Here is a 144,179-nt window from a genome sequence, read left to right on the forward strand (position 1 = left end):
TAATTTTAAGATATTCTTTACCATAAGTAGCAAAATTATATGCCATTATACTATTCTATAATTCAGACCTTTCAGACTAACTTCCTCCAAATGAACTTAAATACTTTTTTTTCTCTAAGAATGGATGGAAACAAAGAATGAAGTATGGCTCTTAGGTTTCATACCTCCAAAGTCCAGTGGCAGACAGACTAAGATGGCCGCCAATTATCCCTGCCTCTTGATATTCATGCCTTTATGTAATCCCTTTCCCTTGAATATAGGTGGGACCTGTGACATGTTTTTAACAAATAAACTGTGGCACAGGAATGGGATGCCACTTTCACGATTATGTTACTGAGATTGTAACTCTATCTTGCTAGTTGACTCTTTTTTGCCTTCTCAGTTTGCGTGCTTTGACGAAGCTAGTAGCCATTCTGGGGAGGCTCACATAGTAAAGAACAGTAAGCTAGGAACTGAGGCCGTGTTCTAACAACTCTTCAGAAACAGAACTTTGCCAACAATGTGAGCCTTCAAATGAGACCCAGCCCTGACCAACACCTTGATGGCTGCCCACGAAAGACCCTGATGCAGAGGACCCAGTGAGGCTGTCCCAGATCCCTGACACACAGAAATTCTGAAATGAAAAATGTGTGTTATTTTAAGTCACTAAGTTTGTTGTAACTTGTTATGCAGCAATAGATACAAAATAGCAAGTGTTAAAGTATATCTCAGTGAATCTTTCCAATGGCTGACTTTAAGATATATCTGTCAAAAGAACGAGCTTTGTGATTCAAATATTCTGTATGGAATCTCACATCATACATAGAAGCTCATGTAATCATGCTGGGCAGATTAAGAGCGTCTTCTATATCTAGTTATAAATTTAACCAAGGGGGAGCACCAGGGTAGCTCAGTTGTTAAACATCTGAATCTTGATTTTGGCTCAGGTCGCGATCTCAGAGTTGTGAGATTGAGCCCTGTGTCAGGCTCTGCACTGGGTGTGGAGCCTGCTTAACATTCTCTCTCTCCCCCTGCCCTTCCCCACTCCCTCTCTAAAATAAATAAATAAGTAAGAAAATAAAATAAATTTAATCAAGGAACTGAAAGATCTATAGACTAAAAACTACAAGACATTAAGGAAAGAAATTGAAGACAAAAATAAATGGAAAGATATTCCATGCTCATGGGTTGAAAGAATTAATATTGTTAAAATGTCCATACTACCCAAAGCAATCTACAGATTCAATGCAATTTCTATCAAAATTCCAAATGGCATTTTTCACAGAAATAGAACAAACAATCCTACCATGTATATAGAACTACAAAAGATCCCAAATAACTAAAGCAATCTTGAGAAAGAAGAACAAAGTTGGAAGCATAACCTGGAAACCTCCCTGGTTTTAACAGCTATTACAAAGGTATAGTAGTTAAATCAGTATGGTATTAGCATAAAAAGAGACACATAGATCAATGGAACAGAATTAAGATCCCAGAAACAAACCCACACGTATGTGGTCAATTAATTTATGATGAAGGAATCATGAATATACAATAGGAAAAGAACAGTCTCTTCAATAAATGGTGATGGGGAAAACTGGACAGCCACATGCAAAAGAATGAAACTAGACCACTGTCCTACACCATACACAAAAATTAACTCAAAATGGATTTCAGACTTGAACTTAAGTCCTGGAACCATAAAACCTCTAGAAGAACATATAGGTAGTAAGCTCCTTCACATACATCTTGGTGATGATTTTTTAAATCTGACACCAAAAGTAAAAGCAACAAAAGCAAAAATAACTAAGTAGGACTGCATCAAACGAAAAAGCTTCTGCACAGCAAAGGAAAGCATCAACACAATAAAAAGGCAATCTACTGAATGGGAAAAATATTTGCAAATCACATATCTGATAAGAGGTTAATATCCAAAACCTCTAAAGAACACAACAGTTAAAAAAACCAAGCAATCTCAGTAAAAAATGGGCAGAAAACTGGACAGCCAGAAATTTTTCCAGAAAAGACATGCAGATAACCAACAGGTACATGAAAAGATGTTTGACATCATTAATTATAATGGAAATACAAATTAAAACCACAATGAGATATCACCTCATATCTGTTAGAATGCTAGCATCAAAAAGACAAGAAATAAAAAGTGTTGGCGAGGATGTGGAGAAAAAGGAATGCTGAGGCACTGTTGGTGGGACAGCATGGAGATCCCTCAAAAAATTAAAAATAGAACTACCGTATGATCCAGCAACTCCAATTCTGGATACTTATGTGAAGAAAATGAAAACACTAACTCTAAAATATATATGTACCCCCATGTTCATTGTAGCTCTATTTATAACAGCTAAAATATGGAAACAACCTAAGTGTCCATTGATGGATAAATGGATAAAGGAATTAAAACACACACACACACACACACACACACACACACACACACAGAGGAATATTATTTGGCCATAAAAAAGAATGAAATCTTGCCATTTGCCACAACATGGGTGGACCTGGAGGGCATTATCCTAAATGAAATAAGTCAGAGAAATACTGTATGATCTCTCTCGTATATGTGAAATATTAAAAACAACAACAACAGTAGCAAAAAACAAGCTCATAGATACAAAGAAAGGACTGGTGGTTGCCAGAAGTGGGGGAGGGGGGCTGGCAGATGAGAGAAATGGGTGAAGAGGGGCAAAAAATAAATTAATGTCTTATGTAATACTGGGTAGAAGCTTGAAAGTATAGACACCATTATTAAGAAATCACATTATAACTTCAAAACCTTGGCCACAATGTTCAGAAAGTAAAGTTTAGAATAGGCTAAGGACTTGGTCACTTTAAGAATATGTCAGATGTCTCCATCAAAGTTCATACATTTATAAAGGTACTAAAGCTACATATACACAAATGCAAGCATTTAATGACAAAGTATAAGAATTGTATTTGATGTACATTAACTAGTAAACATCTATTAGCTAGATATTTGATGGGTGAGAGAACAGCAAGGATAGAGAAGCCACTGAGTAGAGAATTGCTAATTAGAAAAAAAAACAATGTAACTCTTAACAGATTTTCATCTTGCATCACTACAAAATTGGCTCTATGTTTTGGTTTGGTTTGTTATCATTTGGCTGTGGGAAGAACCCACAGACAGTTTGAATTTTTCTTCTAAAAATTTGTGATTCATTTGGTAAAACAGTGGTTCCTAAACTTCTGGATTTCAAGAACCAGGAAAAAAAACAAAAACAAAAACCCACATAGTTGGCTGAGTAGATGGATCGAGTAAACTCCACAGAGAGTAAAGTTCATTTTACCAAGTTAGAACATTTAAAAAATAAATCACCACGGGTTGCCATCATCATTTCATAAAGAAAGGACAGTTCAACCACAAGTAGTAACCTTATAATCTCAAAATAAAGAACAGAACTTTAGTTTCAGTAAATCTATCTTTAAGAAAAATTCACCACGTTGTCCATATTTTTCTCTTTTCCTTGTAGATCATCACAGCATGTGGGAACCCTGGGCTAAAGAGATGTCCTTATCGAGCAAGAGCTAAGAGACTTTTGATATATGACTGCCTAGAACACCTCCAAAGATGTTCAACTCATTTAGGAAATTCAAGGTAATTTTTTAAAAAAAGGTTTTGATAGATAAGTGACAACAACTGGAGATTAGCAAGAAGTTTACCCAAGTAGGTATGTTTCTTTAAGTCTTATTTTGAAGTACATTCAGACCTTTTAAATTGCAGTGATTATCAGATTCAGACAGTTTGATAAAAATTTTCACCATTCCCCCAATGACGGGGCTAGAAATGTCGGTTGGATAGAAATGTTCACTGACTCCGTTCTCTCCTTCAGGGAAGACAGGTTACTGTGACCCAGAAGCACTAATCCAGCCACCACAGTGCCCAGGTAACAGCCATCTTGAATCAAGGTATGGAAGCTCAAAGGAAATAATTTCCCGGGGCCTCCACACCCAAGCGTAAAACGTCAAGTGAGGGCAAACAGCACATTCACATTTTACCCCTCCCTGAGGAACAAAATTAAGTCCTCACAGGACCTACAAGTCCCCAAAGATCAAGAGACTCTTGGGTGAACTCTGACAGGAGAAGTTCACTGTGGTTAGATAGGTATCTCAGCATCTGATCTCCAAATATACCAGCGAACGTGCAGATTGCTCAGCCACCAATGTTGACAGGACTTGATATGTATCACAGAACTTAATTGGAAAAAGCTCAACCATCCCACGGACTTAGTTCCTTTCTATTTCTTGGGAGGTGACCTCTCACAGTGCCTAGCCGCCCTCTCAGAAACCTTCGGGAACTGCAGCTGAAGGAAGCACGCAGGCATTGGTTGTGGAAAAGAGCAGTACCTGAGACGAATGTCAGGGCCAGAATTTAGCTGATTGGCACACATTAAAATGCAACATAATAGCGTATTTGTCGCCGGTGGCCCTCTCCTGCAGTTGGCTCATGAGGAATAATGATGGCTTACTGACAGAAGCAGGAACTCAGCCGCTTGATAACATTGTCGAGCTGATGGTTTTAAGTGGTCCCAACATCGCCTGGATTTGGCTGGAAAGAGCAGCCATTCACTGTCTCAGGCAGGGTGCTGAAAACAGACCCACAGCCATGCACAACACTGTCCATTTTGAAAGGCTTAAGTAAAGCATTCTCTGCCATAATTTCCATTGTCATTCTTCTCCCACTGTTTATATAATATGGCCAGGAGTGGGACTGTAAACTAATATTATATTCAAGAGCCTCAAACAACAAACACCAGAGCTGAGTTTTCCGGGGAGAGGATTACCAAGCTTCCTACAGAGGCAGGCACCACGGCACACACACAACCACCTGTCTTATTAAAGCAGCCCTTTCCTGGGAAAAGAACATTGCCACGGAAATAATGAATTAATTTGGCATTTCCTTCAGTCTCACTCAGCACGCAGTGTGCTTCTCTAAGCATGAAAACAGCACATCTTCACGGAAACATTTCTAAAATGATGTGCCTACTCATAGAAAAGATCAATTTGAATAGATTCAATCCCCAAGAGGGCAATTCGATATGAAAAGTTTTCGAGTAAAGTCAGGACAGATTGTCCAACTAGTTTTTGAGCCCAGCGCAGACCTTTATCTTTGTCCGTATCTCAGCTTACAGACCCTCTCTCTCTTTCCCTCTCTTGCGACGTATATACACACACAGACACATTTATTTGTAGCTCTCTGTATACTGAGAACAAAGCTCTTGCTATGTCAGCATAAAAGCTGTTGCTGTTGAAGTGAGAAAAAAAGCGTACTCTAATATAGGGAATGGAAACATAAAGTTATTGAATGTGACTTTTGCCTGAGAGGCTGTATTTGGGTTGTTGAAAGTCAGAAAAAGAGAGATGAAATAAGATTATAAGGGGAGGGAGGAGGGATTGGGAGAGAAAGGGAGAGGCAGAGATGGGTTGATTAAAATGCTAGCTGGTGGGGACTGTGTTGAAAACCCAGATTTGAGAGGTGAGAGGCCAGACCCAGTGCAGAACAGTCAAAATGAAATTAGAGCTTAAAAGTACAATTAGCAGATTGAGGGCCAGAAGCTACGCGTTGCAACAAGGAAGTGATAATTATAAACAGCTAAGGAGAGGATGGAAATCCAGAAGTGATAATGTGCTGCTGGGAAGGGAGAATGAACTCCCTGGATCAAGTATAAGAAGACACAACATGCAATCCACCAAAACTAGGGCACATTAAGTGAAAAATCTGACAGCTGTGGTTTTTTTTTTTTTCTTCTTTTTCTTTCATTCTCAGGGCAAGTGTTGTTGCCACTGAATTTACCAGGTTGGTTTTTGCCTGGCATCCACTGCAGAGACCTGTTAAGAAAGCAGAGAGCTAAAATTCCTCTATGACATTAATCCAGTATTCTCGGCATGCCTATAACTTATGATACCATAGATCCAGAACTTACCATTGTCATCCTCCATCTTCTGAGATGGGCCTGAGCATAGTTTATCCCATGTTAACTTCAATACTTACAACTGGAACCATGGCTGGGTAGCTCAGTAAGTAAGAGCTCCATACTAACGAGCAAAGAATACAAAAAGCAGTGGTTTCCAAACGTGGCTGCCCATTAGAATCACCTGGACAGGTTGTTAAAAGTCCCCATTCCAGTGATGTAGGTCAAAGGGCACACATTTTCAGTTATTCTGATCTTGGTAATCATTCTACAATGTATATGTATATCAAATCATTGGGGTGTACACTTTAAATATATACAATTACATTCATGAATCATTCCTCAATAAAGTTAAAAAAAAGATTTAAAAAATCAACAACAGACACAAACACACAAAACTTCCCATTCCAAGACTGCATCCAAGACCAATTAAATGAAAATTTCTGGGGTGAGATATATGCATTCTTTTTTAAGTATGAGAAGTGCCCGAATTGAGGAATCCCTGCAGCCCAGTTGACTTTGATGAGTTCCACATCCCTAGACATAGATGGCACTCCAACCCTATGCCGTCCCATCTCTCAAATATTGGCCAATAGATCTTAGAAAGCTCTAGTGCAAATGTGGACAGCTCAGCATCAATCCATCCCCTCCTCTGTCAGAGCCACTCTTAAGTACTGAGAGAGTTAAGGCTTGATGATAAAGGCCAGGGGAGGTGGCTTCAAGAAGCAAGAAGCAGATTCAAGTTTGCAGAAAATTTCGTCCCTGAAATAGACATGACTTTAAGCCCTCCCACTTCATCACTTGTACATATCCTCTCAATGTTATTACAGGTATCATTTTAGGGCCCAAAACAGAGAGGTCTTCTACTCAATTTTATGGGTTGATAAACAGAAATTGGACCATTACCAATGGTTTTCTGCCCTCTGGGATTTTGCTGTAGGTTTAACATTGTCTTTAGTGAAAGTAACCTGCTAACGTTCAAGGTTTGCTCTGACCCCATGGGCTTCTTCTCTATTCTTAGAGACCCAAATCAGAAGGTTTTAGTCTTAGACTCATTATCCTTTACAGCCACACTCAAGAACTCTATTAAATCTGAGTAGAAAGCAATTCCCAAAATTCCCTGCTTGTTTTTCTTTCTTTCTTTTTTTTAAATAAATATCAATTGAGGCCATAAAGGTTGACTGAGCTCTTTGTTAATCCAATCACACAAACAATACTAGGTATATAATGCTTTCTATATTGTTACATATTTGCTACTTCGTGTGCTACAAAATTCTTTTCTACAGTAAATTTTTATTTCTCCATTCTTTATTAGGTGATTTTGTTAGTCCTGACTTTAAATCTGATTCTGAGTCAAAACTCTACAACCTTAAAAAGCTCAACATAATTCCCTCTACACCATTCTCCTTGTTTCTTAATTCTTGTAATTCTCCTAAATTATTTCAGCATTTGTGCTTGTTATACCAGTTTAAAAAAAAAAAAACAAAAAACAAGCACAACTTGCAATGGCTCCCCAGTGCCTAGTGAATGAAGTTCAAGCTCCACAGGCAGTCTTTAAAAATATTCCATAATCTGACTCCAACCTTAACTCCTAGTCTTTCAGTTAACTGATCTCTCCTTCTCCCTGGAATATGCCATGCATGGTCTCTCACCAATGTTTTTGAATGTGTGCAATTCCTTTTACAGTAAGAATTATCCCCCATCTTCTCTACACTAAACTGACTGCGTAAAAGGGTTCTCTTCTTGATCCTGTCTCATGAAATTCTTAACCTACCTCTTGAGGGCTTTATGTGGATTTGTGGGGTGTGCCTACTGCTTGAAATTATTATACAAAAATTATTATATTAAATAATATACAAAATTATTATTCAAAATTGTGTGTGCACAGAGTAGGCTGTAACTTTGGTGGCTTGCAATGAACTATGCCTCCCAATATTCATGCCCTTGTGCAGTTTCCTCCCATGAATCTGGACAAGCTCTGCAATCAGTTTCAATAAACAGAATTTAGAGAAAGTGACTCTGTGTCAGTTCTGAGATCTGGTCTTAGATTTTAGGTTCTTAAGGAAGGTAGCTGCCTCATAAAAATTCCAGCTACTCTGAGACAACCAGACCATTGGAAGTCCAAGCAGCGACATGGAGAGGCCCGTGAGAAGGAGAATTGAAGGCCCTGGCCAAAAGCCAGTAGCTGGTACCAGCTGCCAGGAATGTGAGTGAGGCTTTTTTGGAATTTCCAGCTGCCTCAGTGTCCCAGATGAGACCAGATGAAGCAAAAGAAACACCTGCCAATGCATGCAATCATGAGAAGTTTAAAAAAACCCAAACTGTTGTTTTGGGATGGTATACTTCTCATTAATAGATAACAAATCAGAGAGTATGTGGGTGCTCCTGACTGTAAACTTTTCTAAAAAAAAGATCCTGATTCTCTAAGGAATTAGTGATACAAGACAAGTTAAGTATCTTTAATGAGGAGGTCCCTGTAGAGCACTCAAAATAGGACCTGCCATATGGCAAGCACTCAGTGTTAGCTATTAGTATTATGTATCCAACATAATACTGTATGCCCCATCTAGAGGGTTATCCAGTATAGGTATTCTAAGGCAGAATTTTTAGAAGGCAAGTCATCGCTATGGTTGAGAGAGAAGCCAGAATTAGAAAAAAGTAAAAGAACTAAAAGTCTGTGCATCAAATCTGAAGGATAAGTGAAAAATAGGATAAATAGCCTTGAATCAGGAAATTCAAAAATATGGTGGGCAATGTTTGAAAAGACCGTATTAGGAAGATCAAGACTTAGCCTGAACAGAAAGTAAGCACAAAGAATCCTCCCTTTTCCCCTTCATGCAAAATACGTAACTACATCCACTGCCCTGAACTGATGAGTTTAGAATAAAGGCCCTAGAAGTCACCAAGGATGGAAGGAAGGAAAGGTGAAGACAAGGGTGACTTTGGGAGGAGCAGGACGTAGGCTGTGTGAGTGCACACCCACTTGCCCTTACTTCTTCGGTGAGGCAGCCAATGAAATCATTGTCCCTGAGTGCCTAGAAATGGGGGGGGGGGACTTGAGGAACATGGTAAAGGGTGAAAGCACCCACTGGAGGAATGGGGAAAGCTGACAGCCAGGGCTGAGTGAAATGTTGGCCAAGTAGCATGGAGGGCCCAGCTGCAGCTGGAGGGTGTAGAATGAAATGTGTCACACTCACAAACAGACGTCTCAGCAGGATCCTTCCTTGATTTCTGAAAATGATAGGCGGCAATCTGTCTCTGGAGATGTTGGGTGGAAGTAGGATGACCATCTGCCAGGGCTGTTGTCAGGAGGCACTGGGTTCAACAGCAACCCACAGGACGAGTAAAGTCCTCCTTACTCAAGGACTTCCTAGTACTTTTTAGCTTCCTGACCTGGGCCAGGTTATTAGCCATTCTGTGGTTGGTCTCCTCACTTTGAAACTGAAAATGGCTGTTTTGAGGATTATATGACTATCATGCATGTAAAGCACTTGGCACAATGTTAGCCATTATTATTATTAATAGTAGTAGTAGTAGCATAACTTTATAAACCAATGATAATAGTGTCTTTTTCTTTTGGAGGCTCAAGTCCCATTCTTTGGGATATCTTGTGAATTTTACAATGTTCCATTATTATACATTCCTGAAGATTATTCCTTTAAAATGAAAATTTATTATTGGGCTTCCCATATATACCAATAAAAAGCTAAATTCTTGTATTGATTTCCCTAGTCAGCCAATGATGTTTCCCTTGCCTTTAGGCATAAAGTAATCACACACACACACACACACACACACACCCCTTATAGATCTTATATAAGATAATTCAGATAGTGGAAAAGTTAATAAATATAAAATCTCACCAGCCTAGCTGTGATAGTTAATATTATGTGTCAACTTGGCTAGGCCACAGAGCCCAGTTATTTGGTAGAACATTATTCTAAATGGTTCTGTGAAGGTGTTGATAGATGATATTTACATTTAAATTGGTGGACTTTGATAAAGTAGATTGCCTTCCCTAAGGTGGATGGGCCTCATCCAATCCACTGAACTCCTCTGAGCAGGAGGGCATTCACTGCCAGCAGACGACCTTCAGGCTTCGCCTGCAACATCCACTCCTGGGTGTAAACCCTACCAGCCCAGCCTGCAGATTTGGGACTTGCCACCCTCCATTATTACCTGAGCCAACTCCTTAAACTAAATCTCTATGTATATATACACATCCTATGGTTTAGTTTCTCTAGGAAGATCTGAGTAGTTATTTCTGATGTTCTCCTGATGGGCCACTTGAGGGCCTACGATGATGGAAGCTTACTTAATGGAGACCTAACAGGTAGCAATATATAGCATACCCTCAGCCCCATTTTTTTTTTTATTGTGAATTTATGAAAATATTCCTGAGGAAAGCATTAGGAGATTAAGAAAGGCATTAGATCAAGCCTGATGCCCTTTGAGTTTGTGACGTTTAATCCTCTATGGCGGCCCCACTCTGCCTATCAGACCGCAAGATGCGTCACCCAGAGAACAATAGTCTCAGGTTCTTGTAAGATCTACATTTTACCCAAGGCTTTTTATAAGCAAAGCAAAATCTGCTGTCTCGGAGATAATACTCTTCCCACATCACCCATATCGAAGGGTTTCTGGGTTCCATGCTAGCTAGCATTTCTCCCATATTTCAGGCAACACAACTCTCTGTCTTATTTGTCAGAAAGGCTTTGTCATACATATTCAGGAAACATTTGCCTGGGAGACAAACGCAGTGAACACTATGCTGTAGGTAGAAGAGGCTCCTACCCATTCTTTCTGTTCCATTTCAGATAATGACTTTCTGTCTCTCCTTTAAATGAGTATTTCTGGACCACTGAAACGTTAAAAAAAAATCACTAGACACCAAACTTATTATTCATCAAATTCTAATTTCCCATCTTGCCTTAGTTTAATGACAGACTTCTTTTTCACTGCATTTGCTCATTATTTTTCACTTTCTTCTGTCCTTCCCTGTCTATCCCCTGTTATTGTTCTTTGTGGTCCCTGTTCCTACGCTTGCTCTTTCCTTCTCCTTCCTTCTATCAGACCTCTTTTCTGCTGAACTACAAATAGTGTTTGCTTCACTGTCCTTTAAGTCAGCTTTTGCCTACTGAAGCTCTTTTCCCCTTGCTGTGAAAATATAACCTCTCCGAATTTATATTCTGCCCTAATAATTTTATTCCCCATCCCTCACACAACAGTTCCCCTTTCCCTTATCTTCTTTCTTCATAGCCGTTTTCTTAGGAGTTGAGAAAATTAGGAAAATAATGATAAATAATGATCATTTCTGGCCATTCATTACCAGAAAAAATTATTAACCATAGGAGATGTGAATACCGGGTGATATGGTACATTTCTCCTTGTAGGATCCTCAAGTCTCACTCTAACTTCTCTGCCTTCAGTTTGTTCATCTGTAAAGGGAGTTTTATAACAATAATAGTATGTGCCTCCGAGGACTGGTGCTAGGATTACATAAGATTAGCATATTAAAGCATGTTATAAACTATGAGTGATCCTATAAAGGTTAGTATCCAGTCATCCAGGTGTGCACTCACCCAGAGATTTCCTGTGGATTAAAAATTAAATTAAAAACTCTTCCATAACAAGTAAATAAAGAAACTAAACAGCACACAATTAACAAACTTAGTCTCAATTGTGCTACATTCTTTCTGTCACCTAGAAACTAATTAGTACGACATAATCACATACTTCCTGCCCAGTAAACATACAAGTCCCAGAGGAACAAATGATTTGTATCACGAATCACTGGCCACTGCTTACTGGTAATTATCATATAAATGAGGTGCTTCAAGTTGACCTCTGATTCCCTAGTCCTTTTCTGAGACAGCAAAGATACACCAGTTATGTAAAAACTTGATAAATTTTAAATTACTTTTCTAGCCTTGCCTTCTGGATTTTCTTTGTTTTGGGGGGGAAAAAAAGATCACCACCCCAACAAAAAACCTATCAAAATACTAAAACACTAGTTTATGTTTAGAAATGGCTCTGGCAATTAAAAAGAAAATTCAAGAAAATTTATAAAACTCCAAGAGTAATCATTCATATTAGCTATATGGAAGTGACTGTATTCAAGCCTTTCCTGAGGAGGCAACCAGTCAATTAAAGGAAGGCATCCAGCTCTTCCCCTGATTAACTGTATGAATTTAGTCAGTCACCTTACTTATCTCACCCACGGTTTCCTCCTTTCACAATGTAACAATTAGATTAGGTGATTTTAGCATTCCTTCCTGCCCTAACATTCCTTCATCTAAATCTTGAAAAAAGAAATACAAATGCCATATACCTTGAATACCATTTAATATACTGATTCTCAACATTTGCCGCACACTGACGTCACCCCAGGAGCTTTAAAAAATACAGACGCTGAGGCTCCACCCCCAGAGAGTGGGAATTAATTGGTCTGGATGTAGCCTGGACACCAAGGATCATAAAAGCTCTAATGTGTCCCCAAGATCAAGAAGCATTCATTAATTACTACATACTTTTTGGATGTGGGTCTTTCCTCTTCTTTTCCTTCTTCATTTGAAGAAGTTAAGTTATCTCTGTGAGGCTACCTAGCCATCGAAGCATGGAGAACCTCCCCCGCATGACCATGGGAACCCTGAGCAAGATGGCAGCAGAGGAGACACGGGCAGGGTGCTGGCTCAGAGCAGGGATGCAAGAAAAGAGTCATTTCTTTCTTTCTCCCCACTTCCTGGCCCTCAAGACCTCCAAATACCAGACCTTCATCCACTACTAATCAAATATTGGAATATCACTGGAAGAACTTAAATTAATTCCCTGAATTAGAATTTTTAAAACTCAGTGAAAACATAATGAAGGCAGGGACTCTGTCACCATTATTTCCACAATACTCAGAACAAATATTTATTCAATGAAAAGACGAACTGGTCACTGTTTCCATAGGCCTTTGGTCTCTATCCCTCCTGTTCATCCCTAATACACATACACATACACGCATGCACGCACACACACACACACACACACACTTTGCCATCTTTCTATGACTCTGCTTTTCACTGATGTAAAGGACCTAAGTCTCGAGGACCAGGCCTTTTTCTTTCCCTTAATTATAGTATCCCTACTACTTATCACTGGAGACTTTATCCCATAGATAGGGTGGTACAGATACTGTCATATAGAAATTCTCAATAAAATACTGGTAGTAGACTCATATTTCCTCACTCATCATTTTGAAATATGATAAGAGAAGTGTCAAGAAATGATAGAATTAAAGGAAACATACCTAAGAGCTGACTTTGTGGGTATGCAAAGCCACCTGGGTTTGGTTTTGTAGCCCCTAGTGAGAGCCTTGGGCCAACTACAGGTGGGCCCTCAAATCAATGAAAAGATGAAGACAAAAATTTTTTATCACACTGAGCCTCCAACCAGTGGAATCTCAGCTTATAGTGTTTGCCAGCCCAGTCCTTGATTTCAGAGATCATTATGTGATGGGCAGGCAGGGCCAGAAATAGAAGAGGAGAACAATATTCTATCAGCCAATGTTCCTAGTCAATCAGAATAATTCATGTGTTTTCTCTTTCAAGAGGAGAATATGGAATGGAGTATGGTTGAAGCCTGAACTTATCAGTGAACAGGGAAAAATATAAAAAAGACAAATTGCTAATGTTCCAGTCTTTCCATCCATCAGCTCCAATATAATAAGTGTCTACTTCATCATTTTGTTCACACAGTCAAATATTCACTGAGGATTCTGACCAGGCCTCTTCAACTACCCGCCTGATTACTGAACAAGTCAGGCTGTCTTTGGCGTTTTGTGCCTAGTGCACACTGATGACTTGAGAAACAAGGAGGTTATAAAATACTTGACGGTGGGTAATATCATCAGACCATCTTGCATGCCACTCTTATATGCCCTTATAAATCAATTCAGCACAAAACAGTGTTTATCCTGACTAATCATATCTGAAAATTACAGGGTGAATAATCACTCACGATTAGAAAACATCAAGGGGGCTCATCTTAATGTAGCTTTAGGTGGGCCGGCTTATAACCCCCCATGTTCACAAGTCTAGAATGAACTGGAAGAAAATAATCAGAATAAACCAGATGGCTTTACAGAAGCAAAGCTCTCTCTCTCTCTCTCTCTTTTTTTTTTTTGGAGTAGGCTCCATGCCCAGTGTGGAGTCCAATGTGGGGCTTGAACTCACAACCCTGAGATCATGACCTGAGCTGATATCAAGAGTCAGACGCTTAACCGACTGAGCCACCTAGGCGCTCCAAAAGCTCTTTTTGAAGATTAGGTAAATAGGTCGATGTTCTTCATAAGGAAACCAAACTGTTAGTCCTGGGCACCCCTAGAAAAGGAGGTGGAAGTAAAGCAAAGCTCTTCCCCAGGAAAATGGGGGTGACTCATTCACCTTGAGGAGGGCCGTGTGCCCATTAAGCCTGCCAGGCAAACAGCTAGTGAGCTTGAGCAGCAATTTTCTAAATGAGTGGTAATTTCCTTAATGAGTCTTCCCCGCCCCCAACCTTTGTGAAGATAATTAATGTATATAATTTCAGAGACAAAAAACAGACCCCAAAGTGCCAGAAATGACTTGCCCACAGTCACACCATGAACTTCAGAAACTCACATTTGCTTCTTACTCCATGAAACCACATTCCTGACTCTAAGAAGAGATGAAGAACTGGGGCCTAGGCCTAAATAAATCATCAGGGCCAATGCCACATGCTTACTTCTAGAACCATCCAAGTCATTAACAGGAACCAGGCTGATAGAGTCACATTTTCTCTCTGCCCTTTATGTACTGCTGTTAGTTATTCAGAAGTGTTGAATAATCAAGAGAAATCGTACTTTTTAACTTCTCAAAATGAGAGACTAAATTAATCACATTCTACTCAAAAGGGAATTTGCTGAATATGTAGATTTCAAATGAAAGACAGAAAGGTTTCATTTTCCTTGTCCTTCATATATTTTTAAATAGCGAACAGGTTTAAAAGCAGTGCAAACCGTTTCCTTGGCAGTATTGTTTGTTTCTCTATGGAGTAGGGTCTGATTTTTTTCTACGGCCTCATCTTTTCACATCATTTCTCATGATCCCTCTGAAGCGTATGGCAATGCTGATAATAGGAATTAAGTGGTTCTTTATAAGCATGGGAAATAGAATTGTGTGGGAGGAAGTGGACAGGCATTAGAATTACAAATCTGGGTTCAAATCTCAGCTCTCCCACCAACCTTGACTAGATTCTTTCACAATATATTTCTTCATCTCTTCACAAAATGGGAAGAATGATACCCACATGGCCGGTGTGCACGTCAGCAACAATGATGACCACACACTGTGCCTGGATCATCGATGTTTCTCTAAGTCATGAGCCCTCCCTTTCCCTTAAAAGGGTCATCAGTCCAAATCCTGGTACAGTACACCAGCAAGTTTTCACTTTGTGGAGATGTTTGCAGACTTAGCCAACCATACTATGAAAGTGTTGTTAGCAAGAATGCCAAAAAAAGCAAGATTCAAAAGGCAGCTGGGGACAGGAATAACGAGTTGGAACCATCCTCACCTGGCCACTTACAGGGACCCTCAGGCAATTTCTGCTCTGTGTCAGTTTCTTCACCAGTGAAAACAGTACTTGCTATTCTGACTTCACACATTTGTGGGGAGAATGAAATGATGTGCTTATAAGTGATGCAAGTGGAAAGTGTAATTCTTAAACATAACAATAAGCACGGTAATTTTGTTTCACCTTCTTTCAACTATATGCATTCCAAACTTATTTCTTTGTACAAGAATGTCATACTTTATTTCGAATATTTTCTTGAATAAAATCTCTATGATTTTTAAATATGATCTGTAAAAAATATTTGTGTATGTAGGTGTGTATGCACGTACACAGATATGAAGAACATGGGAGGATAAGAGATGCCTCTGAGGCAGAAAGCATTTCAAATCTATTTTAGAATTCTGTTTGGAACCATTCAGGGTCAGAAACCACTGAAGAAGGAATTTTAAAACTCTAAAGCTGGATGAAAAGTTAATCAAATTAACCACAGATTAATAACAATAGCTAATGTTTATTGAACAACTGCCACATATCAGGTAGTGATCTAAACTCTTTTTTTAATATCTTTGATCCTCATGATGACCTTCTGGATAAAATGAAGAAACAGGTCCAGAGAGGCTAAATAATCTGCCCTAGGTCACAGAGCCAATATGTGGCAGGGTCAGGATTTGAACTCCTATCGTCTACTTCCAGAGTGTGCCTTCTTCACCACTACACACTTTTGTTTACCTTTTGTATTCCAAGTGATCAACCTGTTACTGAATTGAGCTCAAAACTTTACCAGGCATGGAGGAAAGCAGAATACAGAATAAATACAAGATCAAGTTGCCCATCTCAAGGATGTTTCAGTAAATCTGTAACAATTAAGGTAATTTACAAGACAACATACAAGTACATCTTAATATGGTGCCAATGGCCTATAAGAGATGAGAGGAAAAGAGTAATTACAGATAGGGTAAGCAAGCCCACTCTGACAGGTAATTAGTGGGAAAGGCCGGTGAATGGGTTGTTAAGAAGATGGGAGTGTGCTGTGGGTGGGGGATATTTTCAGGAGACTACACATCCTGAAGCATGGTACTGTGTCCTCTTGAGGAAAGTTGCTTATTTTTAAGAGGAAAAATGCATAGATGAAATAAGTGGGTGGCAGTTGGTAGAAGACCCTTTTTTCTTGACTAATTCAAATGCAAACTGTAAAATTAACATAGAGAAATGGGTCACATCTTGGGGTGAGGATTCTTCATCAAGAGCTGTCAGCAACCAATTAGTCGTCAACCTCCATGTGCTCTCTATTACACCAGTTGTGGACAGGAAAAAAAGGAAATTATATCTTCCTGTAGGGATATCTCACTATCTAAAAAGTTTTATAATCATAGATAGACACATAAAGTGGCTGAAGAACTCTGGTGAGCAGGATTATCAGCAAGGACAAAACAATAAAATATATTTCCAAATTACTTAAGTATGGGAGAAATACCCCACCAGTCTGTTCTTATCTTTAGACTAGAAGCAAGAGGTAATTTTAGCTTCAGGTGTAGCTGGATGGAGGGGCCAAATCACTGGCACCATGACCCACCTGCTTCGGTTTCTTTGTTCAGCTCTGCGCTTCTCCATGTATTGGCTATGTACTTAGGTCGTGTGATGGCTGTAGAACCTCGACTTTTCATCAGCTCAAAAGAACTGGAGAAGAAGATTAACTTTCTTCTAATCTCAGAAAAAATTTAAAAAATTTAAAAACAGGATTGAGTATCATGGGCTTTTAATGGCTTGACTTAATTGCTCTTAATTGCTGAGGTAGAGCTTAAGTCAAGTATTCCATCCTGGAGTTAGGATGCTGGAGTTAGCTTCACATGAGCTAATAATGAGACAGGTTCACCACTCCAAGTAAAAATAGGAAATTGTTGCCCCAAGAAGGAAGATGGCTGCTACATGGTAAACAAACATGGGACCACTACTGTCCGTCAAGCACTGAGACCAGGAACATGACCACCACGGCACTAACATACGGCAGCTAGTAGTAATATCCGTAAAAGTAGCAAAAGTCACACTAGATGGTTTTTGAAGCATGTGTATAAACAGCATCAGCATCACTTGGAGGTTTGTTAGAAATTCAGAATCTTGGGCTCACCCCAGACCAGCTCCAGGTGATTTATATGGAATATACCATTTCAAACTTGCCTCTGTGGTGTTCTGGTCCTGGTTCTTTTCCCCCTAACAATGAAAGGCAGGAAACACTTCTTTTTTAAACTGTGAAAAGTGCTAATGTTTATGTTATCTAGTCAATTCCCCATATACTGACCCAAAATGTGGACATTTTGTCATATCTATATTTCAAAGGGGAAGTGCTAGCATACTGACCAGGATACAGATCCCATCCACTGTGACCCTGAACAAGTCAGTTAAGTTCTCTATGCCTCAGTTTCCTCAGCTGTCATTTAGCACAATTGTGAAGATTAAACAAAATCTTGGTTATAACGTTTCTAACACACACCTTACAGGATGCTCAAAATGGCGGCTATTAGAGTGTTACTGTAGAATAGTTATCTAACCCAAACTGCTCTTCACAACTGTAGACCTCCATGGATTTGCTTTAAGAGTTCTCCAAACTATGAGGTAATCCCTCCCACTGGTGAGGATCTAAACTGCTAGAGGAACATGTTTATAGTTTGCATTTATTTTATATCTTGGGGTTCCACGTAAGATTCTTTCAAGAAAATAGTTTTATTAAAACTGTTCTAAGCTTTTCTCTAAAAAAAAAAAAAATGCACCACAGAAGTCCCATAAGTTCTCCTCCTGCCTACTGTCACTCTTCTTGTAACACGTTAGGAGGTCAGGAGAACATCTGAACTAATAAAGGATTGTGAGTTTAGTCTCTGTGTGGACAATTAGCTTTATTCTTTGCTGTAGGCACAGAATTAACCTCAGTCTGCCATCTTGAAATCTGCAATAAGCAAGTAAACCCAAAAGATGAAACAGGATGGATCAACCCAAATGCCATTTGATTTTTGAAAAATACCATAAGGCACAAGACCTTCTAAGTGTGTTAGTAGTCATCATTAGATCTGAATCCCCATATTGTATTCCATCTACTTGTGAAATAACAATATTTTTTTAATTCCCAAAGAAAATAGCAGCTATATTCCTTTAATACTACATAAGATTTGTAAGTTAAAAGATTTTCTTTCTTACTTTAGGGAACCCAAATATACATATTTAGCTAAATATACAAACACACATATATATCTACCTCATTGTTGGAACAATTTCAGATCACTTACAACTGTTAGACCCCTTGTAGTTTTGAAGCTCAATGTTGAGTATAAGATTATTTTTTAATAAGAATAAACATTATGGATTTCATCATTTACCCCAAAACTAGCATGGGGTTGATTTGTCATTACAGTGATTTAAAATTCTTGGATAAATTTGGTAATTCTATTAAATATTATAGATTTAATGACATTTTCTTTCCTGATTTAAAAAAAAAAAAGTAAAATGACCTTCGGGTAAAATAGAAAAAATCATTCACTGAAAATTGGACTTGCCTTCATTAGTATCCCAGGGCTGCTCTAGCAGAGTACCACAGACTTGGATGACTTAAGACAACAGAAATCTTTCTCTCACAGTTCAGGAGGTCAGAGTCTAAAGCCAAGGTTGATTCCTTCTTGGGGGCTTAGAGGGAGCATCTGTTCCATGCCACTCTCTTAGCTTCTGATGGCTCCGGGAATCCTTGGGGTTCCTTGGCTTGCAGACACGTATCTGCAGACTCTATCTCTTTCATCATGTGGCCATTTTCCCTCTATGTGTGTCTTCACGTGATGCTTTCCTCTCTGTGTGCATCTATCTTCCTGTCTCCTTCTCTCTTCTTATAAGGACATCAGTCATATTGGATTAAGGGCCCACCCTACTCCAGTAGGATCTCACCTTAACTTGCATCTTAATTACATGTGTTAAGACCCTATTTCCAAATAGGGTCACATTCAGGTGCAAAAATCTAGGACTTCAACATATCTTTTTAGGGAACACAATTCCATCCACAGGAGTTTCTCACCAGTACATTGAAGACAGCTATTTCCAAGAAGGCTTATTTTCAACTCTTGGCGTTGTTCTTTCATTAGCTGACACTGCATGTAGAATTTTACGCTCAAGGCCCTCAACACTAATAGCCCATCTTGCCTTTTCAATCTCTTTTTCTCTACAAATACAAACATACCAACGCCCCAACTTACAGTAAATGATTCATTGTTCCCAATGTTTACCCTGACTTTTCTCACCTCTGTGCCTTTTCTCTTACACTCAGCCTGAAATGCTGTGTTTTGTGTTAATTTAGATTACTGTTCAGCAAACACTGACTATAGTTCTCCTACCACCACGGGCAGAGGACCTGTCCCCACATATATACGCTTGGTTCACACATGGAAATTGCTTTGACTAATGGGAAATAAGTGAATATGACATTAGAGAAAGTTTAAATGTGCTTGCATAGCAGGGCTTGTGATTTGTCCTCTGCCATCACTATGAAAAATGTGTGCTTCTGAGTGGTCTGCTTATCTATGTAGGATGTGAGATACATGCAGTAGACTTGAACCTAGTCTTAGCCAGATCAAGGCTAGATCACCAATCCCCAGCCAACCCACAGATACATGAGTGAGAGTAAATGTTCTGAGGTAGTTTATTATATAGCACTGTTATGGCATTAAGTTGACTGTTATATCGTTTCCTCATGTTCAATCTTACCTTCTTTCAAAACCCAGTTTAGCTCTTTCTCTTTGTTACTTTCTTTGATTTCTTCCTCTTGAAAGCATTGCCTCTGCCCTCTGAACTCTCCTTTTTGTTTTATCTATACTTCTCTGAAAGCACTCATCTCCTTCCCCATCTCCTGCATTTTATTTTGTATTTGTGCTTTATTTCCCCAATTAGACTATCCACTACTTGAGAGCAAAGCATATATTTAATTTATATGTGACCCCATCATAACATTTTGAATGGAATATTCAAAAACTTCTGTTTAAGCTCTTAAAAAAAATTTGGCTCTGGGTACTGCAAGATAGAGGAAATTGCCTGTAATTCAAATATCTGCAAAAAATCAATATAAGAAAAAAACTGAAAGCAGGAACCTATCACAGATACATCAGAGTAATGAAAGTGAATAGCCTCTGCCTGAAAGTGGATTAATAAAGAGCAGGCATTTTATGACCCTCCAGATCTGGAAGGCTGCCTCCCCCAACCACTACCAGCCTTGGCCAAACCGTCATCTCTTCTTGGACCACTAAGTTAGCCTTCTGCTTAATGTCCCTACTTCTACCCTGGGCAGTCTGCAATCTCTTCTCCACATAGTGGTCAGAAGAATCTTTCCAAAATATAAAGCAGTTGCTTTCACAACCGTGCTTAAAACTCTTTATTCTACTGAGAATAAAATCTAAACTCTAATTGGCTTCCAGAGTCTGGGCTCTGCTCACCCCTCTTATCTCATTTTATACAGTCTCATCCTCTCCATACTCTAGTAACTGCAGCCTCCTTTCTGTTTTTTCAACATGTCAACTTTGTTCATACCTTATAGATACCACTCTTACTGCTCTTCCTCCAAGCCTCTGTAGGGCTGGCTTCTTCCAGTCACTCAGGTCTCAACTCAAATGCTAACTTCTCAAAGAATTCTTCCCTGAACACATAAGCTCATATTGTCCCTGTTTTCCCTGCAAGACAGTCTCTTGAAGTTAGTGTATTCATTTATTTGTTCACTCTAGTTCAAGCTGGAACATGACTTATAGTCCTTCAGTTTATATTCCTGCAAGCGGTAAGGTTCTGTGGTTAAGGAATGGGTTATGGAGTCAGACTGTTTGGACTTGACCTTGGGCAAGTTACTTAGGTGAGGCAATTTTTCTTATCTCAATTTTCTCATTTGCGAAATGGGGATAATACAGGAAACAACCTCATAGGTTTGTTGTTAGTTAATAAGTACAAAGCAATTAGAATGATCTCGGGTACACAGCAAACACTATAAATGCTCACCCTTATTATTACTGTTGTATTATTCACTATTGTATCCCAATGCCTAGGACGCTATTGGTCATGTAGTCAATACTCAATAAATACTTGTTGAGTGACTGACTGAATAAATAAATGAATAAATAATGGAGTTGCCTATCAGATCAAATAATCTGATTTCAAGGTGAAAAATACATCTGATTCTATTTCCCGTGACCTAGACAAACTATATTATTAACTTAGAAGCAAAAGAGAAACCACTGTATAAATTAATTACATAAAGGCAAGTCTGATTATTTCTTAAAATTTATTTAGGAAACCAAAATTTGCCCCAAAGTGAAAACTCAGAGGAAACCCAATTTCAAAGAATGAAAGAAAAATTTCAGACTTTTCAAGTCCCGAGAGCTAGCTGGGGCTAGCCTAGTGAGGCTAATTCAAATCAGAACATCTCCCCAGAGTGGCTCAACATTGTCTGGGAGATCAATGTGGCACTTCCAGAGATGGCTTGACTCTGTAATGACCTCAGGGCATCAGCAATCTGGCCCCCTGCACTGGTTTACGTTTAGAATGATAGAGAGGAGGGTGGGATGAATAATCAAGTCTATATTTGCTTTTCCTGATTGTCCTCAAGAGTGAGCCTTCTTGACTGGCATTGCTTCTTTGTTTCCCAACTCCCATTCATCACTTTGAATACATTCCCATTAATACCAGACACAAAAACAGCCTAACCAGAAATAAACACCAACAGGATTCATATTTCTCAGCAAGCAAGGTCCTGGTGGCAAACTCTAGCCCAGCTCCCCTCAGGCCAGCTCCACCAATGGCAGCAAACGGAATTCAACATGCTCTCAAAGTTTACATGGTGACAGATACATGTCAATAACCACAAAGACAGAAAAAACTAAAATATAATTAAATTTGTAAATAATATTACACTATCTCCCTTCATATTATGCCTTCTCGATTGTTTTTTTCTATTAAAAAAAAATAGATTTGGCCCTGGGCCCTGCAATTAGGGGAAACAGCACTTACTTCAAATATTTGTAAAAATAAATAGAAAGGAAAAACCGAAAGCAGGAACCTATCACAAATATAAACTGATTTCAGTTTTAAATACCCTGGAAAGAAGGCAATATTAAAACCAAAATAACCTCAGGTTTGTACCCATTTTAATGTTCAGCTACTGCAGAAATCTTATTAAGTAATACAGTTGACCTCGAACAATGTGGGCGGTGAGGGTGCCAGCCCCTCGGGGCAGGCAAAAATCCACAGATAACTTTTGACTCTCTCAAAACTTAACTACTAATAGCCAATTGTTGATCAGAAGCCTTACCCGTAACATAAACAGTCGATTGATACCTACTTTGTATGTTATGTGTTACATAAACTGTATTTTTACAGTAGAGTAAGCTAGAAGAAAAAGAGTGTTATTAAGAAAATCATAAGAAAGAGAAAATAACTTTACAGTACTGTTCTGTATTTATTGAAAAAAAAAATCCACATATAAGCGGACCCAGGAAGTTCAAACCCATGTTGTTCAAGAGTCAACTGTTTTTCAATGTTATTTCCAGTGTTTATTTGGAACGCTTTTTTTTTTTTTTTAAGTTATTGCTAGTGCTTACAATCAGGAACCAGGTAACAATTCACCTCTACTGGAAACAGCACTGAGTGCAGCCTGGCCTCACAATAACTCAGAGTTATAGTACTTTTAACAAAGGATGGAATCTTTCCCTAAGCAGGGTAGCTGCATTTCTAGTATATAACAAAGACGGTGGGGAAAGGATGGCACAGTTCACCTCCAGCCCCACCGGATGATTACAAGCACAGGGTCACCTCCGCAATTTCACTATGTGGATTAAGGCGAAGAGACTTCATCTGCAGCATGACCTGACTGCACTGAGCCGACAAAATCACAGTCTTGTCAGTCCTTCCCTTGGTGGCTTGTTTCATAACCGCCAGCAGATCGCCTACTTCCTCTGCTCCTGCCCTAGCTTCTCCAAACATCTACTGCCCACCATGACTTAAATCTTCATTAACTTTTGAATGCTCCATACATAACATACTTAACAGGCAAAAAAAGGCAGCATTTTAGAGACTCCTTTTGGTGTATATTTAAAGAATTTAATAAGGATGGTCACGGTTTGAATTCTAGCTCTACCCCTCACTCGTAGAAACTTAGGTGAGTACCTGAACCCATCTGAGGCTTGGTTTGCTCCTCTCTGAAAAAAAAAAATTTTTTTTTTTAATTCCTATCCTTTCTTGCAGAGCTTTGGTGATAATCAGGTAAGGTTACACATATGAAAGAAATGAAAAAATATAAAAAGTATTATGAAAATTTACAAGCAGGAATAGGAATACAACCAAAATTCCTAAGTGCACCTTGATCTCTCTCTTGGTTGTGATGTTGTAAGAACTCAACTTCTGTTTTCTGAATCACAAAATACCAAGACATGAGTCTGTCCTTTAGAAACCGCTGCTTCAAGCCCGTAACCAAGAATGTCTGTTTTCTTTTGCCTCCCACAAAACCCATAATAAAAAAACAGTTCACCTTCTGGAGAATATGCCCTTATCAAAAATCAAAATGAAACTCAAAGGAAAATAGAAGAAATAGCAACACTTCCCGTCGGCAGGTGAATAAGTCTTCCACAGATCAGAACCGGGAACAACAGTCTGAAGGAGGAACATTCTAGCAGGTATTGTTCTCAGTAAACAAGAAAGCAGATGCCACCCCATATTTTGTGAAATATTTATGACTCCACCACACACCCTTTTGGGGGAGCAAATTGATGACTCTTGTACCCAACACAATCACCTGGGGTGTGCCAGGCACAGCCTCTATCAATCACACTGACATGATTTGTTTCTCCTTATTCAGAGGCTGCCTTCCCTTCAATCCAACGTCCAAGATGGAGAGGGTGAAAAAGATGGAATAGCCAAGGCTTCTCTCGTCAGTTTCTTTTTAAATGCCAAGAGTTATAGTGTTTGGGGGTATTGCTGCTGGACACAAAACTGTTCTGTCTCCTTCAAATTGGCCAAACAAATGGGGGACTGTGTTAATCCCATTTTAGTTGAGTGCCACGTATTCCATATTTACGGCTATGTGCATAACGCTGTGTCACAAGGTAATGTTCCATTCCACATAAGATTAAAAAATCAGAACACATACTGCCTAAAACTGAATTAATGGTGGAAATTCACCCTGACAATGGATGGGAGTGACTATTGCCAAGATAAACTCAAGCACACAACCAGACTGGCATAACTCTTTCTGTTACAGAGAACTGGATGTTTACTCAGAAACATACATTGGGAATCTACTGAGTGCTGGGCAATGCATTACGGAACAATGTTTCCCTACCTTATAGGGGTCTCAGACTCAAGTAAGCAAGTGATCAAAATGTACCAAGTTTTCCATGATTGGACCCCAAATTTATCTCCTACTCTAGCCTCTGATTTCTTCTATTCTAGCCATCTGAAAGTAGTCACTTTGCACAACCTGAATTATCCTGACTTTACCCAAGCTTTACCTCATCTCATGCATCCCACTTTCCTCTTGTCAAAGGCCTATGCATTTTTAAAGGTCCAGTTCACATAGCCCCTCTACCATGAGATCTTCCTAGATTACCTATCCCTGAGTGTGAACAATCCTTCTCTTTTTCCTTTCAATTTCACATAACTTATATACCTTATAATAGCTCTTACATTGATCTGACTTATTCTAGACTTAATTCTGGGGATGCTTATTTTCACAATCAATTGATTCTGTATCCTGGAGAGCAGGGGCTGTGTCTTCTTCCACTTTGTTCACCCTCTATGTCTAGTAGGTAAGGGATCATTATGGTTCAGTAGGATAAATTGTTACCAAAGATATCACTCTCACTTAGAGAACCCCATGGCATATTTGTTAATACAATTGTGTGGATTCTTGCTCCAGCTAGTTACATTATTTGATTTTATTTCTAGAGAAGCACTAAGTTAAGACTAGCAGATCCTACCCTCCCTGTCCCCTATTATACTAGGTGCCATCATGAAGAATTTTCCTTTAGGGAGCTTGACCCCACAGCTGTCTGCCCTATCACAGCCATCCCTAGGACTGAAAGACTCCACCACCTCCCCCTCATTTATTCTCAGCTCTGAGAGCCTCAACTGTCAGAAATCTTCTTGCTTGAAGATCTTCACACTTAAATATTTTTTCACCTTGTCAATACAAATGTTTGTTCATCAAAAACAGTAGATAAGTTGTTACAGTTTTTCATGTTTTGAATTCTCTCTTCCTCGCGGCAAAAAAAAAAAAAAAAAAAAAAAAAAGAGGGCGAGGGGGTGGTACTCAGCATCCTAAAACTGGGCTTTATACCCAGCATTTTCACTTTAGGATGTGTGGCTTATGTGCTGTGATAAATCTATGCAATAAAAGGAGAAGGGAAAAATACTCAGTAGTGACAAGAAAACTTAGATACAAAATTGACCCCCCACAGCCAGTCATCTAGTGGTAGGCTTTTTGGCTGAAGAATTGTATAGGAACATGGAAATCATAAAAGGGAGGGGGTACGGACATCAAGGACTGGAACTGCAAAGACAGAAAGATCTGCAAAATGTGTCCTTCTCAATATAACACTCCCAGCAGAGAGAGAATTAAACCTCAAATGTGAGAAAGCACTCTCAAACTATTTATTTTTATTCATCTAATAACCTACATTCCGTGATGCATTGGTGTCACAATTCAGTTGGATATATACATGAGATATTAAATGATAATAGAACTGCATTCATTATAACCATAGACACAAGATCACCAGGCCAAAAAAGCTGGATGATGGTCCAAACAGTTTAAACTTTCAGTATTTTTATTTACAGGAGATTGTGTTGCATATAAACTGATCTCCAAGGCAATTAATGGAATATATGCATACATACATACTCATCCTAAAGAAGAGAAGAAATTGAAGGAAATTACATTAGTTATTTATTCACTGAGCCAAAATAAACACCATTATTTAAAACTGTGTGCAGTTCCTAGCAAAACACCAAATGTGAATGCCCACAGTACATGCTATCAAGTCTCAATCCATAATGGTCTTCTTTACCAAATTATCTATTACCTAAGCTAAGAAGTTGCTGAATTATGATGTGCTGGATTTTTACAAGATCTTTCTCAGAAGAAAATAAGAGTCTTCAATTCCCACAGTCCTGAATTTCCACCACACTTTCACTGTCCCTGAGATCACTTTTTCTTAGCCAGAATTCTGGCTATGTCACATAGAAGCTGTGTGACTTTGGGCAAGCTGTCTAACCTTTCTGTGTCTGTTGTCTTATGTATAAGATGAAGATAAAAATAACACAGTCTCATTAGGTTGTCATGAAAATTAAAATAGTTAATACAAACTGATAAACTGATTGGACGATGGTCAAAACATAATATGTACTTCGTAATGTTGGCAGATTTTGTGGGGGAGAGAATGAACAGAGTAACAGGGTCAGTCAAATAACTTTCCTGTTGTGATTTCAGTATCCATTATAACCAAAGTCTGAAGAGGGTGTTGATCCTTACATTTCTTCACTGTTCTTTTCATTTCTGGATGGTAACTAGTGCCATATTTTAACCGTAATTTATACATCAAAGTGTTCACATGTAATTTTCAAGGAAAGAAAGTAATTCACCACTATCCTCAAAATGTAAAACAATCAAGTTACACCTTCAACAACTTCTGTTATTGAACCACGAAAACTATCCATAAGGAGAGATAATATGAGATTCAGGAAAGGTTCCTAACCTTTGAGGCTGACATCAAGGGAAACAAGTGCCCTTTCTTCAACAGGTCCCTGGGCAGCTCCAAAGTGACCCCTAGGTCTAAACTAAGGAGCAGCTCTGAAGTTCCCAATTGCTCCTCTTCATTATATGCTATCCTTATATGATATCACACTAAGATTCTCTTTTTTTTACATTAATATTTTCTTAATATGGGCAATTTATCATATGGAATCTATATCATATTAGAAATGATAGAATAAAATATTTGCCATGTATACAAAAAATTCATAAATACTCACATTATAACACCTTAAATTTCAGCATTATTTACTGACCAAAGCAACAACAACACACAAAAAACCCAACCAAAACCCAATATCATTCTTGTAATTGTACTAGCTGAGGTGTAAATTTCCCTGAGGTTCACAAGACAATGATACTAAACATAAAATAGTCACTGAAGAGTGATATGAACTTTTCTTAAGGTTTTCTTTGTTAAATAGTTTGTAAATTACAAAAGCAATATTAAAATTTACCTGGATAGAAATGCAACTATAAAGAGGGAGAAGTTAATAACCTCCAGCCACCCTCATTTTTATCTCCTCCAATGAAATAACCAAGCTAAAACGCTGCTAAGTAGTCTTCCATATGCTCACTAAAAATATACAAATGTATAGAAAGTACTTGCTGGGTTTTTTTGTTTTTGTTTTTGTTTTACAAAATGAGCTCAGAATAGACACGTTACCATAAAACTGACTTTTCTTATCTAATAAAATATCATGGATATCCTTCTTGGTCATTAGGTATAAACCTAACATATAATTTTTAATAAGTGCATAATACTCCATATTATAGATGTCTTCTAAATTATCTCCCTATTTATTAATATTCAGGTTTTTTCCAGTACTTTTTAATCATAACATAAGGCTGGATTTTTGTATATTGATATTATCAAATGAGGGGTTGCTGAGTGAAAGGAAAATTGTGCTTTTACTGTTAATAGATACTGCCAGATTACTCCCACCAGCAATGGATGAGTGTATTTGCTTCCCACCATGTTTGCCAGAACTGGGTGTTATCATTTCCTTTGATTTTTGTTATTCGGGTGGGTGAAAAAGGCATCATTAGTTTAATTTGTATTTCCTAATGTGAAATTTTAGTGTTGAGTCAATCTTACCATTAAACAACATTGAATCATATTTCTCTAAATTAGGATTTCTCAAACTTGCACTATTAATTTTGGGCCAGATTATTCTTTGTTTGGGGGGCTGTCTTATGCTTTGTAGGATGATTAGTAGCATTCTTTGGCCTCTACTGACTGGATGCCAAAACACCTTCATCCCCTTCTGTAACAACCAAAATATCTCCAGACATTACCAGAATCACTTGCAGTTGAGAACCTCTATTCTAAATGTTTAAATAAGAAAGATTTTGATTTTCAAATTTACATACTAAATTTAATAAACGTGATTATGGAAATCACCTCCAAGATATTTTTTCTGGGTTGATAAATTCAAAACCTGCTCAAAATCTACGAACATGAGTGAATATATAGCAGCCACACAGCATGATGAATAGCTCTGAGGCACACAACTAATTTAACCCCAAGTCTGAAAGCAGAACCTTTTGATAGACAGAAGGGAAGTTATTCAAAACCTGGGCATAATACCTACTTTAATTTCAAAGTTAATAGGCAGCTTTTTTTCATTTCATTCCAACTCCCTGTTTATAACTTGTGAACAGGTAAAGATAAAAAGAGTTGTTAAATATTTAAATATCTATTCACTGTGGCAAAATCTCAAGTGAGGCTGTTTCTTTTGGTTATTTCTTTTGATTATTACAGTATTTTGATTCACTTTGATTTTCTAATCCAAAATAGACAAATTCTTTTCCTAAACTTCCTAGAATTGTAGAAAGACTTTCTCTTTTGTTAAGAAGTAGGGCTCCAAAGTATTTTTGCCATTTTTATTCTCTTAGACCAAAAAAATACACATTATACCTTTCTTAAGAAAAAAAAAGGAACTCTCTAATTGCATTTAGTACAGAGCCATTTTCCCCACCCTTAGAAGAGAAACATACCAAGAACAGGAAAAGCATTAGAAGAGTTTAATTGAAATTCAATACCAAAAGCAAGAACTAATATAACAATTAGTCATCTCCACCTATTTTCATAAATAGGTTGAATGCTGCCTTATTTATAATGGTGATAACACAAGACACATAGAGACACACAGCAAGTTCTTTGCAAAGAAACTGACCTTTAGCAATTTATTCCAGGAGTAATTTTCTGCCTTTAATTAGAGGCCAATATTCTTTTCTGATGAATTCATAAATAATAATAAAAAGGCGACCAGCCATTCCCAACAGGTTTCAAGTTTCCAGTTCTCTATCACAGCAAAGGGGTGGTTTTAAAAAGGCAAAATGCCAGTCATGAGATCTATGTGACTATTGATAAAATACTGACAACAGCACTATGGTGAATCAATCAACAATGCAAAGAGCTGACGGAAACAGAAACATGGAAACCTGCCCTCCTTTGCAGGACATGGGCTTTTGTGATAAAATCGCATGACCTGACAAAATCTCTCTGCATTGTTACAACACAGGCTTCCAGCACATGCCACTTTTATCGAAATCCATTTCTGAATTTTAGATTTTTTGAACCTAAAACATTTCACAAACTTTATGTAGGAAAAGAAAATTAAAGTTGCTTACCCATGGCTTATGACCACCCTTTACTCTCTTCCTCCAAGATAATTTTTTCCAAATTCCTAAAAATACGTTAACTTAACAGTTTGTATCATGAGTTGATGAGTCAATTAATAGCTTATATTTTCATATTGTTTCATCTCATTACCAGCTATTTCAGGTAGCTGTGTTTAATTATTAGAGTCCAAAAATGAATTGAGAAATGAAAGTCCCAACTAATGCTAATTGGTTTCCTATTACATGCATTTATAAAAATCTGTATAAATCGCTAGATTAAATAACAAGCAATTGGTGGTGTTCTTCCAATTACAACACCTCTAGCAAAAATTCCATTACACAGAGGCAAGTTGAATTATGGTTAATTTATTAATGGATTTGATATAGAGCATAATGAGGTTGTCGATATTGAATCCACTTATATTCATTTAAATAATCAGTGTTCAGAGACTTTAAAAAATTAAGCTAACTTTTAGCTAAGAGAACTCAAAATCAAAATTGTGGAGAAGGAAGTAATCAGACAAGTTGTAGGTGGCCAGCCCACTGAAGTATTCAAGATAATCACACAGCTCTGGGAAATAGCCTATCCCACCACAGCTACCTCTGTCGTCTACATTTAGTAGTGCTTATCTCTGCCCGACACAACTGGAGATCTGGTGCAATCATTCTAAAGTGGTACACCAAAATGAGGAGTTCAGAGAGGCTCCTGGAGATTTAGACATTTTCTTAAGTAGGGAGGACTGACTTTTTGTGGCCAACTCTGCTTTTTCCATCTCTAATGTCTATAATCCAGTTCTAAGTGAAATACAAAGTGTCTCTTCTTGTGATAAAATTGAGTACTAAACAGGTTAATATTATTTTTTTCTAAGAAAAGTTATCATTATTGGCATATCCATTGTGGTCTATTTCTGAACATTTAAATGGCTTCTTAATATATTTTATTCATAAAGAGAAAGAGTGACATGTTGAAAAATTATATGTAAGTTGCACATTATGTAAAGCCACAGAGAGACAAACATGTACACTATTATTTTTTTGTCAGCTCCAGATTTAAATAATTAATAAAGCTTAAAGTCTGATTTTAATCTTGAGCAGTCATTCTGAATCTCATTCCCTTATATATTATCCTTTGTATGATTATATATATTTGCAAGAAATTAATTGTTTAATTATTTTTTAATATCCGTATATGTAAAAGAACACATAAACTCCCTGAAGTCACACTGTCTTATTTATACCTTTATTGCCAGGGCCAAGCACAGTGCCTGCCCAGTAGGAACTTGGTGAGTTCCTCCCCTCCAATCAATGACAGAGATTGGCAGAATGGATAAAAACACATGATCCACCAATATGCTGTCTACAAGAGACTCACTTGAGATCCAAGGTCACAAATAGGTTGAAAGTGAAGGCATGGAAAAAAGATATTCCACAAAGATTGAAACCAAAAGACAGCAAGGGTGGCAATACTAATATAAGACAAAAGAGACTTTAAATCAAAAAAGATTACACGAGACAAAGAAGGACATTGTATATTAATACAAATTTCAATATGCAGGAAGATATAACAATTATAAACATTTATATACCTAATGACAGACCAGAAAATATATGAAGCAAAAACTGACATAATTCAAGGAGGAAATAGACAGTTCTACAATAACAGTTGGAGACTTTAATACCCCACTCACAATAATGGAAAGAACAACCAGACAGAAGGTAAGTAAGAAAACAGAGGACCTATAACAACACAATAAGCCAACTAAGTTTAATAGATATGCACAGCCAACAATACCCAACAACAAAAGAATATACATTCTTTTCAAATACACATGGGACATTTTTCAGCATAAAACATATGGTAGCCCACAAGTTAAGCACCAAGAGATAGATAAGAAGAAAGAAGGAAAGAAGGAAGAAAGGAATGAAGGAGGCAAGAAGGCAAGAAAGACCAACCAATCTCACACAAAGTATCTTCTCTGACCACAGAGGGTGAAGTTAGAAATCAGTAACAAAAGAAAGAAAGTTCACAAAACAGTGGACATTAAACAACCCACTTTTAAGCAACCAATGGATCAAAGAAGAAATCACAAGGGAAACTGGAAAATACAAACAAAAAGAATACAACATAGCAAAATGCATGGAATGCAGTGAAAGCAGTGCTAAGGGAAAAATTTATGGCTATAAATGCTTACATTAAAAAATAAGAAAGATCACGAATCAATAATCTAAATTTACAACTTAAAAAAATAGAGAAATAAGAACAAACTAAACCCAAAGCTGGCAGAAGGGAGAAAATAATAAATACTGGAGCAAAGATAAATGAAAAAAAGAATAGAAAAAAACAGAAAATATTAATGAAACCAAAAGTTGATTCTTCAAAAAGATCAAAAAAATTGACAAGACTCTAGATGGGCTAAGAAGAGAGAAGACTGAAATTACTAAAATCAGAACTGAAAGGGGGGATATTATTACTGATTCTAAAGAAATAAAAAGGATTATGAGAGAACTGTGCATAATTGTACACAACAAATTGGATAACCTAGATAAAATGGACAAATTCATAGAAACATAAAACCAACAAAGACTAATTCACAAAGAAATAGAAAATCTGAATAGAACTATAACTAGTAAGGCGATTGATTTAAAAATTTCCCAACCAAAAAAAAACCCCTGGACCTGTTGGTTTCACTGGTGAATTTTACCAACCATTTAAAGAAGAACGAAAACCAATCCTTCTCAAATTTCTCCAAAAAAATTGAAGAGGAAGGAATATTTCCTAACTCGTTCTATGAGGACAGCATTAGACTGATACCAAAGCCAAAGACACTCACTACAAGAAAACTATCCCTATGAACAATGATGCAAGAATACTCAATGAAATATTAGCAAACGGAATTCAGCAGCATATTAAAAGGGATTATAGACCATGACCAAGTGGAATTCCTGGAATGCAAGGCTGGTTCAACATACAAAAATTCAATCAATGTAATATACCACATCATAAAATTAAGGAAAGCAACACAAGATCATCTCAATAACACAGAAAAAGCATTTGAAAAAATTCAAAACCCTTTCATGATAAAACACTCAATAAATTAGGAACAGAAACTACCTGAACATGAGAAATGCTGTTTATTAAATAAAAACCAGTAAACATCATACTCAATGGTGAAAGGACTGAAAGCTTTTCTTTTCTTTTTTTTTTCTTTTTTAGATTTTATTTGTTTGGGATAGAGAGAGAGGGAGAGAGCATGTGCAGGTGGAGGGGCAGAAGAAGAGGGAGAAGCAGGCTCCCCGCCCAGTAGGGAGCTTAACGCAGGACTTGATTCCAGGACCTGGAGATCCCAGGACCTGAGCTGAAGGCAGACACTGAACCAAATGAGCCACCCACGTACCCAGGACTGAAAGCTTTACCTCTAAGACTAGAAACAAGGCAAGGATGCCCACTTTCAAGACTTGTATTCAAAATAGTATTGGGAGTTCTAGTCAGAGCAAGTAGGAAATAAAAACAAAAGGCTTCCAAAGTAAAGAGGAAGAAGTAAAACTATCTGTTTGCAAATGATATGATCTGATGTGTATAAAACCCTGAAGATTCTTTTTTTGTTTCTAGTGACTCATCACTTACATACAACACCCATTGGTCATCACAAGTGCCCTCCTTAATACCCATCAACTATTTAACCCACTCCCCACCCACTTCCCTTGAAACATCAGTTTGTTCTCTATAGTTAAGAGTCTGTTTCCCAGTTTGCCTCTCTTCCCCCACCCCCAAGCCCCAGCCGTGTTCACCTGTTTTGCTTCTTAACTTCCACATATGAGTGAAATCATATGGTATTTATCTTTCTCTGACTTATTTGGCTTCATATAATACTCTCTAGCTTCATCCACATTATTGCAAATGGCAATATTTAATTCTTTTTTATGGCTTAGTAATATTTCATTGTATACATACACCACTTCTTCTTTATCTAGTCATCAGTCAAGGGACATTTGGGCTCTTTCCATAACTTGGCTATTTTTTATAATGCTGCTATAAACATCCGGATGCATGTATCCTTTTGAATCAGTATTTTTGTATCCTTTGGGTAAGTACCCTAGTAGTGCAACTGCTGGATGATAGGGTAGTTCTATTTTTAACTTTTTGAGGAATCTCTGTACTGTTTACCAGAATGGCCACGCCAGTTCACATTTCCATCAACAGTGGAAGATGGTTCCCCTTTTTCTGTTTCCTCACCAACACCTGTTTTTCCTGTATTGCTAATTTTAGCAATTCTGACTGGTGTGAGGTGATATCTCATTGTAGTTCTGACCTGTATTTCCCTGATGATAAATGATGTTGAGTATCATTTCATGTGTCTGTTAGCCATCTGTATGTCTTCTTTGGAAAAATGTCTGTTCATTTCTTCTGCCCACTTTTTAACTGGATTATTTATTTTTTGTGTGTTCAGTTTTATATGCTCTTTATATATTTTGGATACTAACAATCAGATATGTCGTTTTGCAAATATCTTCTCCCATTTGGAAGGTTGCTTTTTATTTATTTATTTTTATTTTTATTTTTTTAAGATTTTATTTATTCATTTGAGAGAGAGACAGCCAGTGAGAGAGGAAACACAAGCAGGGGGAGTGGGAGAGGAAGAAGCAGGCTCCCAGCGGAGGAGCCTGATGTGGGGTTCAATCCCAGAATGCCGGGATCACGCCCTGAGCTGAAGACAGACGCTTAACAACTGAGCCACGCAGGCGCCCCATGGAAGGCTGCTTTTTAGTTTTATTGACTGTTTCCTTTGCTGTGCAGAAGCTCTTTATCTTGATGTAAATGGTATTGATTCCTTGATTTCTCTTTCTGCTGCTTCATTATTGCTGTACAAAAATGTTAACATATTTCTGTACACTGATTTTTTATCCTGTGACTTTACTGAATTCATGTATCAGTTCTACCAATTTTTTGGTGGAGTCTTTTGTGTTTTTTATGTCAAGCATCATGTAATCTGGATATAGTGAAAGTTTTACTTCTTCCTTGCCAATTTGGATACTTTTATTTCTTTTTGTTGTCTGATTGCTGAGGCTAGGACTTCCACTACTATGTTAAATAACAATGGAGAGAGTAGACATCCCTGCCTTGTTCCTGACCTTAGAGGAAAAGCTCTCAGTTTTTTCCCATTGAGATGGATATTAATTGTGGGTGTTTTGTATATGGCTTTTATGACGTTGAGGTATATTCTCTCTATCCCTCCTTTGTTGAGTGTTTTTTATCATGAATGGATGTTGCACTTTGTCAAATGCTTTTTCTGCATCTTTTGAGAGGATCATATGGTTCTTATTCTTTCTTTTATTAATATGAATTAATAAAAGAATGCTTTTATTCTTGTCCTTCTCCCTCTGCCCCTCCCCCTGCTCATTCTCTCTCTCTCTCTCTCTCTCTCTCTCAAGTGAATAAATAAAATCTTTTTTTAAAAAAAGCCATTGTTTCCTTGTTGATTTTCTCCTTAGATGATCTGTCCATTGATGTAACTGGGGTATTAAAGTACTCTACTACTATTGTATTACTATCAATGAGCTCCTTTATGTTTGTTATTAATTATTTTATATATTTGGGTGCTCCCAAGTTACAATTATTAGATCTTCTTGTTGGATAGTCCCCTTTATTATGATATAGTGCCCTTCTTCATCTCTTATTATAGTCTGTGGTTTAAAATCTAGTTTGTCTGATATAAGTATTGCTACTCTGGCTTTCTTTTAGTGTCCATTTGCATGATAGATGTTTCTCCATCCCTCATTTTCAATCTGCAGGTGTCTTTAGGTCTAAAGTGAGTCTCTTGTAGGCAGCACATAGATGGTTGTTGTTTTTTTATCCATTCTGTCACCCTATGTTTTTTGTTTGGAACATTTAGTCTATTTACATTCAGAGTAATTATTGATAGATCTGTATTTAGTGCCATTTTACTACTTGTTTTCTCCTTGTTTTCAGAGATTTTATCTGTTCCTTTCTAGTGTATGTCACTTTTGGTCTTTTGTACCCACTCAAATAGTTCCCTTCAATATTTCTTGCAGGGCTGGTTTAGTGGTCACAAACTCCTTTAGTTTTTGTTTGTCTGGGAAACTCTTTATTTCTCCTTCTATTCTGAATGATAGCCTTGCTGTATAGAGTATTCCTACTGCAGATTTTTCCCATTCAACACACTGACTATATCATGCCACTTTCTTCTGCCTTGCCAAGTTTCTGTGGAGAGATCTGCAGCTAAACTTATGGGTCTTTTCTTGTAAGTTATGGACTTCTTCTGTCTTGCTCTTTTTAGGATTTTTTTCTTTATCATTATATTTTGCAAATTTAACTATAATATGCCTTGTTGTTTGCCTGCTTTTGTTGATTTTGATGGGAGTTCTCTGTGCCTCCTGGATTTGGACGTCTGTTTCCTTCCCCACATTAGGAAAGCGTTCAGCTATTATTTGCTCAAATAAAACTTCTGCCCCCTTTTCTCTCTTCTTCTTCTTCTGGGATTCCCATGATATGAATGTTATTACATTTGATAGAGTCACTGAGTTCCCTAAGTCTCTTGTGATCTATCATTCTTCTTTCTCACTTTTGTTCAGCTTATTTTCCATAATTCTATCTTCTATATCACTTATTCATTCCTCTGATTCTTCCATCCTTGTGGTCATTACATCCAGTTGGTTTCAAATCTCAGTTATTGTATTTTTCATTTCTGTGAATATTCTTATGATTGTTGTTTTAAATTCTCCATCAGGCATATTACTTATATCTGCTTTGATTAGATCTCTGGCTGTGATCTTTTCTTATTCTCTCTTTTGGGATGAATTCCTCTGTCTTGGCATTTTGTCTAGGTTTCTGTTTCTTCTCCATGTTAGAAAACCTTGTTATATTTCCTGGTCAAGAGGGTAATGGCTTTATGAAGAAGAGGTCATCTGGTGTCCAGGGACTGGCACTTCAGGAAGTATCTCTGGTATGTGCTGCATACACTCTGTTGCTGTGTTTTGGCTGCTCTATCCCTCAGGTCAGTCATCTGCAGTGGGCAATGTTTGGACCTTGGCCAAAGTATGGCGAGTTTTAACTAGGGTGCTGTGGTCTTTAGAGTGCTGTGGTCCGGTTGTTAAATGAGCCCTGCTGCTATTTCCACTAGAACTGAAGACTTGCAGAACTCTAATGTCAGTAGATATGGTGTGTGTGGAGGTTTCTGGGGAAAGGGCCCAATGTGCTGGTCCTTAAGCACATTTACCCAAGAAAAGCACTACCAGCAGAGTGCAGAGAGGTGGGACTTGGTGCAAGCAGGTCAGGCAGCCAGTGTTGGCGTTGTGCTATTTACTGAAGTTGGTTTATGGTGAAGGGTGGGAAAGGGAAAGTCTCCCTACAGAGCAGAGTCTGTGCTTGCTGCTCTCAGGAAAGTACTCCCAGAAAAGCAAATCATTTCCCTGTGTGAATCCTAGGCATTTTTCAGATCACCGTTGTCACACTGCCTGTCCCCGAGTTGCTTGCCTGCCTGGAACAGCACAGTGCACTTTGGGATCTATTCCAGACAAGCCTACTGATTTTTAAAACTACAAACATCCAAGACATACTGTGGTAGAAGCCTGCACTGGTCTTCTGGGGGAGGTCTTGCTGTCCTGGGACTGATGTAGGTTTGACCCAGAAGGGTAATCATGCCAGAGTGCAGGGGCATAGGATTTGGAGCAAAGCAGGCTAAGCAGTCTTAGCGTCAACAGATGTCTCTGTGCCTATGCTGAGAGGCAGGGGAGTGAAAAGGCACCTGCCAGCTTTTTTGTACCCTGAGAAGCAATGCCAACTCTCACAGATGCACTCCAAGAAGAGCAAACAATCTCTCCTCGTGTACCTTAGGTGATCTTCATATCATGCTGTATGCCCTGGGATTGCTTGCCTGCCTTCTCTCCAGGAGAAGGGCAGCACCCTCAGGGCTTTATCCCAGCCAAGTCATGAACTTTGTTGATCCCTACTGGTTGCAAAAACTCACAAAAATCAGCCCCTCTCATTTTCCCAGCTAATGGCTTTGGAGAAGTGCTTTCCTTGTCCATATCCTTGTGTACTCCATTCTTGTTCGCCTTTCTCCATGTCAGGGCTCCCTCCCCTCCACAGTACCCGAGATTTGTCCCCCCCTCAAACCATGTCTCTGCACTTCCTACCTTCCTCAATGTGGCCTCTTCTCTCCCTTTAGTTGTGCAATTTGTTCTATCAGTTCTCAGGTTAATTTCTTGGGTATTCAGAATGATTGGATAGTTATCTAGCTGTGTTCGAGGAAGACGCAAGCCTATGGTTTTCTACCTTGCCACCATCTTAGCGCCCTGCAAAACCCTAAAGATTCTATGAAAAACTGTTAGCCTAATAAATGAATTCAGCAAAGTAGCAGGATACAAAGTCACATTCAAAAATCAGTTGCATTTCTCTATACTAACGAACAATCTGAAAAAGAAATTTTAAAAAATTTTAATTTACAATAGCATCTAAAAGAATAATATACTAAGAAATTAACCAAAGAGATGAAAGACATGAAGAATGAAAACAGAAACATGGTTGAAAGAAATTAGAGAAGACAGAAATAAATGGAAATACACCCCATATTCACGAACTGGAAGACTTAATATTGGGTAAGATGTAAATACTACCCAAAGTGATCAACAGATTCAACTCAATATCTATCAAAATCCCAGTAATAGTTTTTGAAGAAAAAGAAAAAATTATAAAATTCATATGGAATTTCAAGTGTCCCAGAACAGCCTAAACAATCCTGAAAATGAGAGAAAAACTGCAGGACTCACACTTCTTGATTTCAAAACTTACTATAATGCTACAGTAACCAAAACTGTGTGTTACTGGCATAAAGACAGACATATATACCAATGGAATAGAAGGGAGAGCTCGGAAATAAACCCCTGGTATAATTCTTGACAAGGGTGCCAAAGACCATTCAATTGAGAAAGAACAGTATTTTTAACAAATAGTGCTAGAAAAGTGGATATCCACATGCCAAAAAATGAGGTTGGACCCTTACCTAAAACTATATACAAAAATTAACTTAAAATGGATAAGACCTGAAGTAATGAAACTCTTAGAAGAAAACACAGGACAAGAGCCCCATGACATTGGATTTGGCAAGATTTCTTGTATATAACACCAAAGGCACAGGCAACAAAAGAAAAACAGACAAACTCAATTTCATGACAATTTTAAAATTTTGTGCATCAAAAGATATGATCAAGATAGTAATATGTTAAGCCACAGAATGGGAGGAAATATTTTCAAATAATTTGTCTGACAAAAGATTAATATCCAAAATACATAGATATCTCCTAAAGTTCAACAACAACAAAAAATCTGATTCAAAATGAGAAAAGAATTTGAACAGACATTTTTTTCCAAATAAGATCTAGGAATGACCAATAAGCACATGAAAAGACGCTCAACATTACTAATCATTAGGGAAATGCAAATGAAAACTACAATGAGATTCTACCTCACACCTATTAAGATGGCTACTATCTAAAAAACAGTAAACAATAAGTACTGGCAAGGATGTGGAGAAATTGGAACCCTTGTGCATTGTTGGTGGGCATGTAAAATGGTACAGCCTCTGTGAAAAACAGTACGGCATTTCCTCAAAAAAACAGAAATGTCATTACCAGCCACAGCAATCAGGCAAGAGGAAAGGAAAAAAAAAGGCATCTAAATTGGTAAGGAAGAAGTAAAACTTTCACTGTTTGCAGTTGACATGATACTCTATATAGAAAACCTTAAAGACAACACCAAAAACTACTAGAACTGATAAATAAATTCAGCAACGTTGCAGGATTAAAAAATCAACATATAAAATCCATAGCATTTTATATACTAATAACAAAACAACAGAAAGAAAAATTAAGGAAGCAGTCCTAAGTACAGTTGCCCCAAAGATGATAAAATACCTAGGAATAAACTTAACCAAGGAGGTGAAATATCTGTACTCTGAAATTTTTAAAATAGTGATGAAACATACTGAAAATGATACCAACAAGTGGAAAGATATTTTATGTTCATAGACTGGAAGAACAAATATTGTTAAAATGTCCATACTACCCAATGCAATCTACAGATTTAATGCAATCCTTACCAAATTACCAACATTTTTCACAGAACTAGAACAATCCCAAAATTTATATGGAACCACAGAAGACCCCAAATAGCCAAAACAATCTTGAAAAAGAAAAACAAAGCTGGAGGTATCACAATTCCAGATTTCAAGTTACACTACAAAGCTGTAGTAATCAAAACAGTATGGTACTGAGACAAAACCTGACACATCGATCAATGTAATAGAATAGAAAGCCCATAAACAAACCCACATTTATATGGTCAATTAATCTTTGACAGAGCAGAAAAGAATATGCAATGGGAAAAAGACAGTCTCTTCAAAAAATGGTGTTGGGAAAACTGGACAGCAACCTGCAGAAGAATGAAACTAGACCACTGGTTTATACCATACACAAAAATAAATTCAAAATGGATTAAGGACCTAAATGTGAGATCCAAAACTATAAAAATCCTAGAAGAGTGCACAGGCAGTAACTTCTTCAACAGCAGATGTAGCAACTTTTTTCTAGATATGTCTCCTGAGGCAAAGGAAGCAAAAGCAAAAATAAACTATTGGGACTACATCAAAATAAAATGTTTCTGTACAGCAAAGGAAACAATTAACAAAACTAAAAGACAACCTACTGAATGGGACAAGATATTTGCAAATGAAAAATCTGATAAAGGGTTAGTATTCACAATATATAAAGAACTTATAAAACTGAATACACAAAAACCAAATAATCCAGTTAAAAAATGGGCAGAAGAAATGAACAGACATTTCTCCAAAGAAGACATATAGATGGCCAAGAGACACATGAAAAAATGCTCGACATCACTCATCATCAGGGAAATATAAATCAAAACTACAATGAAATATCACGTCACACCTGTCAGAATGGCTAAAATCAACAACACAAGAAACAACTGGTGTTGGAGAGGATGTGGAGAAATAGGAACATTTATGCACTACTGGTGCAAGGGCAAACTGGTGAAGTCACTGTGGAAAATAGTACAGGGTTTCCTCAAAAACTTAAAAATGGAACTGCCCTACAATCCAGTAATCACGCTACTGGGCATTTACCAAATAAATAAATAAATACAGAAACACTAATTCAAAGGGATACATGCACCCCTATGTTTACTGCAGCATTATTTACAATAGCCAAATTATGGAAGTAGCCCAACTGCCCATCAATAGATGAATGGATAAAGAAGTTGTGGTATACATATATAATGGAATATTATTCAGCCATAAAAAAGAATGAAATCTTGCCCCCTGCAAAACATGGAGCTAGAGAGTATAATGCTAAGCTAAATGAGCCAGTCAGAGAAAGACAAATACCATATGATTTCACTCATATGTGAAATTTAAGAAACAAAACAAACAAAGGGGAAAAAAATAAAAGACAGAGAGACAAACCAAGAAACAGACTCTTAAGTATAGAGAACAAACTGAAAGATTACCAGAGGGGAGTTGGGTAGGGGGATGAATGAAATAGGTGATGGGGATCAAAGAGTACACTTATCATGAAAGCACTGAGTAATGAATAGGATTGCTGAATCACTATTTGTACACCTGAAACTAATATAACACTGTATGTTAACTATACTGAAATTTTAAAAAACTTAATAAAAAATTAATGAATAAAAAATATATGCAATTACCAAATAGTCCAGTAATTCTACATCTGGGTATATACCCAAAAGAATAGAAAGCAGGGTCTTGAGATGATATTTGTACACCCATTTTCATAGCAGCATTATTCACAGTAGCTAAAATTTGAATGCAACCCAAGTGTCCACCCACAAATGAATGGACAAGAAAATGTGATATATTCATGCAATGGAATAGTATTCAGGAAGGAAATTCTGACATATGCTACAATATGGATGAACCTTGAGGCCATTACACTACATGAAATAATCTAGTCACAAAAAGATTATATGATTCTACTTATATAAAGTACTTTGAGTAATCAAAATCATAAAGATGAAATATAATAGCAGTTGCCAGGAGCTTGTGGGGGAAGGGAAAAAGGGGGGTTATTTTTAAATGAGCATAGCTTCAATTTTAAAGATGAGAAGAGTTACAGTGATAGATGGTAATGATAGTTGCAGAACAATGTGAATATATTTAGTACTACTGAGCTGTACACTCAAAAATGATTGAGATGGTATTTACATTATGTGTATTTTACCACAATAAAAAAAGTAAAATCTAGGCCCAGGTGGATCTAAGAAAGAAATTATACCAATTTCTCAAAAATTGTTAAAAAAAATAGAAGAAGAGGGAACCTATCCCAACTCATTCTATGAGGCGTGTATTCACTAAGTCCAAATTCAAAGACAGTATAAGAAAAGAATTCTACAAACCAATTTCCCTCATGAACATAGAAGCAAAAATCATTAATGAAATATTAGCAAATTGATCCCAGCAATATTTTAAAAGGATGTATCAAGAGGGATTTGTTACTGGAAAGCAAGATTGGCTTAATATTTGAAAATTAATCAATGTAATTCACCACATTAACAGAATAAAAGGAAAAAATCATATAATCACATAACTACAGAAAAAACTAGATAAAATTCACACATTCATGATAAAAATTTTCAATATGCTAGAAATAGAAGGAAACTTTCTCAATCCAATAAAGATAATATACAGAAAACCTATAGCTGAGATTATATGGAGTGGTGAGGGACTGAACCATTTTCATCTATTATGAAAAATTAAGTAAGCCTCACTGCTTCTATGCAATATTGTATTGGCAATAAGGCCAAAAACATAAAAGCCATGTAAAGAATAGTAACAAATTTTTTTTTCCAATGTCAAGACTATGTAGACAATCTCAGGGAATCTACAAAAATATAAACTATTAGAATAACTGAATTTAACAAGATTTCAGAATATAAGGTTAATTAAAAAATATATACAGTAACTAACAAAAATGAAATTTTCAATTATCATTTAAAATAGCATCAAAAACATAAAACACTTAGGAAAAATTTAACAAAATTAGTTCAAGATATTACAAAATGCTTCTGGAAAAAAATAAAGAAGTTCAAAATAAAGAATTTACCGTGTTCACGATTAGAAGATTCAATATTGTTACATGACACTTAACACAATCCAAATAAAAATCCTAGCAGACTTTTCCACAGATATTGACAACTGATTCTAAAATTTTTATGGAAATGCAAAGGACTTAGAACAACCAAAAATCTTTAACAGAAACAAAGCTGAAAGCCTTACACTTTCTGATTTTCAGATTAACTAAAAAGCTATGATAATCTGGACAATGAAATTTGGGTGTACAGATAGTTAAACAGATCAATAGAACAAAATACAGAATCCAGAAATAGAACCACATTTATATGTTCAACTGATTTTCAACCAAGGCAATAAAGCAGTTTAATGGAAAAAAAGTCTTCAACAAATAGTGCTGGGAAAAATGGCTGTCTATTTGGAAAAAAAATAAATCTTGACCCACACCTCATACCATCTTCAAATATAGATTTGAGTGGATATAAAAGCTAAAATCATAAAGCTTCTAAAAAAAGATGGGAGAATATTTTTGTGACATTAAGACAGGCAAATATTTCTTAGACAAAAACTTGAAAGCACTAAGCATAGAAAAAAGTACATAATGGACATCATTAAAATTAAAATCTTTTCATCAAAAGATACATTATGAAAACTAATAAGCAAATTACAGGCCAGCAGGACCCTGATGCCAAAACCAGACAAAGACATTAAATGAAAGAAGATTACAGACCAACTTCCCTATGACCACAGAAGAAAAAATCATTAATAAATACTAGCAACATAACCCAATAAAAATGGGCAAAAGTCTTAAATAGAAACCTTATAAAGGAAAACGTATGAATGGGCAATGATCACATGAAAAAGCACTCAACAGCATAAGCCATCAAGAAAATGCAAACTAAAATCACAGCGAAATTGTGTTTAAATGTCTAACAGATACCTCAAGTCTAATATATCCATTATGGACCAACTTCTACCCTAATTCAGTTGGTAGTTCCAGTTCCTGTTGTTCAAACCTCCCAGTTACTCAATTCAAAAAATTTAAGACTCAGCCTATCCTTCTATCATTTCTCCACTCTCAACTAATCCATTAGCAAGTCTCCAAAACAGATCCCCATCCTTCCACACCCTTCCCTCTCTAATTCTTCGTCCAAGCCACCATCTCTTCTTGCTGGAATTACTGCTATAACCTCCTAATTTAACTCCTTGCTGTATATATGCCCTACTTCAATCCAGTAATGTGAGTCAAATCATGTGTCTTACTCTTCTTAAAATTCTTCAATGATTTTCCATGACACATAGAATAAAATTCAACTTCCTTTGCAATACCTACAGGGCACCACATAACCTGTCCCTTGCCTATTCTTTTCACTGGTCACAAGTCATCTCTATCCTCCAGGTCACCCCTACAGTAAGCTCCAGCCACCCTGCTTTTCTTCCCCTTGTGTCTGCCACACCTATTTATCCCCTCTCTGGACACCTATTTATCCCCTCTCTGGGCTTCCGCCCTTGACTTTCCTCCCCCTTACTCTTCCACTCATCCTTCATGTTTCAACTGTAATGTCAACTCCCCACCAAACTTAGAGATTCTTGACTATTCACTCCTCTTCTCTACTGGAATATAAACTCTATCAGGCAGGGGCCTTGACCATCTTATTCATTTTAATGACTCCAGGACAGAGCACTAGCCAGGCACAAAATAGGCCCTCAATAAATGCTGCTAAATGAATAAATACACAGGTCATTTAAAATCAATAAGCAGTAGTGTCTAGGTTTCCAGGACATTTAAAATTTGCTTGGCTAGATTTTCTACTTTGTATTTTTTGGTTCCATTATTCCTGATTTGCTTCATATTTTTAACTTCTCTAAATACATTTATGCTACAGCAATACTCTCACTGGTGTTTTCAGCACCTCTTAATTTTGTATCATCTGCAGATTTCATTAATTTATTGCTTACTGCCTGTTGAAAATCATTAATGAAGATGTTTAATAAGAAAAAAGCAACATCATTCCCTATGTACTGCAGCAGAATTACTAATCACTTAGCAAATGCTGAGAAAAGCATTTAAAAAAATGTTTCCCCACATATATAGAGCCTGTACTGAAAACATTAAGCAAAATATATTTCATTCAATTGTTTCCTTCCTTTCTTTCTTCATACAAATATTTAAATTTTCATTTAAGCTCTAAGGCCATGAAAATAGGATGAAGAAAACAAATTAACTAGTTTACAAGGACCTAGGTATCCATTCTGTTAATTCTATTATGGAGATACAGACAATTCTCTTTACTGACCAATTCTGTAATTGTGAATTTCCGTATTTACTAAAATGTACATGTAACTCCAAAATCAATACTCATGGTGCTCTTGTGGTCTTCACAGACATGTGCAGAGCTATGAAAAATCTGAGTTGCCTGATGTGCACATTTGTAGCTAAAGCTCTCTGTCTTCTTGTTTCCACCCTCACACTCCAAGTAATCGTCTTTTTGTGTGTGTGTGAGAGAGCAATTAGTGCCACATTTTTCACATTTTTGTGTTTTTCTTGGTGATGTTGATGGTTAAAATGTCCCCTAAGTGTAGTGCTATCGTGCTACCTAGTGTTCCTAAGTGCAAGAAGGCTGTGATGTGCCTCACAGAAAAAATAGGTATGTCAGATGAGGTTCATTTAGGCATAAGCTGTACACTGCTGTTGGCCATGAGTTCAATGTTAATGAACCAACGTCATATATTAAATAAGGTGTCTTTAGGCAGAAACACCCATAAAACAAAGTTATATACTGACTGGTTGGTGAAAATGTGACCGCAGGCTTGCAGGAACTTAACCCTATATTTTCCTTAGGAGCAATGGTTCAGAATTCTCTAATTCAATGTTTGAGGCAACTTCATAGAATATAACAACCATGAATAATGAATGTCAACCATGTGCATAACATGCTCTAGGAGTGAGCATTATTCAGGATGGCTTCATATAGAAGAATGCTTAAGTAAACACTGAAAAATTAGACACTAAAAATGGCAATAAAGGTGTAGACAATGAGGTGTACAATGAGAATAAAGGACAGGCCAGGCAGAAGGAACAACAAATAAAAAGGCAAAGAGCAGAAGTCAACAAATTACAGCCCCTGGGTCAAATCCAGCCCCTGTCTACTTTTTATAAATAAAGTTTTATTGGAACACATCCATGTCCATTTGTTTATTTATTGTCTGTGTCTGTTTCTAGCCCTGGCATGGAGGCACCAGAGGCACAGTATATTTAGGGGAAGGGAAATAGTTTGTTATAAATTTTTCATGTGGGAGATGGACAGCAAATGAAGACAGAGAGTTGGCAGGAGTCAGATGATAAACAGTCTTATACGCCAGACAAAAGGTTTACATGGGGGAGGGTATGCTGGTAACTGGATGCACTACAGACTGGAGAGGAGAAAGACTAGAAGCTGGAGGCCAGTGAAGAGGCTTTGGGAATAGTCTAGCTGAAGGAAAATGGGCACTTGGTTCCTACTGTGATTTAAAGGGAAAGGAGACAATCTGAAACACTTTAAAGGAGATGAAAGTCATTATAACTTTGTGAACATTTTGGCTTGGAAGAGCATGAAAAAAGGAAGGAACAGATAATGACTCCTGGGCGTGAATTCAATGAACCAGTGAATAATGGTCCCATTTTCCAAGACTTCCAAGAACCCAGAGGAAGAGTTTTGAGAAAGGGAATAATAAGATTTTAGTCCTGGACAATTTGAACTTGAGATATACTAAGATATCTAAATGGAGATGTTGTGTAAGCATTTGCATATACAGATCTGCAGAAATAGGGAGAAAGTTCTGGATTGAACAAACAGCTTTGGAAGTCATCAGATGATAACCAAAACTATCATTGTGGTTAGCTTAATAAGAGAAGGCACAAATGATGAAAGACATAGGGAAGAAATGGCTTCACAGGACAAAGGATGAAAGAGTTGACCCATTAGACACAACAGCCAGGCATGGGTAGTGTAAGATTTTACCAATAGTTTGTAGTAGTGGTTAAACAGGGAAAGAATCACTGATATATCATATGGATTTGAATTCTTGTCTTATATGGGTGCATCAAACGCTTTACATTTATGTCGTCTGATTCCTCCTTAATTTGAATGAAAGGCAGCTAGATCCATTCCACAACTTCAAGCCAGAATTAAGGAAGCTCTGCAAGATCATACTTTATGCAAGTGCTCAAATTCAAGGGTCAACTGAAACAAACTGGAGTGTTATCATACTGCAGGGGCAGGTAGAGAGGAAGTACCAAAACATGGCTCATGTTACTGCTGCTCAGATTAAATGACCAAGTAAGAATTAATATCTCTCTTTCCAAGATAAAGGGAACTTGAAGTATTTATTGAGTGCTTCCTGTGTATCACACACAGTGCTTGGTATAATTAGAGAACATTCAAGCTGAAGGAGCTGAGGTACACCTTGCTTCAGAGGCGACAAATTGTGCTCTTCAGAGTCCTAAGCAAGCCTTCCTGGGTGCCAATCCCCATTCCTTGTGGCAGAGCCCAGCTATCTGCTAAATGAACCCATCTCTTACTGCTTGTCCTTGGGAAAGAAGAAGACCACATTTCCCAGCCTCCCTTTCATTAAGTGTGATGGAATTGATAGACCCAGTTCCAGGCCTGGACCATGAAAAACCTCCCATAGGTAATCCTCTCTCTCTGTTTCCATTTCTAGTTGGGGTCATAAACTTGAGCTGCCTTGGAGCCCTCACGTTGAAGGTGACAAAGACTCTGTCTACTGGGGTCTCTAAGTGATGATCTAGAGAGAGGCTTAACCCTTCAACCGTCACTCTTGGCTACAGACTGACTTTATGTGAGTGAGAAATAAAATCATTTTGTTACAACACTGAGATTCAGGGTCATTTGTTACAGTACTAATGATAATTAACTAATACATTCTTCCTTAAATCTAAACAGTACTGTATTTACCATTTTCACCTAAAGGGTTCCATATAAGTATGTGTTTAAAAATAGGAAAGATTTCATCACTATTAATAATATCAGTTCCCCAATAAATCAATGGTACACAAGGTGTCATTTGATCTAAACACTAAGAGACAGTAAATTGCAATGAAATAAAATTATGTTTAATTGATCTACTTATCCCTGCTAGAAACAGAAGTAAGAAAAATCTGACCTAATAAGTAAATGTTCTAGCCTGCTTCTCTTGACTTAACATGTTCTAAATACCTGAGGTTCTCCTAGCTTCTTTTCTAAGCTTCACCATAGACTTTGCAGAAGGCTTTTGTTTTTAGGACTGTATTTCAAAAAATGTAGCAGTTATTTGAAAGCAGTTGAACTTATTTAATATTCAAGAGATATTCAATCACGTGCCAACTAAAAACACACTAAGCACTGTTATTATGTCTGGGGAATGTAAGGAACTCATGCCTAGGAAGTGAGACAGACACATGACCCAAAAAATGCAAAATAGTGAGATAAATGTTAATAGGTATATGAACAAATATAGGAGAACCAAAAATAGAGCCACAACTATTTGACATTCCATAGGTTTCATATAATTTAATATCCTCGAGGATCTTATATAATCTCAAAGGTTATTCATCAGCAGCTAGGAATAAGACCCAACAGAATAGTAATGCATCTATTATTTCCCATCGCCACTCAGTACCTTCATATTGATTGTAACCACTATTATTGATGAATTTCTACTTCTGAATCATAAAAAAATTAAGGTTGTATAAGGTGCTTCACCAGTGAAATATAAAAGAAAGACCCAAACTTTGGGGTTAAAATACTTGTAGATTCTACTAGTTTCTATTACCCCAGAGAGATGTGATGAATTTCTGTACTTTGTCTATCATTGGGATAGAAAAGAATAATAGAATTTTAGAGATGGAAAGGACCTTAGAGATCACGTAATCCAACAAGATGAATAAACTTTTCTTTTCCATTGCCAATAAGCTGGCAAAATCTGATGAATACAACTCTTTTGAGTTATAGGTGGCCTGATGAATTGAGACGGCCATGGTTCAGCTTAAGACACTAGAGTTTCTCCACACCACAAAAAATAAACTTTCTTCATAAACAAAGTCAATTTAAGTTAGGTAGCTTTCATCACTTCTATAAATATACTATAAATGTGGGAGCAAAAAAAAATGTACCCTGAAAGAAAAACAGATAAACTTTTGCTTGGTTTCCCTTTTGAGGCTTTGACAGAAAATGCTGCAATGCCCTACTTACTCTTTTTTTAAAGAAATTCTTTTTGAAGACGACTGTAGCATATTTTCAAGAAGCTGCTATGAAATGCATTTAAGAACAAGGGTTTCTCAATAATTGATGATCATTATCTGATAATAATTAGAGACAATCAGATATTTTAAAAAGTATTTCTACCTTCATCAACGACTCTGAGGCCATGTTAAAAGAGAAGGTTGTGGTTCCAGATATCCTTGTCCCCGGCACTTGTTGTTAATTCCCAGGCTCCTAGTTCTCCTAATACTGGGAAGTCTTCCTGGGTCACCATCATTCCTTCGTCAAAGATAATTTTAAAAACATATAGTTCATAAAGAAAGCAGTTGTTTAAAAGCTGAGTGGAGGGGCGCCTGGGTGGCACAGCGGTTAAGCGTCTGCCTTCGGCTCAGGGCGTGATCCCAGCGTTATGGGATCGAGCCCCGCATCAGGCTCCTCCGCTATGAGCCTGCTTCTTCCTCTCCCACTCCCCCTGCTTGTGTTCCCTCTCTCGCTGGCTGTCTCTATCTGTGTTAAATAAATAAATAAAATCTTAAAAAAAAAAAAAAAGCTGAGTGGAGTTCATCAGAAGTTCTCAAGCTTGGCTGTACATCACAACCACCAGATGGGATTTCTAAAATAAAGAGATTACCAGATCTTACCCCCAACTACTGATTAAGTAGATCATGTATGGGACCTGGGAACATGGAATGTTTTTAAGTTTCCCAGGTGATTCCTGTATACAGTTGAGTTTGGGATCTGGTAATGCAAATTATCAAATCTTTCAATAACAAAAATGTTATTTGCATCCTTAACTATTCGATGCAATGTTTAGGATGATATAATTAATCAAAGAAAATGCCTTTTGCCTTCTTATAATTAAGAGGACTTGGACTCCAATTGACTCTAGGATATAGGATGCAAAAACAAATATGTCATTACCCCCAAACACTCTCTGATACAATACTATAATTTGATAGTTCACTAAGTTCGGCAAAACTAAGTTAAAAGGACTCATCTACATTATATTTTGGCTGTGTCAGTAATCATTTTATTTTTCTTTGCTTCTAAGGGTGACCTTTAGCTTTCCGCAGCAGGCATGATGGTTTGTTTTCTTTTCTTCCAGTGAACACTACTGCTTATTTTATTTTTGGTGCATTGCACTATTTTTCCAGCCACAGGCACAATTACAAATCACCCTATAAGTTGCTTTCATAACTAGAGCTCCAATGGGGATTCAACAAGATTCTCTGTAGGTAATTACCCAATTGGAAGTTAGCCAGATTCCCAGGACTGCAGCCCTCACACTCGTGAACAGGACTCTTTGATTGTTAATAATCACGCCCAGTCAGCAATCCGGTATTTGGAAATCCTTAGAAAGCAACTTAATGCTCTATGAAAAACATGGGACAGATCACAAGAAGAGGAGTATTTTCACACAGTTGCCTGTTGCGGGTAGGTCCAACCAGCTGACAATGTAGCCAACTGATATTCAAAGTCATCTGTTTTTGCATTCAAGGTGTTTAATAATTGAATGCTGAAACAGAGGTATTTGATTTTTCTCCAAATTCATTTTTCTGAGAAATTCCACACCTTTCACATGGTTTTATTTTTATCTGTTATGTGTGTCATTTTTCTTCCTTTTCAATGACAATGTTGTTAACAATACAGCTATTTGTGAGCACAAGAATGGCCCAAGATGTCAAAATGTACTCTAACGATTTTTCACATCGAATGCATTTGATTAGTTGCAAGGGGCATCTATTGACACTGCTTGCTGTCATTTGCCACTCCAATTTTTTTTTTTCTATAGAATGAATCTCTCCCTTTTTTTTTTTTTTTACTCTGGTCACGTTATAAGAACTGGGCTTCAGTGAGATCTGGTGCTATTTCCTCGAGCACATTGTGGTTTGTGGTTCAGCTGGTTTATATATAGTACAGGTATGAAGGTATAATGCTATCAGAGTCCGCACCCTTTTCCTCTAACTGAAAGTACAGATCCTTCAGCAAAACTCTTCTTCTCAGTGTGGCCCCAAACAAGTCCTAAACATTTCTCATGTAGTGGGCCTCCTTCCCTCCTCTTTATCTAGAAGTTTCCCAGGAGACCTGGGCAGTAAAGAATTTGAACTCCAGAGTCACACTCACAGAGTTCAAATCCTGGCTTAGCCACTTACAAGCTGTGTGTCCTTGGACAACTTGCTTCGCCTCTCAGTACCTTCCACTGTCTTATCCGAGGCATGAATATACTCTAAATACTTAACTCACTGTGTTGTGGGAAGAATTAAGTGGATTTATAATGTTATATATACTCTATTATTACCCTTCAGGTCCTTTCTGTTCTATGAAACTTCTCTTACTGCTCCAGCTCACATCTATTCTCCCCCAGCCACCTGTGACTCCTCATGAATAAACACACATTCGACGCTTAATCTGTATGTCAGTATATGCAGCCGCACATATTATAATATCTCTAAGAGACTGAGGGACCAGATTCATAGACTTCTGTACCGAACATAGTTGCTTGACCAACTTACATATCTACACCTTTTTTTGGCTGGTGATGCTGTGACTATAAATTGCTGAAAAGGAGATTACTCAAGAAAAGTAGAAAGTTTTCATACAAAAAAAAAGTAATTCTGACATACAATTGCAAATAAATCCCATCAGGAAGAAAAGGAGCATCTAAAGAAACCAATTCTCTGAGACACTTAGGTTTTAAAATGGAAATATTCAAAAGATGGTAAGAAGGGCTCTTAACCAGATGAAAGAGGCATGGACTTATAAGAACTATGTCAGAAAGGCGAAGGCCCCAAGTGAACTGAGGCTTGATGAGAAAAATGTGAGGGACAACAAAGGAAGCTTTTACAGTTTTATTCAGAACATGAAGTTGACAGGGATAAGCAGCTTTCTGCCTTGGGCTGGTGGTCTAATTCAATGGATAACCAAGAGGAAAAACACAGCAGCAATGTAAAAGTGAGGGATTTCCAAACTGAAAGGGGTGGAGCACAGATCAGTAAAAAAGAACAGTAGGAGGGAGTAAAAGAGCTCTGAGATCAAAGGCATAGAATGGAGACAGGATAGCCCAGTGGTGAAAGAATATGAGCCTTGGGTTTGAGCTTGGCTCTGATAGTCACTGGCTATGTAACCTTGGGCAAATTGCTTAACCCCTCGCTGTCACAGCTTCTTGTTCTATAAAGTAGAGGTAAAACGCTTCCTTCATAGGTGAAATTTGTGAGGATTAAAAAAAGATAGTATTTGTTAAGCACTTAGCCCAGTGGAGTGCTAAATAAATTACAGCTGTGGTTGTTGTCTTTAAAATAATACTTATATTAGTGATATAATAAAGGGCATCCAGATTCTCTTAAGCTGTTCGGGTCTGCTGACTTGCATCAATTGTACCTTAAAGGATCAAAAGAAATTTCCAAGGGGACTGACAAACCTCCACAGAATCTGAAAAATCAGAGACCAAATAGACACTCTAAGACAGGAGGCCAATAAATCCACTTCAAATTTTTAAAAAAGGTAAGGAAAAAGATGGAATCCAGAACAAAGCAGCTAAATGGGATGGTTTGAAACAAAGAAAAGGAACAGTGATGGCTAGAATGAGCTGCAAAGGTCATGACTAGCTGACTTCATTTCCAGTCTCCTTCACCCAGTATCACACAGTTTTTATTCTAAATCAAGTTACTAAATCAGGATATGAGTGACAATGGGCTCCATTAAAATAGAGACAGTGTCTCTTTTGTTCCCTGCCAACCCCTCAATGCCTGGCATCTAGTAGGCATTCAATGATACCTAGTTGAATAAGTGGATGAGTAAATCAACGAATAAATGAAATGCAATAGGTCAGCTATCTCTATATTTCTCTAAGCCATTCAACAGAGTATCATAAATTACTGTAGATAATATGGAGAAATTGAAAGATGGAAGTACATTGAAGGAGATTCACAACTGGCAAAGCCCTAGACCCAAAAGGTACTGATCAGACCTCACTGCTCTCTCCATGGCTCTGCTCTATTCAATATGTCTTGTAAATCAATAACTGAGATGAGTATATAGAAGACATGTTTAGCAATTTTACTAATGATCTGGAGTCAGGAAGGGCAATGAATACCCTGGAAGGTAGAGTTAGCATTTAAACATATTTCAATAGACTGGGATAGTAGATCAGATCTGAGAGGATGAAATGTTTTAACATAATGACTCACTTCTGAGCACTACATTAAATTATACAAAGAGCTCCCTTAAAACTTATTTTCTGTAGTTCTCATGATGGTGCTGTAATGGACCGAATGGTGGCTCCCAAATAGATATGTTCACCCACAACTTGTTAACGTGACTTTATTTGGAAAAGAAGGTCTTTGCAGATATAATTAAGTTAAAGATCTTGAGACAAGATCATCTTGGAGTAGGATGAATCCTAACTCCAACAACAAAAGTGTCCTCAGAAGAGAAGGGGTAAGTCTCAGGGACGGTGATGTGAAGATGGAGGCAAAGATTGGAGTGATGCACCTACAAGCCAAGGAACACCAAGGGTTGTCAGCAGCCACTAGAAGCTAGTGAAACATGGAAAGGATTCTCCCTCAGAGCCTCCAGAAGGAACCAACCCTCCTGACACCTTGATTTTTGGACTTCTGGTTTCAAGACCTGGGAGAGAATAAATTTCTATTGTTTTAAGCCACCAAGTTTGTGGTACTTTGTTACCACAGTCCTAGGAAACTAATACACTTTTTTTTTAAACAAAGGAGGAAACCAAAGTCAGAAAGGTAACAATATTCCTAAATATTTTTCATTTGACAGGTATTTGCTGTGTGCCTGTTATGTACCAAGAATTATACTAGATGTTTGGCTTCAATGGTAAACAAAACAGACTTGGTCATAAGGAACTTCCATTCTAATTGAGGAAGACAGAGAGTAAGTAATGAAACCAAGCTAATATGTTGTTAAATTAATTAAACAAGGAAGCCATTAGACTGAGGTGGCTGTAATTAGTTGGGGCCACTGATGTCAACAACCTGAAAGCTAAGCCTGTAAATGTCTCAAAGTTAAGAAATCAAAACCTGAGGACAACCAGTCAAGAACAGCCAGCTAGACTCAAAGCTACAGAAAATCAAAAGCATCTTCTTTGCAGCCACACCTTCTCTGTAGGTCTTTCCCTCAGCACCTGCCCGTAAAGCACCCCTACCTGCTTTCAGTTAGGCGTTACCCCAAGCAAATTAAATTTTGCTCAAATAAACTCTTAAAATTTTTAATATGCCTCCGTTTATCTTTTAACAATGTAATGTGGCAGGCTGGGGTAAGTGCTACAGAGGAAAATAAAGCAGGCTATGGAGGACTTGGGGTGCTGTTCTATACAGCTAGGTCTGGGAAGGGTCCTCTGATACAGGGGCATTTGAGCAGAGATCCGAAAGCAGAAACCTGGTAGAAGAGGGTTTTGTGTAGAGGCAGTGAACAGAAAGGCCCTGAGAAGAACGAGGCTTAGTGAGATTGAGGAGGACAAGGAGGCCAGGGCCGGATGGAGTGACTAAGGTGGAAAGTAGTTTGGGACTACTTGGGAAGGAAGCATGGCAGTGAGAGGCAAGGAACAGATTCTGTGGGGCCCTTGTAGGCACGGTAAATATTTTTACCTTTTGCTCTGAATTAAATGAGAAGATGCTGGAGCAATTTGGGCAGAGGAATAATATGTTCTGACATGATTTAAAAGGCTCACTCTGGCTAATGTACAGAAAACAGGCCGTAGAAGGGCAAACGTGAAAGTGAGGGAGCAATTATGAGGCTGTAATGGCAATCCAGACGGGAGCCCACGGAGCCCAAAACTGGGAGGTTCTAATGAAGGTGGGGGAAAATGATCAGCTTCTAGGAATGGCTAAAGGAGAGACTGGCAGTAGTTTTGAGAGAGGAGCCGAATCTGATTTCAAGATTCTGGGCCTAAGCTACTGGAAGGATGAGGCTGCCATTTACTGAGATGGAAAGACAACTGATTAGTGGTACAACAGAAACCTGAACTCAGGTTATACCTGCCCTTACTCAGTGTGGTCGGTGCATTCACCCCAGATCCCACAGAAGTAAAGTGGTGCTGTCCTAGAATTAAAACCAAACCAAAACAAAACAAAACAAAAAACCAAAAACCTTCACAAATACAGGATGGGAAAAGGTAACTTAGCAGTCACATGATTGAAATTCTTAAAAAAGTCCTACTTGAGGTCAAGCCCAAATCGATCCTCCACAGGGTGGCACTGCCGAAAACACAAATCGTGTTGTCTTAGAGAACGGTCTTTGACCCAGGAGGTAAAAGCACCATTCAAGACCACTAAGCATAAAGCAGGACGTGCCGTTCTCAGAGTTACACTTTTAAACAAAGAAAACCAGCAAAGAGAGAAAGAATTCAGAGGGCAGCAGCTGGAACAGAAGGGCATTCAAAGACTCGAAGGTTGAGTGAGACAGGTTTGGAGGAAGGTGAAGATGAGACAGCAGAACGAGAAAAATATTCAGTGAAATGGAAGATAACGATGCTTAGGTCACAGGGCCGTTGATCTGATTAAGTGTGATAATGTACGTGAAACCACTTTGTCCACAGGCAAATGCTTTACAAATGTTAAGCATCATTATCACAGTTGAAGGCCTGTCATGTAGAAGAGGTTTTAGTTATGTTCTGTGTGGCCCCACGAGGTAGAGCTGGAACTAAGAGCCAGAAGCATTTCTACTGAGAGACAAGGGCTGTCCGTGGACGAGAGGGGCTGTTTCAGTCAAGTGACCTTCTCAAGTCTAGAGATGTTCAAAGGCTGACCAGCTGAACACATGACAGGGATATTAAAGTGGAATTCTCCCTTTTATGGTCTGTAAGTTTGGTGGGTTTTTTCCGGTGGTTTTTTGTTTGTTTGTTCTTTTCTTCTTTTTTTTCTTTTAACGATTCTGAGGCTTTCGTAGTAGCTTGACGTTTTCTTCTTATTGCTTCTGTATTAGGCCCTTGGTCACATTCATCCCAGGAAAAGATAATTCAATTTTCCCAATTAATCAGTAAAGCCACAGGTGGCCTTCCCACAGAGGCCCAGTTATGCCATTTAAACTAGTCTCTTGATAGAACTTATAGAAGAGTTTAGAGAAATCTTTTCCAACTCATCAAAGGCCTACAATAGAATAAAAGCCAATAATAATAATTATATATCTCACCAAACCATGGTGGTACGTTTAAACCAGTGAAACTTTTCTTTTAAAAGAGTGGAAACAATATAAATTATTATTAGATAACTGATAAACACCACAATGATGAAATGTTCTTGCGAAGGTAAAATAATTGAGATGATAATTAGGCATAATTAGCATTATTATGAGTCAATCATATTTCAGTGAAAAGAAAACATATTTGGCTAAAAGGATATAATTTTGTTGTTGGTACTTTTCAAATTCTTTCTGGTTCAGCTAGGTCACTCATTGTATTTGCCAATCAATTATTTCAGAGATGACTGGAGATTTCCATTTTAACAAAAGCCTTTTTTAGTGAGCAGCAGAGCTTTTAGAAGCCCCTCTCCTTGATGCACCCTGAATCTTTTCACTGGCTCTTGTCACTCTCTCTCTAATCCACATATCTCATAATGACTACTGCCAGTGTCGAAGTCAAACCTACAACCTAAAATGGCAATAACAAGATGACAGTGTTGAGATGAAAGGACTACTTTATTTCCCCTGTTTTATTATACCACTCTCAAAGATTTGGCAAGGCAGGGGACTGGGGGGGGGGTGGTGATATTTTATCACAGAAAACAATCTTTCCCATTTTCCTATGTCATCCATAATTTCTAAAATTGCATTTGTTAATTAGGTGAATTCCTGTCTATGCTCAATCTCCAGAGGATTTTATTCTTCCTCCCATTTTTAGGAGAATTCTTTGGACCTTGATTTAAAAAAAAAAAAAATGGGCAAGGGAATCCTTAAAAGTAAGGGAAGGTGTATCCATAACAAAAGAAGACATAGAAATAAATGCACTATTGGACAAGTTAGGCAACTGCTTAGAGGTGGTAGAACAAAAAAAAAAATCAGAATAAATAAGGAGACACACAAATCGGTGATTTAAATCTCCAGGACCTGGAAAGTTATGGTGGTAAATAAAGCCCAGGTAGAGGCTGAAGATGGTGAGTTCCAACTGTGGAAAAGAATACGGTTTTCCACAAGAAAACGGGGGTAGTTCTTTAAAAAGATACACAAAATGTGCTTAAGAGAAAAAAGAAGGTTCTAGAAGGGAAGTTTGGTCACCATTAGAACAGTAACTATGATATATATATAACTGTGATATAGCTGACAGAATAATCATGATCCCAGGATTTCAGCAATCAAAATGGAAAGTTACATTTCAAATCTTTTGGTATAATCCTTATTCTGGGGTGAGGAGAGCGGGATCTCTAAAAAAGTTACGCTAGAGAAAATAAAAGTACCATATAAATAAAAAAATCTTGAATTTCTCCTTGATAATTGGTACTCTCCACAGAAGCCTCAAAAGCCCAAAGGTCCTGTAAGATACAAATTCTAGTGAACATAAAGAATTCTCACAGTTTAAATGATCTGAAGAAAGAGGTTAATAGTGGGCATTAAAAAATGAACTACAGGATGCTTCAAGTTTGATAACAACAGTGACATAGCTCTTTACGTCTCTCAATGCACTTATCAATAATTTATTAGGAAAATGTCAAAATGTCCTTATCATGAAGGTACACAGGATAATGGTACTTGCTTTTAAAGACAGTTCATGCAAGAAGCTTCAAAATGATCATCAGGTGTTTGAGGCAAGCTTCCAACCCTTTCATCTAGCCACCTACTTAAATATTATGGAACATAAATCAAAGGCAGCAAGAGTGAAAAATGAGTTCTTTGAAAATGCAGTTTTTCACAGTGAAAGGCAGATGAGGCCCCGTCTTGTAACTGACATATTTTATCACTGACCTGTAGCTAAAACTCTTAAGAAATATTCTGAAACTTTTGTTTGGCCATCACATCCCCCAGCTGATCACCATATTATCTCACTAGTTCAATAAAATTAATATTTTTACCTCTGTCATCTCTTGTTTTTCTAGATGTCATCTTTTGACCTTAATAAAATACGAGCATGTGGCTACAAAGTAATACGAATGACTTTTAACAAACACACTCAAATGTATGTCTGGGAGAGTAATATCTCCTTCAAGGAAAATGCAACAATGTTGTGAACACAGGCAGCAAAGTAGGACTAAATAAGGGGTCCGCCTCCCAGGTTTGAAAGACAGTGCTCAGTTGGAAGTATAATTTGTGCTATGGATACTTGAAAACACACTTTGCCTTGTATTTTTAATAATCACTTTTATGACTCTGGTTACCAATTTCCGTGAGAAAAAATACATGTTTCAACTGCCATTCCTGATCATGTTAAGATTATGAAATCTGGAAACGAACTGTGTTTGAATCTCAGATCTGTCATTTACCGGGTATCTGACTTGGTACCTCAGCTTCCTTGTCTGCATAATGAGGATAATGATAGGTTTATAAGGTTGTTGTGAGATTAAATGACGTAATTTATGTAGAGCACTTTAGGATAGTGCCTGGTCCATAACAGGTACTATATAAGCATTAGCTATTATTATTAATATTATTATTATTACTGTTGTTTGTGTTACAGTCATAATCTCAACAGAGTATCCGGGTATAAACTCAATGAAGAAGGTGAAAAGTTCTAGGCTTTCAATACCTGTGCCTTTTCCCCAGTAAGACAAATTAAACATGTGCATACATAAAGGTGCACTGTTAGCTCCATGAATACACAAAAGTGTTATTTTTACCAAAAAAATCGTTGGTTTTTATAATCATCAAATGAATAGTATATGCAGGGAAAATAAATATTTTAAATCTAGAGTATGATTAATTCACATCTGAACAGAGATCGGCTTATATAGAAAACAAAGCATAAGTGAAAATTAAATTTGCTTTTTCACTGAAAGAAAAATCACTGCAAAGATGGGTATAGATTACCTAAGGTAAGGTAGGTTTCAAATGGTTGCCACATCTGGCACGACAACTCTCTATATAGCTTTACAACCTCATCCTCTAAACATCTTGAGCTATCGAGAGAGCAGTAAATGTTGGTGCCTGGATCATGCTTCAGGTAGTGTGGCCAGCTGCATTACTGGCCCCAATTTTTCACCCCTCTCTCTTTTCCTGCCCTTTACCATGTGACTTTGCACTACTTCCCCAAAGGTCAAGTCTACTTTTTCACCTCTTGACTTTGGGGTTGGTCATGTGATTTGCTTTGGCCGACAGAATGACGCAGTAATGAGCCAGTAACAAGTGTAGGCCTCAAAAAGGCAAGCATGTTTCTGTCTGCCTCTACCATACAGAAAGAAAAAAAAAATCGTGCCTATGCAAGACTTCTAGTCCGAGGGACCGAAGAGAATGAGAGACCCAGGGAATGGAGCAGCACCAGTAAATGGCCTCAACCAAGCCCAGACTCAAACACAGCTCTGGTTTATCCTCAGAAGAATGAACAGGCTGGCTGACTCCCAGTAGGCTCATGAACAAGTCCAGGAGTAGCCCAGCAAAGCTAAGTCTGATCAACTGATCTTAACCGACCCTTAGGCAGTTGTGCTATATTCATAAATTATTTTACTTATTTTTAATAAGCTACTGGATTTGGGGGTGTTTAGTTATGCAGCAAAAGCTGACTCATATAGTTAGAATGTTTTCCATTTTAAATAAAATAAAACGGGACCCTAACTACCTTAAGCATTTAGAAAATGTACGGTTTCACCAAACTGAGACCAGTGATAGCTCTGGCTTAAGGTGCAGTTTGACCTAGAGCTTCAGCACGTCCTCTGAAAATCTCTGCAAATTTCTCTGCAGTCTCTGGGCTTTGGACTTCTCTGTGTATGAGCTTTGTCCTCAGATGAAGGTACTCTCTTGGAGCAAAAATGGCAGAAATTCTGAGCCTATTTGCATACTTAACCTTGCATATTTCGTCTTGAAGAAAAGAGAGATGAAGAGTGACTTTATCCCAGCACTGCAAACAAAAGTCCTGAGACGCACTCTGATAGAACCATCTTAGATCACTGTTTGTTCCTGAACCATTCAGTGTGGCCGGGGGAAGAAATGATCTGATTGACTCTTCCTAAGTCGTGGGTTCCAAACCTAAAGTCAAATTTACCAGATTCCACAAATTTTTTCCAGTGCCAAGGACTGCTGGGAAGGGGGAAAGGAAAATAAATATGGGAGAAGCAACTAGCAGAACACACAGCACACTTTCTCTCTTGTAGTGTATTAGCACATCTTTCTCCCATTGGGTCTCAGATAGTCAAAGACTCAGATTGTTACCCCTGCCAAATACTCTTTTATTAACAGCAATAAATGCGACTTATTTGAATTAACCATATATACTGAGAGGTATAAAGATTGTTTTAGATAAATAAAATGTTAAAAGACAAGAAAACAAAAGAAGTTATAATGCCACCATTGATCCCCCAGTAACTAGAAACAGCTTCTCTTTGAAATCTCAGTACCACCTGCTTTGCATCTGCTCGACCAACTGAGAAATGCAGGTCTGGCAAAGAGAGAAAATCCATTTTAAGTAGATCTGTGACAATACAGGGCGAGAAGGTCTTGAAATCCACCAAGGGTTTTAATCAATAAGACTGACAGACAGAGCATGCCAGAAGCCAGGAAAAGAAGAGTTTGCAAAAAGCATTCAAGAAACAGCCCGAACTCTAAGGTTCTGGTGACAAACCAGGGCCAGCAAGGCAGAAGCACATACTACCATCTTTCTCTTCTGATCTAAGGAAAGGCAAGAGAGGAAAGGGCTGATTAGCTCAGGGAGGGAGGGTTTTTGTTCTGTTCTTTTAGATTCCAACTTTCCAAATCAGGGGAGAATTCTAAAACCCATTGTCTAATTTCAAAAGTTGGGTTTGAAAAACATGACAAGCTCTTTTTTTTGTCACCTAATTCTCAGCTGTAAACCGAAGCTCCTCGAGTGTGCATGCTTCATAAAAGGCAAAGGGACTTAATTGAATTTTGCATGCCGCTTCTAAGTGGATTGCTAGGGTATACCAGGATTAATTAGTTTCGTGTTGTTAATTCAATTCAAAGGTTGCTGATAAACTAAGACCATCACACTCCATTAGGAGAAACAAAAACTGCTTAATTATGACAGCATCTTTGAGGTTGTGGATAAGTTTTATCAGTATGCTGAAGTTCCATCCTGGGTTTTTAGGGTTTGTGATGAATCCACTGCAGCAGACCAGAGAGACCTCAACGACCAAAGCACTTTTCACCAAATTTTTAACTTTTCAAATTTGGTAACTTTAAAAAGAAATTAATCCTTGATTTCAATGGCTCTTTCTGCTCTTTTGAATGTAAAATTCCATTTTTGGAAAAATAACTCTAAGAGAACTACTCTAGCCTTTTTTGCATGTCTGCATGTAAAATGTACAAAGTTGCATATTTGGATTTTGCTCTATCTCCCTACCCCAAACCTTTACTGTACTGTCACAATCACAGTTACCATGATCCTTTATGGATAAAAAAAAAGTCTTTTATCACCTACATATTTTATTTTGTGTACAGAATGTTGAAAATACAATTAGCTACACAGTCTTGCAAATAACTGTTTCTCTTAGCCTTGTCCCTAACTAAATCCCACGTCTCTGTGAAAGCCCCTCGGTGAGCAAGCCTGCACACAGGAGCACACCCACTCACTGCCTTGCCAGTTGGTTTAGACGCACATGCATACTGCAGTTTAGGATCTAGCCAACTTTCTTTGCAGCCTGCTATCCTGGAACCCATTTATCATCTTTCCACATTTAATACAAGGCACTTCCCTGCTCCTGGAACACTCCCCCAAGTATGTGCATGTGCGTGCACATACACATGGACACACGGAGACACACAAAGCACAGACACACGCAAACACCTCTACTAATTCCTCCTCACCCCTCAGCTCTCAGTATACCCCCGCCCCCAACTTCACCTAGGACACCTTCTTTGATCCCCAAAACTAGGTTACATATCACTCCTATGGGCCACTTCAGCACCAACATTTAGCACTAATGTTGCAACCGACAGACTCTAACAGCCTATAAATTTATCAGTGACTCTTAACTAGAAATTAAGCTCCTGAATGACAGGGACAGTACCTTACTCATGGTGGTATCACTGAACAGTACAGGGCATGGCACACTGAAGAAATTCCATCAGCATTTTTTGAATAAATGAATAAAGGCTAGAATGATTGCAAAATTAACTGCAGAATCCCTTTTATATATTATTCCATCCTAGGTCATTTCATTAATGACCTCCTTACTTCTACCCACATCTGGCATCTCTACGGATTGATTAACCCCTAGCAACTCCTCTAGCAGAGACTTGTTGCTGCCTCCTAATGTTCATTCTTCCCTTTTCTTTTGTAAAAGAACACTCGAGTTTTAGCAGAGAATACTGAAATAAGGTGGTGGATAGGGAGACATTTCCCATACTCCAGCTAAACTGACCGTTTGAATAATTATGGTCATTAAAATGCAAACATAAATACTATATGGGACTTCTGGGGAGTATTCTTAAAAGGAAAAACACACACCCTCCTTCAATCCTTCCTGCTTGCTGCTTCAGATGTGGAAGCGGTAGCAGCCATATTGGACCATGAGGCAATATGTTCCAGGAGGCTGTGCTCCTGAGTTTTCTGTAGTCCCCATCCCAGCCACACCACACTTACAACTTACTGCCAGACTTCTTTTACATGAGGGAAAAAAAATCAGTAAAGTAAGCATTATTTCAGCTTTTTAAAAAAATATATAATAGCTAGATCTAATCCTAAATACTACAACTAGTACAGCAAGAGACTTTCTATATCTTAGAGGGCCATTCCTTGTCTTTGCCCTGAGTAAGCCATGGAATGGGAGACAAATCAATACCCAGTCTGGCTAGGAATTTTTTCCACACAGCTGTAGACTGACCTCTCCCCAGGGCTATATATTCTCTTATCCTCAGCAAAACTCTAAATAAGCCAAAATTTACTTTCTACCCTTCCACTTTTTTTTCCCAGCAAATATGGTTACAGATGACTCAAAGACTTTTCCAAGATAATATACCTATAGTTTTTCCTGAGTCCTAAAATTTTATACTAGTGTTTCTCAAAGGGTAGTCCCAGATCTGCATCAAAATCTTCTCAGACTATTATTGTTAACAGGGAATCCTGGCCTTAAACTAGACACACTCAGTCATGACCATGGGACACCGAGTGTCTACATTTTTTTAAGCTCCCCACATGATTGGGAGACATAAAACAGTCTGACAACCACTGTCTTCCAAGAGACACTACAGAGAATTCTTGCTACCTCTCAAATCACAATTCAGAGGGCTCCTCTTCCTCTACAGATACCCAGGCTACCGCCCACCCATCTTGCCAAAATTAAAGCTTCAGAAATTCTACTGTTTTGCTGCCCTGAGTGTGAACCATGGACCAGTGGTATCCACATCCCTTGTTAACAGTGACAATCTTGGACCTCACCCCAGTCCTACCAAATCAGAATCTGCATCTAACAAGATGTCCAGGTGCTTCCTAAGCAAGTTAGTGACTGGGCTCCTGGACAATGTCTTCCTCCATTCCCATCATTTGGCTAGAGGCTGCAACATACATTGTCCACAAACCTGCTGGTTGCTGAGGCCAGCGGTACAACTATTCACTGAGCATCTACCGAGCACCATAGAAAAAGGGTAGGAAGATGTCTAATGGTGAATATTATGTGACAACTTGGCTAGCCTACAGTACCCAGATAATTTGGTCAATTCTAATCTAGATGTTTCTGTGAAGGTACTTTCTAGGTGAGCTTAACATTTAAATCAAGACTTTGAGTAAAGCAGATTACCCTCCATAATATGTGTGGGCCTCATTCAAATAGTTGAAGACCTTAAGAGAAAAAAGCTTGATCTCCCCTAAGGAAGACAGAATTCTGCCAGCAGCTAACCTCCAGCCCTGCCACTCTACCCTGCAGATTGTGGACTTGCTAGCTTCCACGATTGCAAGAGCCAATTTCTTAAAATAAATAAATCTCTCTCCCTCACTCTCTCTCTATATACGTGTATATGTACACATATGTATATACACACATATACCACGTACATATTAATAAGATATATATTGTATATAGTTTCTCTTACATTATAAAATATATCCCTCCATATATGATATAATATTTATATTTAAATACACTTATTAAATATATATAATATCTAAAAGTATTAATACAATTATATTTAATATATAATATTAAATATATTTATATAAATGTAAAACTATTTGTTATACACACAAATTTTATTGGTTCTGTTTCTCTGGAGAACCCTAATACAATATATTTGTATTATATATTCAATATACTAGTCAATATGTTGACTAATATATTTGTTTCAAATTCTTTACAAATCTCCTTTACATCGATTCATTCATCTCATCAGATTCTTCCATTTTCCCTTATTGCCTAAAACTCCTTCGCATGTACTTTAATGCCTCCAAGGTCTTGTCTCCACAACTGCACATTTCCGCCTCATCAGGCTACTCTCTGGCTTTTAGACTAGCTTTTCTCTCTCTGCTTTTCTTTCTCTCCTTGGCTTCCTTCTCCTCTCTGATGTTTACCTCACATGACTCATTTTTACTTACTGAATATGAACATATAAACGTTTGTTGAATATTACTGAATAAAACCTTCCCTTTCCCAGTATCTCTTGCCAGTTGCAATTAATCATTATTCCCGGAAAAACCTTTGAACGATTATTTCATTATGAAATATGTTGCAGTTGGTTAAATGTATAGGAATGTACACATGTATAGGAATCTCTCACTAGACATTAAGGTCCTTGAGGGCAGGAAATATGTTTTTATTACACATCTTATTTGTTTGCATGTATTCCTTTCAGTGTCTATTCAGTAAAATGTATTGAATGAATATAAAAACCATTGTATGCTTGCAGATATTATTAGTATATTATGAATATTAAGTGGCAAAGGGGAATATGTTTGCTTTTTTTTTGACTTTGCATTATAGAAAACTTCAAAATTAAAAGACGAATTCCCCCCTTTCAGAGATTACTGTTTTAGGGGATACCTGAAAGAACACTCCCCTTCCTTACCCTGTCCTTTTACTCTACCTTATTCTTTTTTGTAGCTCATTTTACTGTCTGACATTTATGTATGATTCTGTTTATCACTTGTCTTCCTCCTCTAGAATATAAGCTTTATGGACTTTGTGAATGTTTAATAAGTATGTGTTGAATGCATTCATTTATCTGTGAGCATGAATGTATGGTCAAGGCAGGAGTGCTTATCCACTTAAAGTAACAAAAATATTTACATACTTAAGATGGAAGGAGCTGACCACACTACCTTGCTACAGAATGGTGAAAAGTCAGTCTTGTTGGTTTTGGCTTTGTCCTGGGTAACATAAGAAGCTGGCCAAGGTTCATATGCACCCCAATGTTCATAGCAGCAATGTCCACAATAGCTAAATCGTGGAAGGAGCCGAGATGCCCTTCAACAGATGACTGGATTAAGAAGTTGTGGTCCATATATACAATGGAATATTACTCAGCTATCAGAAAGAATGAGTTCTCAACATTTGCTACAACATGGACGGCACTGGAGGAGATAATGCTAAGTGAAATAAGTCAAGCAGAGAAAGACAACTATCATATGATTTCTCTCATCTATGGAACATAAGAACTAGGATGATCAGTAGGGGAAGAAAGGGATAAAGAAAGGGGGGGGTAATCAGAAGGGGGAATGAAACATGAGAGACTATGGACTATGAGAAACAAACTGAGGACTTCAGAGGGGAGGGGGGTGGGGGAATGGGATAGACCGGTGATGGGTAGTAAGGAGGGCACGTATTGCATGGTGCACTGGGTGTTATACACAACTAATGAATCATCGAGCCTTACATCGGAAACCGGGGATGTACTGTATGGTGACTAACATAATATAATAAAAAATCATTAAAAAAAAAAAAAAAAAGAAGCTGGCCAAGGTTAAAGATTCCCCAAAGTAATTTTTAGCAGCAGAGCCCCTTTCTGGAAGTCAAATGTTATACAAACTGTGGTAACCCTGTTGTGCCCAGAGGATGGGTGACTTTTTCTAAGTTGCACAAAGGTTCCATATGGACTAGAGGTAACCCTGCATGGAAGATGAAAAATTGGCAGGTGAAAACTGTATTGCTTTGGTTAAAACAGGGATAAAACCCTCTCTTCTGGCCTTGTGCCTTATCATTCCCCTGTGGTCCCTAAGGCATCTTTGGGAAAACAGGAGTTCCTGAAAAGCACTTTGAAAACCACATTATTCAATGCACCTGGGGAGACCTCCAGTGCCAAGCATCATTAATCAGGTGGGACTTTCAGTCTGAAAACAACTGAGGCTTAAGGAGGTGTGAAGTTTTGATAGAAACTGATCTGGCACTGATTTCATAGAGATGCAAGAGGAGGGAGCCTGACAGTTAGCATCTGTAAGCATTTAGATTATAATGGAACCAGGAGCAATAAGCAGCCTGGATTTTAAGATTGAATCAAGCTGGGCAAATCTAATTGCTTTTTTTTTTTCTCTTTTTTTTTTAAAAGGGAGTGGGAATTGCATGATTAATAAAAGAGAGAAAATGAAGATGTAACATAACCTAATTTTGGTAAAGCACTTAATACAGTATCTAATAAAGTCTTACTTGCAAAATGAATTCAAATTGGATTGGATTTGAACTCTGGCATTCTATACTGGCTGAAAGCTGAGAGCTGGTGACATAGAAACCCAGGATAAAGGCAATGTGTGACATTACAGAAGTGTGTGGTAGCCCTGCCCCAGGAATCAATGAAGCTCTAGTGTTAGTTAACAGCTTCATTAATGATCTGCAGGATGAGACAAAAGAGTATCTTAATGAATGTTATTGAAGAAACTGTGGGGAGATGCTGTGAATTCCAGTCTCAACTGAGAGGTTTGCAATAAGAAAATAAATATGCAGAAACAACTGGAAGGAAACATCTTAGAAGCTGGTATTTGGGGGGAAATGGTTTGCAAGATTTTGACAAAATGCATTTCTTTAGTTTTATAAAACAGCATTCTTACAGATTTGAGTAAAACAAACATTTAACCCAACCATGAAATTAAATGCTCGTCTAGATGCCTAGGACAATCTGTTCCCCAACAAAACTAATATATAAATAAATAACCACAGGGCATTAAAAAGTAGCAGCTAGATAAAAGTCATTTTTTTCTTCTTCAATTTTTCTTTTTCTCTTGGAGTGTTAGTGGGAGAATGAAGACAAGGAACAGCAGAAAGGGATTTGATTTTTTGTGAAGGGGAGGAGGAGATGACATCAGCAGATAGAGGCCACATTTATAAATCCCACAACCCCAGGCCCGGATAAGAAGGATTTCAGTGGCCTCTGAGTTTTTAAAAACTAAGATTTAAAAAAAAAAAAAAAAAGAAGAAGAAGAAGGTAGAATCTAGTAATTCACATGATCTCAAAGGCCAGTACTTCTTTTCTTTAAAAAGATTTTATTTATTTGACAGAGAGAGAGAACTTGCATAAGGAAGGGGAGCAGCAAGCAGAGGGAGAAGCAGGCTCCTTGCGGAGCAGGGAGCCCGATGCAGGGCTCGATGCGGGGCTGGACTCAATCCCAGAACCCTGGGATCATGACCTTAATCTAAAGGCAGACACTTAACCAACTGAGCCACCCAGGCGCTCCAAAAGCCAGTACTTCTCTTCCACTTTTCCTCCCCTTCCCTTGCCTCAAACTATATAGAGAGAAAGCCAAAACATATTCCATGATTAAAGTCACTCATTTGGCTTTTTTGTCTATGCAACAGGATGAAAAGCAGAATATTAACTTTAGGAAGCACACATCATAGTAGCAAGAAAGCCAAACACATTAATATTGAAAGGAACAAGTGCTCAAAAAGAATTTTGGTAAATTTACATGGGTAAATTCAGGGAAATCACAGAGAAGGAAGCATTTGTAACTTAAAGACTCAATAAGCATTTACTGGGGGTCAGTGAGATCAGAAAATGGTGGAGGGGTGACAGCATTAGCAAGGGATGGGTCAAAATAGTAAAAGGCACCAAATCCTGACCAAGCTTAGAATCTATTCAAAGAACTTTCAATTTTATCCTATCTGTATTAGGAAACCAATACAGGGAGAATTCTGTGTCAGAGGATGGCATGGTTGGATGTATATTTGAATAATACCATTCTGGCATCCAGAGTATTATAATGGTTTCCTCCTAATAGTTGCCCTCTCTGTCCTTCTCTTCCTACAGTCTAGTCTCAACGGTGCAGCCAGACTCATCCTGGTAAAATGTAACTCAGATCATAACATCTGTTCAAAATCGCCAAATGCTTCCTATCCCAGAAAAATAGAAGTCCCAGGCCTTGCTGTGACCTATGACATTCTACGTGATCTGGCACCTGTGAGCTCTTACCTCTTCTACTACTGTTCTCCCTTCTTGTCTTCTCCACTCCATTCCAACCACAGGAAAACACCATGCACAGGTCTACCCTGTACCTACTCTTTCCTCCTAATCACACCTGTCCCCCAGAAACTTGGGCTGATCAGCACTTAGTCCTTTCAAGGCCATGCCCACGTGACACACTTGCAGTAAGACCACCCCAACCACCATATCCAAAACTTCATCTCTCTCTCTCCAATACTCATATATCCCCCTTCTTCACTTTATCTTATTAAAACTTATCCTTTTCTAATATTTTATGATACGATTCACGAGGGCAGGAATTCTTGCCTATTTTATTCCTGTGCTCAAACAGTTCCTGCTAACAGTAAATCCTCTGAGTTGCAGAAAGTAGCAAAACCACCAAGAGCACCAGGTCCAATAGAAAAGGGCAGTGAAAGCAGGTGAGAAGGCAAAGTGCCTTTTGTAACAGGTGCAAAGAGTCCAGGCCAACCCTTATGCATTCGTGCAATAAGCTTGGGGAGGAGGCTCTGCTGTAGACCAGGGACTGAGGTAGCCAGTGGAGCAGCCCAGAAGATAGAGACTTATCACCTTCCCTGGGAACACAACAGTCTAGTCATGTGACTCTAAAACAAGGCTTTGTTGGCTTCACTTATGTTCACATGCACTAAGGTAGAGAAAACCTGGTCCTTAGGACTGAAATAAATTTCTACATAGAGATACTTCTAAAACTGTAGTATTGTCTTATGGGGGAACTAATAAGTGCTACCATTATCCCAAGTGAACTAAAAATGAATGAATTTTAAGAAATATATTGTCACCAACAGTGCCATACATACACGTACATATGTTCACATAAGAGCCACTGAGTCAATAAGGGGCTTCATCGTGAAGGCCCATGAAAAACCATACAACTTCTGAACAACTCATTTTTTGCTATATATCAACATTTTCGTCAAAGACACCAAGTAAATATGCTCTAAGAAAGGCTATCTTGACCCTATGGTTCCAGGCAAAGATACGCCTACTATTTCACTTGACTCTCTGGTTTCTAGTCAGAACATACCGTATGGAATGAATTTGTACTGTGTGCTATATTTGGATAAACCCCAAACATTTTTCTTTGTATTCATATACCAAGTGAGAGGGATGAATAGGTAGCATTTTCTGGCTTTCTACTGTGTTTTGCATGTGCATTCTACGTGTGTTGAAGCGCGCTCATGTTTGGCTTGATTTTGCCCTAAAGTTTTGTATGTGCTATCGACTTCATTTTCAGATGCAGCTTGAGAGCAAGACAGCTGACCACCTGACTCTTCATCACCTTCCAAAGGATGATTTCCTGGCACCCCAATCCATCTTCTCCCCCCCTGGTGAGTAACCTTCATTACAGTAACATTTCATTACATTTCATGTTTTAAGTAAATGACATTTATTTACTTTCAAATTGTTATTAGTTATAGAAACTTATTTGTGTTGTTCAAGTGATAATATTTTTCTACTTGTGAATAATGTTTGGGTATTTGGGGCTGGGTGGAATGTATCACAACTTTTTCCTATTAAAATTAACAGGAAAAAATGTTTTTAGTTAATGGCTTTTCACTTACTGGCAAGGTTTTCAAAACAAATTAAAGTCATTAAATGAGGAACAGGAGCTTCTGTTTTGTCCTTCCAATATTCCTTTTTTGCAACTAACCACTTCTAATTAAATAAAATACTATTAACAACCTGGTCCTTGTTTCTTGGTTTGGTTTGGTTTTTGTTTGTTTTAGTGAAAATTACCACTTGATTCCTCCTCAAGGTGCCTCTTTTTGTAGGTAGGTAGGTCTCACTTGAAAACTCCTGCTTCCCTGCCGCAGAGGTTCCACCTCTGCATTCTTCTTCCCTTGCTGGGGGGGTCAAAGCAGCAGGGCAGCAATAACAGGGCTAACCATGCCCTTCTGGATTGTCTGCAGATTCAATTTTCTCCAAGAAATCCAGTCCCCAGCTAAGCTGCGTGACAGGAAAGCCTTGCCAAGAAGGGAGCCCAGACTCTCAGGAATGCTAGAGCATATAATGACTGACAGCGGGAGGCCAGCTATAGGAGGGGAAGTAGGATGGAAAGGGGAGGGAGAGTGAGTGAGCGAGTTGAGCTGTGCTGCTGTAAGGTGGAAGGGAGGACAAGGAGTGACATCTGGAAGGGAGTATGTATGGATCCCCCACACGTGCGCATGCACACACACATGCAGACCACGCACAAGAAAGCACTAAAGGAACCACAGAGATGGAAAAAACACGACATCTTCCATTCAGACTCTTCTGCCCTAGTTAATGCACGGTACTCACAAATGTCTGCCAGGGCAGAATCTTACAGTCAGGTTCACACCAAGGCCCCTGAGATAGTATGAAAATTAATCTTGATCTGCATTATTTCTGGAATGAATTTTCATAGGTTTTTTTCATCTCACTGGATCCCTAAACCAAATCGCCTGAATAGTAAGACCATTAAAAAAAAAAGGTCAGTAAGTTCCATCAAATCCCCAAAATGGTGCATAACATCTCTAATGTGTGAGTTTTGCAAACAAGCTTTCTTTTACATGGAATCTAACTCTTATTGAAACGTTCTGAGAAAAGAAATATGACATCCTCTCAAACGCGATCAGTGGTGACATGTGGGCTAAGTGGGTTTTCTTTTGGATTCTGACATGACAATCATGGAAAGACAAAACATAAATCAGTGTTACTAAAGGATGGATCTCCTCACAGCTCATCTTGCCTGGAAGTTACTATTAATAGCAAAGAAATAAATTCTGTAACAGAGAAATCTACACTATTAGTGGTGGCATTAATGTTGTTTACGCTTCACTAAAATCTAATAGAAGAGCTTGTCAATAATATAGACATTTGAGGGGCGCCTGGGTGGCACAGCGGTTAAGCGTCTGCCTTCGGCTCAGGGCGTGATCCCAGCGTTGTGGGATCGAGCCCCACATCAGGCTCCTCTGCTATGGGCCTGCTTCTTCCTCTCCCACTCCCCCTGCTTGTGTTCCCTCTCTCGCTGGCTGTCTCTATCTCTGTCAAATAAATAAATAAAATCTTTAAAAAAAAATAATATAGACATTTGAAAATCATTAAATAATCACTAAAAACAGCTAAGACTCCCCATTTTTTTCCAACTTTGTATTATAAAAAATTTCAAACCTACAGAATAACTTCAAAAATTAGGTCCAATGAATATCAGTTTAACTACCACCTAGATTCAACAATCATTTATATTCTTCATACTTGCTTTATCTATAAATATATGTGTATATACATATGTTTTGGTTTTTTCCCTAGATCGATCAAAAGTAAATTGCAGATGACATAACACTTTAGCCATAAATTTTTTAGGAGCTTCAGTGTGAAGCTCCTAAAAAATACATTCAACTACATAAACATAATTCTACCATCACACCTAAGAAAATCACAATAATTCCATAATATCTTCTATTGCCCAGTGTAAGTTTAATTTTCCTATCATGCGCAATATGGCTTTTAAAGAATTTTTTTTTAACATGGATTATCAAGGTTCTTACACATTGCATTTGTTCTGTCCCTTTGGCTCCTTTATCCTGTAACAGTTCACCCACCTATGTTTTCCTCATGACACTTTTTGAAGAGATATCAGTCTTTCTGTGGTAGATAGCTTCACACCCTAGATTTGACTTAATGTTTTCTCATAGCATTGTTTAATTTGCTTCCCCATTCCCTTCACTTGTTATAAACTGGAACTTTGATCTAAACATTGAGTAGGCTCAGGTTAAATATTTGGGGCAAGAGAACTTATAAGAAATGCTGTATCTTCAGACTGCATCACCACAGAGACACATAAGGTTAGGTTGTCCTAGTATTAATGAGAGTATGTGTATCATCCTTGCCACATCTCCTGATGATAAAGTTATGTTCTCCCTTTACAATCAGCAACCTGTGGGCTGCTCCTCTGGCATCGTGTGAATATTCCATGTGCCAATAACCTCCTACCTAATGATTTTGTCATCCATTTACCATCCAAGTCCAAATCAAGACTTTCACTGGGGACTGCAAAATGATAATTTTCTAATTCCACCATTCTTCTACACTTAGTTGTGGAATGTATTTTTTTAAATTTTTTTTTTTTTTTGTAAAGAAGAGCTTTTCCTGGGGCACCTGGGTGGCTCAGTCGTTAAGCGTCTGCCTTCGGCTCAGGTCATGATCCCAGGGTCCTGGGATCAACCCCTGCATCGGGCTCCCTGCTCAGCAGGGAGCCTGCTTCTTCCTCTCCCACTCCCCCTGCCTGTGTTCCCTCTCTTGCTGTCTCTCTCTCTGTCAAATAAATAAAATCTTAAAAAAAAAAAAAGAAGAGCTTTTCCTCAAAAACCAGGGATGAACTATAGTTCTTCCTAAAAAGCATAAACTAAATCCTTTATTTTTATTGTTTCATTTTTAATCACTACATTTCAGAGTAAAGAGCTTATGTAATAACCACCTCCAATATCGCCAAAGGACTCTTGCGCTTAGTCCAGATTCATGGTTTTATTTACTCAGTGTTTTAAATGTAATTATAATTATTATTCTCATAATAGGTTTAATGCGCAAACTGGCACAAATCTGGACCAGTGGCAGCCCCAGGGACTTGGCTCCTGAGTTCTCCGATGTGTTCCTGTTAGTCTTTGAGTGTTTCTTTGTCTTAGAACACAACATGCTCCTTGCTCATACTGTTCCCTACCCCAGATGTGGAATTAGCCATTTCTCTAATGAGTTTTGGTTGCTTTGAGTGGGGAGTGGTATTTAGAAAACAAGATCCAGTATTAAATGTGCTAATTGCTATTGGGGTATTACTATTTCTAAACAATAATTTTAAAAAGGAGTAGTATAACTATAGTTTAATTTTAACCATGATTATAGCTTAGCAGAGGTCTCCTTCACACGTACCAAATGGTCTAGACTTAACTATAATGTATTTTGCTACAAAGAGGCTCAAATGAAGCAGACCCTTATCCAACTAAAAATCAGGGAAATATGGTTACTTTCTACAACTACAACTTTAAAATAAATGCAGAAAAGGTAGGTGAATTAACTTAAAAGTATTTCTTACCCAAGAAAAAAAAAAAAGACTAGGTTGATCAGAAGAGGAGTTAGTAAGCCATAGCAACAAAGGAAAAGAAAGCTGATCATGGGAATGCTCACTCAGGAGAGAAGGTGATCAGACCCAAGGACTCATCCCATCTGGGCCAGGTAGTAGATATGTCCTCATGAAGGAGACAAATGAGACTGAGGCCTTGAACCATCTGATTCCATCCCATGTTCAAGCAGTATCTATCTTTTTCTTCCTTTCCTTTCCTTTCCTTTCCTTTCCTTTCCTTTCCTTTCCTTTTTTTTTTTTTTTTATTTAAATTTTGTTAGTTAACGTACAGTGCAATATTTGTTTCTGGAGTAGAATTCTGTGATTCAACACTTACTTACAACACCCAGTGCTCATCACAAGTGCCCTCCTTAATACCCATCCCCCATCTAGCCCATCCTCCACCCACCTCCCTCCATTAACCCTCAGTTTGTTCTTTATCATTATAGCCACTTATGGCTTGTTTCCCTCTCTCCTTTTCTTCTTTTCCCCCTTCCCATATGTTCTTCTGTTTTCTTTCTTAAATTCCACATATGAATGGGATCATATGGTATTTGTCTTTCTCTGACTGACTTATCTCACTTAGCATAATACACTCCAACTCCATCCATGTTGTTGCAAATGGCAAAATTTCATTCTTTTTGATGGCCGAATAATATTCCATTTTGTATATATACTTCATCTTTATCCATTTATCAGTCAATGGACATCTGGGCTCTCCCCACAGTTTGGCTATCGTTGATAATACTGCTATAAACATCAGGGTACATCAAGAAGTATCTTTCTGATTATGACTTGGCATCTATTATTGCACAGTCCTGCATAACAGCAGCTCTCAATAACAAACATTTGCTTCTTGTTCATAGATCTTTGGGTTGGCTGCGGTTGCTCTATTTTAGACTCCAGGTTGGGTTCCGATTTATTGCATGTGTCTCTCATTCCTGGATTCACGTTTGAAGGAGCATGACTACTTAGGCATACTCTTCTCATTATTCAGGGCAGGAATACAAGTGCAAGTCAAACCACAAAAGTACATCTAAAGCTTTGAGTTGGATATTTTGTACAGCATGCCCCTAATATTCCATTGGCCAAGTCAGGTCACAGGGCTAAGCCCAAAATCAGTGGGAGCAGATAAATATTTTTTGCTCTCGAGTCAATCATGGCAAAGGTGGGAAAAGAGGGAAGAACTATGAACAAATAATACACACACCAAAAAAAATCATTCCATGCAGCATGTGCACAAGAAGAGACTGGGCCATCCTAACCTTCTCAGTCTTACATTTCTTACAGTAAACGGCATCCCAGTCTCTGCAAACTTAATTAATATCAGTCTTTTCCAGAAATAAATGCATTTTGCATGGACTGACTAGTCACATTGCAGGTTCCAAGGTATTTGCCAAGAACTGTCCAGGGATGACCCATGCAACTAAGCCTATAGCCCATAGATAATAATGTTCAAATTTGGCCAACTGGATATTTATTTTGGGGCACAGCATTCAACATTCATACAGAGTTCATATACCTTTCGTCTACTCTTCATGCCCCTTCACTTCAACCATGCTCTTTAAGGGATGAAGTCACATGCATCCTTACGTCCAAACAAAGACCAATGGTACCACTTGGTGGAGTAGGAAGAACAGTGGACTTTGATTCAGTCTTTATTTGTGTCCTAATTCCACCAATTGTCATCACTGTGATTTCTGAATAAGTCATTCATTTTCGTGGTCCTCATTTTCCTTAGTGGTAAAATGAAGGTGATGAATAGTCCCTTACTTACCACCACATTGTGAGAGTCCAAGACAAAACAGATCAACTATCATGTGCCAGAACTATAATAAAAGAAATTGTTATTAAAGACATTTCCTTACTGCCCATTGTGCTCTGCCACCTCTGCTGGCACTCTCTCCCAGCCACCTGTATCCCCACCCCCATGCACACACTGCTCAACCCTAAGGGTATCCAGACCAACCGGGAGGGCCCTCGGTATGCTCCAGCCACAGCATCAGTCCATGAATCATCTTTGTATGCACAGCTTGTTCCTGGCTGATGGCAGCTGTGCACCACTAATGGCCTCCCAAGCATCAGAGCTGCTCTAGTGCAGCAATTATTTGCATTAATCAAAGGCTTCAAGCAAATCTCCCATTTTTGGCTGAATAGTAAAAGTATATTCATGCTGTGCCCAAATGAGAGATTTCACAGGAAAAGGGATGCTTTGGGCACATGTTGCTATTATGGTATTCAGCTTCTCACCCACCTCTCACTCATTGAGAGGGTCAGCCTAGCCGGAGAATATTATCTGCATACAAGATTACTTAACAAACAAAATGTGCTATAAGTACACAGACGTACTTGCTAATTGATGGATATTTGAATGGGTTAAATAACACTATTGTATCCATTCCAATTCCAGAGGACTCTGTGAGTGTGGAAATGAGAGCTGATCAGCATGGACAGACACCTGTTTGAATAGTTCCAGGTGGGGTTTTAAATGACTCATTCTCAGCCTTGCATTTGAAGGTAATACCACAAACAGTAGCATGGACCCAGGCATGTAAAGACATTCTCATCCTGAAGACATGGATGGGGTCCACTTTCCAGAGGGCCCATCAGTTCCCAAACGGAGCACCTCAAATAACATCACCCTGTGGCCACATAAGTCCTTCATCTCATCCTCAGGACAAAAAGAAAAAAAAAGACTTTGAAATACCAAGACTCAGAGGGAGCACCCCACCAAACCAGAACAGGCTTAGAGATCTAAAGATACTACCAAAAAACCAAGATGACTCTGGTCAAGCCCACTGGATTTTTCTGAGGTCAAACTAAATCTAAACTTCTTTTTACCTATTCAACCAGACAGAAAAGAAAAGGGAGACTGAAAATTTCTCAGTCAGGACGTGATGACTTGTTCTCTGTGTGCTAGAGTAGTGTTGGAATAACGAGAAAGAGATTCTGCAGAGTCGAATGCTAAGAAGACCACTACACCGCAGCAACATTCATTGAGGAGTACATTGTGAGCTGTGGGGAAGAGTGAGTGGGCAGAGCTTGACGAAATTCCTCTCCTCCAGAGGCCTCTGTCTGTGCACCCTGAGTTCTGTAGCCCACTGGCGGTCAACTCAAGTCACTGCTTTAAAATTTTACCATGTATTTTTTTCTAAAATAATAACTTACATTTTAATGAAAGGATCATTATCATACTCAAGCACACTCCTTTCCCACAGGACTTTATTCTTTGCATATTTATGATTCTGCTGGGCTAAAGCTGACAGAAATTTACAAATGAACAAAGGGAAGGAAGATGCTGACTTCTGAAAAGACTGTCATATGATGTCATTTGTCATGATTATTTGTTGTTTGTTCTGTCCACATTCACTCAACCTTCCTGAAGGAAACATACCGCAGTCTTCCTCTAGAGAATCATCTTCTCCCTCACTTTCTATGCTTCTGTTAGAATTGATGATGTTCTTGGCTCCATGGGAGGGTGTGTGATGCAGGCCTTTCCATGGAAAGCATCACATTCCCCTGGGTCATAATGATAAGTCTGGAAGTGGGTATGAGTTCAAACTGCTGGGTAAGAAAGGAGTTCTCTTTTGCCTTGGATTTCAACCTGGGAGGGTGTAGCCCCGGCACTGAGGACAGCCATTAGCCACTGCAGGGAGCCTACCGTGAAACCACACCAGGGAGAAGATCAGAAACTGAAAGACCTGCGTCCATGTTAAGCTCTAGAGTTTGAGGTTTTATGAATCACTAAGTTCGTCTTTTCACTTAAGTTCATTTGAACTGGGCTTTTTGTGCATCCTTATCTGAAAAGACCAAGCCAAAGAGATTTTCAATTGTACTGTATATTTCACCCACCAAAGAAGGAAATACCAACAACCCTTTCCATGCCTGACTAACCATTGTAAAGCAGCGGGAAAGGGTCCTGCTCAAGAATGGGAAGACCTGCTTTCTGGTTCCACAGGTGCCCCTATCTGAGAAGGTCATCGAGCCACTGAGTCAGTGTAGATGTGTGAGGAGTTTATCTAGGAGATAACTGGAGAATTTCTAAGGGCTCTCCAACCCCAAAATTCCACTCTAACATTTGCCCAACAATCCTGACAGGGAGGACATTTGAGAAATAATCAGAAAGAAAAAAATACATTTTCTACTCAATAGGGCCTGCCTCAAATGGCCAAATATTTTGTGTCCTTTAATCATCTTTATCATAGACCCTAAGCCTGACCTGCAGTAAAGGGTGTGGGTTAAAAAAATAAATCAAAGAAACATACACCTTAATACATGTACTTCTTCACCTGCTACAAAGGTCTTCTCTGTGAATCAGATTAAGCTATTTTCCAATTTTCAAACCAGGCCAGCTGAGCAAAGCTACGCCATCTTTGATAAATGAGAGGGAAAACCTCATTAAAGAGACCATCCACACTTTCTTTTTCTTTCTTTTTTTTTTTCGTCAAGAATCTCTGCAAGCTGCAGTTAACGATTGGAACAGTCTGCAGGCTGCGGTTAACGATCCACGTGGTGTTTGTGTCTGCTGAACTTATTTATTTGCATTTAAAAGAGATTTGGGGTAGATGTAAACACTTTGATGGGATTTATGGCAGAGACAAAGGTCGGTTAACATTTTGATCCAGTGGGTAGAAAACTGAAAAGCCATCATTAAATTGGTAACCAATGGCATTGAAGTAACCTTTTGAAACCACTGAAAGGATATCTGAAGCACGAGGGATCAAAACAGAAGGTATAATTGCAAGGAAAGAGGGTGGAAACACAAATCTTGTTTTTGGAATTTAAATACTTCTATTTTGTAATCACAAAATGAGAAGAAAAGGCACTTTATGGATCCATCAATCAATACACACCTGAAGGTTAAAAAAAAAATGAAATAGTATTGGCCATTATGTAGACAATCTAGAATAGATACCCAAGAATGCTATACCTACCAGACCGCCTGCCTTCAGGAGGACCACCTGAAACAAAGGAGAAAAGCCTGGAAGCATTCGATCAGCTCAAATACGTTAACACAAACCCTCTTCCATCTCAAGTGATTCAGATGCTCACAGAGCTCCCGGCCACATCCCTAGGAAAGAGGAACCTGTGTACTTCCTGGGGAAGGGACACGGCAGCGTCGGGGGGCGGGGGGGTCCTAGATACGGACACATGAGTTCAAGACCCAGATTCAATACTTCTGAGATCCCTGAGTCTTCAGAGTATCAAGCCTCATTTCATACAAGTGAATAGAATAGCACTTATCTCATAGTTTTTATAAAGATTTAATACTTTCTTCCTGATTCCATCAAGATAGCATCAATGCCTCTCCTTCTCAACTTCCTTAAAACTGAACATACATTCCTTCTACACCCCAGAACCCGGAGCCATGAATGTTGCCTGTGTGGTTTTCTGTCTCTGTCGGGGTGCTGCAGGCTTGATAGGTATATACTTGCATTCACTGATCGCTATTGATTGAATATGTACTACGTGACAGGCAGCCTTCTGGGTACCCATAGTTTATCAATGAATAAGAAAGATATAGTGCCTGCCTTCAGGGGGCTTATCGTCTGTTGGTAGCAAGAGAGGTTCAGGCAGGAAACGATTACAACACAAATGTCACTTTGTGAGATAAGGAATGGGGCACTTTTAGAAAAAAAAGGCATCAGAGAGCCTCAATTATTTGTTGAAGGATGGTTAAATGGGTTAAATGAGTTAGTAAATGAATAGATGAATGAATAAATCACTGTTTATTCCACTTCCTTTGGAGGCATCAAGAAGTCCTTAACTATAAGTGCAGAACTGGAGAACTAGTCAAAATCTTATATTTGGTTGCTTTGTACAATATTTTCTACCACTTTTTTTTTTTAATTTAGAATCATGAGAATGCCCCTATTTGAAATTTAGCCTTGGTTTAGAGAGAGAGAAAAAAACTACACTTTTCAAATTTATTGGTGTATACAGCATGAACATGGAATCCTTGATCTATAAAAAATTGTTCCTCCTAGGAATCAAATGCACACAGGGTAGACTGGCTACTGCACAATATTAGTTCCTTCTTTTGATTTTTATTTAAACTTTCTTCAAAGCCTCAAATTCTTCAGTAACTTCTAGGAGTGATAATTGTATCTCTCAGGAGGTATGTCTCATGTTTAAAAAGAATAGTTGAATTCTAAGACAATGAAGGAACTGTTTACACCTGCCGTGGCAACCAAATCTATTTATCAATAGCCTGTCTCTCCTAAATGAGTTAATATAAGTACTCATAGGCCTAGACTATTGATGTTTAGTGTATCTCAGGCCTTTTGAATTAATTTTCCCACTGCTGAGTGGCAATGAAAGACAATGAAAGGCTATTTGTCTTTTAACATTGGAGTAAGTAGAGCTGTAATGGAAAGTACATTCGTCTAGCCTGGGTGCCCCAAAAATGGATCAACTCTCCCAACTGTGTTTTTTCATTTTTCTCCCACAAATCATTTAAACTCTCTGGACCCCAGTTTTCTCATTTGTAAAGTGAGAGAATAAAACTGGAAAATCCCTTACAATCTCATGCAGTTCTGATATTCTAGGATTCTAGTATTTCCTTTTTATCAATATGTTAGATGCAAAGTCCAGTTTTTCAGACTCAGTGCACTATTTTTCTGGGGACTAAAGTCAAATTCCTAATGGGTATGCTGTGGCATGATTTGGAGGGACATTCGAATACCCTCTCCCGAAATCTCTACCAACTCTCCATAGGAAGCCAAATAAAGAACAGACAACCTAAATAGAGTACGCTTGCTATGTAAATGCAACTTCAAGAATAAAACTCTTTGGCACTCCCCCACATATGTAGATATGTACTTACCTCCTCCCCCAATATACATACAGCTACAAAAACACAGGCTAGACTTCTATTCCTCAAACCCACCAATGTAAAATTCTGGAACCACTAATGCAAATACCTGAGCTTCAAGTATAAACAGGAGAGACAACTAAAACAGAACTGATTCAAGTGGCATACACAGGAAAAATTCTTTTGATATGATCTAGAATTTGAATCACATACATTTTGAGAATAAATTTTTAAGTTCTTATTTTGCCCTATCAACAAAAACACATGGTAAATAAGGGAGAAGCAAGAAAAGAGGCATCGATGAGACCAGAAACACATTTTCTATGGGTCCCTGAAATCACAAATGCAAATAGTACAACGTCCAGAAGTAAAGCAAAGAGGATGAGGGATCTTACTTGAAGTGAAAATGGGTATATCATTAAGTTGTTAACTACTCTAGGCACATAGTTCCAAGGAAGATCTATTTGGCATAAGTTTGTTTTTATAGCATTATTGTAATTAACAATGTTGAAGATGAAACACTGGATCACAAGGTTGTACTGGATGACTATCCTGGCCTCCTTCAAATAACTTTTTAAGACATAGGCAGACTTTGTGAAAGATGCATAAGTAAAAAGCAGATAAATAAGTCTTGCCATTAAAAAGGGTATCACAAGACAGTTAAAAACCAATCCAGAATCAAATGAAATTTCAAAGTATAGGATAATGGCACTCAATAAGAGAACTCTTCAACTAAATTGACCCAGATAGTTGATTGTCATGAGATTTGAAGAGCAAGCTGAAAATCAGTTTCTTTATTACATAAACCTCTGTAGACCACTCTTCAGAATTATTATCTGCACTGGTTCTGGTGCTGAGGGAGCTTCTGTCCTTTATAAATGCTTTGCAACCCCTGCCCTCACCAACAAGAAGGCACAAAGAGCCTGAAGACTCACTGACCGTTCTCAATCCTTCATTCACATATCAATTTTGTGTTGCGTTCTTAATAAGCAAAAACACTGAATCAGATGCTGGGAGTGTGTGCAGACAAATTCTTTGCCTTCAAATTTTTGCAACTCAGATAGTGGGTGGGTAGGTGGGGGTTCATAATCACTAGCAACCACTGAAAGACTGTAAACATTCACCAGAAAGGATTGGGGGCATGGTAGTGCAAAGCGTCAGGTTATTGCCACAAAGATTAGTTATCATGTTATGTGACTGTGAGCCTCTTAAGTCTTGAGTTGGATTGCATGATGTGGTAGAACCTTGCATTGGCACTCTCAATCTTCATTTCATCTCACTTCTATTTGGATCCTCCATGAAATGTAAAAGGACATTTCCCACACTCCCTTGCAGCTAGGATTTTTAGTGTGAATTGTGTTTTGCTAGCTAGAAATACCTTCCAGAAATTAAGACTTCACTGGCATAGTGAGGTAGTGGTCATCTTCCTATGGGTGTGGCTGGCTGCTAAAAGCAACCTCCAAACATGGCATTTACAATGGTAGACTTCATTCTATGTAGTAGGTCCACTCCATGGGTATAAGGCAGCTGACACAGGTTTTTGGTGCCTGGATTATAGATACAGTGCTGAACATTCACCAAGCATTCTGGTAGAGCCCTCTTGACTTCTGCTTTTCTAGCTTGTCTCTTGTATATGAGTTCTTCAGAGAAACAGAAAATGTTTGTGTTTTCTTCTATTAACTCTCTATGTTCATTCAACTACTCCTACCTTCTCCCTCTAACCCTTTCTCCCTCTCTTCCTTTATTTGTTCTCAAATCATTTACATGAGATTATAAAGACTGATAAATCCCATGATCTGCCATTAATGGTGTAAGTCCTGGTCTTAGTCTGAAGGCCTGAGAAGCAGGAACACCAATGTCTGAAGGCAGGAGAAGGCAGATATCTCAACTCAGCCAGAGAACAAATATGCCCTTCCTCCACCTTTTCATTCTATTCAGACCCTCAATGGATTAGATGATGCTACATTGGTGGGGGTGGATCTTTAGTCTACTGATTCAAATGCCAATCCCTTCCAGAAACACCCTCACAGGAATGCCCAGAAATGTTTTACCCACTATCTGGGCATCCCTTAGCCCAGTCAAGGTGATACATAAAACTAACCATCAGACCATGATTTTGTAAAAACTTGTAATTCGGGTATTAAATCCCTTTGTGCTTGAAGTATCTAGAGAGTTTTTTTGTTTCTTCACTTAACCTTGACTTATAAACTTAGTGAGACCATTGCCATATCCAAACGTTGAGCTTGATGTCTGTCCCTAACACCAGGGACAAGAGCGGACATGTTAAGCCTAACAGAGTAGGAAAGCACTCTCATAGGCCTTAACAGAAGATGGGAAATCTCTCATCCAACTATTCTAGAAAGGCAGGTGAAATACTCGCTATATGACTTTGTTGCTTTGGGATTAGGACTCTCATGTGCTATGTGAAATATTTAGAAGAAAGGGTGTTTAAGGCCCTGTCGGCTCTGAATCTATAACTGGGACTACAGTCATCCTGGCATACAGAACAGCCAAAAAGTGCTCAAAACTGCAGTATAATTGAGTTGATGTCATAGGTCCAAACACGGTATGGTTTTCCCAAGATCACACAGTTACTAAATAACAAAGTAGAGGAATTTTAAAATATATTCACAAATTCTTTGACACATCTCCTTTTAAAAGTTAGAGTCTAATTCCCCTCTCCATGAATATGGGCTAGACTTAGTGACTCACTTCCAACAAACAGAATGTGGTGGAACTGACAGTGTGTGATTCCAAATTTAGATCATAAAAGATATTACTGTTTCTGCTTTGCCTTCTCTCGGACTGCCTGTTTTGAAAGAAGTCAGCTGCCATGTTGTGAGGAACCTCCAGCAGCTTCTAGTGAGGCCCAACAGGAAAAAAAAAAACTTCTTTTTTTTTCCTGTGAAAACAGGAATACCAGTGTAGGGGAGGAAAAAAATATTTTCCTGCTATCCTTCTAGTTTCTCAGCTGAGGCTTCATAACAAAAGACAGATTAACAAGAGAAAATAGAAGTTTATTACCATGTACATCTCATATATCCATGGGAGAAACTCAGGGATGAATAACTCAAAGGGGTGGTTAGAACTTGGGTTAAATCCAAATTGTGTTAAAACAAAGGAAAAAGGGGCTTGGGTTTGTGAGCAAGCTATGGGAAGGTGACCAGAAAAAGTATGATAAACCAGGTTAAGGTCTGTTATTCAGATTTAAATCAATGCCTTATCCATTTTTAAGGGTTGTTGTGATTAGAAGTCACCCTTCTCTTCCTGGTACAGAAAGGGAGAGATCCTTACAAATGGAGATTTCCTTTACAAATGTCAATTTCTCTCACAAAAGGGGAACTTATTGTCTGTCTTCAGAGCTTCTTCTGTTTTTTTTCTAGGTCTCAAAATAATCTTTATGCCAAAAGACATATTTTGGGGTGGCATATTCTGGTCTTTCACACTAGCCATGATTTGCTAGCCCCAGTCAATACTTCAGATTTCTGCAGACCTGGCCAACATCCTGACTGCAACTTCAGGAAAGAGTCCTGTTATGAGTTGAATTTTATCCCCCGCAAAAGACATGTTGAAGTCCCAATACCCAGTACCTGTAAATGTGATTTCATTTGCAAATAGGGTCTTTGTAGATCTAATCAAGTTTCAGTGATATCATTAAGGTGGGCCCTAATCCAACATAATGTCTGTCCTTATAGAAAGGGGAAATCTGAACATAGAGTCAGATGCAGACAGAGGGAAGATGATTTAGACACCTACCAGAAATCAGCCATGTGACAATGGAGGCAAGGACCAGAGTGACGCATCTACAAACCGAGGAATGCTGAAGATTACAGGCACACACCAGAAGATCAAAGAAGCAAGAAGGGGTTTTCACCTATGAGTTTTAGAGGGAGCAGGGTCTTGCCAACAACTTGATCCTAGATTTCTAGCCTCCAGAACTGTGAGACGGTGTCTATTGTTTAAAGCCTCTCAGTTTGTTGTATTTTGTTAAAACCACCCTAGAAAAATGAATACAAACCAAAACCATTCAGATAAGCCCCTCCTTAATTTCTGGCCTACAGAGACTGTGTAAAATAATAAAGGTTTTTTTTTTTTGTTTTGAGCCACTGAGTTTTGGTACAATGTTATGCATCAATAGTTAACCAAAACTCAGAGTTAGAGCAGAACTCAAGTCTTTTGACTCCAACTTAGTAAACTTTCTACTATACCAAGCTGCAGTTCACTATTTTTGAGGATAAGAGAAAGACCACGAGTATTTAGCTGAAATTGCTAATAACATTTTTAGAGACAATGATAAAACTTTCCACTATGAGGCAGTAAAATCATCTTCGTGGAAGATTCCATCTGACAGTGGAACTAATCTCTCCTGGGTTTACACTGCCTGTGAGTTTTTTTTTTTTAAGATTTTATTTATTTATTTGACAGATATAGAGACAGCCAGTGAGAGAGGGAACACAAGCAGGGGGAGTGGGAGAGGAAGAAGCAGGCTCATAGTGGAGGAGCCTGATGTGGGGCTCGATCCCATAACGCCGGGATCACGCCCTGAGCCAAAGGCAGACGCTTAACCGCTGTGCCACCCAGGAGCCCCTGCCTGTGAGTTCTTCTACATCCCTACAGAAGAGTCATCAAATGGACAGTGCTCACTGATAAAGGGCACTCAGACATTACATTACAAAGAAGATTGTAACTATTCAAGTATTCTCCAGATAGCAGTTTAGATGGATGGATGGATGGATGGATGGATGGATGGATGGATGGACGGACTGATGGAAGAAAGGAAGGAAGGAAGAGGAAAGGGAAGGATGGAAGGAGCAAGGGAGGTAGAATGAGGAGAAAATACACAAAAAGAAATACATTTCCATGTGCCACAAAGGTGAAATTATGCTTCATTATTTTCTATGTTTTAAACAAACTATTGCAATGTTTTCTGACAGTTGTTTATCTCTGGCTTATAAATAGATCTTTGTTTTTTCCCTCTCTCCACCCCCCATTTTTTTTCAATTTAATACACCCTTTTTTCTGCTTTCTGATGGAGAGAAAAGAAGTATGTATTTACATTTTAATAACTTAGAGTCTCAAAAATGTAATTTTAGAGGTTTTCTGTTTAATGTTATCAATTTATTAATTGCAACTTGATCTAGATGAGATCACCTCAGAATCTCAGAGCTTGAAGAGGAAAAAGAAAAACAGATGTGATATATTTTGGCTTAAAGTCTCTCCTCTCAGAAATAACTGAGTTTCATTTAGCCCTGCAAAGGTCCAATGTGAGGGTAGCTAGGACCAGCAGAGCATATCCATCACTTGGGCAATTATAGGAGTATTATCTTACATAAAGCTATTTGGGATCTCAAATTCAGTACCACCAAACCTCACCATTTGGTTACTTAGATGACAGTAGTGGGGGATACACTCCAAGACTGCCAGTGGTTGCCTAAAACTGCTGATAGTATCAAACCCTATATATACTGTTTTTTCCTATATATACATACCTATAATAAAGTTTAATTTATGAATTCTGCACAGTAAGAGAATAATAATAATAAAACAGAACAATTACAACTTATACCAATACACTGTAAGAAAAGTTATGGGAACATGGTCTCTTTCACTCAATATCTTATTGTCCTGTACTCATCCTTCTTTTTCTCATGATGATGTGAGATGAGAAAATCCCTACATGGTGCAATGAAGTGAAGTGAATGATACAGGCATTACTGACTTTCTGACAATTCATCAGAAGGAGGGTCATCTGCTTCCAGACCACAGTTGATCACAGGTGACAAGTGAAATCGTGCATAAGGCGGGACTACTGTATTTTCCTTCTGGGTGGTATAGCAAAAGCCAACTACTACTTTTGAAATGGGAAAATTCCTCCTTTTTCAAATAATAGTAACTGTGGAAATTCTTAGCACTTTCTTTAAACATCCAATATCAACTTCATGGGCACTGAGTGGTTAGAAAAGTTAATTTTATTTTTTCCTTTAGGTTGTGCATACCTTCCAAAGAAGTTACACATAAACAGAGCATGCCGAGCTTATGTATTTGTGCAATCAACATACCCACAAAGACACCAATTTCAGGAATCCATTCTATTCCAACACAGTTGAAGTTAATATTTTTCTTGCAGGTTCGTTTGTTTTTTAATCAAAGCACAGCAAACAGCAAATGAAAATGATAATTTTCTGTGGACCCACCATATTTTCTACAAAGCAACTATTGGCTGTGATTAAGTGAAGACAAAACTACATGCTGTGGCAGTTGAAATACTTCTGGAATTTATTAACTTCAGTATACATGCTAAGGCCAAATGAGCTTCTTTAATTTCCATAATGAAATTGTTTTTGTAAAGTTAAAAATACTGTAATGAGGCCAAAACGGTGTGCTTTCAGGGGGCTCCCATGGTGAAACAAATGAGATTTTAGCTTCTCTAATTGGGCATACTGCAAGCTGGCTTGATGCTGTCCTCAACACAGGATGTTTGTTATCCTAACAAAAAAGAGGTCTACAGCTGTCAGCATAATGCTATATGGCTTTTCAGAGGCCTAGCTATGGGAGGAAGACTGTGCTCTCAGGCTGGGACCACCCAAAGGGAAAGATCAAGTAGAGAACTGTGCTTCTTTTCCCTGATTAAGAAGTTATTCGTAAGGTAATTTGTTTACAGCTATCAAAGGGAAGCTTTGGAAGCAACTGGGGAGAATTCCCAGAATCCTCTGAAAGAATTTTATTTGATTAAGCAATGAATATGGATATTTTCTCTCCTTTTTTTTTTTTTTTTTTTTTTTTTTTTTTGTCCTCTTATGAATTAAATCTCATTACCTGTCAACACAGGCCTTTGGAGTCTAACTGTTCTGTAGAAAACAAAAGTTAGGCCCATTTTGTTGAGGCGGTTACTGCCAAACTCTGTTGGTGAGCTGCCACACTGGGTACCATGGAAACAGCCTATAAACCTCTTTGAGCTTTGGAATGGTTTTGATGTAATATTGTCTTCATTTATTTTTAACCATTACTTTCAACTACAAAGGAAAGTAAAACAGGGCTAGTCAAATTAATTTTTAGCCAACAGAAGTAAGTCAGTAACTGAATTTTTCTGGTTTGTAATGGGTATTTTATTTTGGATATAAATATTTAAAAGGATCCAGAAAGATGAATAATTTTGCTGTGAAGTTCTACACTATTCAGTTACATTTACTAGATGCTAGACGAGTGAACGATTGGTATACTATCAAAATACATGAAAAATTAAAGACATATTCACCAAATGAATTCAAATCTCCTAAATCCAATTATTCAAAGGGATAAATATTTAAAGGATAATGTAAGCTGCTATACTAGGCTATAATTATACATTACGGTGGTAAAATGTGCATTTCCAACAGCATGGTTCCAAAATGTTCTTTTTGTATTATTCTAGAGGAGAACATTATAAATCATCACACAAAAGTTAGATGAAATAGATTTTATTAGAGTAAAACTTCCTCCCTTGCCCCCAACACTAATAGCTTCTACTTTACATTAATTTGATTGTTATTTCCAATCTGTTCAAAACGTAAAACAAGTCCACTGTAATAAAACAAAAAGATATTACTTACTATTCCACCTTTTTATGGTGTTACTTTTGGTTTCTTTTTTTTTTCCAATAAGCTTTCATATGCCAGTCATTTCAAGGACTCTAACCAATCCTACATTTTCAAGATAAGTTTAAAGATGAAACAGACTATTTGTAGGAAAATCTATCATTATAAATTTTGTAAATACAGAATTGAAATAAAAGTGAATTGATAAGTTACATGCATGCATATATTTTGCAAATAAAAGAAACAAAATACAATTATAGCTCCAGAATGATGGTAACACCAAAAACCATACATAGACTAAGTATATATGATTACATTTAACGATAAGGAATCCAAATTCTGAAATTCTAAGACAACAGCAAAGGTTAGTTACTAACAGCATATATTTTGGAGACCGTGAGATATGGGCTTGAATCTCATGTCACTCTTATTGTGTGGCTTTGGGCACTTTAACCCTTTAAACCTTGGTTTCCTGAGATTGGGGATCATACCATTCTCTACCTCCCTGAGCTGCTGATTCAAATGTGATCATACATACTGAGGCAGTGCATGCATATTACAAGGTGTCACTTAATTTATGTGATAAGGATGAAGTAATGAAAACAGTGACAGTGATAACAATGTTGACACTGAGGATTCATGCCCCGCAAAATAGTACGTTTGAATATACCTGAAATGATCTTCTTGATGCCTGGACACCTGAGCTTAAGATGTCCAGAAGTGGACATGCATACACATGCAGACTGTATTTTGTCATTCTATCGCGTATGAAGGGTAGGTGAATATGCCACCCCACGACATGCCACTTTGGCATCTCGATTATTTTGAACTGAAGGGAACTGAGTAAAAGTAGATATAGGACAAGCTTTCTGCCCTCCTCCAATCTACCTGAAAACAGAATATAAATTCCTTTTGTGAGGGTGTTTTCCTACCACCCTTTCCCCCATATCCCACATCAGGAAGGGGATAACCTTAACACAGAGACGAGATGGCACCAAGAAAGGGTCTACAGACACAAATTGTACTTCCTAACCAGGCCTTATTTACTGTTAGATTCCCTATATATATGTACCTTCCCACAATTTGATGCCTGTGGAAGTTCAAAGTCCTTTTCCATTTTCTGGTCACTTCTCTACAATTTTATTGTTCTTCTACTAAGATGCTACATAACCCCAAGTTTTAACTACTCCTACGACTTATTCATCACTGAGTAGTCCCACATGTATGTGTGATGCCTGTGTTAATAAACTTCCGTTTTTCTCCTGTTGACCTGTCTTTTTTTAGTTCAATTTGCAAGGCCCTAGCCAAGGAGCCTAAAATGAGTAGAGGCAAAAAGATTTTTTTTTTTCTCCCTTACCCTTACTACAAAATACAGTGTTTAGGTGGGAGGTACATAAAATGCCTTCATGTCAGAGACAAAAGTGACCGAAGAAAGAGGAGTCAGGAGACATGTTTAGTTAAAAGGAAGTGATGAGATGCGGATGGTGGTGGAGCCCATAGAAGCCTCAGACAGTTCCACAAGAAGTGTGATCGAAAACTTCCAAGAGTAGAGGCAAGCTCCATATCATTGGAACCGTCCAAACTAGACCCATATGCACCAATATTTCTTGGAGAAAACAGATCATTAGAAAAGAAGATTGTAGTAAGATTTGTTAATGGAAGTCTATCAAACAAACTATGAATCTTCTCTCCAAACCTGCCACAAAATTATGGTTTCCCAAGCATGGCGGGCTCCATGAATCCCAGCTAGAGGCATTATCTCATCTCTCTCCTATTCCAAAAGTAACTGCATGTCCTCTCAATCTTTTGCTTTTCATAACATTTGGCTAAATCTACTTCATGATGAATATATCAAATGATAGCAAAAACTGCTGTATGTGAAGACAAATACAAGAAAAATGTGGCTAGATTAAATTGAATTGTTTAATTTAAATATGTTACTAATAATCAATGAGCAATACTTATTAATGATGTTGATCCACATCGGGTCTAATGCTGAAAGTCACTATTTGGTACTAGATCAGAATAACCATTTTATGGCCACTGAAATGGTTTTCTAAACCATTTACACAGATAGGTAATAATAATAGACTCATTTCATAGTCTCAAATCTTTTATGTTATGTGGATGCTTCAATTCACCAGCTGACCATTTTCTTTTTAAGTACAAAATTTGTGTGTGTGTGTGTGTGTGTGTGTGTGTGTGCATGTGCCTGTGTGTATATATATGTATATATACTCTTAAGAAAGAACACTTACTCATTTATATTTTCAGAATGAATTTTCAATTGTGCAAAGCCTTTTGCAACTACTCCACTCATCTCAGACATGAATACTGTAACATGTATGGGCATAGCTGAGGCAAATTTATCATGACAGCAACCAAATAATAAATCTGTATCTCTATAACCAGTTCCATTTCCGAATAATTTCTCTGTCGCACATTATTTTAGTCTGGCAGATTGCTCCATTCTTTCTTTTTTTCTCTTTACTTTGGGGTTAAACTGCACTTTCGAATTCACATTATTTTGCAGATAGCATGTCACCTTCACTTAACTTGCTATAGCTGGCATTTCTCTTCTCTCAGCTGAAGCAGTTAATTTACTTGCATTGACCAGCCAACAGTGTAATCTACCACCTGATAATTGTGTTCTCAGGCCACCAAAGTCTTAAAAGACAAAGAAGAAGACTTAATATTTGCAATTTTATCATTTGAATTCTTATGATTTGATCTTAAATTCTTCGATTTGCTGAGGAAGGGGGTAAGGTGGGTATTTTTTTTTTTTTATCTCAAATCACATTTATCTATCTGTGTTGTGTTTAAAATAGGAGGACCAGTTCAGGTTGTCTTGTAACTGATGCAGCAATACTGAAATTTCAAACATGGTGAGATGTAAAATGGGGATATCTGTAAGGGCTGCTGGATAAGTTATTTCTTCACATACAGGTTGGTTATTCCAAATAAAATAATTGCTGTCATTGATATTATTGAAAGAATGGAGAACATTTAGGAGGAGCAGAAGAGTAAATATTAGGCAATACCAAAATGGATGTGCTCTACAATGTCCACATGCCAGCAATTTAATATTGTAAAGCTGGAATGGAAATATTTTGGAAATCTACTAAATCATACCAAAAGAAAATACTTCTGTTAATCCAAAAATGTTAGATAATTTAAACCTGCTAAAGTTGAATTTCACAGCTATTTTAGTCTTCTGTAAATAATTACCATTTCTACTTTTCTCTAGACAATTATAATACCAGAAAATGCTAATTCATACTTATCAAGATACGATCGAGCTAGAAACCAGAAACATCCTCTGTTCAATCTGTTACTTTATTTTGGGCGAAGAGATGCAGTTTTGACAGTGGGGCCATCTGCTACTAACTTTTTTCCTCATCATCATGCCAGTCCAGTCAAAAGCAATTAAACCTGTTTTGCCATTATAATACGTAGATAATGATGATAAATTATACCTTTAAAATGAGTCTCAAATTATGCATACGCTAGGTATTTTCCTTACAGCTACTGATATAAAAGATATTCCTGTACTTGTGAAATTTTTCAGCTATTTTATTAATGATGTTAGCTCTATAATGAGCTACCTACCAGGATATTTTGCAGGCACATAGCCTAGCAGTCATTATAAATCTATTTATATCCCAGCAAGATGTTTCTTCAAGTGGAGAGCAGAGCCCTAACATTCTGTATCGTTGTTGAACAAAATATATAGCACATACGGTTCTGACTTGCTATGTTTTATTATGTCACATAATCAATAAAACGCATAAATACCACAAATAAAAAGTAGCAGGATGAAAATTCTATGGCTCCAGCACAACATGGGGTTATACAGCAGAGAGAAGATGAGGCTTAATGATTTCTAGGAACAGATACAAAGCTATCATTCTTGAGGCAGGCCATACATTACCTCTGATTTCCATCAGAAATGTTTGGGCTTTTTTCAATGTAGAAAGTATGAATAAGCTAAGGTTCCAAAATAGTGCCTAATAGCAATCTTTTTCTTTTAGGAATGTCTGCGGGAACTGCCACACTGGGCAACTGTACTGTTGGTTTGGTTTGGCTTTGCAAATTTGCAGCTGCTGGGGTAATGACTTTTTCCCAAGATTTGTTAAAATTTTGCCTCTACCTTTTAATTATGACAAAAATTTAAAAAAGAACTGGAGACATGTGGTAAATGCCTTGAGGATCCCAGGAAACTCCACTCAAGTAAAGTCAGTGGTGGTCAGCGGTGGTGCCCTACTTCCAACCTTGCTATGAAGACACCACCCCTCGACCGTAGGTAAGTCGTGTGGCTTTGCTGACTGAGAGTCACAGGACGGAAGCCCTTCTTTGACTGCTTCCTGCCAGTGTTCTCTCTAGCAAGAAACCATTTGGCATGGTAAACATGTATTAATTATGGATGTCCAACTTTCTAATTCTGTTTTATTTCATCAAAACGCAGATCATGGGGAGAAAGAAAGGAACACTTTTGTCCAAAAGAAAAGAAACTTTGCAGTGTTGGAAACATGTTCCACATAGCAGTCGTTCATTACAGTGTGTCTTTTTCATTACTGTGTAAGGCTCATAAATAAGTCAGGGGGAGGAGGAACATGGAAAAATGAGAAACTCACCAATTATATTTGCTGCAACTCTATATAAATGGAGGCAGCTTATTGATATTGTAATAGGACTTCTCCTGAACTGTATTGGAAACAGGAATCTCAATTGCAGCTAATCATTCATTTGCAGACAAAGGCATTATTCATCATGACTCACACAAGGACCCACCTCGATTTCACATCATTCTGCAAATCATCATTTTAGGGCATACCCTTAGCATCTCAGTGTGCTTCCCCAGACAAATGCAAATAGCAGGCACTTACCCAGGGTGCGCAAATTGCCAGCTATAGAAACCAACAGTGTGGGAGGAGTTTGGTCTTTCACTTTTTCTCCCTCATTTATAGTGTGGAGCCTTTTGGCAATAACAAAGTTTTATAGTATGGGAGATGTATGGTCAAATTCTTACATTGGGGAAAATATTTCATATCTTAGAGAAACAATGAGATCACGTCCCCTCAGTTCCCCATCTGTTTAATGAAATGTGTGTTGTGAGTGAATGTATGCAAATCATGGTTAAAAAAATGTGTGTGTGTGTGTATATATATATACACACACACATAAGTATTCAATGTGCCAGAAAACAGCTTTTGCAAAGTACAATTTAAATATTCTAATATTGGCCTTAGCAGGGAAAGCGAAAAGAGCAGGAATATGATATGAGACGAAAATAAAATAGAAGTGAAGAGGGACTAACAGGGAGGAAGACGGGCAATTTCAAATAATATGAAGAATGCAGAATGGCACCGGAATTTCTCCCGCTCTGGGAGATGTCTACACTGAGGAAGCTAGACGCACCGCTTCTCTCTCAAGTTAAGCTGTGGGAAGAACAGTGAGTGTGATGGAAGCAGCTTTGCAATCCCTCAGCTCCAGATATTGGTTCCAGCTCCACCAGCTGTGTAATCTTATTTTTCCCTGAGCCTCTATTTCTTCATCTGTCAAGTGGATAAATCCAGTTACCTTAAAGGATTGGCGATGAGGATTGAAAGAAACATCACACAAAAAGTACCTGCTCATGTCCCTTGGACCAAGTTAGGTGCTAACAAATGGCATTTGTCATTATCAGCTCTTATGCCCAGAATTTAGATCCATTTAAAAATATTTTCCTATTAAAAAAAGTTGTACATCACCATGTACAGAGGAAATATTTTCTTCTGATTCCCATTCTCATGAAATATGCTTTCTCCCCATAATTAATGGATGCTCTATGCAATGAAGACCTCTGCCCAACCTGCCCCTTTTGGGCAGCTGGGAGAGTATGATCCCTAAACCCATGGTTCTCAACTTTGGCTGCACATTAGAATCACCCTGGGTTTTTTTTTTTTTTTTTTTTAATAAGAATGCTAGAGACCCTGATTCATATGATGTGGGCTTTAAGATTTGTGAAAGCTATCTAGGCATTCTGAGATGCAGCCGGGGCTGAGCCCAGGACTGCATCCCATTCTGCGTGTAGGCGAGGTAAGCAAGGGAGGTGCTGTGAGTCACGGGGTAAATCTAAGCTCACTGGTGAGCATAGATCCCTTCGCTCTAGTTCCTATTTTTAAAGAAAGGAAAACATTTTCTATTCTGGGAGGATAAGTGGCATTTGGTACACAGTATCTTTTAAAGCCAGTCCCAAACCAGCTAAATAAACATATTCCATTTTTCCCATTTGGCCTCTTCATTCTTACTAGCGGCTGCCAATGTGTTGCCATATTTTTATTTCCCTTGCCAGAGAAGGCAAATTGCTCCCTGACGAGTACGTGCCAATCAAGAGGATGGCAAAGATGGTATGTGGATCATCAGCATCCAACAGCATCTTTCCCTCCGACCACACAAGAGCATAAATTACCCTCCACATGATCTTGGGGTCCAGTTTTCAGGTCACATATCTATCCCCACACTTGGTTTCTTCAACTCTGACATCAGGCCATGCTGTCTTTCCTCAATTTTTTTTTTTCAAAATCCTGGGAATATAGTGAGTTTTCTCTTAGTATTTAATTATAAATATATACTACTTCACTGCAAATGTATTTTTTTAGAAAGCATCCTCAACAGATCTTTCAGTTAAATCCCTTTCTAAAATTTAATAGGTAACTTGTCTGAAATTAGACCCAAGCCTGATTTATGTGAAAGTTAACCTTACTGTGTTCCAGAAAGTCTTTTAATTCCTCTAATTCTCCATTCAGGGGAAATTAAACCACCCACCTACTCTTTTTATCAAGTTCATGAAAACAGTGCATTGTGTTGCCTCCTCTGTATAGTTCTGAAACAGCAGCTAACCGATAAACGCTAACCCACCTCTGTTGACATTAGTCAATTATTCTAGCACCAAACAAAAATAGCTAACAATGAAAATATGCAGTATGAATTGTTATTGTCTCAAAATAGCCATATTGATATCAACTCCATTTTACGCAGACAAGGGTTTTCCAAGCAGAAAGCAAGAGGGAATAAAGCAACAGAAAATGTCCTGCTTTTTTGCTTTTTGGGTTTTTAAAATTTTTTGCATTGTCGTGAAGGGAAACAAAATAGGCCACCCCAAAATATGCTGTTTTGGCATACTGATTATTCTAAATTAAAGCTACTTAAGAAACAGGTGTAAGAAGTACACTCCAACTCTCCTTTCCGCACCCCCCCAACCCCAAAAGCAGGAAATAGATCTCCCCTTTGAAATGTACCCTCTTTCTGTATCAGGAGGTGGAAAGGCATCCTTATCACCAGAGATAGGAAATTCAGGGCCCAGAAAGCTGTATAAATAAACCCATAAACAAAAAAACTTCCCTAATTAGCTACCCCAAGCCCAAACCCCCTTGTTTTGTCAGTCCTTCACAAACTTATCATTTGTCTAAAACATATAAAAGCTGCCTGCTTTGGTCACTTCTCCATGCCTCATATTTTTGAGGCACCCATGGGTACAAAATTAAATTTGTTTTTCTCCTGTTAATCTGTCTTATGTCAATTTATTTATTAGACCGACCAAAGAACCTAGAAGGGAGGAAAAGTTTTCCTCCCCTACAGAAGCACACTAATTTAGAACGGATAGTTGGATTTTATCCTCCTCTCAATGTAGTTTTCTTTTTTCGAAAAGGTTTAGAACCTATTTAAAAAGGTTAGGAAGGTCTGTTGGTCTGTTGCTGTGGCAACAGTCATCCCCAAGACACAGCATAACTAATAAGTTAACTAGATGCACCTAGCTCCAGCCATCCAGCAGAAGCCGTACAATGAAACTGCTGAGAATCCCTGGCAACTTTGCTGAGGGAGGAATGGTGCACACTGGTACGCTAGGGAGGCCGATAATCCAATTTAGAAGTGCAGATTCTCATTTCAGTTTCATTGGCATGTTCATTTTGAACTAAAGGGATCTGAGCAGTAATTCTATAAACAACCAGCACTTAGGAATCAGAGGCAACAAGATTCTCTAGAGGTATAATTGCTTTTAAACCAGGCAACCTGAAATTGGGTCTGCCTGGTGCAACAGGGAGCAGGGAGGAAACTATCCCAGCCGGGAAAGCCGGTAACTGGCCGAAGAACACTTACACTGCAAGCTGGGCATGGCTCGGGTATCTCGATATTCCCAATCCTGTAATTCAGCTCAATGAAATTCAACAAGGGCTTCTGTAGCACTTACAATTTTATTAGGCACCATCCATTTTACATAAACTAAATTTTGTAATTCGAATTTTATAATATCAGGAGAACTAATTATATAAAGAAGACCTGCTTCAAATCACAGGTCTGCCATCTTACCATCGGAAGCCGTGAAAACTTTGCTAGGTAACATAACCTCTCTAATCCTAGCTACAGTGTCTCTGAAACGGTGGCAATAGTTGCCTCTACTTCCTGACAGTGGCAATAGCTGCCTCTACTACCTGGGTTACCAGTACACTAAATGGAATAACACAGTCCTCAATAAATGTTTAGCCCTCAATATTAGTAACTTTTCATGTATCTGTCCTTTCTGTTCATATTTTGAATCTCAAGGATTCTACTGCTCACAGCATTATGTATGAGCTTCTCCACCAGAAGGAAAGTACTCCAACAGAGAAGGGGTGGGGTGAGGGAATGATATGTAGAGTTGTCATTCCCAATTATTTTGGGATAGAGAGCTATACACAGCAACATTCAAAGACCTGAGTACCTAAGTTAGGAGCTTTAAAAGTTGTTTGTATGAGCCAAATAATAAACCATAAACCACTCTAATTAGGACTTTGTGCCTTCTACTGCACTTTGTCAAGGTCACCGAAGACCTCTGCCTGGTGGCGTGGGGCACCTTGATGACTCCCTCCTCTCTGCTGTCCTCTCTGCTCTTGGCTCCAGAGCACCGCATTCTCCTAAGGTTTTCTCTTGGTCACTAGGCACATCCTGGGTCCTCCTCTCCCCCCAACCTTATAAATGTAAAGTGCCTCAAGACTCAGTCCTTGGTCCTCCTCGTTTACTCCTGCTCCTTCCATGCTCCCACCTTGCCTCACAGACTGACATGTCATGTATGTGTAGACACGTCTCCCATATATATCTCTAGCTTTGACTTCCCTGAACAATGAGCTGCCTACTCAGTGCTCCTACTCTGGCATCTAAAAGACATCTCAAAATCAACATGTCTCAAGAGAACTGAACCTCTCCTAGGCCTCTAAAACCTCTTCTATTTAAGTCTTCTCCATTACGGTTCATGAAATTCCATCCTTACAATTAGAGATACCCTTGACCTTTCCTTCTTTCACACTCTACATCCAATCTTTTCAGAAATTCTGTTCGTTCTGCATTCAAAATATATGTAGAATCCAGTCACTTCTAACAACCCCTGCTGCTAACTCCTCTGTGTCAGCCACCAATTCCTCATCCCTGCATAACTGTATTAGCCTTTCAATAGGTCTCTCTGCTTTTATCTTTACCGCCTTGCCCCCCACAGTCTATTTCTATCACAACAGTCAAAGGAATCCTTTTAAAATATGAAGTCAGCTCATGGCATCTTTTAAACCCTACAATAGCTTCCCATTTCTTTAGATGACAGGGTCCTAGGCTACCTGCCCCCCTCACCCTCTCACCTCATTCTCTACTACTCAACCCCCAATTCATTTCTTTCCAGCCACTCTAATCTGCTTGTCATTTCTAGAACGCTCAGGCATGCTCTCTAGGACCTTGATTTAACTGTTCCCACTGCCATGCCACATACATGAGTCAGAGGACAGTGATTCCATCCCCAGAAGCAGGGATAGATCCTGACTAATAAAGCCAATTGGAGCATGACATTAGCTGGTGGCAGCCATTGGTCCTGGAGTGATAGGGTGCTTCAGTAAGACTAATGAGAAGGACTTTCATCCCACACTTGCAGGATGAGTTTCCCTCTCACTTGAACAAGAAAGCCTGAAGTCCAGATTGCCACTGGCAGCCATCTTGCAACCACAAGGAAAACAGCTCTATCAGGGGGCCAATGTTAAGGATTAGAGAGACAGAAAGAACGTGGGTCTTTGATGACATCTTTGATCCCTGATCATACCATGACTATAACTCACCCCATCTCTGGACTTGCAGTTATGTAACATAAGCAATGTCTTTAATATTTAAGCTAGTTTGAGTCAGGTTTCTATTACCTGCAGCCAAAAGCATTCTAAAGATACAGAGAATAAAGATGTCACACATGAAAAGTAAGATGTAGGGTTAAGCCAATCATGCCTGCTACATTTCACTAATACTTAGACTTTGACCCCTGGCATTATGTCCCATCTATAAAATGTGAGCATTAATTCATATGCCATGTCGTATCTCAACAATAAAATTTTGTTAATCGTAAAACATAAAACTCCACATAAGTGTTAATTACATTTGATCTTTGTTTCATCCTGAAGCACCAAGTAAATACGTTATAAATTAAAGGTTATTGGGCAATTCAGACTGAGTAACTACTTACCTTAGCAAAATCATCCTTTACTCCTTTCTTCATTCATTCACATTCCACATCTATCTCATCTGAAAATCCTGCAGCTCTACTTTTGAGGCTAATATGGACTGGAACTCCTAACCATCCCACCGCAGCCACCGTAAGCCTAGTCTAAGCCACCACCATATTACATTACCACCCTGCCATCTCATTTCTTTATTTTCACCCCTTCCCTCTAAAGTCTATCTTCCTCACAGGAATGAGAGAGATCCTCTGGAAACATAATGCAGACCACCATGACACCCCTCTTCTCAACACCTTCCCAAGTCATCTCATCTCCCCTGGGGTCATCAACCAGGCCCTAACCCCTCTATACTCTATCTCCTTCTTGCTCTCCATCCTCCCTCTGCTTCTTCATCACTGGCTTCCCCATTCTTCTCTGAACACCAAACAAGCTCCTACCTCCTAGCCTTTTTACCCACTGTCCCTCTACCTAGAACATCCTTTCCCAAGAAGTCCACTTGATTTCCTCCTTCACTTCCTTCAAGTCTCTGCTCCAAATATCATCTTATCTGTGGGACCTGCCCTCAATACCCCACATAAAACACCAACCTCGATATCCTCATCTCCTACTAGCCCCCTTACACCTTGCTTTACTTTTCTTCCTAAGATGTGATGTATCAAATATTTATTAATATGTCTGCCTATAGTCTACTTTCCTCAGCTAGTGTTGGAAGCTCCATGAGAGCAGGAGTGATGCTTAGAACACTGCTTTATCCCCAGTAATTACAGCAGTCACAGCAATAGACACTCTAGCTGTTGAAGAAAAAGAAATGAAGCTAGGTCAAAGTAACAGAATATGGTACTGGCTATGTTCTTTTACATGTATTTGTTTGTATAACCGGACTTCCAGGCTCTTAGGAGAAAGAGGTCCATCCCTAGTATGCAGTAAAGGGTTAATTGAGCAGGCTTGGGGTGTCAACCCCTGCACATTCCAAAATAAGAACTCGCCCTTGACCAGCTTTTGGGAGATAATTTCTAAAGCTCTGCAATATCCTTCTTGCTAAAGTGTCTTTGTATACCTAGAGCCTTGGCCCACACAAGGTAGTTTATGCTAATAATGTGATTTATGGTGAACGTTTGCTTTTGTTTGCCTTGGGCCCTGCACCCTGTGGTATCAATTTGACTCTGTGGGGGCTGCAGACTGGGTAGCTAAGATCAGTCAAGTGGGTCCTCCATGCCTATGAGCCTGACCCCCAATAAAAGCCTTGGACACCAGAGCTCAGTTGAGCCACTCCTGGTTGGTAATACTCCAGGCATGTTGCCAAGCATCACTGCTGGGAGATCTAAGCACCATCTGATTCCACAGAGATGGGACAAGTGGAAGCTTGAGCTGGGCTGTCCTGTACTCTACCTCACATGCTTTTATCCTTTACTGATTCCAATGTGTATCTTTTTGCTATAATAAGCCATAAACATAAATACAACAGCTTTTCTGAGTTCTGTGAGTCCTTCTAGTGAATCATCAAATTTAAGGGTAACCTTGGGGACCACATTTGGCATTTAGCATGGTGTCTGGCACATAAGGGTGTTCAATAAAGGCTGAGTGAGTAAGTAAATGATGAATTAACTTAGACGATAGATCCATGCCATGTTAACCACCCTTCCAAATTCCTCCTTTCTCTCCACTCTCTCACTCTGCCTCTCCCAATACATGTTTCCTTTTGTCCTCCCACTCTAATTTAAATACCAGATAGAACCACTGTCTAGTAAAACAGCAGCCCTTAAAACTGTCACTAAACATAAGAACAGCTGACAGAAAGGTAAGATTTAGAGATCAAGATCATTTGGGTAAACAGAGCTCCGCCTCTGCAGATCACCTTTCAAGCCAGCTTTCTGCATGGGATAATTTGCTTTGCTGCCTGACTCCTGCCCTTCTGACCTGGCTTGCACCCAGCTCAGTAATGCATCCACCAAGATCTGGGTCCAGCTCTTCCTCGCTGTTCCTCATGGAATCAATAATAAGGGGATCTTCTTTGTTTGCATGGGATTTGACAGCCCAATGACAGACAGGACAAGGAAGCAGCCATGGCCTTAGCTTGGCTGCACTTATAGTGCTCATGTAAAATGACACATGTATGTGTGAGATTTAACGATGGATGGTAACATTCAAGGTCTTGAACGGGTTTCCTCTAGCTCACTCCACTGGCATCTATCATTTTAATAGCCACCAAGGAAGAAAAAATATGGTTCTCATTAATATCCTGAGTTTGACCTTCCACTTGTCTTGCATTGAAACTCACTCACAGTCTGGAATGCAACTGTGCCTATTAGGAGAATGGAGAAGTCTTCTTTCCTGGTGTTACTTCATTTTTTCCATGGAGTACAAAACAAAGAAGAAGAAAGTCAGAGCTGAAGTGCAAAAGGTTATTATGGGATAGCTATTTCCCGTTGAGGTTCTCCAATTAAGGAGACTACAAGATATTCTGCTAGACTCGAAATTAAGGTAAGGTTCTTGTGAAATCATTTATCTAAAGAAGAAAGAAATATGAAAATATCCTATAATCAGAATTTTCCAGAATTCAAAAGATCAAGCCTATTGATTCTATGAGCTATCTGACAATCTAATAAAAATTGGGCAGAGTCTATTTCTGTTTCTTATAACCAAAAAATCCTAAATAACAAACATTATATATCACTTTAAGACAGATCCACACTAGAATCTGTCATAGGATGGTTCAACAGGGGCACCACAGCTATGAGTCTCCAGTGCAGTAGTCATAATCATAGTGAAGCAATCATATCCCAATGATATTTGCCTTTGTTCTGTATGTGGGTAGAAGATGGGGCAAAGTATTCATTGCTAAACAAATGAACAATGCAAACAAAGATGAAATTTGCACAAAAGACAGCAAACTTTAAGCACTTTATAAAACAATTATATGTAGTACGGATGGGCTGATTTAAAAAGCACTGTTGCTTCATGTACTGAATGCAAGAAATAGAGAATTTCCTTACAAAGCCTGTAATTCTGGTTTTATACTTTTTTTAAAAAATGAAATTGGACTATATTAAAGATAATAAGCCCAGTTTAATGGTCATTAGAATAAATTTATTTTAAAGAGAACACAGCCATCATTGGTCTTCCACAGCATCTTCATTATTCTTTTCCAAAAGACTTTGATGCAATCATTCAGACACTTTTAAAGATAATTATATAACATGTACTCTAGGTATACCAGAGTATGGTGTCTTATGAGCTATATAATCTCTACCCTAGTGAGTTTCTAACTTAATTGGGAAGCTAAGGCATTGACAGGCCCATGAAAAAATTAAGTTTAAAAAGCAAAGTAGCAGTAGGATACAAGAGCTTACTCAAGGAGAGACCCAAATCTGGTCCTTATCTTGAGTGTTTTGTAACCTAGCCAGAGACAGACAGTTAAAAATAGATCTGTATTAGAAGAGAGCCTATGCTCTATCAGTGACATAAGAAAAAGTGATGTGAGAAGACAAAGGGAGCCATTAATTCTGTCTCATGCATTCGTAAGTGCCTCATACAGGAGGTTACAACTAATATGGAACTTGTAGGGTAAGCATGATTTAATACGGTTGGGACAAGGAGAAAAGCATTCTAGCCTGAGGGAATTGTAAGAATAAAATTAGAACAAATTCAGCTATTAAGGCAGTGGTGAGTAGGTCAACGTGCCTGGAGCATGAGACACATGGGTGGATGAAGACTCAGGCAAGACCACGCTAGTTGGTATGTATTTTAACCTAAAGGTAATGAATGAGGAGGCAAGTGCTGGTGTTTAAGTAGGAACAGCATGACCCGATTTGGATTTTATAAAGGTCATTCTGTCAACTACATAGAAGACAGATTGAAGAGGAAGAAATTGGAAGCAGAAAGACCAATACTTCATTTCTCAATATGTCCATCCACCCACTCTGTTGAGATGTATTAAGTAATGGCTGCCCAAGTTTGATTCTTTGAACAAAGGTTGCAAACTCATGAGCCATGGACAGATCTGAATTCCAGCTATGTTGGCAGAGCTTATTTTGTTTCTTTTAATTTGACCCAAACTTTAAAATGAAAAGATTCCACATAAAAAGAGAAGATTTTGATCTTCTCTGAAAAATCAGATCTGGCAAAACTAGACACACATTTCCAACCAGAGTTGAGTTAGTAGATGAACCCCTGAAAAACATGCATCAATAGCCTATTGCCCAAAGTCCTCATCATTTACATTTTGTCCCTGACATTGAAGCTAATTGTTAGTGGCCACAATCATTGTGCTTACCCTGCTCTGCTGACTAACTTCCTATAGAGAACATTGTCCTTGTACTATAGTAACCATCAAAAATGAGAAAGTAAGAGATAGATGGAAAAAGCAGCTCGTTTCAAGAAAAATAGGAAAGAGCATATTTCTTTGTGGAAATGACGAACTGCTCCATGTTTTTAATGCAACTACAGTGTCTGTGTTGAAAGAATACAGCTTAAGATGCCCTTCTGTTTATATCATCACATCATATTCATTTATGATACCTGTTTTTCCATTTGAATTTACAATCCCAAAGAAAAGGGAAGTTTAATGTAGGCTTCCCAAGAAACCGGCATTTTCACTGAGACCTAAAGCATGGGTAAAAGTAGAAGTTTGCTTTGTAAAGCCTTTTGCAACTTCTACATAGTAACCCCACATATTCACCAAAATTACTTGGATTTCTGTGAGTCAATTAGCATTTGTCTCCCTTAACTTGATTCTAATATCCTAAAGAGTATGGCTACTGATGAGATGGAGCTGGTAGAAGAAACATATTCATTTAACAAATATTTGTTAAATATCATTAACAGGTATACTTACCTGTTAACCACTTATCTGTAGTCACATAGGTACAAAGACAGTGTTCTCTACTAGAAATTAGCCAGCAGTATAAGCACAGTGATGTGGCCACTGACACTTGGCTTCAATGTTGGGAACAAAATATAAAGGGTGAGGACTATGGGAAATTGATTATTGATGTCTCTTGTTCAGAGGTTCATTTATTACTCAACTTCAGCTGAAAATGTGGGCCCAGTTTTTCCAGATCTTTTCTGGCACCCTGATTTTTGGCACTCTGCTATGTGTGGGAGGTACAGCAGTAACCAAGACAGATATGTACTAAAGTTTACATTCTAGCTAAGGAGACAGACAATCAGAAAACAAATTATAATAAAATATAAATGATATATGAGACGAGATCCATGTATAAATTAGAGCACACTGCAGGGGCTCTATATGTCAATTAGGAATGGTTTCAGCGCAAGGAAAAGAAAATGGAAACACTGATGGCTTAAACAAATAGAGATTATTTTTCTTATATAACAAGAAATCAGATAGGCTGATTATGTGGTGGTTCCAAAATGACTGGACTGGTGTTCTGTTCTCCTTCATGGTCACGTGAAGTATTTATGATGTATGATGGACAAAGAATTGGTGTTTGATATGGAGAGAAAGCGGAGCAAGAACCAAGGATGATACACATCTCTGGTCTTATCAAGTGCACCGAAGTGAAAAAATTTCCCAAGATAGTAGTCACAGGAGAAAGAGCAACTTTGTCTAAGAAAGAAAAGTTGTCAACTACGCAGCTGGTCATGCAGCAATCTTATCTGGGAGAGAGATCTAAACTGAAATTCTAGGCTTGGGAGTTGATTTGAACACTAACGGCTTTACCCACCCTCTCTTTTGGTAACAGGACCTTTTTCCCACAGAGAATTTATTTTGCACAGTTCAAATTGTGCTAACACCATCCCCTTGCTCCTGCTACCACAGAAGCAAACATGTGACCTAGATCTGGCCAATCAGAATACTCATCACTCTAGGCATAGGGACTGGTTCAGGGATGAACCAATTGAAGTCCTTCCTGGGGACAGAGGAGAAAAGTCTCATTCACCACTGGGATTTCTAAGTGGGCATAAGGAAACCTTGTGCTAGAGATAAAGGAAATGGACGTCAGATGTCACTGTATGAAGACACAGATATAGCCAGACATGAAACAGGTCAAGCACTGTATATTTCCAGTATGTTAAACCAAGAGAGTCTCTTTTTTTTTTTTAAACATAAGCCACTTTATATTGGGGTTCTGTGTGTTGAAACCCAGAGAGTATTGACTAATACAGGATCATCAATATTTTGATGATGATTAAAGCCACTGAAGTAGATAAGATCACCCAGGGACAATGTGTAGAGTGATAAGGAAGGTATCCTGGGATAGAGTCCTGAAGATCCCAGACACTAAAAATCCACAGAGAAGACTGAGAAAGATGTCCAGAGATGTAGGAGAACAGCCAGGAGAAATGGAGTGAGTATGGAGATGGAGAAAATAGTCTTTAGTGTCAAACTGGGGGAGTAAATAATGGTGGCAGTCTCAGGACCTATTAATAAAGAGAGAGTTTGGGTTCCTGGCTAAGGCAATGTCAGTGGGCTTGGGGAACAGAATGGGCAGAAGGCAGAGTATAGTCAGTTGCATAAACTGGAAGCAAAGACGTTATGAAAACCGTGGTAAACCAGTCCTTTTTAAGAGTTGTGGCCATAAAGAAGATGAGAGAAAAGGAAGCAACTGAAGGAGACACAGAATCAAGAAAGGATTTTTCATTAGAATTGGATATATTTAAATGCTGTATTGTTAGGACTCCGGCTTGCAAAGTTTCTAGACTTTGCAAATTCAAATTAACTGAATCAAAGAAAGGACTATAATGGCCTAGTCGCTCCAGAGGTTGCCGCAGCAGGATCCAGGCACCTCACCATGTCTCTAGGAATCCTCTCTCACCCTCCACAGCTCTGCGTTCAGATAGGCTCTAATCAAGTGCTGGAAAAATGGTCAAAAGCAGTTCCAATTAGCAAAGTGGAAGAGGAGTGCCTTTTCTCAAGGGTCCTACAAAGCCCAGGGATTGACAATGACTGGCCTAAAGACTGGGAGACAAGTTGGGTCAGCACCACCCGAACCCCAGGGACATGGAGTGAGAGTGGACTGGTTCCCCACTGGAAAAGTGGGTGCTGTTATCAGTTGTGGCACTGGAGAAACACGTAGGGGGCAGGGACTGAAAGACACTATGGCCATGTGATGGGCAGAACTTCACACCAGCTGGTTAGAGGAGGCTGATAAAGAAGTCTCAGGTGACTTCGAACTTTATAGATTGGCCAAGTAGGTGATGATGAAGCCATGTACTGAGAAGTTGGAAGAGGGAAGAAACTGAATGCTAGTGACTTAAAAATTCTGTGATTAGATACCCTTTTAGGATGCTTCCAACTTAATATTCTGTAGTACTAAGGGAAACTTACTGAGGCCTTGAACGAATAGGAGGGCGATAGCATTGGAGTAGGTAGCCATAAAAATCAAGATGCAGGAATAAAGTTGAGACATTCTGGGCATGAGTAGCATTCAGACAACACTGCCACAGCTGAATTTAAATATTCATGATTTATGGTCTCTACTTAAATGGTCACCAAACCCTAGGAATAGTAATTCAAAACTGAAAGGAAGGTCTGAACTATCAGGAATTAATACAGGATTTTGTCTAAAGAACATGGGAAGTTGTACCCAGTTCAGAGAGCTGTGGCCTAAAGAGAGCTGTGGCCTCAGAGTATATGAGAAACTGGGCCATGAGGGCCTAAGGCTAACGTAACTTGGGCAACCTTTCATTAAATTTGGTCCCCATTTGCAAAGTAAGAAAGAGTATCAAGAGAAGTAAAAGCAGAATTCTGCCTGCTTTACTTTCATGTTATTCGAAAAATGATTTAATATAAGAATATACCAATATGAATGGAAAGGAGCTCTGTGGAAGGTCTAATATCAAGTGTATTAAAAATGTATGACACACTGTATATTCTCACAGGATTCCTATCCAGGACCTCTACATCTGATAAAATACCATAAAAATGTGATTAATAATACTGTAAATCCTGTTGATTGGAAAACTCAGGGACAAATGACAGATTGACCTGACTCTTTGATTTAAGCCAATATCACTGAAATAACCTTTCATATCCTGAGAAAGAATAATGTCTTGCCCGCAGGATAGAACACAGCACCAGAAAACACAGTTGTCTTTTGAGGTTTGTTTTCATACATTAAATGCTCTTGAAACATTTTACATCTGAATCTTTATATCTAGATACCAAGCTACTAGCCTAGAATTATCATTATTTCATTAATCCTTCCAAATCATACATATAATTTCTGATGCAAAATAAAGCAACAGAAAAAAAAAAAAAAGAAATATGCCAAGATGCTAATAGTGAAAATATTTAGGTTGATGAGTCTGAGTGCCTTTTGTTCATTTCTTTTTAGTTTATGGGATTTTTCCAAGTTTTCTAAAATATGATGGATGGGGCAAGGGCGGTGGGGGGTAGGGTGGAGAAGCAAATGTTTATGTTAAAAAATAAAGAAGTTAAAAAGGAAAATCATTTTAAAAACAAAAACGTTGGAAGTGCTTTCCATCAGATCTAGACAAAAATGTCACTAAGGTTTCGGTGAATCGAATGAACAAGAAATGATAACAGAATGCGGTACATAACCAGTGCTGTCACTGCACATTCCCAAGGCAAGCCCAAGCAGCTGTTCTGCGTTCATCTGGAAATGCAGACTATCCACTCTCTTTTTGTTAGACTCCTCTCCCTTTGCAGCGGGCACTGTTTCTTTTGGCTTCCCTGTGTCTTTCCTTCTGTTACTCCTTTGCCAACATTCCTCTGAGGAAGCAGCCCTTCCTCCAATCTCAGACCATGAGTTTACAGAAGAGAGGACTCCACTCAGGGCCTGTGATTCACCTCTGGTCACACAGATCACATTCTCTGTCTATACTGGTTCAGGAATGCGCACACGATTCACCTTCAGAGATGCAGTAAGCTGAGGGAGAAGAGCTTTTTGCAGTTGCTTTGCAGGCATATCAAGCCTGAGAAGGAAACTAACCTGGAGAAAGATTATGTCCTCATTACATTGTCTGAGCCTCTGGATCAAGTCAGTCCTGAAGCCTTCACTGCTTCTGGGCTATTCTGTTGTAGGAGCCAATAAATTCCCTTTGTGCTTAAGCCTGTTTCGACTTAAGTTTTTATCCCTTACAATTGAGAGTCCTAGTTGATATAACCCTTTATCTATTTAATATCTTACTCAGGAGCCTTGTTACCAGAGCATTTAATTGTTGTACCTGCATAAGACTAACAGAATTGTGAAAGACAGACTCTTGGAGTTGTGCTCCTTTTAATGCATAAAATCTAGGTATTTACGCAGCACTTTGTCTTTTAGACCCTGAGTACCAAAATTTGCACACTTAAGACACTTAAGACATAAGCACAACTATCAATGCTTAATCACAAATAAATCAACCCTAAAGTTAAATAACATATACAAACATTAGTACACACCAGTATATTAAAGTAACATGCTTTGGAAAGTTCTAAGCAGTGCCCTAACAATAGGTCTTATGTTGTGACAAATATACCAAATGATAAACTCAAGCAAAGGTTCTCAATCCTATTGCATTTCCCTGTCATTCAAAGTCAACAATAATTTGAAGGTAGAGGATCTTGTATCTGAAGGTACAAAAATTTCATCTAGTTTAAATTCAGTCACATTTTATTGAAGAGCACTCTGATATAAGCAAGGACCACAGGATAACTTCTATCTTGGTTCACAGAAAATGACAACAAACCCATCCACTAATTCTGAAGGTACCTTGTTTTAGAAGGAAAGGGCTCGGAGAAGAATAAAGTATACGTCATCCTCTGTTTTCTTCTCCTACAGGAGAGGGATTCAGTGGCATATGACAGTACAACTAAGAAGGTGAATGGAAATTAGAGAAGGGCAGATTGTCATTATTGGAGATGACTGCTCTGGCAGTGGGTCACAAGAGGCCTGCTCTATAGCACCCATGTGCTTTACTTCCATCTGTTATAAAACTGTCATAATATAATCATTTTGATTGAACAGGATACTTTTTTATCTTCCAGGTAAAGGCAGTGATAAAATACCAATTTACTATTTCTGTTACATGAACATATCCCTTACCTGTGACACTTTAATTCAGTGCACATCCTACACAGCTGTACATGGCAGCCCTGTAAGTGAAGTCTATAATAAAGCATACTCATATATACTGACCTACATTGAAACAGTTCAAGTCTTTTTTTGACCCTTCTCTCATTTTTCTGCCAGGGAGAAATACTCTCCTCAATACTGGATATGTTAGACCTGCTCACCTCTCTTATCCAGGTAACAGGGTCAAAAAATGCCAGTTACAGCTAGAGAAAGGAAACAATCATTTTTAAATACTTGTCATATGCTGGGAAATATATTTTCTCCTTTTTGAAATTATCTTTGCCTTTATTTTTTTAATTTTTATTACAAAGTAAATTTTCAAAAATCAAAGCAAAACGATAATGAATAAGGTAAAAAATAAAAGTCTTCCTCCTAACAACCATTGTTTGGTTTTTTTTTTTTAAGATTTTATTCATTTATTTAGAAAGGGAGAGAGAGAATGTTCGTGTGTGCATGAATGCACACATGAGTGGGAGGAGGGGCAAAAGGAGAGGAATAAAGAGTATCTCCAGCAGACTCGATCTCATGACCCCAAGATCATGACCTGGGCCAAAATCAAGAGTTGGGGCTTAACTGACTGAGCCACCAAGGCACCCCCAACAACCATTCTTACTCCTCATAAACAGCATTAATAATTTCTTGAGTGTTCCTCCAGAAAGTTTATATATACACACACACACATCATTGACAAATAACGAATAAAATGTGTGTGTGTAAGATATATAAATATTCAGATACACAGAATACATAGTAAGGCAGGGACAAGTACCTTTATCCCCTAAGTTGTCACCCGTTTGAAAAGATGATCCAGGGAGTGACCTAGAAGGAGATGTCTTCATTCTTCAAAGAAAAAGAAGCTGCTCGTAGTTACTCAAATGCAAGGCCAGCAGATACCCAGTCCCCTGGGATGAGAGTGCAAGGCAACAATTCAGACCTGTGATTAAGCAAAAGCCACTCCTGCCCTTGGTATGTAGAGGGTGGAGAGGAGATGGGCCAATATGAAAAAAAGCCCAGTGCCCATTGTCTTTCAGCAAAGAGGAAATGTAGAGTTCAACTTATGCCTGAAGTTATGAGAAACTGGTTGGGTGGTTCCATAAAGAAAGGATACTGGGGCCTCACCAAGATGGAAAAGGGAAAGCAGTTCACCACTGAAGAGCCGCAGGGAATGTGGCTAAGACTAGCCTTTGATTTGGAGAATAATGACACAGCCTGTGGGCGCAAACTAAAAGCAGCTATCCCTCCATATCACAGCCATGGGCCATCACAGCTTCTCAGGATCCTGGAGCAGTGAGGCAGTCCAACAGTGTGGGCAAGTGCCACCTGACAGCTGGTGCCAGGACCAGTCAATACAACTTTGACTGGAAATGAGAAGCAAGGCCAGGACAGGGCTGAGCATAGTCTGCTGTGCTGGCTCCCCCTGGTGTTGGGAGCTGGACTGACATGTCCCTTTTGCACCACATAAACCAATTCATTAGGGAAGGTGGACACAAGCAATGAGTGGGGAAAAATACGAGAGGTATTCATCTGTATTCCAAGCTAGGGAAGCATGTCAAGCTGGTTAAATGCAAGATGCTACATATGCTTATGTCTATATATACTTACTATATGTGTGTATACATACACACATATACATGCATGTGGGTATCCATGGTGCCTATCATTTACTATTCTTCAACCAGCTATTCAATATAATAATAATTTTTGGATGTCTTTCCATATCTGTGTATCTATATCATTCCTTTTCATGGCTACACACAATTCCACTGTACAGATTTATTATCATTTATTATTTACTATTACAAGAGGTCCAGTTAAGTACTTTGCACATATATTTTTATTTATCCGTAAGATAAACTTCTAGAAGTAAAATTCCTGGAAAAAAGGTATGTGCATTTAAAAGGATAGGAGATGCTGCCAAATTGTCCTTCAAAATAGTTGTACCAATTTATATTCCCACTGATAGAGTATGAACCACTTTCCCATATTTTCCCAAAAGTAAAGAGAATTAAGTGTATAGAATTTCCACTCTAATGGTGAAAAATATTTCATTTAATGTTGCACAACAATTCCACGAGATAGAAATGATTCCCCCAATCTTTCGTATGAGAAAACCAAATCTGAAAAATGTTATATAACTTATCATAGGGTTAACAATTAGAAGAACAAACATTCAAATCCTGACATATTTGATTCCAAAGCCCATACATTCATTCACTTAATAGAGCTGACTATGTTTCAGGCACTGCTCTAAATATGTTACATGTATTTGCTCTTTTAATTTTTATATCAAGCTTTAAGGCAGATGTACTTAATATCTCCATTCTACAGATGAAGTAACTGTACCAAAGATAAATTAGTCTGCTTGCCCAAAGTCAAGTGGCTAGTAAGTGGTATAGATGGGGTCAGAACCCTTGCTGTTTGGCTTCTGTTCGTTTTATCTGAACACCAACCTCTTAAAATATTTTTGTTTTGCAAAGAGAAAAATTCACCGTTGCATAAGCACTGGCTCTACAGGTCAATGTTTACGAAGAGCTTTATGAGGAAATAAAAACAGACTGCAGAAAACCAATTCAATGGGCTTCAAATGGATACATACTTTGAAATCCATCCAATAGCAATTCCTCCACTCTCTTTTTCAAATTCTAAATGCGATACTATCTCCTAGGGTTTCCAATGGTTGTCGATAAGGTTGTAGGTCTTTTCTATGCACAAGTCCATTGTTGTCACACATTTTGTGATATAAATTTAATCATCTCAGTGCAGGGGACAGATCTATAATAGCCAGTGGACCCTAACCTGCAAAATATTATGGGCAGGTGTAAACCTGTCCAGTATTAGCTGGTGATGGAATGGAAAACTTAAAAAAAAAGGGGCATTCTTCTAATGTCTGTTTTTACATAGATTTTTAAAATCATGATAGACTATCCAGCAAATTTAGCATTATTTTAAATAAAGGGGAAAATGGTAGATTGCCATTGCAGAGCCACTATAAATTAGCATATTATAAAGGAAATTAAAATGGACTTCCCAAAATACTCTGTATCCAGACAACAATTTTACAAGTTTAATAAGATAAAAATTTCTGTGACTCCACTGACTGTAGTTACCTAATAATACTTCTACACCAAACAAAGTATTTTACTAGATTTATCATCTTTGAGTATATTCCAATATTCATTTAAGCATAAATATATAAATGTACTTATGTAAATGATTTAAAGGTAAAAGGAAATCAATTCACAGGAATAATTAATTCTACTACGGCAGTTTCAACTATAAAACTCAAGTGATTTCAAAGTTTCTTGAGCTGAGTAACAGGGGAAAGTGCTGTCCATTTTTATTTTTCACATCTCACTATTCTTTGTATATTCTGTTGTTACAAAGCCGAAGACCACGTCAAAGAGTTGTGTCATTAATACTGAAATAGGAAGCCATTAATTAGGCTTACTAATGGACTTTGGAATTCAGTCAGTATTTTAATGGGCTTTCGAGAGCAGTCATCTCTTTAAGATGTCTACTTTTCTGTGGTCACTACTGTTTATGAAAACTATTGTTACAGCTTTCTGCAGTCAGTTAGTAATGCCAGCATACGTTCAGAAAAGACTATATGCAGTCCTTTTCATAATAATTTCACCTTTGACATATATGATGTTTTAACCAACATCTTCCAGGGTTTGCCCACTATAATTATTTTCAAAAACTGAATGTCCCTTGCATATAATAAATGATCAATTACACCTGATTTACTCCACCTGTGTATTACCATAATCATTTTTTCTACCACTTTGCTAACATCTTGCATCTTTTTTCTCCCTGATAGCCAGGCAATGTGACTATCCCCCTAGACTTCTAAGTACGAGGAATCTGAGTAGATAGGCTCAGAGAGGTAACAGAGTACCAGTAATGTTTTTAAGACAATTTTATAAAGAAGCATGCAATTCTAGATCAATAAGTTTGATTCCAATGAAATTTCAAGTAATTACACACAAGGCTACATTCATTTGAGGAGCAAAGATCTGGTAGAATGTCTTTCTGTCACCTACTTTTAAATACATATTAAATTATATTATTAGGCTATACCATATATATGTATATATAAAAGCTATGTATATATCAGGTTTATCATATATATATATATATATATATATATATATATATATATATCAGTCTACTTGGCTTGTTAAAATGTAGGTTAATAGAGGGGTGCTTGGGTGGCTCAGTTGGTTAAATGTCTGACTCTTGGTTTTGGCTCAGGTCATGAACTCAAGGTTGCAAGACTGAGCCCTGTGTCAGAGTCTGCTTGAGATTCTCTCCCTTTCCTTCAGTCCGTGCCTCTCCCCCTGCTCACCCTCTCTCTCTCTCTCTCAAAAAAAAAAAAAGCTAGGTTGATAGAGATAAACATTGCAGTTTGGTCAAAACAGTGGGAACGTGTTCATTCATTCATGTTAAATATATTTTTTAAAGATTTTTTTATTTGAAAGAGAGAGCACACATGCATGTGAGTGAGGGGAGGAGCAGAGACAGAGGAAGAAAGAGAATCTCAAGCAGACTCCCCACTGAGCGGGGAGCCTGATGCAGGGCTTGATCCCAGGACACATGAGATCATGACCTGAGCCAAAGGCAGATGCTCAATAGACTGAGCCACCCAGGCGCTCCATTTAATAAGTATTTAATGAGTCAGATCCCTGCTGAGTTCCAGGGATACAGCAGGGAACAGAGCAGACAAAAAGCCCTCAGGTCTTAAGGAGTTCACTTTCTAGGGAGAGAGACCCACAATTAACAATAAATAAATAAAATACAGGTTACATGGTGACAAGTGATACAAAGGAAAATAAAGCAGGGATAGGAATGTCAGGAATTTACAGCCACTGTAAATAGAGTGTTCAGAGAAGGAATTTTGGAGAAGGCAACATTTGAGTAAATACGTAAAGGCAGTCTGGGAACCAGCCATGGTGATATGTGTGGGGAGAGCATCCTAGTGGAAGGAATGGTGAGTGCAGGCTGGGATAGCACGTTCATAGCCCTACAAGGATAAATGTGGCGGGCAGTCAGAAGGATGGGAGGGAGAGCTGATCCAAGATAAAGTCCAATACATGACTTGCACCAGATCTGAGGTCATTATAAGGATTTTGGCTTTTACTCTTGAGATGAGGAGTCATAAATATTTTCATATAGAGGACCTTAATGATCTGACTTAAAGGGGTCTTCAGGAATTACTCTGGCTGCTATGCTTTAAAAAAACATCTAGCGGAGACCTATTAGGAGGCCCCTGTGACGATCTAGACAAAAGGCAGTGGTGGCTTGAATCCCAGATGCTGAGAGAAGGTCATATTCTTGACATTCTCAAGATGGAGACAACAGGATGTGTTGATTCACTGGATATGGGATTGAAAAGGGAAAAAACTATAGAATGACTCCAAGGTCTCAGGTGTAAAAAACTGGCATGATGGAAGCACTCCTAAAAGTGAGAAGGAAAGCCTAAGAAAGAAAATCTAACACTAGACAGTATTGACAGTGTCACTGCCCACATCAAGACAGAAAATTATTCTCACTGCTTGTAACGACCCGCAAGAAACATGGAGTGAACAGAGAGGATCCCCAAATGGGAGAGTATAGATTTCCCCTCGCTTAGATGCTTATTACAAACATATTACAAGTATCTTTTCCACCTAAAATTCAGAAACATCCAATTTAAAAAACTGATTCTGGGAATTTGGGTTTTATTATTAACTTTGGTCACTGGTGCTTTCACCCATAGATGAAATTACTCCATTGGGAAAATACATATTTAGTAACTAATATGCACCAGGCAAGGCGCTGGGCAAACCTACGCAGGAACATTAAGTGTCAGGGACATAATTATGAATAACACACACCTTCCTTTCTCACCTTCTCATTTTTCTAGCGTTCCGACAACGTGTCTCCCTGTTATAAATACAAGGCTACCATGTAAACAATACTGTGTCACCACCATCGTGGGAACTGATTTAGCTGGAAATGATTGGAAAGAATCCTGATGTGAAAGTACCAAACAGAGAGAAGAGAAAGGAAGGCCGGCATATGAAATTGATGCTAAATATGAAATGTGACCTAGGAGAGAACAGGGCCATTCATATTTACTATGTAAAAGGTTTTCCATTACAGCTGTGCTTTAGCTCTGTCTTCTCTGTATCAGGAAAGTCAGATGCGCCACATTAGGGCTCTCTGTGGGATTCTGAGTTCAGAAGCACGGGACAACTGTACATCAAAGAGATCTGGCTCTGCGGACTTCAGACCAAAAGAGGAGGAAAACACAGGAGATGGATTTAAAATGTCACAAAATCAAAATGACTCTGGCAGTACACGAAATTGGCAGAATTAATCAAAGGGCTAACGTGGAAGGAGTTCACGATGGTGAGGAGGAGAGGGTCTCATTGTCATCAGGGCTCCCAGAGATACGGAAGCAACATGTAACACATCTTGCCACATTCATGCCTGTTGGGAGCACTCAAGCGGCCCAGTGGACTATTTCTTGGCATCCCAATCTACCCAAATTAGTCTGGTCTTTCTCTCTCTCTCTTTTTCCTTTTAGACATGTGGATTTCATTGTGTGGATCCGACACTATGGTAGAGCCCTGACTTTCCCTTGCCCTTAATGGTAACAACCATAATTTACTACTGTACACAATTTCTTGCCTTATTTTTGCTTCTTATTTATAGTAATAAGTTCTACAGAGTGTAAACCAAACTGATATTAATGATGTTCATTTTTACTAACTTCTTTTATAAGTATTTAGCATATTTACTTCTTTTATTTGTACTGTTTCTAAGGAATATTTCCTTTATCTTTTCTTTCTTCTTCTTTATTTTTTTTAATGTTTTTTTTTTCCATTTTTATGGATAATGCACTGAATCATGGAGGTAGAGTACAAGAAGTCACCCAGAACTGGAAATTAAACCTATAATGCCTTCTCCTGCCCCTCCTGACCTTTCGGATCAATGGAATTTTACTTGTGAATGCTTTAAATCTTCAGAGACAAATCCAATAAGGGCACTGGAATGCACCCCACTACTTCAGTCCAATGTAGAGCAGGAGAGACAAAAGAGTTGGCGTCTCGGTGTGCATTCTAATCAAATCTCTCATGAGTCCCCCCAGCTAAGTACAGGAAATCTCAAGTTTTCAGCCAGTCTTCAATTTCCTAATCACGGACTTCAATTCCCTTTGGTCTTTATGCCTGAGCTAGCACTCATTGCCTCACAGGCTTCGTCCGGCAGCCCTGGCAGCATTCTGTGCTAAGTGTTCACATTGTTTGAGAGGAAGCTGAAGGGGGCCATGCGGTTCTGGCTCTGGAAAGGCTGCGCTGCCCCGAAAAACATTTCTCTTCCAGGCCCTCATTCTCACAGTGTTTACCAAAGCCGGATCCTTTCTCTTTCATTCTTTCTGTTCTCTTGGTCATGGCTTTTTAGCCCATAAACGGATAAGTTTGGGAAAAGTTAATTTAACCAGACTTATGGTGAGCCTTGCTCTGATTGACTTTTAAAAAGAATTTCCATTTGACTTTCACATCAGCTACAACATAAAAGTGATTTGTCGGGTGTCACTAATGACCTTTCTCCAGAAGACTTGAGTCAGATCTTCGACAACAGTAAACAGCATCTATCAAAATCTTCCTGCGGCATTGCCGAGCCAACAGCAATCCTTCTGTTTCTTCTCAACAGCCTTCCAGGTTAACCACCCCCAACACACCATACTCACATAGATGTGTCCAATAAAATTACATGCGTATTTTTGGCACTTCTAGTCAATGTTGATGAAAATCGAGACATTCTACAGTAAGGGAAAACTTACATTACCTAAAGTTCTATAAGGCAATCACAGATCCTCATTTTTTCCTTTGGTACCCACGTTTACAGTGTAAGTTTGTGTGTGTGTGTGTGTGTGTGTGTGTGTGTGTGTTTAACAGAAAAAATGTCACCTGCCTATAACAAGGAAGAAAGGTCATCACATACACTGCATTTTCCCTAAAACTAGTGGAAGTAAATATAGTCATAGGTCAGTACACAGTGGAAAGAGTCTTTCTAGACAGAACAAGAACAAAATAGTCTTATACCATCTATTGGAGAATAATTTGTTCCTGAAAAGAAATGTGTAGGGCTATTTCTGAAAAAAATATCATTACAATCAATTTCAATGGGAAAAAGTTTCGTGTATCCATCATCCAAATTGATAGGCACTTACATTAAAACAACATCAAATCCCATTACAATGGGCTTAATTACCGCAATAGTTAAATTCATTATCATAACATAACCTAACACCGCGTTTTCTCTTCATTAATTATTCTACAATATGGTTCTTCCCCTGATCCTTCTGAGGTCTTTTATGAAGCTGTTTTCCATCTTATGATTAAGACAGTGCTCACAAAAATGTATACAAGTGGTATTCTGTTAAGTAATTCAACCTTTAATGTAGAAAAAAATTACAGTAAGTAATAACCAATGAAAAGGATATAATTCATCTCATGCTCGCTGAGAAAGTTGACACCAGAAGGGCCATGCCATATAAAATACCCCTGACAAAAAATGACCACTCCAAAAGGAAAAGTTTGTACAACTTCCAACAAATAGACGACTGCAAGGATGACCATGTGGTGATCCTTCTCAAGACCCCCGGGTGCTCACAAAGTCCCAAATCTACGCTGATAAAGTTTATTTGTATATCACAACCCACAAAGCGGAAGCCCACACCACAAATCTACACCTAAGTCAGCCTACACTAAGAAATACCTCACTATCAGGGAAATCTAACACCAATCACAAACCTCCTACTCAACTTCAGCCATCTTACCTCACCCTCGGAAAGAGGACGTGCTCACCTGGTAAGGAAATCTCCCACCTCCTAGCCAGTCATGCCCAGCTTCCATGTTGCCTCTTCTAATTTTGACAGAACTCACTCTTGCCCAAAATCCCTCAGAAGAGTGCCCCACTGCTTGTGAGGGGCTGTACTCCTCCAGTCCATGGACTGTTTTCCCTTCAATAAAGGCATCGAACTTGTTACTAAATTGTTTTAGTTTACTCATTGGACAATATTAACGAAAATGGGTTTAATGAAATTTGGTATCAAGTCAGGTTCTCAGAATCCAAATAAGCAAATGTTGAGAAGGGTGAAGGAGAGGAAGTAAAGGGGGCAGAGAGTTAGGGTACCTAGTTGGCTTTGTCCCAGGTATATTTGATATGCAAGATTTTGAAACAAATCAAGGAGGTTGATGGAACTTCCTGAAGCTCACCCATGAGGAATGACGAGTGGCTTTTTCACGGGGTATCATGGATCTCTCTGAAAAACCCGTTCAGAGCTCTGGTCCTCTCCTCCCAAAAACCGTGTGCGTGCACATGAGCACGCACGCGCACACACACGGCTTACACTTTCCCATATTTGAGAATTCCCTACAACTCACTCATGATTTGAGAATCCCATTAAAGAACCCTTGCTCTAGATGCAGAATCAATTTAAATTTCAAGATCTCTTTTCTGCTGGTTCAAACACTCTTTTTGTAGTGACTCATTATTCATAAATAAAGCCATAAATAAGTAAAAATGGAGGTGAGACACCCCACATCCAGGGGCAACCTAATTGATGAATATGAGCACTTAATTATCTCTTGGACATACTCTGTTAAGTTTCCCACCAAAACTTAAATTCACATGACTTCTGGGGAATGAAGTAAGCTTACTGGGGAGTTGCATTAACTCATGAAACCCCAGGCTATTTTGCAGAGTAATTACAGTTTGCCTCATTTTTATTCACTGGCTATCTGTCCTGAAATTCTATATAAACAAAACCATCATGTAAATCAAACCACGTTTTAAATCTATTTAGCCAATAAGATTTGCGCCTTAGAAGAAATGTTATGCTAAGTCTTTTGGTGGAAATAATCATGACCTGAAATGTTTTATAAATCCTGTTTTTTATGGATCAGCTTTACTGAAAGTGAGAATCTCCTAAAGTAATTTATACATAGTAGTTGGAACAGGGTCATAAACTCCTAACAGAAATCTGCTTCAAGGATGAAAGGATTTTGTCAATTCTATGTGTGTATTGATTTAGTATTATAATTGGTCATATGACTATGACTTCTGGATACTTGTGCAGCAATTTGATTTTAACAGTATTTGGGGGGTTTTCTCTACGTGTCTTGTCTCCTCAGCTTTTCAGTGGCAAGATCCTTTCTTCTGGCTTCATTTTTATCTTTCATGGGGTCTGGTTAAAGGAGGAAATATGGGATTTAAAATGGACAGTGTTATAGATGGGCCATAAAGGATGGAGAGGGTACGGGTAAACAGACAAGAAAGAGGAGGACATCCAAACAGCAAAGAGCAGAAGCAAAGTCTCAGTGGTGGGAACGCAGACCCTGGGGCAGGAAGAAAAGTGGGGTCACAGGCAAAGGATCCAGGAAAGCAGAGCCAGAAATGCAATGGCACAGGTGGGAGATGAGCCAGACAGTGCCCAATACAGAAAAGGAACTTAATAAGTATTTGTCGTTGTTGTTATTCAAAACACTTCTTACACCAGGTAATATTTCAATAATTTAACAGGTGCATGTGTGTGTCGGGGGTTGGGTGTGTGCATGTACGTGTTTGGGTTAGGGGGAAAACCCTAGTATTTTATTTACACTCTGGCACTTTCTCCATTCAAGCTGAACAGTAAAGCTTCGAACTCAGGAGATGTCAGAACAAAAAAGAAGAAAAGCAGCTTTTTTGAAGTTCAAAGTCTGGCCTTTTAGGTTTCAGGAGCTTAGGACCAGAGGGAAAACAGGCAGGAAGGCTTGTTGAAATAAAGGCAGGTTTCCCACCTGTCCCCACCCAAGAGCAGGTAAGAGTTCCTGGGCTTGAGGGGTCTGGGTGGGTGGAAAGAAGGTCAGGGAGAGGTCAGTGTCTCCACAGGAGATGATGACTAGGCCAGAGGCACCATCTGGACAAAAGCAGAGGCATTCACACTGGTTGATATATTAATAGTAAATGATAATTATAATGCTATCTCTAAATGTTTGTTGAGTGCTTAATATATGCTTGACACTGTTCAAAGCACCTTATATGTATTAAATTTCATTACATCTTCACAGCAACCTTAGAGGTCAATACTGTGTACTAGCCTCATTTCATCTGCTTCTCACAGAGAAGTTAACTAAGTTTGCAAGGTCACACAGCTAGTAAGTACTGGAAAAAGGATTCATGATTTGTGAAACTGATATTTTAGAAAATTTTTTTCCGGTTAGAGAGCGCAGAATGGATAGAGGGGTGAAAGACTGGAATCAGGGAAAGTGAATTAGAAGCTTTGCAACAATCAGGGCATGGGCATACCCTGGGTGACAGAGCCTGGAAACTAAAATACTGTCAAAGATTACACCCAAACTTCCAGTCTATGTGTCTGGAAGACCAGAAATTCGAAGCAGCAGCCTATTGGGGATGGTGGCCTGGGAATGTTAAGTCATATTAGAAACACATTTGGATCTGATCCTTTCTTAAAATCACTGCAAAGACCTGCAATAAAGCAATGACAATCATGTCACAGTCACAACATAACCGGTAAGGAATTTACCAGCAGTTTCTAATCTCATGAAATAGCTGGATGATAATCAATGCCTGTGTCTAATTGCTTAAGTTGCAAAATCGAGAATATTATGAACTGATACTGAACTGGGACAAGTGAAGACGGGAAGATCTAAACTTGAAGATTCTTTCTTAATTATCTGACAGATAAGAACCCACAATCAGGGTGCAGGTCCTGGAATTATCAAAATCAAATTTTAATTATTTAAAGATTTTATTTATTTATTTGAGAGAGAGTGAGAGAGAATGAGAGCATGGGGGGCAGGGTCAGAGGGAGAAGCAGACTCCCTGCTGAGCCAGGATCCCGATGCAGGACTCGATCCTGAGACTCCAGAATCATGACCTGAGCCAAAAGCAGACGATAAGCGACTGAGCCACTCAGGTGCCCCATCAAAATCAAATTTTAAAAGACAAAAAAACACCTCCTAATTCCTCTAGTAGGTAGAATAATGCCCCCCAAGCCCCAAAAAATGTGCTAATCTCTCGAACCTGTGACTGTATTAGGTTACTTAGCAAAGGGGAATTAAGGGTGCAGATGTAGTTAAACTTGCTAATCAGCTGACCATAACTAAGGAGAGTGCCTTAGTTTATCCAGGTCGGGCAATATAATCTTAAGAGTCCTTAGAAAGGAAGACCAAGGAGAACCAGGGAGATGACAGTGCGAGAAAGACTGAGCCCAATGTTGCTGACTTTGAAGACAGAGGAAAGGGTTATGAGCCAAGGCATGGAGATGGTCTCTAGAAGCTAGAAAAGGCAAGCAAACAGATTCTCCTATAGCCTGCAGAAAGGAATGCATTCCACCAGCACCTTGCTTTTAGCCCAGTGAGACCCATTTTGGACTTCTGGTATCCAATTTGTGTTGTGTTAAGCCACTTAATTTGCAGTAATTTGTTACGACAGTCATAGGGAACTCATACAGTAAGTCAGAAAATAAACTATCTCTCCAGGTATTCCAGATTTTTATTTTAACAAAACATCTATACACTGACTCTTGCTTACATGAAAAAAGCAATCTTGACAAAGAATCATAGACTTCCATTTGTGTTCTTGACAATGGGAACAGTCTTAACTACGAATTGAGCATAAAAACTTTTAACTGGGTCATAGTCTATCTAGTCCCCTATTCACACTGAAAAAACATGCTGGCAACAGTGATTCCCACATTCTGGGAGGAACTGCTTCCTTTTATTAGGACATACCCCTAATTTAAAAGCAAAGGAGGCCAAAAATGCAGTGATCTGTGTGAACATACAGGAAACATTCCTTTGTTTCAGCAGCATAATGTAGAGGAAAATGCCTTGCTCAAGGAGGAGACTCTTAAACTATATCAATAATTGGTTGGCATAAAAAGGAGAATGGGAGAGGTTGAGACCTTATTTTCTTCCTGCCAGCTTTCGCCTTTCTAGGGTTGTACTATAAGCTCATTCTCTCAGTTAAGAGGCACAGCTCTTTCTGCCAAAGCTCCAGCCTTATTCTCAGCAGGTTGCTAGGTTTGGGGCCGTGTGGTCACTTTAAGATCAATGCAGCCCTTAACCTTATTAAGTAACAAGACAAGAGAATTCCAGGCAGTATGAGACGCTGTAGTCCAATAAAAGTTCCTTTAACCAAGTCCTGAGTGTGATAACACAAGTGATGTAGTCTTGGAATTAAGATGAAACCTGCCCTGTTCAGGGGTCAGAAAGTAGGGGAGAGCTTAACTTGGTTAAAAGAGCCCCATAGCTTATTTTAGACAAGTTAGTGCTCTGAGGTGGAGCCCTCATTGTGCTGGCTCAGCACTATTACCTGCATTAGAGACTGTATTACTCACCGGGTTAGCTTTAGTCAATTACAGAAAACAGCACCTCTGACTTCAGTCTAATACTTTGAATTTCATGGGTGAACATAGGTTCTTTAATAGAATAAATTAACCTCTGACCACATCATAAACCAATTTCAAAAACCTGACTGTCTTCCTAAGTGGAAAAATAGGAAAAAGTTGGAGCCAAGTAAGAAATTAATGTCAGCCTCAAAGAACTCCTTCTGCCAAGGAGTCCTTAACCCCTAGAATTTCTTCTCAAGTACAGATGGTCAGATAATTAATAATCAACCAAGAGTTACTGAGAGTTCAACCAAGCATGGTGGAAGGACCCAACCGGTATAAGATGTGCCTAATGCCTTCAAAAAAAAACTCACAATGAAGTTGGGGAAATCAGCCATGAGAAACTCACAACAAGTAATTATACCCTTCTTTGTGTATTTATTGGTCCTGCCTTTACTCCATGCAGAGAGGGACCATGTATGTGCATTTTACTTGATGCTGTACCCACAGTAAGCAGCATAAGGTATGTATTCAAAACTACTTGCTTAAGGAAAGGGTGAAGCTCCAAGTGTGTCAACAGTAGCACTAGAATTTCTACACAGAAGTGGTTCAAGAGCCACAGTCTGTTTGGAAGGGAAGTTAGAAGCCATGTTGTCCAGCATTATATGTAAGATTGAGGACATGCCAATTTCACATAATAAAGAGGTGTATGTGTGTGTTGTGTGGATGGTAGCAAGGCCAATGGATATTATAGGATTATGGGATTATGGAAAAGTTAATCTCTCCAATTCTTCCTTGTTGCAATGTAATCCAAGTGCAATGACTGTTCAGCGCAAGGAAAGATCAGTTTTAGCTAGTGACACAGACTGTGTTCTCCAAAATTCATCACGTTGAAACATAATCCCCAATGTGACAATTTTAGGAGGTGGGGCCTTTAGGAGATAATTAGGTCATGAGTGTGAAGCCTGTGTGAACAGGACTAGTCTCCTTATAAAAGAGAGCACCCTTACTCCTTCTGCCGTCTAAGGACACAGTGAGAAGGCCACAGTCTATGAAGAAGAAAGTGAACTCTCACCAGACACTGGAACTGCTAGCACCTTGATCTTAGACTTCCCAGCCTCCAGGACCGGGAGAATACAGTTTGTTGTGTAACCCACCCAATCAGTGGTATTCTGACGCTGAAACCTGAAAGGACGAAGCTAGTTAAGAAAGATTTCATGGAAAGTAATCCATTTTGTTCATTTTCCAAAAAATAATGAAAGACATGTTTCTTGCAACAGTTCTTGATTTCTTACATTAGGAAGCAGAAGGATAAAGAAATCCCCACTACATGGGGGACCGGGAAAAGGGCACTAGGGAGACCAAAATCCAAAGCAAATTGACCACTCTTTCCTCTACATATAATATATAACACAGTGCTTCCAAATGCAGATTGCCTGGGCTTGAGTCCTGACTCTGGAAGCTCACTAGCTGTGTGACCTTGAGTAAATTACTTCACTTTTCTATGCTTCAAATGTCCCCATCTGTTTAATGGAGATAGTAACCGGCTAAGGTGGAGTGGCAGAGACAATGATTGCTTACACAAATATCTATGTGTTCCTGATTTGCCTTGCAGTGAAGTGAATCACATGACTAGTTCTGGTCAATGGAGTAGGAGCAAAAGTAATTGTGTCACTTCCAGAGCACCAAAAAATTTAGGAGCTGGCACATAATTTTCTCTGTTCTCTTCTCCCTTGCCATAGTGAATGTTGATGACCCAGGTAGTGGAGCCTCCATCATCTTGAGTCCCTGACTGACCACATAGAGCAGAGTACGCCACATTGCTATCCACAGTAGATATCACATGAAAAATAAATAAACCTTTATTAAAACCTCTGAGATTTCAGGGTAAATTTATTATTGCTGCATAACCAGCCTGTCCTGAGTAATCTAGTTGGCACTGTGCCTGAAAAAAATAACTAGGGGAAAAAAGCAATCTTCCAAAAACATGACTCAAGAATATAGCTAATAAGGAACTAAATGCTACAAATTTTGAGTAAATGAACACATGAATAATGCATATGTCACAACTCTTGAGTTCAAGGCAAAATTTCTTAAAATTAATCCTCCTCACTCTCACTGAAGAAAAATTCCAGAGACAGCAGAATTTCAAAATTCTACCTAAGACTTCTGTGAATGCCAGGGGCCTAGCTAGAAGTTCTAAGGTTCTTCTGCCCTCTGATACCCATTTATGTTAACTTGGTTTTGTCCCACAATTACCTGGACAATGCCCTCAAGCCCTTTTCTGGTTGCTTCAAGAAATCTGATTGCATCAATTACCACTTCTAGGATTTACCAAGGGTTTAGGACATCACAAACATTACTGACAACACAAAGCATTGTGTGAAACCACTATTTCTAACTTGCTGTCTCTCTTCCTCCCTGTTGCCCCTCCCTTCTCTCACAGAAGCTCCTAATTCTTCTCTCATTCGGAGTAGTCTGACTTCAGAGGAGAAGAGACCTATATTTGTTTCCTAGAGCTGCTGGAGGCTAGAAGTAAAAAAAAACCAGGTGTCATTAGGTCACTTCCCTCTGAAATCCGTAGGGAAGAATCTTTCCTTAACTCTTACTAGCTTCCAGTGTTGGCTGTCAATCTTTGATGTTCCTTGACTTATACTGTATCACTCCAATTTGTGTCTCCATCTTCACATGGCATTCTCCTGTGTCTCTGTGTCTTCACATGGCTGTCTTCTTATAAAAACAGCAGTAATATTGGGTTAGGAGCCTACCTTACTCCAACAGAAGCTCATAACAACTAATTATACCTGCAACGACCCTATTTCCAAATGAGGTCACATTCTGAGGTACTGGGAGTGAGGATTTCAACATCTTTTTGAGGGGTATACAGTTGAACCCATAACAGGGCCCTATTCCTGTACAGAATAGAATCTACTCCAAGAATTCATCAACTTCATTTGCCTTTATACCCCCCACACCTCAAATAGTATCTAATGCATCTCAAATACTGATACAAACACTTATTCCCTGAAAAAGAAATACAGCATGATAGCAGGTCAACATTTCTCAGAATAATTTAAAATTTAGAATTAAATGAACAAAAGACTGTTTAAGGCATCTGCAAGTTACTGAAACAATCAGAACTAAAGGGGACAAGATTCTAGAAAGAAGAGAACTAGAAAAAAACACACTGACATTGTGCAACTGTTTTGATGATTCTGGATTCAGAGCAAAAGAATGCAAATCTGGGTTTGCCCAGGCAGAAAGCCACTACTTGGGACATATAAATAAGCAGAGTTTTTCACTATCTTGTGAAGCTAGAGAGACATATTTGAAACTGCAAGTTACTGGTAACAAGGGAGGAATAGAGAACAAAGCCTGGTACATAGCCAGCTTTTCCCTTAACACATATGCCAATTACTAAAGTGAGACTAGAAGGCTTAGAAGCTAAGCAGATAAACTGAAAAGTAGAGCAGAGTTTTTAGGAATCTCAATTGTTAAGGAGAAAGGATTAGAGTTTAGGCCCTTGGTGGGTGAGGGACCCACCCTCATGAAGGTTAGGCTCTGGGGAGTGAACTCCTCATGAAGGTTAGGCTCTGGGGGGTGAGAGTGCACCAGGAGCAGACTCAGACCAAAACTGAAACATAGTCTTTACTTGGATTAAGAATAAGCTCCAACTGGGCCTAGGATAACAAAGTGTAACTCTGGCTGGAGGAAGATAACATCCGAAGCCACCACAATTTTTTTATATAAAATGACTGGCATTTAATTAAAAAATTACTAGGCATGCCAAGATACAAAACAACATGTCTAAAAACCCAAAGAAAAACTGATATGGAAATGTGTCCGTATAGATCCAGATATTAGAACAGGAAAAAAACTTAAGAATAACTATGAGTTATAACTTAAAGAAAACAAAGAAGAAAAAATTTTAAATAGAGGAAAGATGGAGAATTTCCACGAAGAACTGAAATGCGTAAGAAAAGTCAAATGAAAATTCTAGAACCGGAAAATACAGTTACTGAAATTAAAAATTTATTGAATGGATTTAATAGGGAAGAAGACAAAATTACTGAACTAGAAGACAGGCTCATAAAAATATCCAAAATGATAAACAAAGAGGAAACGAATAAAAAATGCAAAAAAAGAGCATAAACACATGTACAACATCGACAAGTCTAACATATATGTAATTGATATCCCAGAAGGAAGGGAGCAACAGAAGAGGAAAATACTCCAATAAACACCAAAAATTTCCCAAGTTCATGAAAGACCATACTCACAGTTTCGAGCATTCTCAGAACCCTAAATAAAGCTAAAGAAAAAATATATTGAGCTATATCATGTCAAAGTGCTAGAAACCAAAGAAAATGAAAAAAAAAAAAAATCCTAAAAGTAGAGGGGGAGAAGAGATGCATTACCTTTAACGAGCAATAGTAGGAGACTCAGCTAACTTCTCATAAGAGATGATGAAAACAAGAAGACAATGGAATGACTTCTTTGAAGTGTTGGAGTAAAATAATGAAGATTTCAATACTCAAAAATAAAAGGAAAATTAAGATGTTTTAAGACAGACAAACTTCAAAGATGGAAAGAATACATTTCTAGCAAACCTGAACTAAAAAATAAAATTACCAAAAGGATTTTTTTTTCAGGTAGGAGGAAAATATCTGAAATAGCAACAGTGAAATGCAGGGAGCAATGAAAAGCCCACATTTTCAAAAACCTGTCAGTAATCTCCAGAACAGCAAGGAGTTCAACAACTTAAGACCAGTTCCTAGCATGATGACTATCTCTTAGTAAGTACTTAACTGTTAAAATAATAACAGTACCTCCAACTTGCTCCAAATGAATAGTTCCCTCACTCCCATTTTCTTTTAAGTCAGAGAAATTTTATATTCCATAAGTATCCATTAACCTTAGAAAAGGAAAAAAAGGAGAATCCAAATGTCTATACCTGGGTCTGAAAATGACTTTATTGCATTACAACTCCCCAAATAAAAACCAAATCTTAAGAGAATAGGTGCCCTCAAACCTCTCTTTTCATTTAATACTTTCTCTCATTTCAAAAGAGAGATTACCTCAAGGAATTTTCATTGCTGGGGAATAACAACCTCTTAAGGGAAGGAGCATCACAGATCAGCCAATTCTTTCCCTTGTCACTAGTAATGATCCTAAATCTTTTCCCTGCATTTTTTTTTTAGCTGCACAATAGAAATCTGGAAAAAAAAAATGGGAAAAATCTTTTGGACTCCTTAGATGCCGTCCATAACATTTCACCAAAGTTTTCAATAACGAACTATTTTAAAGGTTTAAAAGCTGCAACACGGTTTAATAGACCATATTAAGTCTCTTCCCAACCCTTCAAAGAATGTCTGAAGTCAGATGACAGTGAGATGGAAAGACTGGCCTTAACAGGTAAAACAATGTTGTCTGCATGCCTTCTTATTCTAGAGGCTTAGAAATGCAGTCAGCTTTCTTGGCTGCTACCTTTTTGTGCGCAGAGCACATTATGCAGCTTTCTTCATGGCACAGAAGCTCCCTGCAGTGAAAGCCGCTGCCTGAATGGGGTTTCGGAGCAAGACATTTTCTTGAGTCTTATTTGCAGCTTTTTACAATAAGCCCTCTCCCACACAAATACATATTTTCATTATCTTATTTTTAGAAATGCAATGTGAAGAGGGGAAGTGTGATTTGACATTCTAATTGTGGTAGATTCTTCCGTCTGAGTCTCTCTAGGATCTGGCTGCAAATACAACAATTCTAACATGAGATTTCCGCACACCAGGCATCGGTCCCACTTAGCCATATTAAAAGCCATGTGCATCACAGTCGTAGGGGCGCCTTCCCACACATTCATTAGTCAAAATATATCATGTAATATGAATAGTTTCCATTACAGCATTAGGTGTCTGATCCAGACTGTGAGTGTAGGAAATAATTTTAGGGTTCTGTGATTCAGTGAGTTGAATTCTCAGGTCTGAAGTTAGCTTCTGTTCCTCCAAGTCACAAGAGTACTAGTCTATGTATTGTACCAAAGTCTTCAAACTAGCAGGACTCTGGAAGTACTTCATTTACCTGCTGAAAGAAACTCTGTTACCTAAAGAGTCTGACAGAACCAAATATAAGAGAGAGAGGAGGCTGTCTTAAAACTTGGGATTTGCGTCTCTAATTAACTCCATCTTTCTTTCTATCTTTCAGTTCTTTCCTTTTCCCATCTTTTCTGCCTTCTTTCCCTCCATCCTTCCATCCATTCTTTCTTCATGAAAAATTATCTTAACATCTAAGAAATCCCAGACGCTATTCGAGGTACTAGGAAGGCAAAGATATAGAAGTCAGGGCTCCATACTTTCGGGGGAGACAGATCAGTGGGAAAAATAATTAAAATGCAAAATGAGACAGATGAGCTGGATTCTGTGTGACCAAAATGTGTGGGAAGGTAGCAGGTGGAGGATGAATTCTAGCCAGAGAAGAAAAGGACTGCATAGTTCCACTCCCGCAGTTAAAGCCTAAACTGGTTCTTGGACTTGATCTGAGCATGCTGGTTGTAGGCAGGACTAGAACAAGTTGATTTGCATCTGGGTTGTTGGATCTAGAGAAAACGACCAGTAAAGGGTAAAGCAGGAAGGGTTTGTCTCAATGTGTCAATCTGCAAATATTTATTTAGTACATATTACACTGCATGTACTATTTCATTACAACTCCCTAAATACTCTCTTTTTTAAAGATTTATTTATTTATTTACCTTTGAGAGAGAGAAAGAGAGAGGCCAGAGAGAGCACATGAGCCGGGGGAGGGGCAAAAGGAGAGGGAGAAGGAGGAAGCAGACTCCCCACTGAGCAAGAAGCCCAACCCAGGGCTCCACCCCAGGACCCTGAGACAAAACCAAGAGACACTTAACTGACTGAGCCACGCAGACACCCCAATAAAAACTAACTCCTAAAGCTTAAATACTCTGCTAGGGACTGGGGACACATGGGCAAACATGGCAGATGCAGTCTCAGCCCTCCATATACCTGCAGGCCAGAATATTCACCCTCTATTTTCTAGGACATGTAACTGAGTGGTGTGGAGTGATGAGCCACAGGTAGATACTAGGGAAGGGACAGAAAGATGGATAAATATTTCCAGGAATTGGCTCATTTGATGGTGGCAGACTTGCAAGTTTGAAATCCATAGGGCAGGATAGCAGGTAGAAATACAGGAACCTCAGGATTTCAATGTTACAGTCTTGAGGCAGAATGTCTTCATCTCTGGGAAACCTGTTTTTGCTCTTCAGGCCTTCAACTGATTGGAGGAAGCCCTCCCACATCATGGAGGGTAATCTGCCTTACTTAAAGTCAAATGTTTGTAAATGTTAGTCACATCTACGCAATACTTCCACAGCAACATTTAGAATAGTTTTTCACCAAACAACTGGGCACCATAGCCTAGCAAAGCTGACCTACACTTAACCATCAGAGTATTGAATCAAGAATTAAGAATACCCTCTGTACAGACGTTAATGTTCCCATCAAAAGAGCAGCAGTGGTGGCTGGTTGTCCAACAGAAGAACAGAAGGACCCCTATGAGCACATGCGAAACACCCTCTGGGCCCCCTCAGAAATACTAGGCTGGAAAGGACTGTGCAAGAACCATACAATTTTCGTTACTGTCCCTGACACCTCATTAACCTGGTGAAAGACTGCAACTGAAGGATAGATTCTAGAAATGATAAAACCTTGGATCTATAAGGGGTCCAAAGGTGGCCAAGAGCACAGGATGTGTGGCAGAAAATCTGCGAGGGCGAAGGAGAAAGAAGCAGAAATGTGTGAGCCTCACCCAAGTTGTGAGGGGGTTCTGTGTGATGAGGTTGAAAGAACAAAGACCCTGAATGGGGCAAAGTAGGAGGGAACCTTCCCTTGAGACCCAGTGGTTTGACTGTTGCTGAGTGTAGCTTGGTTGCTGTACCACCAGCTTACTCTCCAAGAGGCAGTTCAGAAACACTGTTTTGATTTCCCAGTTTCTAAGGCTCAAGCCTGAAGGAGAATGAATCTCAAGTCATTTTAGGATGGGAAATGTCTCTGCTTTCAAGTTCCTATGGTTTTGGAATGATTCACGAAAAAATCCATAGTGACAATCCTAGGGACTGCTGGACTGCACCAGCTGAGGCTGGACCTGAAATACCTTATGTATGTACATGACGAAAGCTGGGGCGGAAAAAATAACCAGTATACACATCTTGTCAGCTTCTAGGAATATACACATGTGTATTCTTTTCCTCTAAACCTACTTCCCCTCCTGCAGCCTTTTTCCTAGAAACCAAAGCCACCATTCACCCAGCTTCCCATCCTGGGGAAAATCCTCACCCCCTTGCACTCAAGGTAACTCACCAAGTTCTATTGATTTTTACCTCCTACGATATCTCATAAATCCAACCCCCTCCTCTTCATTCTTCTACCATTCTTTGAAGCTGACCTTCCTGCCTCTAGTTCCCAGCTAATTCCAATCCATCCTTTGCATCAGAAGGATGATTCAAAAATGAAAATCCAATGCTGCCCCTTTCCTACTTCCCTCTTAGAGCCTTCTGGATAAATGAGAAACCCTCATTTGGGGTCATTAAGATCTCTGTAATGTGTGGTCCTTGCTTCCTTCTCCCACCTCACCACATACATCGTTACATCAACCACTCAGCTTCTTCCTCTCTTTTTAAATCTCTACACATGCAACCCTCCCTGGAATTCTCTCCCCTACTTCTCTGCTGAGCTAACTCCTACTTCTTGAAGAACTAGATCAGAGGTCATTTCCAACTCACCCTGGCCGGAGCTGGCTGTTTATCCCCTAGCCTCAGATTCTTTGAGAAGCCACATGCCTGGAGACTTTCTCTTTCTTTCATTGCATGCAGTGTTAATGGGATCGGTTCACCTAACACCATCCCTGGTCCCCATCCTGCCTGCCTCGGCTGGGTGCCCTGCCTGAACGCCTGCACCAGCATGGGAGCCAGGCTAACATGGACTCGAAGACAGAAGATCTCTGTGAAAGCACACCCAGGAATGCACCTGGTTCTTGCTGTCCCAGACTAGAACCCAGTGTTCATCACAGACCTTTGTTTTGTTGCAGTGCAACTGACACTGAGGGCAAAGAAATATGATAAATAGTTGCTTCCAGGATCTCCTGGTTTGAAAGATACAGCGGCATCTCTGTAACATCCTCAGCAGGGTTACTTTCAATCCGTGATTCACCCAGGTATTGGTTTATTGGCATTCTTTTCCTGTCACTTAAAAATAAGTCGCTCTTCCAGAAATAGGTAAATAAACACAAATAAAAAACAGCAATAATTTCTATTAGTCTCTAGCAAAGTGCAGGAACAGGAAATAGGACAGGTCTTTATGTTTGTTATACATGCCTTGGGATTCGGTTTCCTAAAATTAAGGCCAAAAGAAAGTTCACAGTCTCCTCTGACAATATATGTGCATAGTCAGGTAAGGTCATTCACTTGCCAGACAACATTTGGTGCTATACAGACAGCCACTTAAAAGAACCACAGTGGATTAAGGAAATCCTTCAGAAAAGAAAGGCATCTGACAGTGCAAGGACAACTGAGGAATTAACTTTAGGCAGAGTCATCTCCAGCCCGGGGAAAAAGCAAGCAAAGGAAAGAGAATCAGAAAGACAGTAAGAATGAAGCAGCCCCATCTCCTCTCTTGGTTATTGATGCATTTTCCTGAAGCACTATCTACAATGGCCAAATAGATCATTATTCTTCTGAAGATAAGCAAATCTCAGTGATTTAAACTAGTAAAACCGTAAGAAATCACATTAACTAAAAACTTGGAAAAAAGCTGAACTCAGAGGCACAGAAAGTAGAGTGACGGTGACCAGAGACTGGGAAGTGGAAGAAATGGGGAGATGCTGGTCAAAGGGGACAGATATGCAATTATGAGATTAACAAATTTTAGGGATTTAATACACAGTATGGGGATATAGCTAGTAATACTATAGTATATACGTGAAAGTCGCTAAGAGAGTAAATCCCAAATGTTCTCACCACAAAAAAGAAAAGGTAATTACGTGAAGGATGGAGGTATTCTACACCACATAAGTGTATCAAGTCAACGTGCCATGTACCTTAAATTTATAGTGTTTCATGGAAATTATATCTCAATAAAGCTGAAAAAATAATAAAAACATGAAAAAATAATAAAAACATAAAAAAATAAAAAATGCAATAAGCTTTGTAGAGCATAGAGTAGTCTTTAAACATAAATTGTCATCATGATTATGTCTTAGTTAAAATTAAAAATAAATTTAAATTCTTGTGTTTCAAAGCATGGCGGTAGGGAATACACTGAAAAAAGCCAGCTATAGAACCCACCATTCATTCATTCATTCATTCATTTTTTTCTACAAATATTTATGAAGCAACCATATGTAGGCACTTTATCAACAAAAATAACCAACAACTATCTTGGGGCTAAACAAACAGAGCCACAGTGCCTTAGTTTAGTCCCTGATCATTCCACTTAGTTCAACTATGGGACTTGGACAAGTTCTTGAATCTCTATATAACTCAATGTCCTCATCTGTAAAATGCGGATAATGAAAGTACCTTGACTTCACAGGATTGTTGTGAAGACAAAATAAGTTTGTAAATGTAGGGTACTTATCCTTATATTTGCATATATACAACACCTGACAGATCACATAACAATAACAACAAAACCCCCAAAACTACAGCCAGTCTTTACGAGGCATCTACTGCCCACCATGGACTAGGTATAGTACACATTTAATAAATGTTAGCCATTGTTTTTATTACTATTACCTGGATCCTTCAGTTTCATATTTTAATGAAAAATCAGAAATATTTTGATTTCTTTAGTTGTCATTATTGCTGGGTTGATAGCTTTGGCAGGTTTCCACCATACCTTTAATATAAAATTTGAGAAAATACACCCAAATACTCTATAGGTCTAACATAATAGTCACCTGACCATATCTTAGTTTAGAACATAAGCCTAAGAGGCCAGACAGTAGTTTTAAGAATATATTTTCTACCCACCATATAGCATATTCTACAAGCCTAATAAAAAATGACTATGCCCAAGGTCAAGGAGAGAGCCTGTCCTTTTGGACCTTATTTGACAGAGCAAAGCAAGAAGATGGGCCTGTGTCAGAACAGTGGTTCAGAAAAAAAGCAATAATGTTAGTAAGCGTTCTAAGTTGGTCAGACATAAAGTTACGTCCAGAAAATCCAACTAAAGCAAGGAGAATGAAGGCAGTTCGGAGGCCAGGTACACTGGAAGGCAGGTGCCCTCAGTAAGGCAGTTCAAGAGACTGAGAAACAATAGAAAAGATTAAGTCAGAAGATGAGAAATTCCAGCCATGGGTAACCAGTAAAAATCAAGTTTGTCTAGGGACAGTTGATGGTCCCCCACCTTATTTTCACTGGCCAGGACTATGAGGATGTAACAAATTGTAGGCACTCAAATACTGGTTGTCTGACTGATGCCTGGAGATATGCCTGGGATATCATGCTTACATTTACATCTCTCTTACCCTTGTGAGATTTTAAGTACCCTAAAAGCATCAACTACTTCCCTAACTTGACATTCACAGAGAGACTTTCATAATATAGACATTCAATACACATTTTCTGAATGAATGAATAACTACCATGAACAAATTAGCAGACATCAAGGGAGTCTGATTCTAAGCCAACTGTCTTCTGAGAGAAATATTCCTTACATCCTCCCTATCCAGAGCAAAATGGTTTCAGGGTGTGGGGACATCTGTTGGTGTTGTCTGCCAAGAAACTGCAGTGCCACCTTCCAAGAAGAGCAAATCAATTTTCCTTTGGGGAACTACCCCACCCCATCCTATCCTGGCTAAGGGTAGGGCTAAGAGTTTAGTGGATCCTCTTTCTCTCCCTGGAATTTGAACCTGAAGCGGAACTTTAGGACAGAAAATGGCTGGAGCTGCTTCATCCCAGCAGTGCATAAAGAGGTTGGCCGTTAGTTTATGCTGCCTCAATTGTCATAGTTGTCTTGGTTTCTGTCCCGAGACTTGGTAGTTCTTCCTTTGAGTCAGGGAGCTCCCCTTTATTTTTTAAAAAATTCCTTCTGTATATAAGTTAGCAAGAGTCTATTCCAGTAGCTATAAACCGAGAATCCAGCTGATGTGCTCTGAAATGCTTGCTCTAGAACAGTGGTTCTCAACCTTGTCAGCAAAAGAGAATCATGGGGGAGCTTTTCAAATCTAGCACTAAGGTCACACCCCTAGCCAATTAAATGAGACTCCATGAGGGTGTGACCAATACCTGTTAAAGTGCCCCAAGTGACTCTAATGTGCAGCCAAGGCTGGGAATCAAAGCTCTAGAATTAAAACAAATATGCCCACCTGCCCTCTCTAAGAAAATGAGGGCACAAGGACTATTTTATAAGTTTTTAAAGACAGAATTTAACTAAGCTCTCACTTGCAATTCAGTTTTTTCCCCAAGAATTAAAGAACTAAGAGTGTTTTCATCTTTAATTGCTATTTTTTACCACGAAGTAAATTTAAAGAACTTCACAACTGTAAGCACTTTCTAATTTTATTAACAACACAAGTAAAGCACAGTGTCAGGGATGGAAACATCCCTGTCGGCTTGTATTTAAAATAGATCATGATAATCTATTCCAAGCTGGGAAAAATTTCCACCTAAGGAACCGTAGAATTGTGTGGAAAGTGAAGCCGTATTTGGTGACACTTGTTGACTAGACAGTGATTGTGAGAGGGGAGAAAACTGACACCTTTTTGCCTCCTCCACTCCTTCTGTCTTGTGAGTGACCATTTTCTTTTAAAGTTGTATGAAATGTAATGAGGAAAAAGCTAGCTAAGGAGCAAAGCAATTATATTCCACAGAAGACAACAAATGTGTCTACAACAAGAGAGAAAGATATGTTGAAATATTTGACATCTAGTTTCCTAAAGGAGAAGTTGTCTTTTCACAAGAATGGTTTCGATAGAGAGACCAAGATAATATGGTGACATTCTAGAAGAAATCCCAGCTCTGAGTGTGCCCTGCACAGGAAATCAAACAGTCACACCAGAAATAGAGAGAAGGTGCCTCGATGGTGGTGCCTCCCAACGGCTGCCCCGGCTGCCTCACCACTACCTCTTAACTGTGGCTCATCCTCAGGGCATACAGACTGCAGGCGTGTACAGGCTCTCCTGAGCTCTGCCAGGGCTCATGGAGGCATGCTGCGCCCAGAGGACTGGCTCTGCTTCCCGCAGCCCTGGAGGGGGACCCAATGTCCCTAGAAATCAACTGGGTCCATCCTCCATCTACCAGCTACACAGGGTGACTTCTTTCTATTTTTGTTTTTAACTCTGGTGAGACTGAGTCAGTGGAGAATAGGTGTATAGATGTATGTATGGTGATCTACTTGCATAAGTTTAACAACAGAACTTAGACATTTTATGGGATGTACTGTCACTGAATACAGAAAGCACAAGAATGGGGCTCAGTTCACAAGGAACATGTAAAAGGAGAATATTGATGCATCGTGCACATATCCAGGATGTCCTTCTTTTTATTTTTACTTTGTCCCACTTATAAACTCAAGTATCATGTGAGAATGCATTTTAAAACATTTAAAAAACAATTACATTTAAATTAGGTGGTACTCTTTTGTTGCCATCTTTTATTTCCACTTGATAAATATATCAGGAAATAACTCCTGAGAAGAGACCAATCGCTAGCAAACAATTTAGACACATGTTTTCCCATAGGTCAAATACTTTTGTTACAAATGTGAACTGAAATCAAAAGATATTTAATTGAGATGCTAGGGTGTGCTAAGCATATGTAGTCAAAAAAATAAAATTCACACCTTTGTGATTATAATACAATAAACAACTTCTTATACTGTGTTGTCAATTCATTTTGTCATCATCTCAAAGTTATTTTTAAGCAACCAATTGGCACGATCTTTGGCAAAACACTGTCGTCCTAAACTAAGAGAGTGATACTAATTCACTTTTCATTGTAGAAGAGCTAAGAACGGATCACTGTGATAGTAGAAGCAGCAGGATTGTAACAGAATAAGTCCTGTGCATTACTGATTGACCACAGGGCAACACAAATCATAAAAACAGAGGAAGTATAGGACAATGGAAAGAGAGGTGGACTTGGAGTCTAAATACCCATGTTGGAATCCTGGCCTCTCAAGATGCACAGTGAGACACCACACAGTGGTCACCTCCTGTCATGGTTTCTTCCACCATAAGATGAGGGTGACAACTGGTGTCTCCCCAACTGTTAATGAAAAACAAACCAATAACAGAGGCTCAAACACTACCCACCACAGCTTGTACTTAATTTTTTGCTGAACCTGACCCTCAGTTCCACTATCATCAAGCCATGAATATCTCAATTGGCTACTATGAATGCCTTTTTACTTTGTCATAAATGAGCACTGACTACCTGTGACCATTACTTTCTTCTTTACACTTTCTATATTTCTGTTTTTCTAGAATGGTCATGTATACATTTTATAACCATGTTTTATGAATAAAAAGATGTGGGTATATTTTAGAGGTTGGAGTTAAACTGAAGGCACTGAATTCAGTGAATACGAGCTAAGAGTACTTTGATATTAGTGTGAACTGACCAAAGGACAGAATGTCAGCAAACTGGAACACCAAAATTATTAAGGTGAGAAACATACTCCATTCTTTTTATTTTTGTATGCTTTTAAACATAAGGAAAAATTTCCTTAACATGCTCATTGTGTTCTTATATAGGTAAAAATATTCATTTATTGTCTATTTATAATGGCCATTAATTACTTATTATGCCTTAGATGTTTTGAAAATAATCAGACCAACACTATAAGAAATGTACTTTTATCCCCATTTTTATCTATAGGAAAATTCAAACAGTAATTCACCCAAGGTTGTGGCCAGTAAATAGTCATTTATCATTAACCCACTCTGTTCTCTTCCACTGTGTCTTTCTGTACTATGGAAGCTAGAGAGCTAGTTTTCAGACTCTCTTGTGCTCTGGCTCTATGTACGATCTAGGCTTAACAAGTAGATACACCCATATAAGACAAGGAAGGTGGATGTGAGCATCAAGCAGAGAGACAGGATTATCTGGCGAGCACAGGGCACAGCCTTTGGGTTGAGGAGGTTGTGTGTCCAATTCATAAGAATGATGAGCAGCAGGCAGAGTTCGTAGTGGGGTCTTCTCTAAAGAAGCACCTTGTAATTTTCGAATGTTCCTTCTGGCTACATTATTTCTGGCTGCATAGCAAGCAAACTTGTTTCCCAGGCCTGGAAAGCGGGCAAATTTCCCAATACCCTGTAATAAAGCCATTTCAGTTAAACTACCTAGAGTGAATTCTGTTGTCTACAACTAAAGGATTGAGGCTGAACCAATGAATCTTTTAGACTCCATGCTTTACCTACCATATCTAAGCTTTTCCCAATATTAGAAACTATCTTTTTTATAAAGATTGGCAAGAAAGAAAGAAAAATAAATAAATAAATCTGTATTCAGGCTTTCTAAAACCAAACAGATGACTTTAAGGAAACACAGCTATGCCTGAAAAGGGTAAGGAAAACCAAAGAAGTTAAATAGAAGAACTTCTTTAAGGCAAAAACTCTGGAAAGCATTAAATCAACGGAGATCTAAAAAAGCAGTAGAAAGTAGAACCCAGTGGAAAGTTTCAGTTAGGATGAGAGAGAAGTTTAAAAGTTTCTGGCACACATTCTCAAAGAGTTAGGGGTAATAGTGCTGTGTACAAAACACAGTAGGTTGGACTGAACCTGATCACAGAAATTACACCGGAATACCATTCACTGGTTCAAAGATTTCAGGCTAAAAAACATACAGTTTAGTTCAGAGGTTAACAAACTATGGTCCACAAACAAAATCCTGCCTACTGGTTTGTTTTTTGTTTTTTGTTTTTTTTTTATAAATGAAGTTTTATTGGAACACAACCACACTCATTTGTTTACACATTGCCTATGGCTGCCTTCACATCGTAATGTTGAACAGTAGCCACAGAGACTGTATAGCGCGCAAAGCCTAATATATGTACAATCTGGCCCTTTACAAAACAATGTGCTGACTATTGATCTAGGAGGTTGGAAGGGCAAACTCATTTAGAATTGGTAAGTCAGTTTTATATATCTGTCAACAGAACAGAGAACTATGTGGCCAGAAAAGGGGACCAAGGTTGCTGTCTGAAAGGAAGAAAACTTTTTTTTTTTTTAAGATTTTATTTATTTGAGGGGTGGGCATGAGCATGAGCAGGGAGCGGCAGAAGGGCAGGGAGAGAGAGAAAGAATCTGAAGCAGACTCTGTGCTGAACACGGAGCCTAATGAGGGGCTTGCTCTCAAGACCTCAAGATCATGGGGCTCAATCTTATAACCCTGAGATCATGACCTGAGCTGAAATCAAGGGTCAGATGCTCAACTGACTAAGCCACTCAGGCGCCCCCTGAAGGAAAGTAAACTTGTAACTCCTCTGGGGGAATGAAGTCTGCAAGAGAATTTAGTCTGCGTGTGTCCTTGCATGTGTGTGGGTTGGGGATGAGGAACAGCACAGGTGCTCAAGTGAGGAAATGCAGAGGTAGAAAGAGATGGAAGTGTAGCCAGAGGATGTCGATGATAAATCCAGACAGAGAGAGAACACAAATAGCTCAGGCTCCAGCTCTAGAGGTAATTAACGGAGAAAGAGAAGATAGAGAGGGGTTGTCAGAGAAATAACAGGCAGCCCGTTTGAGGCCACTCCTCAGAGGCCCAGTCATTATGGGCACCTTCTCTGTAAGCTCTTATTACGTCCCAGGCACTGCAAGGGGTCCTCAGAGGGCCTGCAGACTCGTGGAGGATAAAGGAGCAGCTCATAGAGCCAGAAGCAGTGCAGTGGCTAAGCAGCTGCCTTGGAATCTGACTGTGCAGGGGGCCTTTCGCAATCCTCGTACGGACAGGTGGGCTCTGTGTAGCGCTGCGTAATTGGGAGGTGTAAAGGCTATCCTGAAAGGGGTGTCTGGGAATTTCACATACTGAGATGGAGTCATGCCCCAGGAGTGATTAAGATGAAAGGAAGGCAATGAAACGGTAGCCGAAAGGTATAAATGGGTCTCGTGTTGCTTTCTGAAAGATGGATGCTGTAGCCAAAAACCATTCTCTCCACACAGAGATGGTGGTGCGGCCGGAGCGGCATTCTTTGTAACAGGACTTGACCTGTGGGTGAGCAGCTTCCATTCCCTCCGACTACCAGGAGATTTTTCGTAGCTGCGTTTTGGAAAAACAGAAAGGAATGCCAAGTCTATTGAAAACCACTGTAAATGCTCCCTACTCTGTGCCTGTGGCTACTTTATGCAAGGGTAATGAGAGAATGACCAGAATAAAAGTACTCTGCAGCCTTTCTCAGCACCAAACAGGCAGTGTGATTGAGAACCATCAAAGAAAAGGCGAGAGCCCTTTCTGAGTGGAAAGAGCACAACAAAAGACAGTTATTAAATGAATCCACCAACTTGGGCCCACAGGAGAACCTGTTGTTGCAACTGCGGGAGCTCTCCCAGGAAAAAAATAAGAGGTCGGGTCAGACACTCGGTGTGGTATTATATAAGCTGAAGAAGCAAAAATAATCCTATAAGCCCCACACTTAGAGGACTCTGGAAGAAAGTTGAGATTCTTTATCTTCTGGCCACGTTTTTGTCACCCCTGAAGACTTGTAACTCAAACCTGGAGAAGTGATTTCGACTTTTGGGGTCCCTTTTTCCATCTATAAACATGGGGATGATAAATATTGTGAGTTGCTCCTCAAAGAGTTCAGGCTACTGCTACCAAAATGTTCCTCTTGCGGAAACTCAACACACAGATGCTGAGTTTTAGCAATTCTCTCTGTCTCCAAGGAGGACTTTGGGAACCACAGAGAAGTAAGACATAGATGCTCACCATGTCTAACAGGAAAGGCACAGGAAGTCTGGTTTTGGCAAGATGCTACAGAGTGGCACTTCTGTTGACTTCGTTACACCACACAGCACTTCCTAGTAAAGCAAGGTGTATGTGGGGAAGGCTGGTGGCTGGCGGGGGGAGTCATACTTATAGGGTACTGGGTAAGTGCATGGATTCTAGAGTCAGACCACCTGCATCAGAATCCCAGCTCCTCCACTGCCTCCTGGATGATTCTTTATAAATCTATCAACCTCTCTGACCTTCAGCTTCCTCACTTGTATAGATAATAACTGTACATACTTCAAGAGCTGACAGTAAAGACTAAAACAAAGAATGAAGGTAAAGTACTTGGCATAGTGCCTGAAATATGAGAAACAGCCTAAAATGTCAGCCGCTAATATTATCATAGTTTTATATTAATGAAGGCTCAAGCAAGGTGCCATGGGAAGGAAATTATAGAAGTACTGGCCTCACTTGAAATCAGAAAGCTGAGGAAAATATTTCTGGAAAAATGCCAAAATTATCTCACAACTACTAATTGCTTATTAGTGTCATGAGGCAGGTATGCTACCAATTACTGAAGCCCACAGACCATTACTTAATTCTATTTCACCTGACATTTCCAGCCTCTCTCCTATATTCCAAGAAGCCTTGTGGGAAATACAAATGTGCAGCCCTATGCTTCTCCCTTTGTTTCTAATCTCCTTAAGGCCAAGAAGCAAAATGAAGAGGGGAAACAAAAAAATACTATTGAGCAGTAGTATATCTCCACCCAGGGGTGGGGGGGTTAGATGAAAAGATCCTCCACCCATCGAAACATCTGGAATTGAATCACCTGGATAGCAAGCCTGGGACCCAGAAAGAGCTGTGAGGAAAGAGGGGTTCAGAAAGAATATGCCAAAGATGGTGTCAAGTTTTCTGAACATCAGGAACCAGCTTTGGCTTGAGGACCAAAGCTCACTAGCCATTGGAGGTCCAGAGATTATATGAGGTCACATAATGGAATCACCAAACTCACTGAGTAAGAAAAGAAAAGAACACACTGGCAAAGATCATCCTCAAAAACACATCTCAGCCCAGAAATGAACGTAAGGAACTCTGTTCCAAGCAAGGCATCCAACTCCCCTTTGGCTCCAAAATGCTACCAAGAAATAAACCAGTAAAGAAACAGAAGCCCCAGCTTATGTTGTTTAGCAACACCTCCCAAGTACTGTTCAAACACAGCCTTTGTTTTCTGTTGCAGTTATTTGACAAAGTTAAATATCATTTTCGAGACAATGAAAAAATAAAAACATTAGAAACCCTCCAAAAATGAAATTATATGGCCCACTCTCTAGATTTAGCAAACATCTTTCTTCCTACCATGTTGTCCTTTATTAAAATCTAATACTAATGTGGGGTTAATGTGACAGCCCTGAGTACACAGATGAAGTTATAAAGGAAATAAGCTTTTATTACTTTTCCAAAGACAAAGCAATAACTTAGAATAACAGAATGATGTTAAACTTTCTACACCTCTTTCCACCCTCAAATTCTCCCCTTTTCTTTCTCCATATCACAGGGAAATTTTCTTTAAAAAAATTAAAACTCCATTTATGAGTTTACAATAGATCCATAAGTAAGGATAATCACATATTTTTGTAACACCATCTTCTAGAGGCAGGGAAAACTGTCTTTGAAATTAGTCCCCAAATTTAACTTGGTTTCTTATTTTCAAGTATACTAGGCTAAGTGGTGCTATATTGTTACAGGGGACTTTTCCCTTTCACCCATTCCCCATAGCCAGTTAACTACCAAATTCTTTTTTTTTTTTTTTTAAAGATTTTATTTATTTATTCGACAGGATAGAGACAGCCAGCGAGAGAGGGAACACAAGCAGGGGGAGTGGGAGAGGAAGAAGCAGGCTCATAGCGGAGGAGCCTGATGTGGGGCTCGATCCCACAACGCCGGGATCACGCCCTGAGCCGAAGGCAGACGCTTAACCGCTGTGCCACCCAGGCGCCCCACCAAATTCTTTTTTTTTTTTAACCTCTTGAATATCTCTCAAATTTGTCACTTCCTTTCAACATTCCTCATATTTCAGATGCATTGTCCTAGCCCACTGGACAGGGATCCTTGTAAGCTGCCTATTTAATTTCCTCCCTTCCCTGCTTAAAAAAGTCAACAACTTCCCATCACTTACAGAATCACCCTTTGGCATGCCCCACTTATATGTCCGTCTACTCTCTCCTCCATCCCCCAACCCCTCTCCTCTTTCCCTATTTCTCATTCCCTATTGCTCATTCGCACACACACACACACACACACACACACACACACACACCTAGCATGGCCACCACCACTATTTAACTCTTACAGTTCTAGAAAGCCTGTGGTTTTCTAATCCTCCCATGCTACTGTAAACTCAATTTTCACATTCTGCGTCTCAATTATGCTTCCTTCTTGCTTATTGCGTCTAACAAAGATTTATATAGCTCTTATCATGCCCGGTCTTAGTCCATGAGCTTTGTGAGTATTAACTCATTCAATCATTACAACCCTGTGAGACAGATACTATAATTCTTTTCATTTTATAGATGATGAAGCTGGCACAGATCAGTGAGGAAACCTGCCCAAAGCCACAGAGCAAGTAAATTGGTGGAGGGAGGAAAGAGGCAAGATCCAAACCCAGGCAGTCCAGTCCATGTCCACATCCTCAACACACATGCATTGCCTCCTTCTGCTTCTTTAGTTCCTTGTTCTGTGTCAACTCCTCTGCAAAGCCCGCTCTGACTACCGACCACAACTGCACATCAACTCCTCTTAATGGGTCTCATGAAGAGTCTTATTATATGATAACTATCACAACTTTTCTTCTCATTTCAACCATACGTTGATAGAAGACAGACGCTATCATTCATCATGGTATCTCAGCACAGGTTCTCAATACCTGTTTGACGAATGACCCAATAAGGATGACAGACAGCCTTATTACATGTTCCATAGTTGGTATAAGGAGAAATTCAAAGAGTGTGGAAGCTAAGGATTACGTGGTTCTTTCAACATTTCATGTTTCCAGCTAACATTCTATCAAAGCCATAAATTGCAGGAAACACCTGCATGCATGCCTCTACCCCCATCCTTAGTTACGTAGATCAGCACGCTCTGATAGGATGGTCTCAGATCCTAGATACGCTCTATGTCTCCACTGTCCCACATGTTGAGCACTTGGCGAGAGAGACTGAGAAACTAAATTTTTTTATTTTACTTTGTTTTAAATTTAAATAATCACATGTAGCTGGTAGCTAACATATTGTATAGTGCATGTCTGGACCATTTGCAAATCATTAAGTGGCAGAGAACAGAGCAGTGAGAGGAATAGAAAGTGGGAAGCAGGAAGAAATATGCAAAGAACACATGATGCTGGGATAGCGAACCTGCCTGGTGTGACTGGGACTGTGGAGTTTCGTGGGACTTCCAAGGCCAAAAACGGGACAGTCCCAGGCAAACTACAACCACTGGTCAACCTACTCAGTGCCTAGAAGGAACTGAAAGTAGATTTCACGCAGGAACTCAAGAAACTGAAGCAGGAAATGGAGCAGAAAAAACACTGAGTTTGGGACAAGGTGAAGATAAAAATATGTGGTGGTCTGGAAGAAGGTCATTGTCTTGGAAGCCATACCCCTCCTCAGATTTCCATGTATCTACATATTCTAACACCCAGGTTCTAGCATAGAGATTTCAAACAAATGTGTACCTACTCTTTTTCAAATACATGTGCTTTATTTTATTCATCTGTCTCTTACTGGGGGAATCAAGACGGCAGCTATTCAACTGTCTTTGATCTGTCATTTACATTTCCATTCTCATCCCATAATCTGTTAATCTTTCCAGTATCTCAGTGCAAGTCTGAATTAAATTCCCATATTGAATCCCAACATGAAAGGCATTTCTTTGTGAACAGCTCGATATGATGTTCTTCTAAATGACATTTAAAATGTTCGGCTCAGTAATGGGATGATAAAGAAGGGCACCCGGTGTTAGTACACATTGGTAAAAAGAACATTTCTTTTATTAGTCAGAAACCAAAAAGATAGAACAAGATAATTA

This window comes from Ursus arctos, unplaced genomic scaffold (genome assembly GCF_023065955.2).
Source record: "Ursus arctos isolate Adak ecotype North America unplaced genomic scaffold, UrsArc2.0 scaffold_21, whole genome shotgun sequence".
Lineage (NCBI taxonomy): Eukaryota > Metazoa > Chordata > Mammalia > Carnivora > Ursidae > Ursus > Ursus arctos.